The sequence below is a fragment of the Diplotaxodon limnothrissa genome, linkage group LG3 (genome assembly GCF_057381915.1).
Source record: "Diplotaxodon limnothrissa isolate DT_005_m linkage group LG3, D_limnothrissa_male_GT1.1, whole genome shotgun sequence".
Classification (NCBI taxonomy): domain Eukaryota; kingdom Metazoa; phylum Chordata; class Actinopteri; order Cichliformes; family Cichlidae; genus Diplotaxodon; species Diplotaxodon limnothrissa.
Genome location: NC_140598.1, coordinates 51,182,628 through 51,326,806, shown reverse-complemented (window position 1 = coordinate 51,326,806; position 144,179 = coordinate 51,182,628). Strand labels below are relative to the sequence as shown.

At 41.8% G+C, this 144,179-nt stretch overlaps 5 protein-coding genes across 5 annotated transcripts; 1 reads left to right on the top strand and 4 right to left on the bottom strand.

Annotated features, from left to right (window-relative positions):
- The first annotated feature begins 530 nt into the window (after positions 1 to 530).
- LOC146636512 (uncharacterized) lies at positions 531 to 4,990 on the top strand. Its single transcript, XM_085350869.1, has 12 exons — positions 531 to 770; positions 1,309 to 1,728; positions 1,877 to 1,909; positions 2,006 to 2,095; positions 2,507 to 2,578; positions 2,688 to 2,776; positions 2,889 to 2,991; positions 3,246 to 3,348; positions 3,428 to 3,480; positions 3,589 to 3,667; positions 3,889 to 4,772; positions 4,878 to 4,990. Exons 2-11 carry the CDS (start codon positions 1,630 to 1,632, stop codon positions 4,440 to 4,442), a joined length of 1,275 nt encoding a protein of 424 aa, XP_085206995.1. The 5' UTR covers positions 531 to 770; positions 1,309 to 1,629; the 3' UTR covers positions 4,443 to 4,772; positions 4,878 to 4,990.
- Positions 4,991 to 13,164: 8,174 nt separating this feature from the next.
- LOC146636511 (uncharacterized) lies at positions 13,165 to 15,630 on the bottom strand. Its single transcript, XM_085350343.1, has 5 exons — positions 15,199 to 15,630; positions 14,715 to 14,825; positions 14,100 to 14,266; positions 13,451 to 13,767; positions 13,165 to 13,175 (listed from the first exon to the last, which is right to left on the bottom strand). Exons 1-5 carry the CDS (start codon positions 15,286 to 15,288, stop codon positions 13,165 to 13,167), a joined length of 696 nt encoding a protein of 231 aa, XP_085206469.1. The 5' UTR covers positions 15,289 to 15,630.
- A 171-nt stretch (positions 15,631 to 15,801) lies between these two features.
- On the bottom strand, positions 15,802 to 17,657 carry LOC146636510 (uncharacterized). Its single transcript, XM_085350342.1, has 2 exons — positions 17,092 to 17,657; positions 15,802 to 15,910 (listed from the first exon to the last, which is right to left on the bottom strand). Exons 1-2 carry the CDS (start codon positions 17,655 to 17,657, stop codon positions 15,802 to 15,804), a joined length of 675 nt encoding a protein of 224 aa, XP_085206468.1.
- Positions 17,658 to 47,953: 30,296 nt separating this feature from the next.
- stim2b (stromal interaction molecule 2b) lies at positions 47,954 to 106,801 on the bottom strand. The gene is made up of 12 exons (XM_085349544.1): positions 105,634 to 106,801; positions 78,138 to 78,268; positions 62,329 to 62,440; positions 60,018 to 60,129; positions 57,665 to 57,780; positions 57,369 to 57,546; positions 56,198 to 56,375; positions 55,376 to 55,537; positions 53,741 to 53,841; positions 52,800 to 53,038; positions 52,511 to 52,700; positions 47,954 to 50,294 (listed from the first exon to the last, which is right to left on the bottom strand). Exons 1-12 carry the CDS (start codon positions 105,764 to 105,766, stop codon positions 49,679 to 49,681), a joined length of 2,268 nt encoding a protein of 755 aa, XP_085205670.1. The 5' UTR covers positions 105,767 to 106,801; the 3' UTR covers positions 47,954 to 49,678.
- Positions 106,802 to 109,493: 2,692 nt separating this feature from the next.
- Positions 109,494 to 142,766, bottom strand: tbc1d19 (TBC1 domain family, member 19). The gene is made up of 21 exons (XM_085350868.1): positions 142,589 to 142,766; positions 142,381 to 142,453; positions 142,222 to 142,267; positions 135,917 to 135,992; positions 135,722 to 135,796; positions 135,299 to 135,362; positions 134,505 to 134,551; positions 134,312 to 134,422; positions 133,660 to 133,732; positions 132,976 to 133,014; positions 129,554 to 129,666; positions 124,366 to 124,440; positions 124,214 to 124,276; positions 119,423 to 119,507; positions 118,962 to 119,006; positions 117,231 to 117,263; positions 117,016 to 117,125; positions 116,829 to 116,920; positions 111,365 to 111,480; positions 111,179 to 111,249; positions 109,494 to 110,252 (listed from the first exon to the last, which is right to left on the bottom strand). The coding sequence occupies exons 1-21, from the start codon at positions 142,682 to 142,684 to the stop codon at positions 110,178 to 110,180; spliced, it is 1,578 nt and encodes a 525-aa protein (XP_085206994.1). The 5' UTR covers positions 142,685 to 142,766; the 3' UTR covers positions 109,494 to 110,177.
- Positions 142,767 to 144,179: the final 1,413 nt, after the last annotated feature.

Genomic DNA, 144,179 nt, shown 5'->3' with positions numbered 1-144,179 from the left:
GAAGATATTGCTGCACTAAAAACCTCCTGCAGCACATTTTCACGATTACCTGTAGTTTGCGTGGAAGATGCTAACTTGTCTGCAAACTCTAAAAACTAGCCAAGTTTTACTACTGCTGAGTCACTACTTTCACTTTGAAGGCAAAAATTCCCTGTTTCCTTTGTGTTGCAGTTGTTACAGTTTCAGTTTGTAGAGTAGTATTTGCATATGAGTTGGTGTTAACCTGCTTGCAACAAAAGCAATTGCAAGGACGTTTTCAACCAGTGTTTAGCGGGGGGGTCACTGACCAGTTACTTGGTCTACATGAATGGTACTTTAGCAATCGATTGCACAGCAACTACCGGCAACCTCCAGCAACCACTAGCACCAGAAAACTGTTGGGAATGCTTATTTTTTCTCTGTGACCAGTGGTTGCGGATCAGTGTGAGCAATACCTTTTTCATTTAACCTTATATTGTCCCACATCTTAAATAGTGGATGAGATAATGTCAGGTGGTTAGCTGTCACATGACTTAAGACGGACGATCTGATTTCCTCGTGTCAGCATTGTTCCCACATCATCATAATTAATGTTGTTCCAGGTTCAACATTGCAAGTGACCAATCACCTTCTTGTGACGTCATTCCTTTGCGACTTCGAAATACCCGCCTTCGATTATTTCGAAATACAAGTGAAGAAGCGAAAAACCGCCGCCTGTCCGCCGAATTTGAAGTCAATTCGCCTGTCCGCCGAATTTGAAGTCAATTTAGGATACTTTCCTTTAATAAACGGTAAGCATTATACATATGTTCCTCACTTGGCTTGCTGTTTGTTTGCTAGCGATAGGCTACTTGACGACAGCATTAGCTAACCAGTGTTCTCTAGACCAGCGTTCCCCAACTTTTTGGGTGTTTTCGTGGCCCGGGGGTTGGGTCAGGCAAAATTGCAGTAGCTTCCCTGATCATTTTACAAACATAAGTGAAGAGAATCTGGACTAAAAGGCCTAGACTTATGGTTGTGTGCTGAATCTATGAATCAAACTATCACCTGGAAACATAATTAACTGGTCCATAGCTGTGAAACTGGACATGAGTTCTTGATTCTATGGAGATTAACAGTAATCCAGAAATTTACAAATTTGTCCTGGTACATCGCGTAAATGTTGTCCCTGGGACATTGTGTAAATGTTGTCCCTGAGACATCGCGTAGATGTTGTCCCTGGGACATCGTGTGATAGCTTGTAAATAATGGAATGAAAATTATTGATTGTTATTAACTTGTGAAAAAGAAGTGTAACAAATCCACATGTTATGTTCTACACCCTTACAGAAACTGTGACTCCTTCACAATGTCAGGTAAATGTCAACTCATGTTGAATAATCAACCAATCAAGCCTTTTATTATCACATGCAATGTTACACGTACAACTGCAATGAAAATTTCACCCCCTTCTGACCATACATATATTGCTTAAACATCACATTGGGAAGACAGGTCGGAAACAGTTAGGAAGGTCAGAAAACAATTTAATTAATAGATGAGGGGAGAGGAGGAGAAAAAAGAACTACAACCAGACAAAGCTCCTAGAAGACTGAAATGGATGATGGTTGCAGCATGCAAAAAGAAAATGATATCTGTTGACTACAGCATATGCTTTCTCACAGATTACCTTGTGGGAGTAGCTGGACCAAACTCTATTGTATTTCAAGTTTGAAATCCCTGTTTGACCAGACTAACATTTCAGATGAGGTACCTCTTGACATAAAAATCCTTTTATGTTGTCATAAAACTAATGTTAAATTCTGCTTTAAATACACTTTATTGTACAATTTACTTAATGAATCGTATTCCTTAGTTCTGTTTTTATTTATATGTATTTATTTATTTGTTTTATAAGGTAATAGATGGCCTAATCTATTTGCAGTGTGAGGTATGTTGAAAAGCTTGTTTGATCATAATGACATAGCATGTTTACGTTTTTTGTAATGTATTTGAAAACATAGGTGTATTTATGTTATTTTTATAGAATTTCCCTCACATTTATCCAATACCAAGCCAAATCACTGGAAAAATTTTGGATGGGTCCACAAGAGCACAAAGTGCATACTTTTTGAAGGTATGACTTGGACTGTGGTAACTATGTTCTTATCACAAAGGGTTTATAAGTTGCCACTATAAACAAACAGCATTTTCCAAAATTGAAGCCTTGTCAGAAGAACCTGAAAAATACCTTTCTGAAACCTTTTCTGTGTAAAGACTTGCTCAAAAGCAATGCACACAGATTAAAACATTTCTGTCTTGGCCAACTGATAAAGAACACCAAAAATTGAGTGGTGCGTGTTGAGTCTGTTGTCTTGATTTGTTTTGTACACACTATAGAAATTAATTAATGGAAACCAAAAATGACACTTTCTATATGTTTGTGTATCTGCAGAATTAATTACAAGTCTCACCTGACAAGCTTTTGCAGTTTTGCAGTGTCATTCTTGACAGAAAAACATACTTGTCACATTCTTTTTATTTCCAGAAAAACATCTTTCAGATGTATGAGAAATTGATTGGAGCCTGTCTGGAAAACGGCAGCCACTGGACCTTGTTTGTAAGTTGCACAGATTTTGCACTCTCTCTAGTGCATGATACTTTTCAGTGTCCCTCATTAGGAAAGCTCAAGGCCCAAGCCTTACCATATCCATCTTTTTACAAAACAGTTTTGTGACATACCCAAGAGGACCATAGTCTATATGAATTCATTTGGCGAGTCGGAGGTCAGAAAAAGTGCGGTGTTGAAAAACTGGAGGTAATTAATTAACATATTTAACATAACATATTTAATTTAATTGAAATCATTACCGAACGTGGTTATTGATTTCTCTATATGCTTTTTATTTGTAATAACTGCGATCTCTCAGCTCATTTGCTTCAGCAAGAGGCTGCGCTGGAGAGTGGACCTTGTCACATGTGAGCCACCCACATCAACAGGATGGGAACTCATGTGGAGTGCATGTCATAATGGTACTGAAAACTATAGCTTTAACCTATATAAGTAATGTTTACATTTTTGCCTATTCAGTTTTTAAAGCCTTAGAGGCAGGATGGTAAAATCTCAATTTTTTTTGTAGATTGAACCATTTCAGCAGTAATGCTTTGCTTTGGTTGCTCTGTTGTTTTTTTTTCTCGGGGGGGGGGGTTAAAAACAAACAAACATTTCTTTGTTAATCTAATTCTTTTTGTTCTTTTTTTTTTTTTTCTTCTTCGTCAATTATTAGTTTGCCCAATCTCTCATTGACGGTAAAACACAAGTGGAGGAGTACAACACTGAAATCACAAAGCTCAGGTCCCGACTTTGCCACTACTTATTTTCCTCAATAGGTAAAGATAAAATTAGCTGCCTTCTTTTTCTCTAACATTGGAAAATGTAACTTGTACTTAAACAAATTATATTTTGCAGATCGAACTAGGAAGTGCAGTCAGTGCTGGTGTGTGATTGCAGCCAAAGACCGGGTACACTATGACATGTCCTTAGCCATATAGATTGTTTATATAATGGACTTTGTTCATTTGTTTTTTGTTTGTTTATTTCTTCTTCTTTTTTTTTTTTTTAATTCACAGGTGCAGTGCCAGAAATGTGGTGCATACAAGCACATGCGTTGTTCAAAGTCTGTTTGTGGCATCTGTATCTTCTGTGAGAGTAAGTCACAATATAACTAAACAATGTCCAAAAATGTTTAAAGTGAAATTTTTTTTCGTAATTTTGCCTTTGCACACCAGGACTGTGTAATTAAAGTGGACGTTTCAAGATCCAGTTTTTACACAAAACTATTTTAGACATAACTGTGTCGTATTGTGGGGATTTCTCTTCACAATTAAATTGATATAGTGCTGTTTATATCATTCTTCTTTATGTAACAGCACAGTGCAGCACAGCAGAGGGAAAGGAGTTGTGCAGCATAGTGGGTGGCTATACAGGAGGAGCAATAGAAGTAGCCAGTGAAGAATGTCATCAGGGAAAGCATCAGGCAGCGAATGACAAAGGAAAAGTTCCTAAGGGAGAGAACATCTGCAGCAAATCGACAAGTAACAGTGAGATAGGAAGACTGACAGTCAGAGATGAAGGTACACAGACTGAAAGAGATGAAGGTACACAGACTGAAGACAACGAAAAAGAAGCAGAAGTATACGGCACAAGTCTGAGTACAGATAATGCTGCTGCTGATGATGTTGACAGGATCGATGCAGATACAGAATTCCAAACTGATTCAGAAGGAACTAGTACAGTTTACAGAGTGCATGGTCGCTTATCTGTACCAAAAAAGAAAACCTACACAATAACAGAAGACGAGATCAAGCGCAGAATCAACGCAGAGAACATGTCAGTTCATGTTTTCAGAGGTTTGATTGGGGTAGGTATACATTTCGTGATTTTGATGTCACCTGAAATAAATCCGGGTTACTCGTATCAATGAAGTGACAATGTGGCTGGAAATTGTGCATTTGCTGCAACATATACACAATTACACCATGTAAACAAAAGCATTTAACTTTGTGCGCGTGTGTGTGTCTCTCTCTGCTCTTTTGGTGTTTGCACTTTTTCTTTTTTAGGGCCGTAAAGCCAAACTGCCCGCAATGATTCTTGACAGGCCTAAGAAGGCCAAAACTAAAGTAACAGTGTTTAGTGTTCTGAGTGAAGAGGAGGCTGGGGAGCTAGCCCTCGGGTTTGCCGGAAGATTGGCCTGCGATGTCACAACAGACATGGTCTGTAAAGGCATCGACCATTCAAGTGCTGATATGACAAAGTAAGTTAGTAAAACAATATGAAAGTTGTATCTTTTTTGGTATTTGTCATTTCCCCGTATTTGGGTTATTGGTGTAACATTGTTAATCTTACTTTCTAATAACAGACAGACTCTTCTCAAAATCCAACACAACCTTAAACATGAGCTGACTGATTCCTCAACCTTCAGTTTGCTGACACACACCTTTGGCCCCGCTGCACTGGATTCTGTCATTTCATTCCTGTGTGGAAAAACTTGATCTTGTCTCTTAAATAATGAAACCTTTTGTGACTTTTGTTTGTTCTGTAAATCAGAATCTTGAAAATTGTTCATTGTTGTTCTAAGTTTGTGTTAACTATTTGGCAAAAATGATTGGTTCCTAATCCAAACAGCATAATGACTGTTCTAACACATATCTTAAAAATGCTACAAAGAAAGAAAATTATCACATATGTTTCAATATGAATGTAATTGTGTCACACTCGGTTTGTAGTAGCTTTCCTGTTTTATTTTGAGTTTTGGTATGTTTACACTGTTATTTTTATTTCCCGTGTGTTCGTCTTCCCTTATTAGTTTTACTGTATTTAATTAGTCTGATTTAATAACTTATAATTATTTACTTTCCAGTGTGTATATATGCTCCTCGTTTGGATTATTGTTTGTTTGAGTTCTGCCTGTCTTTTCTATTAAAGATTTGGACTTTTGGACTATTAGTGGACCTCGTAGGTTTTTATTCTGTTCAATTGGTAATTGACTGGGTTTAATTTAGTGGCCTGGAAAACAGGCCGGAGGGGTCTGGTCATTTTAACCCCCTAAGACCCGAAATCTTCCATGGCATGCATTTTTAATTTCTCTTTGATATTTGGGCCGATTGGAACCCGATGAATGTAAAAAGAAAGAATTACCAGGTTTTGTTTTTTTTACCTAATTTTTGTTTCTGAGAAAAATGAGAGCCACATATGAGGACATTAATTTGAAATTTCGATAGAACAGTTGCAGTATAATGTCCTCATAACTGTATATCAGGCACTTGTTGATCAAGATTTAGTATTTTGGTCTAAATAACCCAAAATGTGATGTCCACATGTGTGGACGCCAGGCTGGAGTAAAGTGTGTAAATGACCTCATTAATATTTGGTAAAGTGTTTTGTAAACTTATGAGTGGCTATTATATTGTTGGAGTGAATGCTTTTATTTTGAAAGTCACAGAGCGACAAGGTGCTGTAAATCAAGTGGCGTAAACCATATGGCAGAAGCGCGAGTTTTAATGCACAGAGAGAAGGTGTGCTCTATGGTTAATGGACGGGAATGGGAAAAAGAACGGCTATTAAGGTGCAACACTGAGTCGAAAGCAGTTTCTTAGCACCTGGTTGATGAGGGAACAAGGTTTGTACCAAAGTTTGTCCTGTAGATATGTATTTTGTTGTTTTACGGAGCATATAGCTGCTGACCGCTACTAAGCATAAAGGCTAAGTTTTCACCCACTAGAGGGCGCTAACGTACCTCGTCATGTTTAGGCAGCGATGCAACGATTTCCCTGTTATATGCAATAATTTACAAGTTTTAGTGTTATTTGTTATGTAAGGTAAGGAGAATTAATTTGTGATTAATGAATAAGTCAAAAGGTTAAAGGTAACACACTGTTTGATTTACTAATAGTCTTTTATTCTGTATGTTGTAGCTCTTACGGTGTGTTCACATACACGGCTGTTTAATAAAAGGATTGTGAACCATCAGTTTGAGAGACCATCTTTTCAACCGGGGATGCTACAGTAAGAGCTTGACCCCAGCTGAGAAGAGCTCCATCCCACGCTCAGCATCGAGGTCCCAGTTCCACAGCTCCACACAAAGTCTTCTGGGATCTGATGGTCAACTAAATTGCCCCGTCCTCAGCATGGAAGCATCTGAAGAAGAGACAGAGTTTGCGGAGGATCCCAAGGCCAATGAGGAAGAGGAGCCTCCACGCTCTGTTCGTCGAAGGAGGCCTACTGAAAAAATGCAAGCGTATCAGGAGGAGGAGGCCCACAAGAAAGAAAAACGGCTTCTCAAAGTTTATGATGAATGGAAAAAACAAGTACGTAAAACACGAGAGCAATTAAAAGGAGACTTAACAAACAATCAAATTGCTTCACTCATGGACATGTTAGAGAATGAAAAGGAGAATGTCATAAAGTTGTATATGGAAATTAGAGAAAACATTACTCCCTCGAGTGGCACAAGGCGACTCATAGACGCATGTGAAGCAGTCACCAGAGACATTATCAAGATTGCTCATGAAAGACTCTCAGGCATAGATGACTATGATAGGGACAAGGTAAAGATACGTCTCCGTGAGCTTCTTGAGCCAGACTATGCTCAGTCCATTTACAGTTCCTCAGTCACGCACTCAAGTAAAAACTCTTCTGCCAGTAAGTCATACTCTGCAATGTCAGTAGTAGCTGTTAAAAGAGCAGAGGCTGCAGCAGAGTTAGCAGCCAAAGAAGCAGAGTATGAGGTGTTATTAGAGGAGGAAAAACAAAAGGAAAAGATTCAGCTTTTAGAAGAAAGGCAAAGAAAGGAGCTCGAATCTCAAAGGCGTGAGCTAGAGAAACTGAAGGCTGAAAAGGAGTTAAAGGCTGCACGAGCTAGACTAAGGACCTATGACACTGAGATAAAGAGTGAAATCAGTGCCTCTGATGTTGACTATAGTAACACTGCTCAGAAAGCCCCCACAGTTTCTAATCTCAGTAAAGTCCCTGACAACAATGTAGTGTCTACCTCACTTCCACAAACAGATGTCCTCTACTTAGCACACGCAGTACTGGATAGTGTTGCATTGAACAGACTGCCAGTGCCAGAGCCCTCCACGTTCACAGGTGACCCAATACAATTCATAGAGTGGAAAGCTTCCTTTACTGCTCTCATTGATAAAAGGAACATCTCACCTGCTGACAAACTGCACTACTTAAAGAAATACATAGGAGGTCCAGTTCGACAAACGCTTGATGGCATCTTCTATAGAAACGACAGTGAAGCATACAGAGATGCATGGGAGCGTCTCAACCACAGGTATGGACATCCATTTGTGGTACAGAGGGCTTTCAGAGAAAGACTGGCAAAATGGCCAAAGATCCAAACAAATGACTCCACAGGATTCAGGGCATTTGCTGATTTCATTCAAACATGTCACGAGGCCATGCCCCACATTGAAGGCTTAAGCATTCTCAACGATTGTGAGGAGAACCAAAAACTCGTTCAAAAGTTACCAAACTGGGCGGCTGCAAGTTGGAATCGTCAGGCCACTCAGTTTATGAAAGAAAGTGGGAAGTTTCCAGGTTTAAAGGACTTTGCCAAGTTCATGTCTTCTGAAGCAGAGATCATGTGCAACCCGATTACATCATTTCAGGCTCTCCACTCTGTAAACTTCACCACAGACACTGGTAAGGGCTGCCAAAAGGACAAAAGGCCCACCTCTAGTGTTCTCCATACCCAGGCGATAACTGAGACTGAAAATAAAGGTCCAAATGTTAAGGCCCCATGCATGTTCTGTCAAAACAACGGACATAAACTTCACAGTTGTCCACAGTTCAATGGAATATTGCTTGAGGAACGAAGGAAATATATAAAGGAGAAAAAACTCTGTTATGGTTGTCTTAAACCTGGACACAGCGCAAAGAACTGTAATTACAGACTTGTATGTGAAGTGTGTAAGAAAAAACATCCTACCTGTCTGCACGACTTCAACTATAACAATGATAAATCAGCCTCAAACCAGCCACAAACTCAGATCAGCACAGAACAGGCTGCAACCACCCTGTCTCTGAATGCAGAAGCCAGTGAACAGTGCGTGAGCACCTCCATGATTCTACCAGTATGGGTTTCTTCAGAGCAACATCCAGGTACAGAAAGGCTTGTTTATGCCCTCCTAGACACGCAAAGTGACACCGTGTTCATTGACCAAGATGTGTCTAATAACCTCCAAGCTAAGGCTACCCCAATAAGGTTGAAGCTCACTACACTGCTTGGTAAGGATGTTGTTGTGCCAAGCGAACGCATCTCAGGTCTCAAGGTAAGAGGCTATAACTCCTCAGAAATGATTGAACTCCCTCCTGCTTACACTAAAGAATGTATACCAGTTAACCGCTCTCACATTCCTACCTGTGAAACGGCAAGGCGGTGGAATCATCTCAAGGAAATAAGGAACGAGATTCCTCCACAGCTAGAATGTGAAGTCGGCCTTTTAATTGGCTACAGTTGCTCTAAGGCACTAGCTCCAAAGCAGGTAATCTTAGGAGGCGAGAACGAACCCTATGCAGTTCGCACAGCATTGGGCTGGAGTATTGTAGGCCCGACATCATCTTATGGTGACTCTTCTAGCATGTCTACTGTGTGTCACAGAGTTGCAGTTAAAGAGCTTCCCCTAGTGACTCCAGCTGATGTAATCAAGGTCCTTGACTCTGACTTTAAGGATAACGACAAGGATAACAAGTCAGTGTCTCAAGATGACATTCTCTTTCTGAACATGTTAAAGGAAGGAATTTACAAAAACACTGAAGGCCATTATGAAATGCCACTTCCATTTAAGGAAATACCTCCACCTGCTGACATCGACATGAACATACCACTTGGAGACCCAGAGGTTAAGAAGGTGCAGGCACTGAACACGCTCAAAACAGAGAAAAAAGGTTTATCAGACAAGTTAACAAAGTTTTCCTCATGGTACAAAGCCACCCAAGCCATAGCTCGACTCATTCGCTGTGCCAAGGGAGACAAAACAACAGGCCACAGTACAGTACAAGAAAGACAAAATGCACAATGTGTTATTCTAAGAGACACACAAGCAAGTGAATATGCAGAGGAGATAAGGTTGCTAAAGAACGGGAAACCACTTCCACACAAAAGTAAACTGTTTCAAATGGACACTTTTCTTGATACTGATGGACTCCTTAAGGTGGGAGGAAGACTTAAAGATGCTTCATTCTCCTCAATACTGAAACACCCAGTGATAGTTCCAAAAGGTCACCATGTCACTCAACTAATAATAGATCATTTCCACAGTAAGGTGCAGCACCAAGGGAAAGGTTTTACAATCAATGAGATCAGAGTGAATGGATTTTGGATTCCAGGCATCAACAAGGCCGTAGCAAATTTTATACACCACTGTGTGAAGTGTCGCAAACTCAGAAGAGGCACAGAGGAACAAAAGATGTCTGATCTCCCAACGCAGCGCTTAGATCCATCTCCACCCTTTACATTCTGTGGAATGGACTGTTTTGGTCCTTTTCTAACCAAACAAGCTCGCAAAGAGCACAAGCGTTATGGACTTCTTTTTACATGCCTTTGCTGCAGAGCAGTGCACATAGAAATGTTGGACAACATGACTACAGACGCCTTTATCAATGCGCTCCGCTGTTTTATAGCCATAAGAGGAGCAGTCAGTGAGATTAGATGCGATCAAGGAAGCAACTTTGTCGGAGCCAAAAATGAGCTACAAGAAGCTTTAAAACAAGTGGACTCCAATCGCATTACCACATTTCTTGCAGAGAAGCAGTGTGACTTCAAAATGCACACTCCTCATTCAAGCCATACAGGAGGTGTATGGGAAAGACAAATCAGGACAGTTCGAAACATTCTGCGCTTCACAATTTCACTTTCATCTGGCAGAATGGATGACGCATCGTTAAGGACATTCTTTTATGAGGCAATGGCGATTGTCAACAGCAGGCCTCTAACGGTGGACAACCTAAGTGACCCAAGCAGCCCAGAGCCCTTGACGCCAAATCACCTGCTTACTATGAAATCAAAGATATCCCTGCCCCCTCCAGGCACATTCATCAAAGAGGATATTTACGCACGTAAAAGGTGGCGGCAGGTGCAGTACTTATCAGAACAGTTTTGGTCACGTTGGAAAAGGGAGTATCTATCCAACATCGCAACAAGACAGAAATGGCACACTCCAAGGAGAAACTTGAAAGTTGGAGATGTTGTCATGGAGAAGATGGATGATCTACCCCGCAATGAATGGAGATTAGCACGTGTAGTGGACACAGTAACTGACAAAGACGGACTTGTAAGAAAAGTAAGGATTTGCTTCGGAGAAAGGAAGACTGAGAAGGGACAATGTTCAAGTAAACGTTCTATAGTGGAACGCCCAGTGCAGAAACTGGTTTTGCTATTAGAGACTGTTTAACTGTATTCTAAAGTTTAAGGTTCAATGGAACTATGTGTTATCATACAGTTTAATGGTTACGGGTCATTTCTTCATTAGGAAATCATTATCGCTTCAGTTAATTCCCAGTTAAGCTCTTAATGATTTGGTGGGAGTGTAAATGACCTCATTAATATTTGGTAAAGTGTTTTGTAAACTTATGAGTGGCTATTATATTGTTGGAGTGAATGCTTTTATTTTGAAAGTCACAGAGCGACAAGGTGCCGTAAATCAAGTGGCGTAAACCATATGGCAGAAGCGCGAGTTTTAATGCACAGAGAGAAGGTGTGCTCTATGGTTAATGGACGGGAATGGGAAAAAGAACGGCTATTAAGGTGCAACACTGAGTCGAAAGCAGTTTCTTAGCACCTGGTTGATGAGGGAACAAGGTTTGTAACAAAGTTTGTCCTGTAGATATGTATTTTGTTGTTTTACGGAGCATATAGCTGCTGACCGCTACTAAGCATAAAGGCTAAGTTTTCACCCACTAGAGGGCGCTAACGTACCTCGTCATGTTTAGGCAGCGATGCAACGATTTCCCTGTTATATGCAATAATTTACAAGTTTTAGTGTTATTTGTTATGTAAGGTAAGGAGAATTAATTTGTGATTAATGAATAAGTCAAAAGGTTAAAGGTAACACACTGTTTGATTTACTAATAGTCTTTTATTCTGTATGTTGTAGCTCTTACGGTGTGTTCACATACACGGCTGTTTAATAAAAGGATTGTGAACCATCAGTTTGAGAGACCATCTTTTCAACCGGGGATGCTACAAAGTGTTAGAGCTATTTATACCTATGTAAACTTTTATACACTGGTTTTTACCTGTCTTGTTTCAGAAAGGTTTAAAAGGGTAATGTCCACAGTTTATTTGTTTATTTATTTGTTTGAATTCAACATATTTTATTAAAGTAATTGAGCTTGAACACAGAAAAAACTGAATCAAATAATCAGAAAATCAAATCACTTGCACTATACTGAAGTCTAATCTACTCTGAGCTAATGCCGGTTTCCAACACTAATGATCGGGTGAAGGAGAGAGATGAGGGTGTGCACGGCCACTGGTGCTCTTATCCCTGTTCTTTGTGATACAATCCAACAGGAAAGCAGTCAAACCCTTGGACATTAGCCAAGTTAACGTTCACAAATATATACACACAGAGGAACTCTGAGCCCCAATGTCAGCATTAGCACAAACATGCCACTTCATACCAAATCTCAGTGTGAGGTCAGGTGTTAGTCTCATTCCATTATTCTGGCTATATTTTCTTACTCATTACTATTAAACTTATACTTAAGACTAACTATTAACAAAATCACACCCCAATAACTCTGTTATTACACTTTGTATTTAATCATAAAAAGGCTGGATGTTGAAACCTTTTACTTCTATTTTGTATGAGCCGGGGGTTCTCAACAGCTGATACTCTATGTCCAAAAAGTGACAGGTATCGTTTTATGGAGCAAAAAACTTAAGAGCGCATATTTTATAAATAATACCAACAATTACAAATGCAGACCTTTAATAGTAATAAGTAATCCTTTATTTATAATGCATAGCAATATAAAAATAGTAACATATGAAAATATTACAATGGGCACAGATGAATTTGTATCAAAAACAGCAACCAAGCCAAAGTAATGAATAACACACATAAATAACAACTGCTTGAGAGACCAAACAATTTCTTTTCATCTGTTCCTTGGCAGAAAGTTAAGACAGCTATTCAGCTTTAGGTTTCAATAAACAGAAGTAATGGATGCAGTCCCTTTGAAATGTCACACAAAAGTCTACTTGTGCATATACTTAGCTTTAACTCTTCTCTTTTTTGTATTCCAAAAGGTTTTCATTTTCTCCAGAGGATGTCTCTCTTTCAGTGGTTATCGACTGTTCACATTCATTTTCAGACTGTTGGAATGTCGATGCTGGCCGAACGTTTCTTGCTAGAATACAATGGCCTAATTTTGCGTGCATTATCTGTCGTCTTTATTTCGTACTGGCATATACTTTTGCCTACTTGTTTTGTTTTTAAGACATTTGTATGCAGTTCATCATTGCAGTAATACCCTCTGGAATGAATGCCCACTGTTTAACTGTGTCTAAAACAGCATTTAGTTTTCCAACCGCATCTTCTGTGCATTTTTTGTCTGTGCTTTCAACTACAGGAGTGTCATTCAAAGTTGATAGAGGACTTTTCAGAGAGTTTTTCATTTGTTTAAAATGGCTACAAGCCACCTTCAGGCAAGCACATGTGTTATAGTGAGAGAACGTACAACAAGTGCACTGAAGTGTTTCAGCCGATGCAAAAAAACACAGATTTCCAAACAAACTTGGCATTTTTATCACTTTCAAGTCCTCACAGTGTACAAAGTAATGCCTTTCTTTCACTGCAATTCTTGCCAAGGTAGAAATGTCTATTTCCATGTTTGGATAGATGTCATTGTCAGCCTCTGCTAATTTTGCAAGTAACACTAGATGCTTGCAAAGAAGTCCTCGTAAGCCATATGTACAGTTGCAGTAGGACTCAACAGGGCAGACATCATACACCATGTCTTCTCTTGACTCAGATGGGACTTGATATGCATTAACTCCATGGCTGTTCTTGACTGTAATTTTAAGAGCCCAACCACTTTCCATCAGTCTTGAAGCAGAGTCTGAAACTTGAGACAAGGTGTCAGCAAACCTGTTTTTCATGCAGCCCACATCTTGCAGGGTTTTTATGACTGAGAAGTAGTCGTCGGCCTTCCCTAGGAGCACTTCAATCAGATCATCCAGACGCCTATTCTTGTAGCCAGATAAAAACTGGTATTTCAGGCGGTGGAAAAATCTGAAAAACAGTTATTTGAAATGATTAGTAACTGTAATTGAAGGAATTTAAAGTTTTAATCAAGACTGTATTATTTTTTAAAAAATTGGAATACCTATTGCACACGTCTTTTATAAAGGAATGCTCTGTGCCGGTTTAGCTGATTTAGGCAAATCCACCTACTCTGTTTTTTGTTGTGATAACATAAAAAACGCTGCTAGAATTTAAAGGATTTGCCTAAAACCTGTTCTGGCAATGACATGACGAACCTACTCAGTTTAGCCTCTTGGATTAAAGCATAATATCTTTTTTTCAGCAATACAATTGAATGAGGTCAAAATAATAAATCATACCTTTCAATCACATTGTTTGTTTCAGAACGAGCGTGACTGAAGCGACGGCCGTAGTCACACCACATGTGGCCAATGCCTTCCCAGTGCTTCTGAAAATACTGGCACACCAAAGGGTATTGCTTAAATGTCTGGCAGAACTCTGCTGATGTGGCTTTAAAGTCGTCCTCCTAAGAGAATTGGATGCAACAGAATATATTTCAATCCATTTAACAGACCTATTGAAATCTTTAATATTATGTATTGAAGCCCTTTTCCTTTTATTGAATAACATTAAGAATTTTAAGTTATTAATAATAGGTCGTGTTTTTGTATTAAGAAGCAATTATTTCTTCCCTTACAATGGCTAAGAAGGAACACTAAACCTATAAGCATATTTGGTTTCAGCATCTGTCTGTGAAAGAATCCCACTCACAAGTTCTACTGCACAGTGGGTGACACAATGATGTTCTGCACAGCTTAAGTACTTGTTTTGATAAGCAAGATAAGAAGCCAGTTTTAGAAATTGTTTCAAAAATCTATTTTGTATCTCTCTGTAACTTTTTTTAGCAACTGAAAGTTATTATGCTCTTAGTGTAATCAAGAAATCAAAATGTGAAATAGACAAATTACACTTACAGATGTGCAAGCTTTCAGCTTACAAAAGAAAGAAATGATTTCATTTCTCTTTTGGGTGTTAGAAAGCCCATGGACCCCGGACTCTGATTTTGAAAGCCATCGATTAACAGCCTGTGAATGTAAGAGAAAAAAAGTTAATCTGGAGAGAGAGACAGAGGAGCAGCTGTACAAAAAGCATAAAAGAAAGCTGACGTCCAAAAATAACTTTGTCACTCACTGGACAAGAGGACCTGTGCATTACAGAAATCAACCAGGCAAACATATTTTTAAATGTCAAAAAGAGCTTTGAGAAGCAGCCACCAGAAGATGAGTGCACTGTGGTCTTAAATGAATGGACATAGTCACTCAACATTTTATCCCTTTATATTCATTAACCTGAGTAGGTGAATATCACAATGAGGCAAATCATAACAACAGGACCCTGTTGTAAAAATGTGTTTCAGGTGCATCTTAGACAACGTGAAAAGAAAACAATGTGGTTTACCTGCAAGACATGGTACCAGCATAGAAGGATAGCTGACTCTGGAAAAACCTTCTGCAAAGCATTTATTTCCGCAAAGTCTTTGTCAACCATAAATGCTCTACAGAAAAAAAGAAAACACTAAATGAGATTAAACAGTATGAAAATGTTTTTGCTATCTCAAAGCACCACTTCAATGCCAAATTAAACATTTCAACTCACAAGTAGATATATAAAATACTGCATACAGCCTATAGGAATAACTTTAACAACTGGAAAGGAAAGTTTTTTGCAGCCCATGCTGCAGCTATAGCATTAGATTCTGGCATGTTATAACTTTTTTGAAAAGGAATTATTTCAAAATTAATAGCTGTCAATGTATTATTTACCTCGGGGAAGTTGGGAAATGCTCACAAACTATTCCAAGAACAGTTTCCAGGGTTTTCTGACTTTCGTTGCTGACAATAGCATAGGCCACAGGGACTCCATGCCCATGATCATCTCTTACAACAAGTGTGAATAAGGGAAATGAATACTGGTTAACGCAGTGCGTGGTGTCAACAAATACTAACTGTTTTGCATAGTTCTCCATGTTTGATTTCATTACAGGTGTCTGCAAAACAATCATTAGTTCTTGGTCAGATGTGTATGGTTGATAGAAGAGAACATGTTCTTGATGTTTTCCATTAAGTAAGGTATGTACACTTTGACTGTCTCCACAGTTAAAGTGCTTCTTCTGTATGTCGAATTGAGGGAAGGTTGAAGCTAACATCTATGTTTACTCCTATTGTGAATAATCTTGACTTTCAACCGGGGATGTTTGATATAGGATTTAAGGAATGGAAGAACAAAGGAATTCAGAGACTGAGGGACTTATTCTCCGATAATGTAGTTATGCCATTTGACCAAATGGTTGAGAAATATTCTCTCCCCAAGCATGACTTTTTCCGTTACTTACAGATAAGGCATTATATTTTGCATAGTACTAACTTTAGTGAGAGTCATGAAGTCTCTCCTGTTGAAAAATTATTATTTTTAACAGACAAAGAGGTACCTGTGAAGATATTTTATAAGGCTTTATATTCTGTACTCTCAGGGACGTCACAGAGGCTTAAAGGCACATGGGAAAAGGAATTAGGTATAGTAATTGATGATGAGGAGTGGGAAGATGTCTGGAGTTACGCCAAATCAATATCAGTTTGTAATCGTACCAAAGCAATACAGTTAAAAATTATACATAGAATGCACATATCTATGTTTCGCAGACATCAATATAATCCTACCCTTTCACCCATGTGCCTTAAATGTAAGACAGAAATTGGTACCCTAACTCACAGCTTCTGGTCATGTTTGAAATTGCAAGAATATTGGTCTAATGTGCTATTTGAAATGGAGAAGATTTTCGGTTGTGAATTGGAGATGGACCCTCTGTCTCTCATACTGGGCCTCCCCAGCCGGCGATTAATATCCAAGAATAATAGGAGATTGTACTGTGTTCTCACCTATGCGGCAAGGAAGAATATACTACTCCAATGGATTTATGAAAAAGTACCAACTATTAAAGGTTGGAAAAGAGTAGTGTTGGATTTAGTGCCACTGGAATATCTTACATGTATACTGCACTCAAAAACAGATCAATTCTTTAAGGTGTGGGAACCATACTTGAACTATGTGGAACCTGATGTTTCTAATATTATGTTACAGGGATTCTCTTGAGTGTTTAAACTGTAATGGAACTGAGCTGTTTTTTTTGGGGTTTTTTTTGTGTGTTTAGTTATCAGTTTGTTTGTTTTATGTTTGTTTGTCTGTTTGTTTATTTTTTTGGTTTTGAATTGTACACTGTATTATGTTATGTAATTATGTACTATTTGTGAAAATAAAAGGGAAAAAAGGGAAAAAAAAAAAAAAAAAAAGTGCTTCTTCCTCATCATGCAGGTTCTAACACTGTCAATGTCACGTGGTGTGACAAAATGCTCTCTGTTGTGAAGATCTCTGTGTCCATGTTCTTTGGCCCATTTATGACATTCGGTTAGTATGATGGCTGGCTTAGTTCCAAGGGAAAGCAGTTCCTCAATCTTCCTCCTCAAATCACTGGAAATATTGTTGAAATGTGCGTCTTTTGGGTCCGAAGGATCATGCCCATCATGCTTATCATATGTACGCTGCACGATGACTGTGTGGTCTTTCCAACATTTGAGTACTTTAAATGAAACATAGGCCTTACAGCCCACTGCTCTGTAGCTGTTTCGACTTTTTTCCCCAGCTCTGATGCAGTTGAATTTGTAATAGTCTCTTTTCCTGTCTTTACCTGAGGCAACATTTAAACATTTATAATGTCCATGAAGGGTTAATGAGTTCAATTTTTCTAACACAACACTGAATGGGTCCTCCTGGCATTGTGACACATGCACACAAAGTTGTGTGTCTTTTCCAGTTCTTTTTTTTTCGTCATTCAGAACACTTCTTCTAATTATGTCGTCCATTTCTGGTGGAAAAATAACGAAGGTTTAATTAGTCAATATTCATTAATTCATTTTAACTTGTTTTGGGGTTTTTTGCAATACAATGTAAATATTAAATATAATATTAAAAAATATATATATATATAAAATAATATAAAACAAACAGGGGCTAAAAGAAGCTAAACTTTCATATGGTATGTCTCTGGCAACTTTAACATGATGTCCCAGGGACAACATCTACACGATGTCCCAGGGCAACTTCTACATGATGTTCCAGGGACAACATTTACGCGATGTCCCAGGGACAACATTTACGCGATGTCCCAGGGACAACATTTACGCGATGTCTCAGGGACAACATTTACGCGATGTCCCAGGGACAACATTTACGCGATGTCCCAGGGACAACATTTACGCGATGTCCCAGGGACAACATTTACGCGATGTCTCAGGGACAACATTTACGCGATGTCCCAGGGACAACATCTACGCGATGTACCAGGACAAATTTGTAAATTTCTGGATTACTGTTAATCTCCATAGAATCAAGAACTCATGTCCAGTTTCACAGCTATGGACCAGTTAATTATGTTTCCAGGTGATAGTTTGATTCATAGATTCAGCACACAACCATAAGTCTAGGCCTTTTAGTCCAGATTCTCTTCACTTATGTTTGTAAAATGATCAGGGAAGCTACTGCAATTTTGCCTGACCCAACCCCCGGGCCACGAAACACCCAAAAAGTTGGGGAACGCTGGTCTAGAGAACACTGGTTAGCTAATGCTGTTGTCAAGTAGCCTATCGCTAGCAAACAAACAGCAAGCCAAGTGAGGAACATATGTATAATGCTTACCGTTTATTAAAGGAAAGTATCCTAAATTGACTTCAAATTCGGCGGACAGGCGGACAGGCGGCGGTTTTTCGCTTCTTCACTTGTATTTCGAAATACTCGAAGGCGGGTATTTCGAAGTCGCAAAGGAATGACGTCACAAGAAGGTGATTGGTCACTTGCAATGTTGAACCTGGAACAACATTAATTATGATGATGTGGGAACAATGCTGACACGAGGAAATCAGATCGTCCACTTAAGACCTCTATTAAAAACTGACCAGACGGGTTTGTTGGTCTCAGTCGCTAGTTTTAAGTGTTCATTACAGCGTTCATTTGGTTATTTAGAGTAGAACCAATGATAAAGCAGGGCTAACCTGTGGTTATCAAATATCAGCCATTCAGCGCTGGGTCTCTCAGTCAGGGTTGCTCAGCATTCTGTGGTACTCAGAGGCGGACTGAAAGAGTTCATTATCGACTCATTCTTTCATGTCAGTCTCCAACTTCCAAATAAAAACACAATAAATAACTGGATGACCTTGCTAACCAGGCAAGCTAGCACTACCTTATCTGCATTTAACTATAAAAAAAACCGAAAAATAAATGGCGATAACCAAAACATTCAATTTAAGGATTTAAATCGGTATTCTCTAACAGTATATACAGTATGTGACATCATCTTAATATGCTTTGCTAAAAATAAAGAAAATCCAACTCATTAGACAGATAATCTGGTTTTAATAGATCTGATTACACAGATGATGATAGATCTTTTTTTATATTTTAAGTCTTGAGCTGAGTGTCTTCTGCTGATCAGATCCGAGACGTGAATCACAGGAAGAGGCAGGATGTAGAAATCCTCAGTCGGTCAATACACGAGGCCCTAAATTACCTCAGCGGTACTCACTTTTGAAATTGAATAGGCTTCCTGAATGATTTAAGGGCCGGCTTTATGGGAATAATGGAGAGCAAGTACGGTAACACAGTGCACACACGGTAACAAGCTCCAGACAATAAACAGAGACACAGAAAAATGTAATAGCATAACTTCTAAATGACTACAACACAAAAGCTATTTGAATACACACAGTGCTCACTGCATTTTTTTTTATATGTGTGGAGTAATTACACATATGTTACTTGGTTAGGATTAGAGATGAAAAACTACTCAGCTTCAGAAAAAATATTAGGGCTCGGGTTAAAACGCAATAGTAGCCATGTCTTTGTAACTCTGGTTGCCATGATGACAGCTCTCTGCTTTTTCAACAAAGAAACAGACGCTTCTTACACAATGTATGACTCTTGTTGAAACACATTACTTACAAATTCTTGTTCAGTGATGCAAGAAACTTTCATTTTTCACAACTATTTCACGAACTGCTCTGAGCACAACTTTTACCTTCAAGCTAAATGTTCCCTGTTTCCAGTTTGCATGGCATTTTTTTCAAGTTTCATTAGATCCCGGAGAGAAAATGGCGAGATTTTGCAGACAGGTTGGCGTCTTCTGTTTATTATGAGCAACCGTGTGAACCGTGTGAATCTGTGAAAAATTCTGGTGTAGCACTATCTTGTCACTGCACTGCACATCAACTGCAGCTACAGGGAGAAGACTTGGTGGAAACCAACCGCTTCGTCTACCTAGGAAGCATAGTCAACAGCGACGGCGGTGCAGATGAAGACGTTAGGAGCCGGATCAACAAAGCAAGGCTTGCATTCAACACCCTGCAACCCATCTGGAACTCCAAAGCCTTATCTCAGCACAGCAAGATCTGCATCTTCAACAGCAATGTGAAAGCAGTCCTTCTGTATGGGTCCGAAACGTGGCGGGTGACCAAGACCACTACCAGCAAGATACAGATTTTCATCAACAAGTGCTTGCGACACATCCTCAACATCAGATGGCCTGAGAAGATCTCAAACACAGACCTGTGGAAGAGAACCAGCCAGAACCCGGTCGGTCAAGACATCAAGAAGAGAAAATGGGGCTGGATAGGCCACACACTTCGAAAACCACTCAACAACGTCGCAAGGCAAGCACTGGACTGGAACCCACAAGGGAAAAGGAAAGTGGGGAGACCCAAACAGATGTGGAGAAGATCTGTCGAGAGCGAAGTGAAGGCCGTCGGAATGACGTGGACCCAGCTAAAGAGAGCAGCCCAGAACAGAGTCCGTTGGTGTGGTGTTGTTGCGGACCTATGCTCCCCCAGGAGTCAACAGGAAAATTGATTGATTGACTATCTTGTCTACTAATTGTACCTGACAGCCAGCAACCATTAACCAACTGGTCCAGTCTACATTTTATCCCTAGCGACCAACAGTTGCCAGAGGGATGCTGGCCAGTTTCTAGGCCTATGTAGCCTATGAGGCCGCTCCTGTTAGAAAGGGCATGGTACAAACATGACTGCTCACACAGAGGGTTGCTAAATATAAGTATGCTGGACTCTTTGGAGATACTTGAGGCAATATAAGGCAGCGCTGCCTCTCGACCTCTTTGTTCCTGTTACGATTTCCTGTCATTAACTCGCAGTCAGTCTGATCTTAGGCCTATTCTTCCTCGCTATTCACCTTTTACACTTCATACTCTTTCAGCTTAAATTTTTTGAAATAGGCTCTTAACTCCAGAAAGGCAATTTGACATTTACAATGGTTTTCATTAATGTCTTACTTTTTCAAAGGACCATTGTTCATCTTGTTTCTCATCATTCATTCACACCTTCTTTCCGTCTTCTCTCCTATACCACAAAACTCAGACTTTTTTCTTTTCTTCTTTAACACGTCACTTTTCTGAAACACAGCCGCTCAAGCTCATCGGCACTTTAAATTTTCTCCTCTTGCACTTTTCCTTTTTGTCTTTTAAACCACTCTTCTCCTCTTTTGTCCTCCTCTCATTCTCTGTCGTCACCAAAGGGTACACGAATGGACCATGTAGCAGCTGTATTTTTGACAGGGCTAATCAGGCTGTTATTTTACCTTGAACAAGGGCCAGGGCTGTATTATAACTACACTGATCTACAGTTGCTGTGCAAGTCAAGAGACATTGATGCCAAACTGCAGAACCCTTAGATGTATTGCTGCTGTTTGGTGATGATTAGCATTCACTTCACATATCATTTGGTAGCTGCTTTTATCACGTCTTGCTGCCATGCATACACATGTAGTTTTATCACGCCCGACCACAAGGGGAATCAAACCACTACCCCAACTAGTCTTACTGTCACGCTTTACCAGTTAAGCTATACAGAAAGCTTTCTACTTCCATTGGATTATTCAAAAATATTCAGCAGCATAGGACCCAATGTTAACATGAATTCCTTGACTGCCTTACTAGTTCATGAGTTCATGAAAAGCAGAACACTTTCCCCATTTTCCACACAGGCTTCAAGTGTGGTGCAGTCTTTTGGTGCAACCAACATCCAATCCCAGCTCAGTCAAAGGAAATGCTAAACACAACGACTGGTCAGGAGTGGCACATTTTCAGCAGAACATTTTTCACTTCATACACTACAGTAAGAAGTCCTGACTTGTGTGAGCAGTGATAATTTTCAGGTGTTGCACCATGAAAAATACAGTGTGTACTACACACACGCACATGCAAAAACACATACACATGAAAAAATGTAAGGTCAAAACATAGTTTTGAATACTAAACACTTGAAAGCTAAAGGAAAGCACTTCTGTTAGTAGAAGTAGAATTACAGTTGTTATTCAAGCAATATTTTTCAAGGTGAATTTCCAGTGTATGATTTGTATCATATTTAGTTTAGTTGTCTGTAAGAGTACGTCAGCCTATACAAACTTTATAATGTGCTCTTTCCAAAGCTTGTGTCAACACTGAACGTTGGTATTATATATATATATATATAGACACTGAGCTGTCGCCTATTCGTGATTTAAAACCAGCACTGTAAGAGCCGATGACCCCTTTTGTGATCGGAGGCGTCTTTGTGAAGGGTTTCATTGGAAATGTGCTAAAAGGAGTTATTAAAAGTTTCTTATTAATGCCTTATAACTTCTCTACTTGACACGTTTTGGCCAAAGTATGAGAAAACTCTCTGTTGAATCTGTTGATAAATCACAATCTAATTTTCTTGTTTACTTACCAAAGCTGTCGCTGTTTTCACACATGTCTGCCCATATGTATGATGCACGCAGATTGTAACTTATCTCTTAGCAGTGAAAGCCGGGGTCAGTTGTTCTCCCACACGGGAAACTGCCATCAATTTAATAATAATAATAATAATGGATACTTTATTGATCCCCATGGGGAAATTACTTGTTTTTCTCTGCATTTGACCCATTCACTCAGTGAAGCAGTGGGCAGCCCACTAAGCAGGCGCCCGGGGAGCAGTGTGTAGGGACGGTACCTTGCTCAGGGGTACCTCAGGGTAGCCGTTAAGTGGATTCGAACCGCCGACCTTCCGATCATGGGGCGACCACTTTACCTACTGAGCTATCCCTGCCCCATTTCCCATTAAAGAAAAAAGGTTTATCTATAATGCATGAGCAAACTACCTGTTAACAGGACACTGACCAATGCAAATTATAGAAACTATAGATTCTGGTGACTTGTACTAAAGTTAGCTTCTGGAGACAAAAGTCAACTGTGGCCACAAGATGATCGAATGTTTGATGCGTAACATTCACTTTGCTATGCTTGAATCGACGTCTAGTTTTAGATTTCAAGCAGTGCTTAGCTTACTTTGCTTGCCCTGAGAGAATGCCACTGCATTATAGTCAGTGTTGGGCAAGTTACTTTGAAAAGGTGATTAATTACAGTTACTAGTTACTTCTTCAAAAAAGTAACTGAGTTAGTAACTGAGTTACAATATTTTAAAAGTAATTAATTACTTGAAAAGTAACTATTGCATTACTTAAAAAAAACGTTTAACCCTCTGGGGTCCAGGGTATAATTGGCCATTTTTAACTACTTTTGATTTTCCCTCCACATTTTACCTTTAAAAACTATTTACTTTGCCTTGTTTGGTATCATTCTTTTCAGCACAACCTCACGTGTGAGAATTTACAGTTATGTTTTCATTTTGACACACTGTATTAACACAATTGATCTAACATCAGACAAAAACCATGAAATCAGAGTAGAAAAAGTGATATTTTTTAACTGTAACAACCACAAACATGTTTATTGAATCATATTTCATAACTTTAAATGCAAATAAGTTTTGCAAACAACAAAGTTATTTACATCCATTTACCTTTTACCCTTTTTTTTAATAACCATTTCAAACTATTTACAGAATAATCAGCTGTTCTTTATTCAATAAGATGCCACACAAATTATTTGTGCCACTCCAAAAACATAATTTCTGTCCACTATAAAGGAGAACATCACAGCCTGATACCTGCAGGTCTGACAGCAGCAGGTGTATCACTCCTGTTTCTACCTGGAGACAGCAGTCGCCTCATTGTTCTGACACACAACACAAAACTAACCACAACACTACACACTAACTACACAAGACAACACATTAACTACACAATCCAAACACGCTAAACGTCACAAATCTCTCACATGTCAAAACTCGCTCTCTCTTTTTTTCTGCTCCGTCACTCCTAAAACTTCCCCTGTTTTGTTTTGTTTTTTTGCTCATAAGCAGAGTGCTTTGACCTTAGAACTGAAGAAGCTTCTCGGATGAGAGGTGAAACGTCTTCAAGCAACTTAAAGAAATCCAGACGCTTTTCTTTGCAAGCTCCTTTGACAAGCAGAGTGCTTGCTAGCGCTGTCCTTAGACAGTAAACATGAGGAAACTATTGAGGAAAAAACGCCGTGTATGTATTGTTTATCATGACTTAAAAACTGCTATATATCACCTTGTTGCTTTGTCTTTAAGTGGTCATGTGATTGGCGTACCACGACTACTTTATTCTTCCTCAGTCAAACAGCAGCACTCATGCGATTATTTTGCCCCCTTAGCTCCAGGTGGTGTGCTAGAAAGTGATCGTGATTACCGTCCGCGGGAGCACGCGCAGCTGCTTAAAGCTGTAGCGTCCAGATTACTTACAGCTACTTCCGTGCAAATGATATAAGATGCGGTAAGCTGAACACAGCTTTAACCTTCTGTTTGTTGAAAAATAGTAACAGACCGCATTTTCTTGTGAGTAACTGTAACGGCGTTGTAACGATAGGAATATAGTAATTAGTTAGATTACTCATTACTTGTAACGCCGTTATTCCCATCACTGATTATAGTATAGTATTTTGAGCTATGCAAATAAGTAACTGACAAAAGATGAGCTTTGTAGAAACAAGGGTGAAATATTTATCAATATTCAAACATTAAGCTGAACAAAAATCTTAGGATAGCTACATTGTCACCCCATGCTTCTATATTTTTTTAGTTGTTTTTTTTTTTTTATCTGTAATTGTTAATGTGATACTATACCATCTTCTATTTAGCTGGGTCAGCTTAACACAGAGAAGCACAGAGTCTTAAAAAAATTCCATCAGATTGCTTGCTTGAAGCTGTTTTAGTTGCCTGCATTTACTGTGAGGCTGCAGGCTGCTTTGCAACCCGCTTCCACCCTGGTTCTTTTATATTTATGACTTAGATGGAACTCAGTGTTGCATCTTTTGCCATTGAGCTATGCTGGTGGTCTTCAGCTTCCCATCTATCCATATAAAGGAGCAGGGAGGTATGAGTCATGCTGCCAAAAATAAAATACCACTAATGAAAATATAAAACTTTTGACTAAACTAAATGCAGGTTTTGTTGTGCAGTTGCAAGTATTGAAATCCCTACAGGAGCCACCACTTAACACTGTATCCTGCATGGTCTATGCTACTGAGATTTATCCATCCCTTTTACCTTTGGGGCACTGTTTAAATTAAAATGTGTCTCACAGAATCAGTCGAAGCTTCTTTGTTTGCTCCCCATTGCACCTCTGGCACTTAGTTCGGTCAACTAATCACCGGGATGATTTGATTTGTGCCAAGCGCCTATCCTGACTTGATTTGATGATGTTGTCTTAATCAGTAAGACTGAGCAGCAAAGTCAATCTGATGTCTGTGTTTCTCCTTATCTAGACAACCTAGCTATGGTGTGTAGATACTCCTTTGTCTAAACCAGAAAGATGATTCACAAATGCAGGAAAACCCTTTTAAAAAGGTGAACAAATATTCACGTTTTGACACTTTGACACTTTTTAGACTTGAGCTGTTGTGAGATAATATGGATAAATGAAGTTTTAATGATCTCCCGAGGCAGAAATTTGAGACAAGGACAATTTAAAAGCTGCAATGATTTATGAACCTTGCAGTGTTTACTGGTGTGTCTGACCAGGCAAAATAAAAAAATAAATGCAATGTGTGAGGAAAACATGTTGAACTCTTTCTCTATGTTCTCTCTCTTACACACACATGGTGTTGGTGGGGATATGGGAGCTGTTAATAATTTCAGGGTAGAGCTGGTTTAGTGCAAGTCTGGAAACCTGCACAGGGCAAGTCTGCCATCTACTGAAAGTAAGAGTGGAGGTATTTTATACCTCAGCCTGTGCATATTGGTATTGTATTTTGATGCATCTTTGTCCAATCTCAAATCATTTTCACTGTGTCAGAAATATTTAAACTTCTGTGGAGTAAAATGAAATACTTTAGTAGTTTAATGGTAAACATTTTAAAAATGTTGAATCTGTAGGCATGAAAAACCTTCACTAACAACTCTTTCTTGCTATAAAGGATCATACAATATATTATAAGTTACAAGTTATAAGTTTTGCTAGCCCAAGTCAACCTTTCACAAATCGGTCTGACATTTCAGCAGCTGTACAATCATTTTTCAGATAGTTTATCTAAACCCAACACGTTCCTTCCTACTAGGCAGCCGAAGCATGTCATGAGAAATTATCAGAAAAATTTGTCATAAATATAGGATACCTTCATAAATGTGGACAGCATGATTACAGGAACTAGTTCATTATTTAAATTTAAAAAAAAAAAAGATTATAAAAAAAAGTGTCATAGCAAAACTCTAGCTTTGCTCTCAGGTGCCTGTGCTCATATGGATCCTTCTGCTGTAGGCTATGAAAGATGTTGGTATGTAATAAAGTCAGAAGAAAGACTCCTTCAAACAGCTGTAAGCAACAACCCAGATTATTTATTAATAAGTCTCATTAATCTAGCCCGTAACAAACTCAGTTTTCATTGTGATCATATTATAAAACTGTAACTTGGAGCAAAACTCAACATACATGAAAGGAGCTTTGTTTGTAGACTGTGTGCCAGAAACAGCCTGCGTAACCTTTATATTTTTTCATGAAAGAAGGGCCTTGAGGCTTCACTTTTATTAGGCGTCAGATTTATTTGTGCAGCATGATACGGAGCCTGAAAGTGGGTGTCTGGTGCCAAAAATTGCAAGAGCTGAAAACCACGCAATCACAAACATTATGATTGTAGAGGAAAAGGTAAGGATGGTACAAACCAGTAGCGTTAATCCTCTGGGGAACACAAGACTTTATGAAAATGCATGAAGTGGGAGACTGACCAGCTGGCAGACAAATAAAGGTGGCAGTGACTGAACTCTGAGTGGCTCTGCTGAAAATAAAAACACATTACGTGATGGCAGAGCTTCAGTTCATTTAACAAAAAAAAAAAAAAAAAAAAGAAAAAAAAAAAGAAAATAAAAACACAAAGAGACAGTAATTACTACTAAAATATTGAACACATTAAAACACTCCAAACACTGATCCTTAACACTTTGTGAGTGGAAGTGTTAATGAGTGTTTATACTTGTTGCATCGCATCTAGCTTAAAAATAAAAGCAGCTTCCTTTCAGTTTTCAAGACTTTTGGAAGGATTGGTGTGAAATGGGTGAGAACCAGTGAGAATATTATTTCTCTGCAGTTTCCATCAGTTGTTAAACGACTTAGCAGCAATTTGACCACCTACAGTACTGCATCGCTGACAAATGTGCTACAGTGAGGATAAAAAAAAATAAAAATCAGTTTGAATAATCTCGTGTGGGCGTACTTTGAATTCCTGCATCCAAAGCTGTTAACTACATTTCTGATTGATTACTTTAAAAAGTAAATCTCATTTCGGTTACTAATACGTCTCCAAAGCAGCCTCCAGCAAACTTAAATATGAATGTCACGCATACGGTCACTAATCACAAAGCTTGTGGAACTGTGGCTATAAGGGGAGAAAAACTCCCACACAGTCACCTCAATCTACACACATCCAATTTTTGCACAATTGAAAGTTGTACATGGCAGATGAAACCTAAGATTGGCTTTCTTTCTCTTTCTTTCTTTCTGTTTTTCTTTTTCCGTGCAATGCATCATTCATCAAAAAAAACTGATCTAAAGGCACCCTCCTGCATGCGTTGCCCCTACCTGTATATCTTCACATTGTGCGGTTATCTCTCCTCGTACCCAGAGCTGAAGATATACAGTAAGAAACTTCATCTTTTCTGTTTCATCCTGCACAGGGGTTCCTATACTGTGTCACCGCAGAGCTCAAAGGGGGAATCTGTGACTTGATAAGTCCAGGTAACATCAAGGAGAAGAAATGTTTTATTCATCAGCACAAAGCTCCTGAATTCACTCAAATCAAATTCGCCCGCCTTTGTTTGAGAGATCAAGCTTGGGGTTTGACACTCATAGAAATGATTGGATTTCTTAGAGTTATAAAAATAAAATTAAATGAAATAAAGAAAAAATAAAGGAGGGGGAAAGTTATAAAGAGGGGAGAAAAGGAGGGGAAGGGTGGTTGATGAAAATAGCTACGTTTTAAATAATGTAAGAATTTTGACTTAAAAGCGGCGCACGTTTTCACAAATGTATGATTTCTTTTGAAAACACTTACTAGCCATAAAAACAATACAAATCGTGTATGTGTGTTTTGTCTTCTGCTTCAGTCCTGCACACGAGCCACTCCAGTGCTGTCTCCAAAAAAAAAGAAAAAAAATCAGCCACTCAAATTCAGGTGACCTTGGCACCCCGCTGGTTCTCTTGTTTTGTTGCGATTCTTTCATCCCGTGCGTTTCTCTCTCATGGCGCTCTCCTTTTCACATTTCATTTTTCTATCCTTCCTCTCACCCGCTCAGATCTCCTGCTGTCAAAGAAATTCTAATACTTTTTGTTGAGTTGCGAACACAGAGGTCAGATGAGATTTGCAAAAAAAAAAAAAAAAGTTGAATTTGTTTTAGTTTCAGGTTGGGGGCAGCGCTGTAACCGAGTGCGCCGATGAACCCGAGCCGAGGCTCCCGCAGGAATGTAAAGAATCAGGAGTGAATTTTTATTAAGCATGTTTTAGGTCTAAATCTCATCTGCTCATATTTTCTCTTCCTTTTTTAAAATTTATTTATTAATTTTTTTAGTTCCCTTTTTTATTCTCGTTTTATCTTTTGACTCGTTTCAGTGTGTTTCATCAACTTAAGTAAATTAAAGTAAAACCCCACAGATTCCCTCCACGTATCAGGAGGGACTCATAATGGGATCCAGGTCACTGTAGCAATGTCACACAGTTAAAGTGCCACTGAGTTTTCCAGCTCACTCCTACGCGAGGGTTAAGCCACACAACTCCAGCTCAGGAGTTACTGTAACAACATGTATGATACTTCAACTTACAAACAGTGTAGTAGTATTAACAAGGAATCCTTATTTCTCAGCGAGAGCTGGCAAAGCACGGCACATTTTCACAGCATGCTCGTTTGAACATTTTATTTATAGCTTCTCAGTCATAACACAAAGCAAGAAAAACATAAAACACATAAGTTATAATTCTGACACCCACACCCACACACAGCACGCTAAAAGAAAAAGTCTTCTTGTTTCGTTTCACACAGCGAAGCATTCTCGCAGTGTAAACAGAGAAAAAAATGGAATTTGTTATTCACAGTGATGGAGCATGGAAATGTTTGAAAAGAGCGGTCAGGCTCAAAATTATGTCTTGTTAATTTCTTTTCCTCTGCCTACCAAACCGCTGTGGGACAAATGCATTTTTTTTAATGGTCACTCACTCTTATCATTTGTTTATGCAGCATGACAGCAATTTAGACTCATCAGGACTCACACGTAATAGTTTTTTTTTTTATGCGACTCTCAGTTGATTAAAACTTGAATAGCTGCTAAAGTCATTCTTTTATAATTACTGATAAAAGGTCAGAAGATGATTACAATTCAGTGTGTTGTTAAAATGTGACAGTGCAGGTGTACAAACAGTGGATGTTACCTGATGTAAATCCATTTCTATGAGTTATGATTACTCTGTTTCTGCCCTAAGGGCAGCCTCCGGTGCTTCACAAAGGAGTCAATCCCCATGCTTGGTTAAGATGTCCAACTTTACAGCATCAAAAAGCGTGTTTAGAACCATTACCTCTGTGCATAATTTAAGTAATATGAATAGTATTGATACCAACAATGGTACTGGTATCAGATCGATACTTGCGATATTGGTATTGGATGATACCATAAGTTGCAGTATCACAGAGCACTAGCAGAGACTGTTTTTTATAACTCATCATCCTGGATCATTAAGTTAGGGGTGTGGCCACAGCGATCTACAGTTGTGCCCAAATGTGCTGCTTGCTACCAGGCAATGCAGGCGACTGCTCTGGGCCTGTGAGGGTTGACAGACTTTCAAATACAGTGGTGGCAGTAACGTGTGTTGTGTTTGCAGTAGCAGTAGGAGAGGCCTGACCTCCCTAAGGGGAGCCCACCTGTTGCAAGCTGTACGCATAATTCTTGTGATGGCGGTGAATGGAGCACAAAATAAGAAAAATAATGCAAAATTACCAAATTCGACTATTCCTACATAAATGTCGGGGGCGAGTCCCTTGAATAATGTAACTTCAATAGCATCACATAATTTTCTGGGTTTTGCTAGCAGAGCAGGGTGTGGTGTACAGCTCTACTGGTTTTGATGGGGCCAAATCCCAGAGTGTGAACACAATTTTAATATTGGTGTTTGAATATTTTATAACATAATGGTGATGGATGCTAATTGGAGGCACTCCCTGTGAATTTTTAGCCTATGGACCAAGCAGAGCCATCGGTGTTTACTTGGCCTCATCCAGTACTTAGACTCATTAAACTGGACTTACAGTATTGAATATGTGTTGAGTATATGCCACTGGTGCTTTCAGGATTATTTGTAGTGGATTATTGACTAATATTATGTCATTTTGTGTGGCACATACTATCCTAGTTGTCTGTGCATCAGTTGCGGTGAGTGAAATTCTACCATTAAGGCATTAATTAACCAATATTTGTATCCCTGCATTGCACCCATATAGTTAATGTAAGCAGGTTGCTTACCAAGCCAGAGATAGTATAGGATATGGAAGTAGCCAGAAAAAAACGCCAAATATGGAAGTACCTTAAACCTGCATTCTATCTAAAGACCACTAGGTGGCGATCCTATAGAGGTCTAAACCCATAAAATCATTTCAGTCAGACTCATTAGAGTCTAATGAGTCTAAGTACTGGATGAGGCCTAGCAAACAACAAAAGCTCTGCTTGGTTCAGTCACTTATTTTGGGTCATATTGAATAAAAGTTAAGTCTATTTTGGAAATCTTGTTCAAACTATATTTCCAAATGGAGATGAATCTGTTGCATGAAACTCCACAATCATTGGCTAAGAACTGGCTAACATCAAGGATGCGAGTTTACAGTCAGACTCATCACAATTGATGGTGAAATTAAAAATGCTCATCTCAAGGCTTCAAAACGAGGCCTCGTAAACCAGTGGTGGACGTCGCTGTAGCTGCATACAGCTATGAACTAAGCTAGCTAGCGTTAGCTGATAAATTAGCTCTCCGCCATTTCATCCATAGAAACTAACTTTTGGACTTTTCACTCGACCTAGCAGTCAGGATAGTGGTGCTGCCTATGTTAAAGTCCGAAACCAGTGGTGATGACATTTTTATAGTGTCTGTGCCTTTTACCACTCGTTGTGTGGTCGCCCATTGGTACTGCCACTGGTTGTTCAAAAGCATTTAGGTATCTAATACTACACCTATTAACACAGTAGAAGAAATGTACAGCACAAACTGGCAGACCATTACACCATCACAAATGCACACTGACACAAGTACATTTGTATTACTATAAATATCAGTTGTTTTACTTATTGTCAAACATAATACAAAAGAAGGCCCCTTTTGTCTTTATACCAGCATCAAATGCTTTTTTAATGAAATACAAGTGACAACAGTGCAGAGAAAATGAATATTTAAAATATGTGCTTAAGCTTTGGCACACCAAAAAGAGCTTAACGGACCTGAATCGTTTTTTCAAACTGAGTAATGGGCATTTCAGCTTGTTTTTAACCACAGGTCAACCTGAAAAATGTCCCGCTAAGTGCCCAGAATATATCAATTAAGCAAAGTGGCAGTGAAGAATAAAACTCCTTTCAGGCGAGTGACCGGCCTGTCAAAGAAACATCCTCTGGCATTTTTTCAAACCCACACTGGGAGATGCTGAGCTTCTGTCTAAGTGGAATTTGCCTTGTTAATCTAATAGGTGCTGCAGTCAGTCTGTGGTACTGGATGTCACATCTATTAGACCTCACCATGACTCAACACTAACTCTGTTTGGACTTCATGTCGTCTGACACGGTGTTGACGATAACAACAAGGTAATTGCGCCGGAAAAGATCTTGACACCTATTAGAATACCATACTTCCTTGCTAGTAGCTGCTTTTTGATACTTGCTTGGGGCTTTCTCTTTAAGTTGCAGCATCACTTAAAGAGCTGGACTGTAACTATCAAATGTAATTTAGGGTGACAGGCAAAAAGTCTACATTTAGGCATCAGCTGAAACGCTGAAATGCTTCAGTTGGTCTAGCTGGAGGGACGTAGGAACAGGATCAGAGCAGCAAGCAATAAATAGTCATGAGAAACAGCATTAAAGGAGACTTGTTATGCTTATTTTCAGCTCTTGGACTTGAGCTGCTTTGTATGGTTCACAGTTCAAGATTATCCTTATTTATCTTGTTAAGGGCCTTGGTGCAGCTCTTCCATTTATCCACTGACTGAAATAAGCCCTTTAACTTCAACTTTGTTTTGATTGGTTGCACTTTGCAAACAAAAGATTTTAACAGTAGGTGGGCAGTTTTGTTAGCTTTTTATTTGTTGCTATTTTAGCATTAGTAATTTAGTATCCTGTAGAGCCAAGAGTAGAAAAAAATGTTAGAAACCACTGCTTTATGCTGTATTCTACTTACCTTAGAAGTCAGATGTTAGAGAACGGAGTCAACCCCCAAGCTGATTGCGTTCCAGTAGAAGTAGTTGGAAAATTCAGGAAAGCAGCTGCTTAGCAAGTCACTGATGCATCACAAGCAATTCCTGTTTGTTTGTTGTGGGTCTTTTGCATCTTGCAGATACACGACGATGACAGTAAAGATTACAAGTTTCACAGTTTTGCTGATGGTTACGTGCACCGCCACCATCTTCATCGTTAAGTTCTACAAGAATTCCATCGCCAGCCAAACCTGGGCTTTTGGCTGACCTGTACAAACACTAACTTCAATAACACCTTGGACACATGGATGGATTTTGGATGGATGTCAAACAGATGGATGAACAGATAAAATGCTATTTGCCACTGCATTTCAATAAATTAGTACTGGAGCTAAATAACTTCTAATGCTTGTTTAGTGCCTTAATGCTGTTTGAAGCTCCATTTCCCATTTTAACCCTATAATGCCCTTTGTATCATATTTGATGCATGAGTTTCTCTATTTCATCACCATGATCAGTATTTGCCATAATTTCAAAATGTTATGGACAAAACTCTTTTGTTTGTCTAAAATTAACATTGTTATTAACAAAAAGTTGCCAAAAACACCCAATGTATCAAATGCACTACACAAAATATCTGATAAATTTATAATAAAAATATATCGTACACAACATAATATAGCAAGAAAAAGTGTGGATTTTGTTATAGGGGTTAGTAAACATCTCAGTTCCAAGAAATCTCAATTTTCTTTCTATTTTTTGGTGGGTTGGGTCTTACAGGGTTAAATTGTAATGTGTCTCTATACGTTGCCTTTTTGTTTGATTGATTCGTTTATTTTTAAATTGTTTTTAATGGCCTTCACATCCTTAAAGTTGCCTAGTCAACAATAAGCTCATGCAATGCAAGGTTTTCACCCACAGATATGCATCTTTCCCTCAACCGTGAAATATTTTATCTCATAGTGTGCACTCGATTCACCGCTCTTCATTTATTAAGGTTCAATCCCCCCATTGTCTAAATAGTGTACTTTTTGAAAACACAAGTATAGAATCTTAATTCCTATCAAGTATGGAACAAACTCCTGATCCTGAAAGCAGTTTGGGATCAAACCGACCCACCTTTGTCCTCACAAGTGTTTCAGGAACTGGAGCGCTGCATAAATCAGACTACTTTAGAGCCAAAGCATGTGCACATGGTTAATTAGAAATAACGGGGGGAGAGAGAGCACTGGGCCTCGCAGGGTTATCCTGCACGATGAAGTCACGCTGCTTATTTGTGTCAGCTGATAGGTGTGGAGGACTAATATGCAGCTGATGCGACTGCTGTGATCGCCTATGCAAATCTGATTAAGCTCAGCTTAATCACACCAAATCAATCAGAGCAGTGTCATTCATGTCAAAAGACATTCAGACTACTCCGGTCCCAACAAACATTTTTTACAATTTGTTCATGTTTATTAATGAGGTCTTTGATCTCTTTCAACTGCTTTAGGGCCAACAAATTAAACTCTGTAATTGCTTAATAAAAAGATGCATGCAGCGCTCAAGTGTAGCGAGATTATTTTTAGCAGCATTTTAATCAGGCCTACCTTTGCTAGAAATTAAAGATGAAATTCAAGCTGAATATTTGTTCCTTGGGATCTACCTGCTATGTGTGTGAACGACACATGTAATGTGCTGCTCTGATGAAATATCTCATTCGATTAGAGTTTCTTATACACTAACTGTGTAGAGACATTTATAGTATCAGGAACCTTCTTGTAGTTCAGCAAATATGTCCGTGGTATTATGGGGAATACTGGTTTGGAGGATTTTCTTCTCTCTTTTCTTTTTTTCCCCAGCACGACAACCTTATCTAAGTCGTATTTCCCTTAGCTTTCAGCTTCTAAGCAGAAGTGTTAGTGCTGGATCTTCTCTGCATTATTTATTCACTGTTCTGTCCCAGTCAGCATGATTCAGTTGGTTTAATCTGAGTTATATTAGGGTTATTTTTTTCAAAGTTAAATTTACTAAAAATTTAACATGTAGCTAGAACAGAACTGATAACTTTCTCATTTAGCCTGAAGACTGTTACTGTCACGGCTGGTAAGGCGAGCCGTGTGGTGTGGAGGAAGCAGGACCCAAGATGCAGGCAGTGGATGAAATACTGGTGAGGTTTATTTACAAAGGTGTAGTGGCAAGCAAGCAGTGGAGCATGACAAATAACTGAAGACACCTAAACTGGGAGAACTAAAAATAACAGACCTGGGAGCATACGACAAAGGGGAGGAAAAGCAGAGAGACGCAGACGAGGAACAGGACACTGTGGCACACAGGGTAACGCAGACTGACACGAAGTAACACAGACGAACCGGCCACAGGCAGGAGAACACACAGGGCTAAAATACACACACCAGTAATCAGGGGATGCGAGACAGGAGGGCAACACAGCTGGGAGAAATCTGGGCTGACGGGACAGGGGAAACGTAAACTGATCACACTCACATATGACACGGACCTTCACAATAAAACAGGAAACTCAGATACATGGAACCAGACAAGACATTGAACTAAACAGACAGATTCACAAACAGATGGGGAGACACCATAGACAGACAGATACAGACGCAGACTCAAAGGCAGACCAAATATAACACACAGAACTCAAACAATAATAATCATCATCATAAACTGGAAAATGATAACTAAAAGCGCTGGGTCACCGACCCAGGACCATGACAGTACCCCCCCCTCAAGGGCTGGCACCAGACAGCCCAGCAGAAACGGAAAAAAAAAAAAAAACGGACCAAAACAAAACAGAAAACAACCCGACCAGGGCGGGCGGAGGGGGCCCAGGACGGAGGGACAGAGTCCAAAAAGGCCCAGATGGTCAAGTTCAGGAAGCCGACCATGCGAATGGCAACGGGGCAGGTCCGGATGCCAGCCACGCAGTAGGCAGTGGCGTGGAAACAGTTCTGGGGGCCGACCGTGCGGACGGCAACAGCGGCATGGAAACAGTTCTGGGGGCCGACCGTGCGGACGGCAACAGCGGCATGGAAACAGTTCTGGGGGCCGACCGTGCGGACGGCAACAGCGGCATGGAAACAGTTCTGGGGGCCGACCGTGCGGACGGCAACAGCGGCATGGAAACAGGTCCGGAGGCCGGCCACGTGGAAGGCAGTGGCGGCGTTCAGGAGGGCGTCCACGGTGGCGGAGATGCCCAACAGGCGGCCAGGCAGATGACCGACGATGTGGAGGTGGTAGTAGGGGACCTGAAGGCTGCGTGGCCCCTGCAGCCCCAGGTGAAGCGGAGGCTGGACCGGAAGCTGAAGCGGAGGCTGGACCGGAAGCTGAAGCGGAGGCTGGACCGGAAGCTGAAGCGGAGGCTGGACCAGACGGTGAAGCAGCTGATGAGGATGCAGAGGCTGGACCAGGCAAAGCGATGCAGAGGCTGGACCAGACGGTGAAGCAGCTGATGAGGATGCAGAGGCTGGACCAGGCAAAGCGATGCAGAGGCTGGACCAGACGGTGATGCAGAGGCTGGACCAGACGGTGATGCAGAGGCTGGACCAGACGGTGATGCAGAGGCTGGACCAGACGGTGAAGCAGCTGATGAGGATGCAGAGGCTGGACCAGGCAAAGCAGCTGATGAGGATGCAGAGGCTGGACCAGGCAAAGCAGCTGATGAGGATGCTGAAGCTGGACCAGGCAAAGCAGCTGATGAGGATGCTGAAGCTGGACCAGGCAAAGCAGCTGATGAGGATGCTGAAGCTGGACCAGGCAAAGCAGCTGATGAGGATGCTGAAGCTGGACCAGGCAAAGCAGCTGATGAGGATGCTGAAGCTGGACCAGGCAAAGCAGCTGATGAGGATGCTGAAGCTGGACCAGGCAAAGCAGCTGATGAGGATGCTGAAGCTGGACCAGGCAAGGATGACGGCAGCGGGACGGCTGCAAAACCTGACGGCAGCGATGCTGCAGGAGGTGATGTGGAGATGTGCTGGCTGGGTCCTCCAGGACCGTCAGCTAACGCGGCGTGGTGCTGGGTGGGCTCCTCGGGCCCTCCAGCAGACGGCACTTGAGGCTGGCTGGGTTCTCCAGAACCCCCAGTAGAAGACACTTGAGGCTGGCTGGGTTCTCCTAAACCCCCAGCAGAAGACACTTGAGGCTGGACGGGCTCTTCGGGCCCTCCAGCTGACGAGGCGGGAGGCTGGACGGGCTCTTCGGGCCCTCCAGCTGACGAGGCGGGAGGCTGGACGGGCTCTTCGGGCCCTCCAGCGAGAACAGTCTCAGGACCAGTGGGCACAGGGGCCCCTGGAACACACGGGACAAAACCAGCAGGCGCACGGGCCTCTGGCAGGCAGGCAACAGAACCAGCAGGCACACGGGCCTCTGGCAGGGACAGAACAGGACCAGCAGGCACACGGGCCTCTGGCAGGGACAGAACAGGACCAGCAGGCACACGGGCCTCTGGCAGGGACAGAACAGGACCAGCAGGCACACGGGCCTCTGGCAGGGACAGAACAGGACCAGCAGGCACACGGGCCTCTGGCAGGGACAGAACAGGACCAGCAGGCACACGGGCCTCTGGCAGGGACAGAACAGGACCAGCAGGCACACGGGCCTCTGGCAAACACATAGCGGCCTGCAGCTGCGCAGAGCATCGACCCTGCTCAGGCAGCGACAGCTCCGTACAGTCCTCAGCTGGGTTCCTAGCCTCCAGGGGTCCAGAGTGGGCTAAGGGCTGAAACCCAGCCTCTGGGGAGGCCCTGGAGTGCATCACAGTCTCAGAACTGGTCAGCTGTTGAGGGATGATCACGTTATTAACTGGTTTGTCTCTCTGCTTACAATGGACGGATGAAAAACAATTCCCTTCGGATAGCATAGATTCAGGTTGTTGTACTGGAGGAGCTGGTGACACAGGACGCAGGGCTAGCGGCTGCTGAACAGGAGGCTGAACTGATGATAGGGCTAATGATTCCTCTGCCAACTGAGCTATAGACTGGGTTATGGATTGTAGCATAGTTTGTAGTAAGTCTGGCTGCGACTGTAACTGAGCTATGGGTAGTGAGGCTGAATGTGGTGGAGGTGGCGACTGGGCTTTAGGCCGGGTGGCTAACTGAAGAAACACAGCCCCAGAATTAACAGTCCCAAAGTCTGGTGAAACAGAAAGAGTGTCATTTTCACTCACCACAGCCGGCGGTTCCGAAACCCCACCACCCGGCTGTGGGGTGAGGCGCCTACGACATGAACGTTGCTTCCTCCTCGGAGAACGCTCCGACAGGCCGGGTAACTCCACAGCCGGCAGTTCGGACTGCATATCCTCCGGTGGGCTGAGCAGACGAGCGGTAGGGGGGTGAAGGTGCAGCTCGTTCCGAAAGAAATTCTGAACAAGTGGGTGGAGTGAGCTGAACAGCCAGGGGAGACCGGAAACCAGTCGCTCCAATCGATTAGTTATGGCTTGGCGGAATCCCTTCTCCTCATGCCCCAGCCATAAATTAATTAAACGGTCCACAGAATAAATGATATCCTCCCGGAGCTCCTCGGGCGGGTTGAACGCTGCTGGGTCCATTGTGGCCGGTTCGTACTGTCACGGCTGGTAAGGCGAGCCGTGTGGTGTGGAGGAAGCAGGACCCAAGATGCAGGCAGTGGATGAAATACTGGTGAGGTTTATTTACAAAGGTGTAGTGGCAAGCAAGCAGTGGAGCATGACAAATAACTGAAGACACCTAAACTGGGAGAACTAAAAATAACAGACCTGGGAGCATACGACAAAGGGGAGGAAAAGCAGAGAGACGCAGACGAGGAACAGGACACTGTGGCACACAGGGTAACGCAGACTGACACGAAGTAACACAGACGAACCGGCCACAGGCAGGAGAACACACAGGGCTAAAATACACACACCAGTAATCAGGGGATGCGAGACAGGAGGGCAACACAGCTGGGAGAAATCTGGGCTGACGGGACAGGGGAAACGTAAACTGATCACACTCACATATGACACGGACCTTCACAATAAAACAGGAAACTCAGATACATGGAACCAGACAAGACATTGAACTAAACAGACAGATTCACAAACAGATGGGGAGACACCATAGACAGACAGATACAGACGCAGACTCAAAGGCAGACCAAATATAACACACAGAACTCAAACAATAATAATCATCATCATAAACTGGAAAATGATAACTAAAAGCGCTGGGTCACCGACCCAGGACCATGACAGTTACTTATATTGAGACTTCTCGTCTGATTGTTCAACCAAATTTAGAATAATTTTTTACTTGTATTACATCAAATCCATATCAGTAGAGACAACGCAACGCTGCAGTTGTGTCACACAGTGCTGTGAAGTAAAACAGATTTTAATATTAAAACGATAACACAATAAATGCAGTTGTTAAATGATGATTCGTTTTATTAAGGAGGAAAAATGATCCAGACCTGCATGGCCCTGTGTGAGAAAGTATTTGCCCCATAAACCCGATAACTGGTTGAGCCATCCTTGGAAGCACAAACTGCAATCATGCATTTGTGATAACTGGCAATGAGCTTTCCACAGCACTCGTCTTCGCAGAATTGTTTGTAATTCAGCCACATTGGAGGATTTTCCAGCATGAACAGCCTGTTTAAGGTCAGAAATCCAGATTTTGAGTTTTGAGCTTCAAGGTACGACTGATGGACAGACATTCTCCTTCAGAGCAGAATTAATGATTCCTTCAGTTACTTTAATGAGATGCTTTGTTCATTTTACACCCGATGTAACGAGACTCAAACCTTCCAAAAAGTTCAGCCTGGGAAGGTGCCCCAAGTTTTCTTCATTTGTGGATAATCACTCTCACCGTGATTCCCAAAGCATTATGAATGGCTTTGTAACCCTGACTGATGGATGTCAATGAGCTTGTTTCTCAGCTGTTTCTTTAGATTGTGGCATGATGTGTTGCTTTTTGAGACCTTTTAGCTTACTTCACTTAATTTTTCACACAGGGCCAGGTAGGTTTGGATTTATTTCCTCCCTTATTAAATGAAATCATTATTCAAACACTGAATGTTGTATTTAGTTGGGTTATCTTTGATTTTTTTTAAAAAAGAAAAGAAAAGGGGGGATACTTTATCACAGCACTGTATATCATGTTTTCTGCCAGCTAGGCAACTGAAAAAAGAAATCCAGCTTTTAAGGCGACTCAGTGCTTTGTAGTGTGGGGCAGGAAGTGTACAATGGCACTTGCAGCCTATTGTTGGAACATAGACTGTATTTAAAATTGAGTTCAATCCCATTTTATTTGTGCAACTTAATATTAAATCGAGAGGTTCAAAGGGCCTCGCAGGTATAAAAACACATTAAGAAACAAAGTCAGAGCCCATCAGATATACATACACAGCCACAGACACACAGATAATCCTTGAATAAAAATACATCATACAGAAACGCAAACAGACATACAAAAAAAGAAACAACCTTGGAAGCAGATGGCCAACATGAAGAAGAATCTACCAGACTATTAATTGTGACTTAACTTAGTGGGTATGGCACCAATTTCCTTTGTGAGGATAACTAGACATCTAAGACGTTAGCAGAGTTTCAGAAGTATGAGCAGGTCCGAGACTATGTAAGATTTTATATACAAGTAAGAGTATTTTCAGATCAGTTCTGCAGGATACTGGAAGCAAGAGTAGCTCTGCTAAACCTCGACGGATGTGCTCTGTGATATTCCTTTTCATTGTTAACCAAGGCAGAATTCAGGTTAAGCAGCAACCTACTGATCATCCAGCAAAAAGAGCTCTGTAGCAATTAGGACGGCTGAAAATGAGTCAGGACGGGTTGTATTTTGGTAATATTCATGAGATAGAAGAGGGCTGTCTTTAATATGAGCTTTAAAGCTCAAATCTGAATGAGAAAAAAACTTTTAACTTGTGGTTTTACACTCGTTGCTAATGTCCCAAACTTCTGAATAGATAATATTTGATATTACTGTCAATTAAATACAGTAATAGAGAGTTTAGTCAAAGCATCACTGCCTCTACAGAAACATATAGCCGTGTATCATCTGCATAACCACAGTAGCAAATATTATGCTGTCTGATTAACAAGCGGCCACATGTATAGTGAGAACATTAACGGGCTCAGATAGCTGCCCTGTGGAACTCCATAGGAAGTGTCACGAGTGGCTGATAGCTGACCTCCAAAGATGAAGTATTTCCTGTCGGTGACCGTTAATCTAAATCATTCAAAAACACAATTATAAAAAGTAAAATACGGACAACAATCTTATCATAAGTTAGCCTAACTATGAAGGTTATTATAGTTAGCTAAAACCAAACTAAAAGCTAAACCTAGATGTGGTGAAACTAAAATAAAAATTAGACTTTTGAAAGAAACTAACACTGAAATTAGTTTGTGAACTTAACTAATTAAAATAAAATCAAAGTACTGAGGAAATATCCTTAGTTTATATTTGTTAGTTTGGTAAAAATTAAATTAACTTGATTTCTTGTAATAGCTGTACTGATTTTAACATGAAATAATAATTCAAAAAGAGTAAAAGTGACTGAAACTAATAAAAAACTAAAGTGAAACAATAAAATCCACTCTGGGAACTAATTGAAACTAAACAGAATTAAAGTCTAAATGAAAACAATTTGAAAATACTAAACTATAATAACTCTGCTAACGATCTTGGTGAGGGAATTCACTGTCCTGTGATTTGCTCTATCACCAGACTGGAACCTAGCAGGATATCACTGATTTGCATAAATACAGCTTTTTCTAATACTTTCCTAAAAAAAGGAAGGTTTGATATTGGTCTGTGATTACTCGATATATTTGTGTCCAAGTTTGATTGCTGTAAAAGTGGTTTCATTACGGCTGTTTTAACACTCTGACGTGACATTTTACAGTTGAAAAAAAGATGAAGAAATTCCTCACATTTATCAGAGGTCTTGATGTACCTCATCTGTAGAAGGATTTAGAAACCATTTGATTGTAGTGAGCAATACTCTGGGATTACTTCCATTGTCAACAGTGAGTTCTTTGTAAGGTATTCTCCTCTTGCTTTGCTGGTAGCTTTGTCCTAAAGAGACAGAATCTTTATAGGCTAGACGATGGACTTCTAGTTGTGCTTTTTTCTGTCTCCTCTCAGCAGAGCAGCCTTCTGCAGACTCCTTTGAGATTGCAGACAGTATTTTTCAGCCATGGGGATGATTTAACCTGTCAATGTATCATGTCTGATACATGGGTTTTGTGAGTTTTTAACCCCCTGAAAAAACTAAATAAATTGCTCAATACATTTTAAGCAATTAATTGCAAAAAAAAAGCCTTATGTAGAAAACATGATACAAATTCAAACTTATATGTCCAAATGAATATTTAATAAATGCTATCAATATCTAATAAGTGCTATCTAAAGACTTGTTTCTTGACTCTAAACTATCATGTGGTTTTGGTTGCAGATAAAACAGCATCAAAAGACACAGCATAAAGGTCACCTACAGCAGCAGCAGAGACTTAAACGCTGGCGATCTTGGCTAATGACCAGATCAAGTGTCTCACCAAGGTTATGAGAAGGTTCGATACCATGCTGCATAAAGTCAGAGTTCTCATTTGGGTTCAAAATGGTGTTGACTTTTAGGCCATTGCTGTTGTTTATATGAATAGTAAAACCTCCATCCAATAGGATTGTGTCATAGCAATGTGTAATGAGTGCCATCAATCCTGAAAATTGTGGAAGGAAATTAGTGTCTTGCTTTGGTGGACTATAAATTGCGATAATGAGGACACTTGGTTTAATTTGCAAATCAACTGCAAAGTGTGAACTAAAAGTACCAAGGTTCATAATTTTGAATACAGGTTGGTTTCAGTGGAGAATTGCAACGCTATCACCTTCTGATCTTGTCTTGCAGCTTGAAAAACACTCAAATCTGGGGACAGATTTCATTTCTAACCGCCACACCATCCTCTCTAAGCCAGGCTTCAACAAAGAAACATTAAATCTAATTCTTTTTCAGTGATCAGACTTCTCATTTGAGAGGGATCTTATATTTAATAACCCAAATCCGAGTTTGGACTTGGTATCTGAGTGATTCTGAGCAGTGATATGAATACTGATTAAGCTACTTGAGCAAATTTTGTTCCCTGTTTATTTCTGATAAGTGGAGGAGCCGATGTACCAACGCCATAGAAAGTAGTGGAATAAGGGGGCAAGTTCACTTTGTTTTTCGAAGGTCCTGGCTCCACACGAGCAACAAGTCTGAAGAAACAAAGATTCAATTCAGGTTTATTTATATAGCTCCATTTCAAGGAGCTTCATACTGTAAGGTAAAGACTACAATATTAGAAAGAAACCCTACAATCAGATTACCCCCTCTGAGTATGCACTTGGCAGCATTTGGAAAGAAAAAAATCCCTTTTAATGTAAAGAGGAGAACAGCATTTCTATTTTTATGGACACTTCTAATCTGCCTTGTCTCCATAGATTCTCGGTCATAGAGGTTGTAGTAGTCTTAAGAATTTGAGACAAAGGGAAGTGGACTTGGACTCTCATCCAAGAGCTTTTGTCAGTCTAAACAAATCCATGGTCTGGATTATAATTCTGATTCCAGACCAGAACGCTACAACTACGATATCAGATAGGAACCTCACCAAACCAGGAAGGACAAGCAGAATGGATTTAATTGCCGGCTTGACCTCATTCAATAGCAGATGCTTTGAAAACTGCAGCTGACTGCAAGTGGTCATATATAGTCATCGATTTGAACTGGTTCTTTCAAGCGCAGCAAGACCACAAGTTCATTGCTTACAGTCGCATAATTTGGATCATGCAATGGTCTCCAACCGCTGTTTTTTCCTAGTGTGGCTGTAACATAAGGGTTTAATTCAGCAGGATGTTCTTTTTGATAGTTATCGTCCTGATTAGACTAAAACCATGGGTATAATTTAGGCTAATAAAATGTCATTTTATTAGCCTACAAGTGTCCCTGAGTACAAGTGTCCCTGAGTATTAATTCAGATCCGCCTCTTGGGGGATGACAGTAAAAAGGCCAAAAAAGGCCAAACTTTTGGCTTTAAAATGGCCCACAAACAGTGTAAGACATGGCTGTGTTTTTATGCAGACTATGTGCTGGAAAAATGGTGCAAACTTTGGAAGTCAAAACAGGAAAGTTGAAGGTGGCGATACCAAAACTATGAGCTAAAAGACACAAAAAAGTACAAACTGCAGATTTGGGTAACAGTTCCCCGAAGAGTTTGTCACTACAAATGATACCTTTCGAGTTAACAATAATTCATTTTTCGATAGTTATTTCCATTCAATTCAGTTTTTGTAACCACAGGTGAACCTCCAACAACCAGGCTACCCCTATGAGCAAGCACTTGGCGACAGTGGGAAGGAAAAACTCACTTTAAACAGGAAGAAACCTCTCGGCAGAACCAGGTAAAAATATTTCTGTGTGCAATGTGTCTTTTGTTCTGTCTCCCAGCCCTCATCATCAACTGATCACAGCAGATGGTCGCCCCACCCTAAGCCTAGTTTGGCCAAAGGTTTCTTCCTGTTAAAATGTAGTTTTTCCTTCCCACTGTTTTCAGTTTTATTTGTCATATGCAAGTTAGCTTGATGGTAGAAACTGTTTGTTTTTTTACAAGACTTTTTTAAGTCTTGTAGTCCGAGCAGACAGACTCCTGTAACTCTGCCAGATGGTAACAAGGAGAACAGCTGATGTGCTGGGTGGCTGTGGTCCTTGATGATGCTGTGTGCTTTACGGAAGCATCGCTGAAGATAAATGTCCTGAATGGCAGGAAGCCTCATGCCAGTGATGTGCTCTGCTGCCTTCACCACCCTCTGTAGTGATTTACGGCTGCTGGCAGAGCAGCTTCCATACCAAACTGTAATGCAGCTCGTCAGCAAGCTCTCGATTGCACACCTGTAGAAATTTGAGGTGATGTTGGCGTTCATGCCAAACTTCCTCAGCCTCCTCAGGAAGTAAAGCCGCTGGCGAGCTTTCCTGATAGCAGTGTCTGTGTGAAGGGTCCAGGAGAAGTCCTCGGTGATGTTGACTCCAAGGAATTTGAAGCTGCTGACCCATTCGACCTTGACACCGATGATGTGGATGGGCTGGTGTTCCCTGACTGGTCATTTCCGGTAGTCCACTATCATTTCTCTAGTTTTGCTGATGTTGAGAGTCAGGTTATTTTCCAGACACTGTTACAAAGTGCTTGCTCATAGTTGGTTATTTCATTTTTCAGATTTTCTCTGTATTATTGCGGCATAATGGAATTGAACTAAATTTGAATTGAATTAAATTCTAGATCCTGAAAATGTGCTCTGATAGCTGTAATTGTATGAACCCGAACCCCCTCGCAGGTGAAGCCCTTCCGCTCTCTAAATCGGTTTTGGCTCCACTCTTGGTGACAGAAGAACACCACAGTCCCACCTGAAATGGCTTCATTATACCACAAACTGGTTGCAGGTCTCTGTCGCAGAGTTTTGGAGCAGAAACATTAATTTGCAGGGAGCACGTCTGGTTCCAAAGCTGACTTTGTCTGCCTCAGTCTGGGTAAACACGGCAGCCATCAATTTTGACTATCCCAGGCTGTTTAGGATGTCTCTCTGCTGCTGTCGAGTATAATAGTCGAGAGCGCGCGCGAAGCTGCACTGGCACCCGGCATTCACAGCTTCTGTTTTCCTTTTTACTAGATTTGGCAAAGTGATGAACAATTTCTGTTAGTTTGTCTTCATTTACTTCATTCTTTACTGTGAGTTTGTTCCTAAAAACGGGCTTTCTCCCTTCCTTTAATGCTGACCCTTTTATAGCTCATTCCTGTTTCTGCTTCCCTTTTAAAAAACATTCAACCCTTTTTTCTCTCTCTCTCTCCGTGGATGGAAAAAGGTAGACGGCAAGCCCCAGTAGGTCACAGTGCATTAACCACACTAATAAACCCATTACACCGCAATGGAATGGGATCCAAACGAGAGAGGGAGAGAGAGTTGAGTGATGGGGATAAAGAAAGGAGAGAGGCTGATTTTGGCAGAGAGGAATGGTAGAGTGAGGAGGGAGAGATATAGCACAGTGGCAGGTTGGGTAAAAGCCTCGCTGATACACATTCCCTTTACGTATGTGTGCCTTTAAGCCCTCCGTCTATTCATTACCTTTTCTAACAGCATTCATTAAAGGGAGGATCTGCCATCTTCTGCCAGAGCATTGCATCACTTTCTGCTCCCGTACACAACACTCCTCTTCCTGAGCATTAGCGTCATTGTGGGGCCAATTACAACACTGCAGTGCCGATCTTGGGGGGCCATAAATATCCGCAATGTGTCCCCCCCAACCTGCAGTGCTCCTGCGAGGATACAGAGGAAGCAGAGAGGAGGAAAGTAGGAAGACAATATGGGACAAAGAAGCAGCTGAATGCAGCAATATTTAAGGAGCAAAGAAAAGAAACTACGAGCTGAGTCACGCACCGCTTTAAATATTGTGGAGGTGCGGGAATAGATGACCTAGCCTCCTGCGTTTGAGCAATGTCACGATTTGGGAGTGAATATTTGAGAAGTAAAAATGGCTTTAAAAAATAGTGTCCACATACTTTTGACCTCATCTCGCTCCAGATTGGTCTCAAAGGTTTGGTTCTGCATCGTGCATCCACAAGCATGCATGTTCAAAAGTATGTGGACACGTACACATATTACATATTCACACATGCACATTCTTTAGCATAACAGCTGTGTATTCTGCAGCACTGCTAAACTGCCCAGGCCGAGACATACCAGCACAGAGATCTTACTGGGAAACTGTTGTCAGTGTGTCTGTCCTCATTCATTGGCTCACTTCTCATCTTCTCATTAATAAGAACTTAGTTTCCCGGTGTTTTCCTGTTTTGTTGCTGGGCAGCTAGTCGAGTATCGGTGCACCTTTGGAACAGGGGTAATACTTTACTGCAAACATGCAATTTGAAGCTTCTGAACTGCATCTAGCTTCTACACTTATTACAAGAAATGTAATTTGGCACTATATCCGTATAGGAAGCCAATTTTCGCAGAGTGAGTGCAGAATCAATCTTCTATACCAAATTACAGTGAACTAAAAGATGATCAGATTAGCCGTTAGATCAAAACACATTCACGGGGTCTGGAGCTTCCTCTGTGTCTCTCTGTGCGTGCTCCATCTGACAAAAGAAACAAGCCTGACTCTGGTCCTTCACAGCATTCACCAGCCTGCACTGACACTCACACTTCACCGTTAGGGAGTGGCTCCTGAGGGTTTTCTCTCCTGGTGCTCTGCTGACACCATGTGGGTGTAGCTGCAACTGCATCCCACCGGGCAGGGGCTTAAAAAAATAAGAAAGAAAGAAAAGGCAGGCCTGTGTGAAAGGCTGGGGTTTGTTTCTGTGTACAGTAGCACCCAAACAACACATTCATCACCAGCAGACGTCCCCGCTCCTCTCCTGGTGTGCCAAATTGATGAACCATCAACGCAAGTTTCATTACGTTCACTTTATATTGATAAAGCAATCATGCATGCTTTTCTTCTGTGTTTCACCGTTTCCCGACTCGCAAGACAAATGGGAGTGTCAGAATGATATTTCCCCCCACCACCCCGCACTTCTGTGTACCGCTGTGAGGAGGATGTAGGGCTTCAAAAAAGGATCAGGGAGGTTTTATTCCTGTGGGAAGTCACAAGTCAAACCTTTAGCTCAGCTGGGTGGGTTTAGATCTATGCTGAAGACTTTCAAAATGCTGGTGCGATTTAGTTCAGCAAAGATTTCTGAGGGGTGATAATTGATCATTTCAACCATCAGCTGATCAAGAAAAACATTCCCAGCCTTATAATAACTCTGATGCCATCCTTCCTGACCTTCATCATCTGTATTAAATGATTTCAAAACTCAAAAGCCATCATTATGGAAAGTGAGAATCTTACTTGTTGAGCTCCAGGTGCTTCGATCAGGTAGCAGCAACACTGCCTGCTCGTTCCATCTGCTCTTGTTTTTAAAACAGGAGCTTTAAACCTCCATTATTTATAGTGACAGCGTAGGATTTTTAGGTTTTCTCCTGTGTTTGTGTGACTCAGTTAAGTTTTATGTATATAACACCAATTCAAAACAGTATATTGTAAGATTAAAAAACCTACAACTACAATCAGACGAGGAAGCACTTTGGCGACAGTGGGAAAGAAAAACTCCCTTTTAACAGGAAGGAACCTCTGGCAGAACCAGGCACAAGGAGGGGCAGCCATCTGCCACGTCCGATTGGGGGTGAGGGGAGACATGAAACGCTGCTGCAAACATGACACTGAAACATCTCCGATGCCTCCATTTTTTTTATTTATTTATTAATTCTTCTACCGTATACAAATATTCACACAGAAAATGTTCTCCAAAAAAACAAAAAAAACAACTAATGTCTCGTAAACATTCGTGTCCTCCTCGTCTCGCAGGCCTGTCTTCCTTCATCGTGTGCTGCCTCGTCCACAAGCTTCCAAACATATATTTATTTAAAAACACTCGCTTCACTGTGCCGTGCTGACACTCGAGACGCAACCTCATGCGTGGCATCGCCCTCCTCCACACCCACCCCATCACGTTTGCAGGCACGCGCCCGGTCGAGTGGAGTTGCAGCAGTGACAGCCAGGTCCGGGATGAAGGGGAAGAAGCCAGAAATCACAGTGTGAAGCAGGAGCTCTTTGACATCAGTGCGCTCGGTTGCGGGCCCAGAGGTGAGGAGCGGGACCGTATTGCGTGGGTCACCTTCGAGCTTAGTGTGTGGTGGTGGCGGTTGGGGGTAGTGGGGAGAGAGAGGCGGGGACTGGTGTACTGATCAGATCCAGATCAGAAAGTCTCTTATTTTATCGTTGTTTTTGTTCTCCTGAACAGATGATCATCGCTGTGTAGTGTCTGTGAACGCTGATAGCGACTGTCTTGTGCATCTTTAAATACAGCATGAATGTTTAAAGCCAATCTGACCAAAAATCTAGAAGTTTGGAAACAGAAATGTACGTTTAACGTTTATTTATGGCTACAGGAAGCAGGTAATCAAGTAATAACGGGGAGGCTAGAGTACAGGGAAAGTGACTGGTGTGAGTTAAGTCTGCATATTCATTAAGATCAAATCATCGCCACCGTTAATCCACTTAAAAACATTTGTAAGAACATAATAAAGTGAAAACAAAGTACGGATATATATATATATTTATATACGGAGACGAGCATAAACAGTGGCACTGGGACCGATCACATAATTTTGGCTCTGGCATTATGCGCTTGCATCCTCAGTGCAGCTGCCCGTGCATTCTTCTCATCTCTGTGTCGATTTCCAAATGTCCTCCGCGAGCAGCGGCTGTTTCCAAGAACAGCAGGAAAGCAGTAGTGCAACAAACTTTTAGCAGGATTTTTTTTGTTTTTTCCCCCCATCAAAGGAAATTAGTCAAGTACACGTTTAGGATTCGAACACTTTGCAAGATGCAATTTCATCATTTGATCGGAAAGAAGTAAGTCGGGGCGCGTGAGAAAGGAATCGGACGAAATATGGTTTGCACAACCTTTTGTTTTTTTCCGGGCTTTGCTCGTGTGCCGCTGTCGCCACTGAAAGCGAGCGTCCCGGTAGGAACAGCGAGCCCCCCCTCCCTTCTCTCTCCCTCTGTGCTCAACGTCGACAGTGAAACACTAAACATACACAGACTGCACCTTTTACATCCTTTGACATGAGTGGCTTTTTGGTTCAAACTCGGGATAAAATTAAGAGAAGACAGTGAACAAGTATGACCTTTGACCTTTTCGCTGACTTGACCTTTTGCAGGTTTCCCTGTGAGTGACTAAATAAAAAAGCATTGTTGAAAAATAAGGCTATCAGCCTGGGGAGGCGTTTAAAGGCACCCAGGCTGAGCTACATTCCATCTTTGATGACGAAAAGAAGAACTTAAGAGAGAAAATGAAATGTTTTAGCTTACAGTGACGTCCATTGTTTTAATATTAGGGCTAAAACAACTTTTTAAGATTTGATTTTCTCTCTCACTCACACACACACAGACACACTCAAGTTTTATTTTTTCTTTTTAAATATGTTTTTGATTTTAGAGGACGTGCGCCTGATTTTCTCTCCGTTGTCGCAGGAGTCCTGGGAGGACGTGCTCTGGAGCTTGTAATCCCTTCCCAGACTCCGGCCCTCCGAGTCCAGGGAGGTAAGAGACGGGTGGCGCCCCACATTAGGCAGCATGCTTGCCGGCAGCTGGCCGAAGCTGTAGGACTTCTCCAGGATGCCGTTGTACATGCCCTTGCCCGTCGGAGAGGTGACGTTCCCCAGAGGTCCGCTCTGGGACTCGGGTACGATGCGGGTGAGGTCGGGCGAGCCTCTTTGTGCAAACTGATGGTGCTCCAAGGCCGGGGAAGGTGAGGTGGAGGGCGGGCCTGAAGGTGTGGTGGCCGGGGTGGGAGGCAGAGGAGGAGGCGTGTCCCTGAGACTGCTGCTGCTGCTGCTGGTGTGGGTGGTGGAGGTGGTGGATGCAGGGCGCTCTGCGGTCTGGGTGAACAGCAGCAGCTCCTCGCGGGAGATCTTGCGGTAGGGGATCTCCGAGGCCGCTGAGCAGGGGTTGTGCAGCGACTTGCGGCCCACTGAGCTCAGAGAGTCTGTGTCGGAGCTGCCCTCCTGAGACGCCTCCCTATTAAAGGAGAGCAGACAAGGCTGGTCACAGACTGATAAACAACACTGAAAAACATCTTCTATGTGTGCTATTTTAAAGTTAGCCTTTCTCTAAATGCGCCTGCATCCATGTTCAGTCACTTCCCCTCTCTGCTGCCTGATCACCTGATGGACTCATTGTCTTTGTCTCTGCTCTACGACCGGACGACACGGCACTGAATCGCCTTAAATATCCACTCTCTCGTCTTCCAGCGATGCTAAAATCATCTGAGGAAAGGCGCTCCTGAGAACATTCTGTGATCCTGGATCAGACGCTTTTATTTGCATTTTTGCATTTTCCTAATGACAAATATTTATTGCCAGATTTAAAGTGAACATCCCAGCACATGATAGAAACTCCCCGTCACCACCACAGCAGGTGGTGTCGGGGGTTTCAGACCCCAAGAACCGAACCGCAGACGGATGTCGACGTTGTTTGAGTGCAGAGTGAAGGTCGGGTCTCTTACAAACTGTCTCTGACAAAGTGAGAAATATAAATCAGATTATTGGCTCCCAGCTACTACCACCTAATGGAAACCCCTAAAAGACAAGTCAGGTGAGCCGAGTTGGTGTTACTGGGAAAGAGGTTGTACAGAGATGCTGCACCCACAATGTCAGAGTGAGTCACTAAAGAGTTGTGACTTTTTTCCTTCTTGTTATTTTTTATTAATTCTTTTATCAGTTAGAGATAAGAGAAAATATTTATTGAACACAGCCCGTCTCTATCTGGGATGTCCAGCCACCGTTTAAGACGTACCTCGACTCCACGTCTGTGACACAAGTTCAACTTTTGGAACCATTTTTCAGCCGTAACTAAATGTTGAGGACGGTTATTCAGCGTAGAAATGTCTGCTGGGATATCACATGTTGGTGTATTATTTCCTTTCCTTGATGTTACAATTCCACAGTCCTCATCTGGGATTTATTCTCTCTCACAGGAAACATAGAACTTGAACTCCCTGTAACACTTTATTTTGAAGTCCAGGCTTTTGTCCTGTGACCTACCGGCATCACTACGTAGCACATGCACCTAGCATGCACGCCCTGATAAAATAAAACAAGGCGGTACCTCACAGTCTGCCACAGTTACTTGCTCTTTGGAGCCCCTACTGCTAACTCTGTATCCGCCTCAGAGAACACAGAGCAAATGTTGTGCTTCTGGCTGCCCTCCAAATCCATTACTAAAATCACTGGTGCTCGCATGTTGCACAGCTAATGTGGCTTGTATATCCACGGGAGAGCTCTGAATTATAAAACAAAACAAACAATAACAGCAACTTTTAAGACTTTAAACACTATTTGGAACCAAAAAAATAGCAATTTCAGCATTTCCAGGTCTATGGACATAATCTGCAGTTCAAACAAACTTTTCTGTATCCCACCAACGTTTGACGGCTCATTTTGACTTCTGTGGTGAATCTTTGTGGAGGCTAACTGAAGGAAAGTAGCCGACACTGTTGCCAGCATTCATGCTTGCCCCTCAAGTTTACCTCTTTGGTACATTCCTATAGTTTCAGCAAATATATGAGAGTCTTTATATTTGACAGTATGATTGTTTTTCCTTATATTAATGTGATGATTGTTATTCTCTCACTGATAAATTCAAACGCTCCGGTCAAAAGCAGCCAAAAGTCCACAGGAGGAATCTCAAGTACTGAACAGGTGGACGTGAGAGGTGTTAGGTTACGACCTAACTAGAGCGTAGATTTGACACAGAAGTTTAAAACTCCTGTAAAGTATTCTTCCTTCAGTCAGGCTCAGCCTCTACCATCAAGTCTCTCTAAATGCAGCTGGACAGGTTCTGAGTTATTTTGCTGACAGACAAATAATCCTGAAAATGTCTCGAGTTTCACTGAAAACTTCAGCGAGGCCGAGCCGCTCCTTTGCTCTTGGTCTGTCCGTGGTTCAAACAAAGGGCTGAATGCTGTGATGTTGTTACATAACCAAACTAGATTTTGCTAGACCCGCTGACTGATCAGGGCAGCTGGGGTATTTTAATGAGGTGCTGAACAGAGGTCGGAAAAGAGGTGCTACGGCAACTAACAGCAGAAGGAAATGTATGTATTTGAAACTTTAGCGCGTGAAATCCTATTCTTAGGAGCTAAAAATGAATGAAGAAAGTTTGTAAAATGTTTCTCTTTTGAGTCCTTTTGCAAACTAAAAACTACACACACACAAACACATCGCCACACATACCCCCTTCGCTCAGAGTTGAACATGATAACGTCGTCGTCCGCCTCGGGGCGATAGGAGAGGGACGAGCTCGCCATGGACAGCAGGTCTGGGTCTGCAGACATCAGCGAGGACTGCGGGGAGCTCAGCAGGCTCCGGCGGGAACGGCACATGCTGCTGTTGCGTGTCAGTGCGGGCCGAATCAACGTAGTCCCTGGAGGACGAACGAGGAGAGGCAAACGGAGACGTCAATATTTATGCCGTGCCACTTTTGCGGCTACAAAGCGTCGGCGCGCTCTGCCGCCTCGCTCACCTGTGAACTGTGGAATGATGGGAGGCGTGTCCTCGTCCAGGTCGTCCACTCCTCCCGCGATGGGGTAGGGCGGAACCGAGACTCGCGGCATCACCACCCAGCTGTGGTCTGAGTAAAGGCTGGCGGTCAGGCTCGGCAGACCCGAATTATTGACCACAGGGAAGCCGCAGAGCTTCTCGATCTGCTGCCAGCGGTGGAGCCGCTCCCTCAGGCACGCCGTTACCTCCGACAGGGCTTTCCTAATATGAAGACGAACGAATGAATAAATCAGACTCAGTTAAATTAGAAAAGCATGCAAACACTGAGCTTATTCTGCTTCAGATTACCGATCAACATTCCCCAGTCAGACTCAGTAAGATGCCAACTTTGCTTTGATCCATCAGGGTTTACGGATTTAAACTTGTGTCTAACACTTTCGCTCTGTTCTCACGCTTGATCTTCCTCTTTTGAACACAGATGAATTGTTTACCTCAGTGGCGCTACCTAGCTTCTCCAAGAGCTCTGAATATATTAAATACATCTCATTGTGTTTATCGACCCATGAACGTAAAAGCTTTATGTGGTAAAAAAGACAAAACGAGCAAAAAACACACAAGCAGGCAAGAACTCGACACTGTAGAGCTGTTTTTCTTAAATGCATTGAGCGCTCTGATGGCTCAAACAAAAGTATTTAATCCCCACACAAAGCAAAGCTGCCAAGGATAAAGTCGTCGTTGGTGTAAAAAGGCACGGAAAGCCTCACCGACTGTCTGTACTCCTGACTGCCAGATCACACCTGGCTGAAACAAATCCTCTCTTCCCGTGTTTACTTTTAGCTGTTGAATTACCTTTATGATCACGTCATGAAGCGTGCAGCACCTCTGTTATAAATGCCTCCTTATAAATCTATATCAGGTGATATTTCTTATTGTAATCTGCACATTAGAGTCTGTCTTTCTTACTTTGCTTCTAGTATCTTGTGGTCCACCTCATCCAGTGACGAGCTGTGGGCTACGTGAAGAGTCCCAAACACAGAACCTCTCTTCTTTTTTATTTTCTCTGCCTGAAATGGGGAAAACATAGAGTTACTTTGGCTGGAATTTCAGCTTCACATAAGCTGGATTTTCTTTTTAATATTGATAGTTCAGAACAACCATCATCTCAAAGGACTTTATACACCATGTGATGTAAATACACACCCCAGACATGTGAGAAAGAAAAAAAGATGACATTTACATCAAATTCTGTTCTTAGCAGTGAGTCAGAGGAGGTAAAGTTAAAGAAGCAAGGCTGGGATGGTTTGGACATGTGCAGCGCAGGGATAGTGGATAAAATGGACAAAAACGGACCACAGAAGAGATTCCTGGATGTAATGAAGGAGAGATGCTGTGACAGAGGAGGATGTTGGGGATAGGATGAGACAAGCTAAAGGAAGCAGCTGAAAAAAAGAGCAGGAAGCCGATTAAGAGAAGCTAATATGATAGAACATAAACTCCCTCCCAAGTTTTTGTTAAATTGAGTGGAAACAACAACAAAAAAAACACACAGCATCTTTACCTAAAAAGGCTGATCACTGCACTAAATCTTTCTCTGCTGTAAGCCAGATTAATGTAGCTGATGTAAACTCATTCACTGATGTCTATTTGCATCTAATGGAGAGGATCTTCAGCTCCAGTCCATTATGAGCTTCTGCCAGACGCAGGTGACAAAGAAAAACGTGCTGAATCATTTGGTCCTATTACTTCACTATTTACCAGGCAAAACATCACAGAGTAGTTACGCGCCTGCTAGGATGCAATGCACTGCTGAGACTTCAGTGCTTGAGATGAAGTACGGTGGCCCTGAGAGGTCAAATGCACTGCAGCTCAAAAAACCCACAAGCAAATAGCTAGCAAGCGTTTCTGGGGACACAGTGACTTGATGGATCAGCTGTAGAACTGACAGAAACCAGAATGTGACATATCGCACTGAGACACGCTTAAAAGAAGCAGAGGATTCATTAGTGTTGTTGTGGGCTAGCATGCGCTTCAATCACATGATTTATATAATACTGTAGATACATGTTTGCTATTAGCTGTTTACTGTTAGCTTGTCACTTCCTCAGCTGGTCCGTCAGGTTATTGTCGCCCCAAAAACACGTTTTCTTTCACGTTTTTTTCCCCTTTAGCTTTTTCTGATTGCTGGTGCTTTCTATTTGAACTCTCAGGGCCACTGTAATAAAGAGATATACAAAAGTCCCCTGGTGTAATGGTAGTAGTTTAGTAGTAGTAGTAGTGTGTCCTGCTCAGTCAGATTTGCAGTTCCATAATATAAATGGCTTTTTCTCCCCAACATCATTCCTTTAAGTAATCCAAACAGGCAGCAAGACCTTCTTTTAATGTTTTAAAATCTCTGCCAGTGCTGATCTTTTAGTAATTTCCAAACGTTAACACTTCATGAGATGTGTGATATCATGCCAAATCACAGCACGTAACCTTTGGATAGCTTAGTGGTCACATCCTCACAGCAGCAGCTTCTGCTCTCTGTCCAGCACCTCGTGTCCTTCTCGTGTAATCTTTTGAGCCTTGGCAATAACCTATCAAAAGTTAGCCGGTTACCTCGTCTTTGGCGACGCACAGCTGATTTTCGGCGCTCTGCTTCTTGATGTTGTAGTATTGAACTTCCACTTCGTGCGTGAGCTGGAGCCACTTCTGAAGAGCTTCGGGCACCGAGCGCTCCGACTGCATCTCCTTCTCCGCTCGCTTCAGAGCTTTCCGTACCTACACGGGGAAGAGCGCGATACGCGAGAGGCCAATCAGATTCGCTGCCAAAAAACAAAACAAACAAACAAACAAGAAAGCACCCTTTCCCACAGGATATCGATCAAACGCATCAGTAAGCGAAGGTTAGCGTTCAGCGAATTTCAAATGAACTCCATTTACTGTTTAAGTCCTGCGTTCGCCGTGTGTAAATGAGCCCAATCCTGGCTCGCCTGCACGGAGAGAACTCATTACAGAGAGATATATCGGTGCTGTATTTCCATGTGAGGGGAAATGAGGCAATCTCGAGGATATGCAAAGTAGGTGTTTTATGGAAGAAATGAAAATTTAATGCGGAAAATATGAAATTAATCCTTTCATTTCAAGTTGTTTGCGCCACAGTAATGAATACATTTACATCCGCATATTGCGATGTCCCAGATTTTCGCCTCTATCCCTTTATTTCATGCTCTGAATCGAATATACAATTCAGTATTTACATAATGATAATAAATGTGACTGTTGTATATGTGAATACACTGGATATTCCTTATGGCGCCATAGAATCTGAAATTACATTGTAGCCAACAGCCAATAGGAGCAGTTTTATGGTTGTGTTTCCCTCACTCTGACTAACAATAAATCTGTTTGCGAGCAGGACTCCGGGGCAACGAGCCGTACCTGTACGAGCTCCTCCTCGGCATATTTGAGCCGGCTCAGCTCACATTCGGCGCCCTCTCGCAGCTCTCGGAGCCTGTGAGCCTCCTTCTTAGCCCCGTCAATCTCATCCCTCATTTTCAGCTCGAGGTTCTGCTTCTCCACAGCAACTGTCCGGTTCTCTTCTTGAGCCTTTTCGAGCCTGGAAGAGGACGGGAAGGATACACGGTGAGGCGGAAACATGGGAACACGGGAACAGAGGAAAGTCGTGGATGTGGTGACGGAGGGGATGCAGAGGGTTCGTGTGGTTGGGATGGAAGGTTAGAACACAGCCAACTGAAGAAGAAGAAATAGGGGTATTTGTATGCTTAGAAGGACTTTATAAGTACTGTAGGGCAATGAATTCCAAAGTGTGAGCTGGAGCCCAACGGTGGACCGCATTGGTACTGCAGGTGTGCCAAAGTAATAACAGAAATCCACTATATTTAAAATATTTATTTATATAAAAAGTGGATTAAAACTGGTAACAGGAGGTGGTTAGTTTGTGATATTACTCGTTATTCGGACCTAAATTGACTGATTCCTATTGAAGTTTGTGTCCCAGCAGCAGGTGACCTTAAAAAACTTTGCCTATTACTTGGTACCATTAGGAATTTATAGCCAAGAGCCTGTGTTGTTTATGTTTTTGGAATAAAATCACTTATCACTTTCTTCTGTATTTTGATTAGAGTGAAGTTTGGCTGCTCTCCGTGGGGTTTTCTGGTTTTTAAGTGGGCCGTAGCACTCTTGCCTGTGGGAATAGCTGCTGTAGGCGGTTTAAGTTTTACATGATTTAAAAACAAAGTTTGGATTTCACCCGCTCTAGATGACAAAGAATTAAGTACATCTTCATGTTTCTCTCTGATTTTCTGAAAATTGTTTCATGGTTCAGGCTTTAATTAGTTAAGGGTATAGTTAAGGTGTTCAACTAAGGTGACATCGTTGTTGTATTGAAGTCATTGCATGATGAAAACAAGTGATAACAAGTCTTTAAGTGATACAAAGCCAGGACAGATAGAAGAACATGCCTCAGCCCATAGCGGTGTCACTGCTAACTGCTGCACCACCGTGCTGCTGTTCTCTGTGAAAGGAGAGCGGCAGCACGTGACCATTAAATCAGTGTTTCATCTAAGTCTAATACACGTCCCTCTCTTACCGACTCTGCAGGTCTAACAAGCTTTGCTCAGCATGTTGCAAGCTCTCCAGATCCTTCATCATCTGTGAGATGTGCACCTTGCTGGACTTGTTCTGCACGTAAGCAAACCAGCAGCCCCCGACACCAATCACAATGGACACCATCAGGACGAAGTCTTTCATCCAATTATGTTGCGGACCTGTGCGGGGAAGGACGAGCAGGAGAAAGAGTGATGGATTCATGCATTCATACATTTTCTTTAAGCTCATTTTCCACTGATATTCATGAAGTGTGATGACACGCGGCTTTATACTTACGTAGCGGGGGGCCGAACAGCACTGCATCGAGCGCCTTTAGGTTTAGTTTTTGTTTATGCCGCTGGTCTAATATCTTCAGCTGCATCGACATAAACGACGGTTCATTTGCCGCTATTCTAAAACGGGGGAGAAGAAAACACAGGACTGAATGCTAAACAAAGTTTTCAAAGTGAACTAAAACTAGATGTGGCAAAAAACACATTTTAAACATCATACAAGAATTGCTGTTTGTTTTAGTCTTTGTCAATTTGTTATCTGCACAACATTAACGATACAATCAGAGGGACACGTGATGCACATGTTTATTGAGACCGGGGCGTTCACATGAGTGTGAAGTTGTGTTTGCATTGCAGTTCTTAAACATCACACAAACACACTCTGCATAAAAACTAAACCTTACACAAGCAGCTTTAAACAACAGGAACAGCCAAAGCCACACTGAGCTGAAGAGAAACATTAAAAATGAAATAAAATCAATACAAACTACAATGACTCTGAGTTCACATGACCTCATCCTAACAACACAAACGTTACCCATTACAACAGCAGCTCCTAACAACGACTCAGCTAAGTAACATCACACTAGACGAGAAGACACAACACGAAAACAGCAAAAAACTGCAGCTTATCTATTGGCCACTTAGCCCAGCTTGTTTCCCCATAAGACCCCCATGTTAAAAAGCATATTTACAGCCAGATAAACAAGACAGCCTTGACCTCCATAGATAGCTTCCTCCCTTTATGTCTATAACTTTTTGTTTGAATTTATCTGGATACTGGAGTTAGAAATAGCTTCGATTGACAGGTGGGCTGACACGGGCATGTGCAGCTAATCAACATCTGTGTTTGTACTACTGGTGCCTGTTAGGGTTCAGTTCCATTTCGCAACAACAGTTACCTTAAAGGTCGTCTTGTAATTATTAAACCCTGCCTCTCTCTGTCGCAGTGTGTCTTTGGGCCCCTCCCCTCACCTCTTTTTTGAAGCCGGGGCAGCAGATACTTGCTGTATCAGAGTTTCCTTCCTGTAAAAATGGAGTTTTTCCTTCCCACTGTCGCCAAGTGCTGCATCTGACTGTTTGGATTTCTTTTTAATATATGAAGTGCTTCGAGACAGCTGTTGTCATGAATGTGGAGCTAAATAAGAAAAACTCAACTGAACTGAAAGGTGCTTTAAACTAAGGTAAAGACCCTACAATATTAGAACCAAACCCCCAACAATGAGTCGATACCCCATACAGCACTTGGCGACAGTGGGGAGGAAAAACTCCATTTTAACAGGAGGAAACCTCCATCAGAGGCAGGCTCAGGCAGGGGGCAGCTGTTTGGGTGGAACATTTAATGCATTTATCTGACTTGTATAATGGTGTGTTTAATTTGTCGTTACTTATAGTTTATGGATTATAGATTACTAACAAAGCTAGCTAGCATTAGCTCCATAAAAACCAACATGTTTGCAACCAAAACGCTGAAACCAGTTTGTGACTTGCATCTCTTAGGCAGCCTGTGAGTGTAACAGAGTTAGTGATACACTCTCAGCTCAAACACACTCGACGTGGTGACAGAAAAAGAGTTCAATCCTTCTCTACACCGACGTCTCCCAGGACGCCTTCTTCACACCACCGCCGCCACCACCGTCTTAATCGGCGCAGACAACATGGCAGGCTGATGAAACCCTACCCCTCTCGCTGTGACATCACTTCATGAGTCAGCTCCTATAAGCTCTGTGGCGTAACATGAAGCTCTTCAATAACCTGCCACCCACCATCCTCCAGTCTACTCATGCCGTAAATACAGAGTGCAGTGAGTCACAGTCCATCTGAATATTTTTCTGTAATGTCGACGCTCATTAAATTTCATCTTCACTGCGCTGCGTGCGGGAATTTTTAATATCCTGGGAGCGCTTTTAAAAGACTGAGCCACCGACCTACGATTAGGTTCACAGCAGATCGTGAGAAGTCAGGGACATCACTCTGAGTTCAAGAGCATTCATAGATCTTTGGGTACTGCTGCATGTTTGACTTCATGACCTGTCTTGGAAAAGAAAAAACCTACAAGCCTTGGAAAGTTTTCTCATGCAAGAGCAAAAGAAGGGCTCTTAAGTTGTGCTATTATTGGCTGTGTTGCCTTTTACAACCAGCAGTGGGCAGCATTGAACAGACTAATGAAAGCTAAGGCTGCTTTCAGATGCTGTAGCACAAACAGTGTGTTCAATAGAAGCAAATGACAAAAGAAAAGACTCCATTTACATGTGTCACACTGCAAATTCCCACAGATGTTGTGTCATTATGTTGTTGCCCCAGGAAAAGAAAAAAAAGCAGAGCTGGTACGTTTGATTGCGTCGTGCGGTACTGACCGAGGTAAAGTGTTCCCCGTGATCCGGAAGTCCCGGAAGTTCTTCTCATACTGCGGTAGCTCCACCGACTCCTTCAGCCACCACACCGTGTCCTCTGTGGTCCAGTTGTGGACTGATAAAAACAAAGAGGGGAGGAGAAAAATGAAGATGTTTTTGTTATCTTTGAAAGCACACACACACAGATCAGTAACTAAGATGATTTACTGCTCGTTATCTGCTCCTCTGCATTCTTCCAAAATTCCCCAAAGCACGACAGCACTCTCAGTCTTAAGCAGGTTTAAGCATCAAAGTTAAAAGCACTCGTTGCACACAAACCCTCCCTGTGTGACGGGTAAATGAGTATATGTTTCATTACCAGGTTGAGATTAATTGCCGTTGCATCATTTTGCTGTTACGGTAAACACACTGGCATTTATAATGCACAGCTTTCCACTCTTATTGAGCACTCGAAGTGCGATTACAGCACTTTTTAGGGTTCGGTGTCCTTTCCCTGGGACACCTCAAAATGCAGACTGGAGGAGGCTCTACTTTCTGGGCCGCAGCCAGTCCCAGAGTTATGTTGGGACACACACTAAGTTTGTGGTGACTAAATGAAGAGATGTAACGGTGGGAAAAATGATTCAGGATAAGACACCAAGCTTCAGGCTTTACCTACATTTTATTTTACCAAGACCCATGAAGCATTCAAACAACATAAATCTAGGAAGTTTATTTTTTGCTTCAAACATGAGTGCATGTGAAGAACTTGTTCTAAAACCCAGTTAGCTGCACAGATACATCAGCGTGATAAACAAACAGGCACAAACAAGCTGAGGAAGACAGACTGTGGTTGCAGATAAGCCACATATGTCACGGGTTATAAAAAAGGAATTAGAGAGGAGATGAGACACAGTGGCGTAAACACAGCTTCACTTTGCCATTTACAAGGACATTTCATCAGGCAAATCGTTACTTTTTTCTACTGCCCCTGAGAACCTGATAATTACAATATTACAAATAAAGGATGACTGAAACAACTCAGAATTTCAGCTGGGTTTCTTGAATGGAAGTGCGTTTGCTTAAACTCTCATTTCACTTTCTCTACGTTCTGCAGAGTGAGTAAAAGCTCACGCTTTGTTTTCTTTGAGTAAATGTCAGTAGATGTTTGTTCGCTCCTTCAGTCCTGGCTTTTTGCAGAAGTCCGTCTGACGTCTCAGAGAATCATGAAGTTGTTTAAGGTCACTTTTGACTTTAGCGCAGTCATCTCAAAAGAAGAAGGTTCTGGGTATTATTATATTACCAAATAAAGCACCAGCGCTGCTATAGTAGAAGTAGCATTTCATTCTCCGTAGCGGTTTTGATTATGAGTATTAGCTACGACGCTGTGAAACAACAGTATGTTGTAACAAAAACATGGTTTATTCGTAACCACACTGCTCACATTCCTAAACTGAAACAGCAACTTCTCCAACTGGTGAAGGTCACTGTCGACTAAACCCACAAGCATCAGATTGCTTAGTGATCTTGAAACTTCAGACGTCACAAACTACAGCATGTATTCAAAACTGTTATTATACAATACATAAAAATGAGAATGATTAAATCCAAGAAGGCTGCTGTGGAATCTGCGATTTGCAATGCATCATGGGATGAGGAGTTCATTCCTATGTACACCGTCATCTACTTTCAGCATATTTTTAATTTCTTTCTTTTTCAAGACTCGGTTCGAGATTAAAAAAATCTTTGCACAAGGCTTTTATTAAACATAAAGGATAAATATAGATGTGTTTTATCCTGTCCCCCTCCCCTCATCCACAACGATGGCAGATGGCTGCCCTTCCCTGATCCTGGTTCTGCAGCAAGTCCTTCCTGTTAAAGGGAGTTTTTCCTTCCCACTGTCGCCAAATGTTGCTCAGTTGTCATGTGATTGTTAGGGCTTTCTCTGTTGTTGTGATTTGGCACTATATCATTAAACTGAATTGAATTTAAATGAATTTCTGAAACAGGAAGCTCCAGGAGTGAACATGCACGACTACTGTTGAGTGCTATAAAAACAGACACTTGTTTAGGGATTGCCCCTCCCGGCTGTCTTCCTGTTTCCCTGCAGGAAACTGGTATATATCGTCTTCCCGATAAATAGGTTGTTTGTTTTTTTAAGTGCTTTCTTGTTTAACTGCTCACTCCCTGTTATCTCCACTATAATTATAGTACAGGTATCACTTATAGCAAGCCTCCCTACATGTGTCAAAGTACCAACCATCTCATGCGGGACAGTTATGCAGATTTTTGTGTTTTTAATGACATTAATTCAGTCGACCTGCTTGCTTTTTACCTTCAGAGGTTTTCCAGCCCCTCCACAGCTCCTCCACAGTGATGTGCTGGTCTTCACGGTGCAGGTTGCTGTGTTTGTTGGTTTGCTGCTGCTTCATATCTTCTATTATGAACTAGGAAAAGAGAGAGAAAGACAAGTGAGTTTCAACAGATTTTCAGAATCATCCTGATGGATGTATTTGTAGGTTTTTTGCAGAGAACATTTTAAAACAAGTGTTTTTCACTAAGATCTCCAGGGGGGATGCAGATGGCTGTGCTTGTCTTTGTATGTCCATGTGTGGTTTTGACAGAGGGAGCCGCAGAGAGTTGGCTTTGCCTAAAAGTCTGGATTTGGATCACACACACACACACTTTGTTTTTGCTCAGCTTTCTTCCTTTTAAGGACTTTGAAAGGAGAAACAGACCCATGGCAGAGGCGCCACTTCCACCTGTGTGTGTGCTTTCAGCTTCCAGCTGTCCTCCTTTGGTAGACTAAAACTAAAAAATGCCCCTGTGGAGTATGAGCTGTAGCAAACAAACCCACAAAGAATTGCCAGAACACCGGTGGCATCAACAAGGATCATGGCTGACTACAAAACACCTCAAAGCACTCATCTTGGAACAATATTTGTATGTGTGTGTGGCCTTGGCATTGATGTAAAACCTGATCTGCCATCTAATTCAAACCTTGTTGTTTCTGATAGGTAATTAGCCTTTTATATCACACAGCAAAGCTCGGTCCTATTGCATCATGCTTACCTGCAAACGTGACGTCTAAAAATTGCTGTGAGTGTTTCCTAGACTCATTTGAATAAGGTGTAGAGTTGTTTTGATAGATTTAAGGCAATATCAAGAACCACAACAACACATTTACAAGCTATCTGTATGTGACAAACACCTAAAATCTTGTAACGGAACAGAAGGACTGTGCACTTCTTTTGTCCACCGTCTTTTGTGTATCGCCTGTTTTGCATCAAAAAAGTTGGAAACAAGTCACAGAAAAGGTCTGTTTATAATAATGAATGTATAATAAGTATTTAATAAGTGCTTTGACCTAATAAAAACAGTCTCTGAAAATGTCCTGAACGGAAAAATCACTAACCAGTTTTCTTCAAATGAACACACACACTTGGTTTTCTTTCTAGTTTATATTTCGCCATGATTTGTCCCTTTTAATCTGTTTCTGAAAAGATAAAAAATCGACCTGAGCAATGCATGAATGACATGTTATTATTCATGTACCTTTCCATGTACAAATATTTGTCCTAGGAAGCCTTAATGTGATGCAAAGTATGACCAAATATCAAAGTAATCCTGCAATCCCCACCTAACTCTTTATTTCCCAACATAATAAAAACATAAGCTACTGGTTCTATTCAAATCTAAAAATTAATAAAAGAAGCATCTAACTTTATGCAGGTATGTTAAGCAAAAACACCCTTTTTGTTTACGCATGCAATCAAGTTTAGATTAAGAACAGCAGGAACAGACACATCTGCACCTCGATGCAGTTAACTGCAGTTAAGGGACAGATAAAGAGAAGCTTATGCAATTAATAGTAAAGATGCCCGAGCTGTACTGTAGAATTAAAAGTTCCTGAGTTTTCAGCTTAGGTGTAATCTGCAGGGAGCTCAATATACTGTTCGCAATTCTAGAAAAACTGTCTGTACATGTCTGAGGTAAATAAAATGAACCGCAGGTTCAGAGCGTCCTGACGACGGAGCAAGAAGCACAAAACTGCCCCACCAGCAGCAGCAGCAGACAATGGTACTTCTAATCACGTAGGACTGAATGTTTGAGCAGCAGCCGAGGGTGTTTTGACATTTCACACAATTATGAATCATGATTACAGATCAATGAGCTTCACATCTGACTTGATAAGGATAAAACAGCACACCCAGTCTCTAAAACAACTAGAAAAAATATCGTGTGCTCGCACCAAGACAGCTGTTGTCATTACCGCTCGACTGCGCGTTCCTTTGAAGAAGTCCTAAAAGCATTTAATGACACATCTTGAACGATGTGCACGTGTGACACAGACGTATAGGCGCACACGGGAATCTATCGCGAAAATCAACTGGCACTTTCACGCATCTCTGTAGCGTGCTGAGAGAGTCTGAAGGAGCGCCGTGAGTTTGACATTGAATACATAAAAGCTGTCTGTTGTTGAGAGGCTGTCTGCTACAAATGTTCCCAGCATTCCTGCTGTCACAGGAGAAAGATCATTTTTAAGTCTTCTCTGAAAGCCTTCTGCGCAGTTCGTATCTATGTACGCTCATATATTCGAATCCACTAACTTGAGTAAAGTGACCGAATCGCTTCTTTTGTCAACACAAAGTCATACATCTCTTAACACACAATGGATAACTGGCATGAAAAACAGAGAAACAAGACATGATACAGAGAGGGTGATAATGTAGACATGTAACTTAAAAAATAAAAAAGAAACAGAGGCCATAAAATGTTCATGTTTATGGCCTCTTCCTGCGTTTGACTGTGTCAATATACGTGAGATTAAAGTGCGTCAGCTGTGTGTTTATTCAGAAGCTTGATCCGACCTTCACACACAAACCTGGTGTGTGACTCAGCGCATTAATCGAGACACGAATCAGGGTCCCTGGCTGTAGTTCTTACAGCTGAGCAGGGGAACATGGCCACCACGTTTTGCTGAAATCTGAACTTGACCTTGAGGTCACCAGTAATAACTGCACCTGTATTGTACCAATTTGAAAATCCTGTGTTGCTTCGTTTTCGAGTTATCCGGTCGTTAAGTGATGACACGACGAATCCTACTTCCGGGCCTAAAGTAGTCTGCGTTTAATATGGCTTTTGTGTTGTTAACATGTTTAATGTTATGTATTTTCTTCTATTTAATCTCAAAAAGCTCCTAAAACAGTCAGTGATCACTGTTGACCTCCCTCGGCTTTTATTACCTTTAATCTTTAGAAGCAGAAAATTAGAGGTCATTCAGGTCTTTATGTCTAAGACATTCCTGCAGACTAACTAATTGGTGTGTGTCATCTGGTTTGAATAGATGAAACTGGGTATTTGAATGATTCTGCAAAAGGGAAGCGTATGTAATGCAAACAGAAGTGGCCCTAGCATAGAACCGTGTGGAACTCCATAATTAACTTTAGTGTGTTTATATGAACAAAATCAAGTCTATTAGATAGATATGATTCAAACCACTGCACTGCAGTACCTTTAATACCTACAGCATCCTCTCTGTAATAATAATCTCTGTAATAATAATCGAACACTGAACTGAGGTCCAGCAGGACAAATTTCCTTCCTATGTGTTTGGGCTTATTACAAAGTGCAGATGCACCCAGTTGATGTGTCGTTAGTTCTGCATGTATTTCGTCAGAAACTGAATTATCGGGTGATCTAAAAAGAGATGGAAAGCTTTCAGAATCCAGTCCAATTATTTGGTTTCATTAATGAAAGAATCATGGAACAGCACAGACTATTCAAATTATAATCAGTGGAATTTCATTTTAAGAGTAACAAATCTACAAACTACAGTTTACACTGTACCTAAAATCTTGGTAGTCCACGTGTTGCTGCCTGTGTCTGCACGTATCAAAGGATTCGAATTTGGTTCTGAAAGGCAGTTTCACTGCATCAGTTGAGAACAAAAATCCTCTGAGAACATTTGCCATGTTCTTCTTTCACAATAGAAATGCAAATTTGTCTTCTTACTGACGTAACACTGGGCACCAGCTGAAGGAACTGACGGCCTGCTGAGTCACTGGAGGGACCGCAATGTGTGCAACGCTACTCTAAATTAGTGTCTCGAAAAGCCTTTTAATGCTCACTTTATGAAAAGAAAAATATGAAGTGGTGCTGGCAAAGATGTGAACTTCAAGGACATTTCACCACATAAGAAAAGACAAAGGACGGCGAATATGAAGACATTCTTTCTGTTGCAGACCTTGAGAGATATCCTAATGGCCACATTTGCTCAACAACAAGCAGAAAAAACACATGCTACAAGTAACACATTAGCACTAGTAAATGAACAACTGTATAAGACAAATAGCTGCTCGAGTGTTATATTAAAAGCAACAGCAATTGGTTGCACTGCTGCAGCATGAAACTAATTGCAGGCAGACTAGCAGGGCCTCTTTGCATATGTTGAAAGGCAGCTTTGCCTTTGCTTTATGGGACCATATAAAGTAAGCTAAGAGGCATGAATACAATGATAGGTCTTTGTGGCTTCTGTGGTTAACAGTTAAGATAGCCCGATAGCTGTGATAGTTACAGACACAGTGTGTAGCTTGCAGAATACATTTCTGCAAAGTGATTAAACGTCCTTTATGTTTCCAGGGATAGACAGCCTCGGTCCTGAAAATACGACAACACGTCTACATACACAGACAGAGAGTGGCACATGTTCAGAGCGAGGCAGACACGCACACAGCAAACAAAGACAGATTTCTTCATATCAGATTCCAGATTGGGGGGAGTTGGCGACATACTTCCCATGAGTCTCTGCTTTCTCTAAACAGTCTAGACTCTATTCACCCCCCCAAATATCTACTGTATCAATCCATCTGTCCTCATCAGCTTATCTAATATTACTGGAAGTTATTACACCCATCACTTATCTATCACCATAACCCGGAGTGATGATATTTTTAATCAACAGCATACCTCAGCGTTAATGAAAGTCATTAGTTTGTGAGTCTGCAAAAGGAGGATAATTAAGTTGATTAATTATTATTAATATGTCGCAGATTTGGAACAAAAGGTGAGGTGCACTTGGCTGCAATTCATTATAACGTGAACTACCAGGAGGTACACCTGATTTATCTCACATGACAGCTGGGCAGACTTTTGTGAAACTGTAGCTCTCATGATAAAAAATCGTTTTCATCCCCTTTTTTTGTGCAGTCAGGCTTGTTACTTCGCTCAAGATCAAAGTGGGTGTCGTTTTGCGTAACATTGTACTCATGTCACGTGCTCTTCGGGTTTTATCAAGTTATTCTTAGAACAGCCGAGGTCTGAACTTTCTGTTCTGTCGTTAGCAGCAGGTTTTTTTTCCGTTCACATCAGTTCGACAGCAAAAATAAAACCTTACTTTGGGAGATCAGAAGGCCTTTCACAAGATAATGCCTTTATTCTTCCAACTTTCTTTATGTGAGATTCAGACAATGGTTTTTGTCTCGCCTCACTGGTACCAAGAGGACAAACCACACCTTCTGTGTACTGACCCCCCCATCCAACATCCAGCAGGACATTTTCTATGACATCATACTGCTTTCTGCTGCCAAGAATTTTTTCTTCCATTAATGCCCCTAACTTTAGAACCATTTGCCCCTCAATGGCAATATCTCCATCGATCACCAGGCTAATGCATCCGTATTCACAAGGAGTCACCACAGGAGGTAGTTTGAGTTAGCGGATTTTATTATTATTATTTATTTTTATTTTCTTTAAACTGGATGCTGTTCCTGATGCAGCCCACCGGTTGGTGAGCAATTGGTGGAAGTTGCTGGTTGTCACCATGTGAACTCAGTCACAAAGAGAGTGCTCCCTGTGATTGTTGTGATTCTAGTTGGTTGCTAGCAAATTTCTACAGTCTCCCACACTTCGCATTGAAGACTCCAACTTGTCTGCAAACGCTCGGCAACCACTTGCTGAGCCTTAACGCTGCAATCAGGAAGTTTCAAAAGTCGCAGCATTTACTCTAAAGGAAAACGTCTGTGTTTCCAGACTGTGTTGAACTCATGGTTTTGTTTCCACTCAGGCAAATGCAGCAATCTGCTAACGACCAAAACAACCTGAAAGAGTTTTCCGGTGTAACACCATATTCCTCCTTTCACCTAGGAACTGCTGCCGGATCAGGGAATACACATTTTTCCCTAGCAGTTGGCGGTTGCCATGGAGTCATGAATTAATTTCTAAGCCTGTGTGACAAGAGCCTTTCTTAAATAAACGTTCAGAAAAAGTCACTGTGTCTCAATTTCTCTACTCCTATTATTACACTTTGATTTAGTGGACTGTTTGCTTACACAGCATGAATATCATGGGGTTATCTCAAATAGAGAGTGGCGGAAATGGTGAAAGCAGCATTTAACTGTGACTGACTCACTAACCGCTGCTATTTGCCAGCATTTACAACTTGTTGAGCCTCTGACCACACATAGAGAGCTATTAACATCAAACAATGCTACAACACATATAACATTAACAGCTGATAAAAATGTGTTTTAGCATAGTTTTAGCACTGCTACATCCACATCCACAGATGACACATTTCTCCTTGTGGTTTTACTTATTTTGACCTTTGATGCTTTAATTAATATTCTTGTTCTCTGTAACATTAGTTTAAACAACCAAGAAACCAAGGCAGTAGCACCCAAAATGCTAATGCTAGGCTCAATGTTAGCATCAAAGGGGAAGACTGGGAAACAGAAACCAGTAAATGACATTAGGTGGCTGTGTACATCTTTTCTATTTATTCCATGGTTTTGTCCTGGTTCTGCGATTCGTCCCACCACAATTATGCGCTTCATCAATGCAGTAGCTAACATGTGGAGATCTAAAATTGAGTTTGCCTGCAAGGGGAGATATCTTATCTTAGGGAAAGTAAGTAGAAGAAGGAAGTATCTTAGGAACAAATATGCTTAACTGCTTAAAGAGAGATCAGCACGAACATTACCTTTTATTGTATTTACATATTAAACATGCAGCTAGAACCAGCACTGATTAGCTTTGCTTAGCATAGCTCTCAGACGTAAGGGGAAACTGCCAGCCTGATTCAGGTCAAAATAAATAAACCAGCCCGATTATAAAGAAAGACAAAGAGTGTGCAATCACTTTGCAGTTGCTGACGCAGTACTGACACTTCTGGCAATGTTGTAGTACCAAGAGATAATTAGAAGGGATACATGTTAATTGCTGCACTGCAGCTAACACCTTAATGCACAAACTCTGTCCTCTTTCAAAGCTTGGACTTGTGACTAAAATCTCATTTGAATGTTCCCTCTAAGGCATTCCCAGACAAGTCAACAAACCTTCAAGAAGCTTCTTTTTATAGATATACCATACCCTCCATGCTCCATGAGGCTCCTCCTCAAGTTTCTTCTCATCATAGCAGCCTCATCACAAATAATAAATATACAGTGGGGCAAAAAAGTATTTAGTCAGCCACCGATTGTGCAAGTTCTCCCACTTAAAATGATGACAGAGGTCAGTAATTTGCACCAGAGGTACACTTCAACTGTGAGAGACAGAATGTGAAAAAAAAATCCATGAATCCACATGGTAGGATTTGTAAAGAATTTATTCGTAAATCAGGGTGGAAAATAAGTATTTGGTCAATAACAAAAATACAACTCAATACTTTGTAACATAACCTTTGTTGGCAAACGTTTACTATAGGTCTTTACCAGGTTTGCACACACAGTAGCTGGTATTTTGGCCCATTCCTCCATGCAGATCTTCTCGAGAGCAGTGATGTTTTGGGGCTGTCGCTGAGCAACACGGACTTTCAACTCCCGCCACAGATTTTCTATAGGGTTGAGGTCTGGAGACTGGCTAGGCCACTCCAGGACTTTCAAATGCTTCTTACGGAGCCACTCCTTTGTTGCCCGGGCGGTGTGTTTTGGATCATTGTCATGTTGGAAGACCCAGCCTCGTTTCATCTTCAAAGTTCTCACTGATGGAAGGAGGTTTTGGCTCAAAATCTCACGATACATGGCCCCATTCATTCTGTCCTTAACACGGATCAGTCGTCCTGTCCCCTTGGCAGAAAAACAGCCCCATAGCATGATGTTTCCACCTCCATGCTTCACAGTAGGTATGGTGTTCTTGGGATGCAACTCAGTATTCTTCTTCCTCCAAACACGACGAGTTGAGTTTATACCAAAAAGTTCTACTTTGGTTTCATCTGACCACATGACATTCTCCCAATCCTCTGCTGTATCATCCATGTGCTCTCTGGCAAACTTCAGACGGGCCTGGACATGCACTGGCTTCAGCAGCGGAACACGTCTGGCACTGCGGGATTTGATTCCCTGCCGTTGTAGTGTGTTACTGATGGTGACCTTTGTTACTTTGGTCCCAGCTCTCTGCAGGTCATTCACCAGGTCCCCCCGTGTGGTTCTGGGATCTTTGCTCACCGTTCTCATGATCATTTTGACCCCACGGGATGAGATCTTGCGTGGAGCCCCAGATCGAGGGAGATTATCAGTGGTCTTGTATGTCTTCCATTTTCTGATGATTGCTCCCACAGTTGATTTTTTCACACCAAGCTGCTTGCCTATTGTAGATTCACTCTTCCCAGTCTGGTGCAGGTCTACAATACTTTTCCTGGTGTCCTTCGAAAGCTCTTTGGTCTTGGCCATGGCGGAGTTTGGAGTCTGACTGTTTGAGGCTGTGGACAGGTGTCTTTTATACAGATGATGAGTTCAAACAGGTGCCATTCATACAGGTAACGAGTGGGGGACAGAAAAGCTTCTTACAGAAGACGTTACAGGTCTGTGAGAGCCAGAGATTTTCCATGTTTGAGGTGACCAAATACTTATTTTCCACCCTAATTTACGAATAAATTCTTTACAAATCCTACCATGTGGATTCATGGATTTTTTTTTCACATTCTGTCTCTCACAGTTGAAGTGTACCTCTGGTGCAAATTACTGACCTCTGTCATCATTTTAAGTGGGGGAACTTGCACAATCGGTGGCTGACTAAATACTTTTTTGCCCCACTGTATAATGTACGCTTATATTGGTACAGGCTTCTCACAGGCAAGCCTAATTTTGCCGCTAAGTTATAATGCACGGCCTGTTAGGAACTAATAAAGCACGCACACAGTAGCACCACCGCATCGCCCCTTGCTGTGATCTGGGTTGTGTCCATGTGATTTCAAGTGATGCAACATGATCCAGTCGAACGTTCCTTTGGCAGTCGAGCAGCACACAGATCAGCACCCTGAAGGCAAAGACGTGCACCTGCCGTCCCCGGTGACTGATCTCAGAAACAGACCCCGAAACGTCACTCAAAACCACCCGACAAGACCCAGACTCGCAGCGTAATAAGAGACGGGATTATGTTTAACTGGGCTGGATTCCTCGTCAAATTTCAAATGCTTTTAGAAGACTGTAAAAAAATATTACTGTGACACTTGTGGGTTTCTATATATATATTAACGGTATATATTTAGGATAACGAGAGAGGGAGGAAAGAAAAACCTGATGGATGATTGGAGACCCACATTAAGGGAGTGCAGATTATAAATATATTATATATGAAACAACTTCAAACGTGATGATGATAAAAACGCTTTGATTGGTGGGATTCTCTCTCTATTATTGTGGAGTCTTTACCTTGAGCACCTTGAGGCGACAGTAGATTTGGTGCTATATAAATAAAGTTGCATTGAATCCTGGTAAATTTTCACCCTCCTGTGACAATTATTTATGACTCTCCTCTCTTAAAGTGAACTTTCAGAGCAGCCCAAGCCTTTTTTTTTTTGTTTAACATCCTGGTTGATATCTATGTGGCGTGACACGTCAAGTAAACGCTGCCAATGCAAAGGGAACAGAGATATGTTGGCCTCTATACTTCCTTGTTTGCTCTCACTCCTCTATCACCCCGTGCTGACAGTACATTTAAGGTGGTAACTTATGTATTAAAAACTAGATATTAAGTGAGGCAGACATTGAGATTGTGGTCAAAATGAGCAAAAAGAGCTCAATCTGTACTCAAATACAGGCGAAGACTGTGTATGACCTGTGTGTGTGTGTGTGTGTTTGTGTGCGCATGTTTTATTACTTCCATAGCGACAGTGATTGTGGTTAAGTTACAGAAGAATTTTAAAGGTGAAACAGGTTCATGTGTCAGCGCTGCCAGGCAACCGACAACTGTGTGAAAAGATCACCTTCATACTTTCAGAATCAATGTAATGACATTCTCATCATGCTAGGGAAGCGAAACAAAGCTTTACTATGTAATGGAAATATTTAGCTTTTTCAAATGTGGGCAACTGAAATGCAAAAGTCTTGAGCCACCCCTTCATTTCTTTCTATTTTGCTCGGGGAATGGGAAATAGGAGGGACAGCAGTTTACTGAAACATGTGCGTGGAAATGAGGCATGTATGAGGCAAAGACAGAGTTTGTACAAACTAACGAGCTTGAAAGTCAGTTTTCGGTTTGCCCTCTTTTATTTCTTTCTCGTCGTTTCTTTAGTCTTCGGGAATAGTTCTCCAGGCTTGTCACGGCCTTGCCTTGCTAAGCATTAATTTCTTTCTCCAAATGATGTGAAGATCATATTTACTCAACGTGTAAACGTGCTTAAGGTTTGAGCGATGTTGATATACGAACAGCCAACAGAGCTTGAATAGAGGATTATGTGTGTAAAATAAATGGGCTCAACACAGATGCCACTTGGGTTTTCTCATGTTTTCTATCAAATATACAGACACAGGAAAACATGAGCACAAAGCCACTTGCGTCACTGTCACATACGTCATCGCCTCTGTGGAAACATGACTTCATTTGAACTTGACTTCCACCTTAAGATTCTCTTGAAATCTTTGGCATGAAAAACAAATATCATGCTCGTGGTCATGACATGATCAATGTCACCTTACTGGGATAAAGGTAGCGGGAAAGAGGGAAAGGAGGAAGTGCCACAGAGGGTGTAGGGTGTCAGCCAGGTGGCAAAGGGGCAAGAGTGTGATTAGGTCTTGATTGCCAAAGGCCAGATGTGAGCTGACCCCACACGTCAGTCTGCCTCTTAACTGTGTACCTCCTTTCAGCTCATCACTGCTAGAAAGAGCCTGACTGTAAATCAAACTGCTGGTAGAATGCGACCAGTCGTCCCACATACCACAACAGGGGATCGAATGGCTAACTGTAGCCCACAAACCCCTAAACCAAACTTTCACATCATAAATACAGTTGTATTAATTACCATTTATTACATTAAGAGCTCTCTTTCTAATCCCTTTTGCATGAATTCAGACTTACCAGGCTTCAGTTCATCATAAATATTTCAGAAAAACTAACAACAAGATCCAAAAGACACGCAGAATTTCATTACTATTACATAGTTACTATTTCACATCTGAATTTTAGATTACATTTTAAAGGTTTTGTGGGATCACTGAGGTACACATGGGGTTGCCGTCCTTCTCAGGAAATAACTAACATGGAGTTACCATGATCCAGCTGAACGTCATTCACCTTTTAAGTGCTCATGATGTTGACTCACTGAGAGACACACAGGTAAAAATTCCACCTTAAACGTTACAGATTCTTTCGTCCTGTTGCGCAGTCACTTATATAAATGTATATTAAACTTCCGCTGTGGAAGCAGTGGATGCATAACCTACGAAACAAGTCGCAACTTAACATTGTGCGTCATTAATAGCGCTACATCCGTGCCTACTAAGCCTATATAAGCCTGAGAGCAGCCTATGATCCTGCCCTGTGTTTTTGTGTAGGCTGAGGTTAAAGGCTCGGCCCTGTCGGCCCCACTCACTGCAGAGCAATCTGCCGGACCACACCAAACTTTGAAAAACACAAACACTGTGTCTCACTTCCTTCTTTGGGTGCACATTTATTTAGCACACGGCAGTCCCTGGACTCTTTATTAGGTACACCTGCTCACTTTTATATCTAATCAGCCGGTTTCCTGCAACTCGGTGCATTTAGGCATGTAGACATGGGGAAGACGACCTGACAGCGTGTTGTCTGCCAACTGGAAGATCAGTGAATTGATCCCAGACTCCACATACCCAAGTATCCTTGGGCAAGGTACTGAACGCCAAGTTGTCCCCCAGTGCTTCCATCAAAGTGGGAGTGTGTGTGTAAATGCTGGAAAGCTCCGAGGCATAGATAAAAGTGATTTCTGAATGTGTGAGTGAGACCTGTAGTAGGAAAACACTTGGAGTGCTCAACTGAATAGAAAAGCGTTACATAAGGCCACGTCCACGCTAATACATTTTCGTTTGAAAGCACACACCGTCCACACTGAGACGGCGTTTTTGGTCAAGGAAAATGGAGCTTTTTGAAAATGCTCTCCAAAGTGGATACATTTGAAAACGTCGTTTTCGCAGCACAGTGTGGACTGCGTGAACAGAGACTTTTTAAAACAATGCATTTTAGTCATGTGATGCAGTCATGTGACCAATTAAACTAAGATGAAAGAGGGCATTATACAGAAGTTGTTTTGTTTCCTCTCAATTTTGACAGCCCTATTAAGGATTAATACCAGTTTGTACTTGCTCCACATAGCTTTTCTTCAAATTCCTTAATTCTCACTTGCTTTTGCAACTTTGTACTTTTGTGTTACCCGTAGCAACAACTCCACCTCATTGTTAGTCCATTTAAAAAACTCGGATTAGTGTAGATGTAGCCTAAGATTCAGTCCATGTAGCCACAGTTGTTTGTGTGAATGCACTCGTGCTCTCAGAATAAGAATTGCAATGAGTACTGTATATTCTCGTTTATCTGCACTACTGCACTGTTTTATCTTTGTAAAGCACCAACTAACTTGGTTCTGCAGTGGTCTGATTGGTCAGATTTGTTGATTTAGATCCTCGCTCGATTTGAAAAAAATCAATGCTCTTTGTATGAAAAATATTTTTGACGTATAAAATATTTTACACATCCAGTGTGTCTGTGGTCATAAAGGTCAGAACGTGATGTGAGCCGGATTTTGATGAGGCCGAAAAAAGACAAATCACTTTTTTCAGTCAGTCTCCTGCTCGTCTTTCATAGAGCCAACGGATGGACAGCCACTAATTTGATAAAATAAATCTGCCCAGCTTTGAAACCCGGCTCCATTTGTCTCAGGAGACCAGAGGAGAGGTTCGAAAATATTAGGTAACAAATAAACAGCCAAAAACAACATGAAAGAAACGATCAGCCACTGCCTTTACTGAGCCAAAAGGTGATACTAAGCATGGGGACATTCAGTATCACACTCGTATACTGTACACGCAGGCGTCGGTAATCCACACACAGACGGACACACAGCTCCTCCGTGTGGGCTGAGGTCCAGTTCCGACACTCCAGCCCTCGGAGGTCTTTAGACGGGATTCACACAGCATCCGGCCCTTTACTGAGGCGCCACCACAGGGCTGTGGGGTATAAACGGTTTCTCACACCAGCACTTCTCAGGCAGTTAAAAACGTCTCTGCCAGCAAACACACATGCACACACACACACGCATGCACACACACGCACAGAAAATGTGACTGCAGTCCCAAGTGGTTGCTTTTGAATGTAAGGAGGTGGCTGATTACCAAGAGACCCACAGGGCACACCAGGTCAGCGTGATCTCAGATGTCAGCCATACCCTCCAGCACACACACACACCATCCATGCATAAACACACACTACCGTACCGGTGATACTTTCACCTCTTCAACTATCCGGAGCATCAGCTCATTTACTCAGAAGTAAAACTTTTCCAAACGACTTTCTGGAGCTCTAAACGCTTTTAGTTTAACCTCAAAAAGAGTCAGCGCACGCTCTCGATAAAACTATAAATATGAACAGTTTCAACATTTAATGATAAATTACATCACAAGTCGTATGAAACTGTAAGTAAAGAGTCGTGTGCGTCTTTGATGATGTGTCTGTATGTTAGGAATGCTGACTTGGCCATCTCCTCCGATGACTTATTGCCTTTGACTGATCCAATGCCACAAGCTTTTATTCACTCTTAGCTTTGTAAACTAAACATTTACTCAGATTTGCCAGCTTTCAGCAATCAGTTGGAGCAAGTTGCATTTATAAAAAAAAATAGGTCAACTTTAACCATTTGGGTGGCCTGTTAAACAACAGGGTGTGTTTCAGAGGGCAAAATACACTTTGTGAAATCTTCTTCACAGAAATGCAATTTAGGTATAATAATTATGTAACCGCAGCAGCTTATTGTACTATAAAATGTGTTTTCATTGTTATCAGCCTAGCTCCTGCCATATTACGTTTCTTTATAGTCAGAGAGGTCACAAATTTTACAGCAAAGCAGTAATTAAATCAGAAAACTAGGAATGTAACAAAACTGGAGGGATTTATTTTATTACTTTAGTAAAGGAGATGTGCTGAGGACAAAATATATAAAAAGAAGATGGAGACTAGGCCTCGTGTAAATCAAATGTTTTCACTATGACTGTGTAGAACAGCTCACCTACACTTACGGGACACAGCGGATCATCTGGCTCCACCTCAGCCAAACCCTAACATCCTCCTCTGTTGCGACAACGCTCTGCATGTCCTCCTTCACTACATCCATGAATCTCCTCTGTGGTCTTCCTCTTCAACTTCTGCCTGGCAGCTCCATCTTTAACACCCTTTGTCCAATATATCCACTAGGGGTGCAACGATACTCGTATCGGTATTGAACCATTCGATACAGTGCTTTCGGTACGCATATGTATCGAACAATACAAAATGTTTTATTTATTTTATCAACTTTTCTTCTGACGATGCTGTCTGTGTTGAGCGCTCAGTGGATCTGCGTTCGACTACTCCGCCTAGGCTGCACTGTCGAGTGCAGATCCACTGAGTGCAGCACAAGCTACCAAGACAGAAGCTAAGCTCGTTGCAACATGGCAAATTGAACCTCCCCCACTCTCATTCAGATCTGGCGTTTGGAACTATTTTGGTTTTCATGTGAAGTATGACCCTGATGGTAAGCGCGTCATGGACTAAAGTAAAACAGTATGTTGGATGTGCCACGCAATGCTCAATTGGTGGGAACTAGTGCATTAGCGCAGTTAGCTCGTTAACATGTTGACGCCGTCCAGCCCCACTCACGGGGCGATCCGCGGTAACTCGTTAACGGAAATTTGCCGTGTTGTGGCGTTGTCATTTTAACGAGATTTACGCTGACAGCACTAGTGGGAACACAACGAATATGACTGCACATTTACACCGACATCATCCTAGTGCAAAGACAAGTGGAAGCCGACAAAAACAACAAGCACGCATGCTACAAACTTTACCGAGTCATTTAGACAGCCGTTAGCACATGATTCTCCTTATGGGGACCTGATATGTTTAATATGCTGCTGAGAATATAGCTCAGAAGAAGTGGATAGTATAGCTTTTATTTTGGGAAGAGACATTTCTCTGTAATAAACTCTCTTTTCCAAGGATGAGTGATTCCTCAATCAGATAGATTTTTTTTATTACTTTGTTGTTTCAGCAACATTAAATTTAAAAACTGTACTTTTGAGTTAAAATATATATTTATAATTTTAATAAATGACAAATTAAAAAGGCATGAACATTTATTTTTGTATCAAAAAAATATCGAACCGTGACACCAAAGTATCGAACCGAACCGTGAATTTTGTGTATCGTTGCACCCCTATTATCCACTATCCCACCACTGCGCACGTGTAAACAATCTCAGCCTCACATCTCCAACATCCTCAGCCTGAGCTGTCCCTTTAAACCTTCCCCTTCACTCCTGCTGCTTACCCTCTGTCACCAATCACCCCTGACACTCATCTCCACCTGCTGCACAGTTTCTGAATTCTCATCTCCACCTGTCTAGTGAACTGTCCGCTGCTTTGGATGGGTTACCCCAGGTATTATAATTCATCCACCTTCACTACCTCCACCCTTGCAGCTTCACGTAATCATCCTTATCCCTCTGTAGTTAGAACAGATCAGCTGTGTTAAAAGATCCGGTCGAGTCCACTGCCCTCTCTCCGCGTCACCTCCAAACCTCCACAGGTATGTCATCTGGACCCGCCACCTTTCAACTCTTCACCCTCTTCATAGCTCACTTTCTGCTTACTCATCTTCTGAGATTCATCGTAACCGCCCGAATCTCAAAGGTGTACGCCCCGAGCTCACCTCCACGCTCTCGTTGACCTCTATCCCCCCGTCGTTGTCATCGTCCAGCTGTTTGTGGATGTGTCGCAACGCCTCCAAACTGAAGCGGTCGGCCTCGCCCATGCACGGCGGCATCACTATGAGGCAGGGGTCTGCGGAACAAAACAAAACAGAAAAATAGAGATGAGAAGGGAAAGGTTGAGATTAACAAAAGCAGTACTCTCGTCTGAGTATAAACAGGTGGAAGTTACACTTGCGAGCATTCGTAAAACCGGCTCTACTAAATGCTACCCAGGCTTTCAAGGAATTTCTGCTATGTTGTTCACTCGCTGCATACTTGGAACATGGAGGCAGCACATTGAGCAGAATGTAGGTTACAGTGCCAACAAAACAAAGAGCACACCGGGATGATATGTAGTAAAAAGAGCGAACAGAGACCGGGCGGTTATTTTTATATTCTCAGAGAGGAACGACGTTCTTATAGCGTTTAGATTTTATTTGCTGACTGTTTATGAAACAAAGAAGCTTAAGATGCCGCTGGATGGGTATGCGGTGATATGCTAATGCAGGGCTATGATAATAAAGTCTCTGACAGCGTGTTTACATAGTTTCACCTGCTCTCACAGCCCCGACCACACCCACGCTCCAGGCATTTATTAAAATCAGCTCCACTTTCGTGTTTGAAATGGACACGTGACGCGACTCGTGACGTGAAAGCGCACTACAGGAGACTCCTCCACGTGCTCACTAGTGTTTGTTTAATTAAAGACTTCGATAGCTCAATTATTACAAACGCTGAGGTGACGATGATGTCTGTGTTTTTGTCACAGCAGCGCAGGCGAATCGGCGGTCCTGCCGGACTCTGTCGCGTGCTGTTATCATTCCTGCAGCGTCCCCAGACATTCCCCCTCTCTCTCTTGTTTTTATTCAGCCCTGTCCCGTCCCAAAGGGCGAAATGAGCCCATTACTTCCAGCCTTCCTAGCGATGGACAGTGTCAGCTGGCTAAGAGCCAAACTGTCTCAATGGAGCCACAAAACCACACACAGAGGCAGATGTGTACAACCACAGAAAAAAAAAAGACAAATGCATGCATCACAAGTGCAAAGACATCCCTCTGTAAACCACAAAGACAGAGCATTTTTTAAAAACACTTAGATTGTAAAAAAAAAACAACTGAATCCGAGTCATCCCAAGGCCTAACAAATAATGATGCTCCCTGCTGTTTATAGAGCTGCACAGCACTGAAGGCCAACAATACAACAGCGAGACAGACACACACCCAAACACATGCATCAGGTTTTTAAGTGTTCTTGGCAACAGGCGGCGTTTCCGAGTGCGTGTACACGACCGCCACCGCGACGGCTTCACAGAATGCAAACAAGAGGCGGTAAGAAATCACATTATACGGCTAATAACAGCTCTTCCCTGAGAGCCAATGGACACGCCACTTTTGAATGCACAGCTGGGCAACTCGGACAACCGCACACCTCGAAAGTGATTCGTTTTCAATGTTTAATTGCTCCGTGCATTTACCCAACGACCAAAAAAGGAAAACGCATGCACAAACTGTAGCAATGTTCTCAAGGCGTGAAGCAAAAGTTCAACAGTCTTCTTTAATTTTAACGCGAGGACAAGAATCAGTCGACATGTGAAAGCGTGTCAGCCGGTCAGTAAAGATGTTACATGTTCAGCACGTATAAGAAAAGAAAAACATCCCACGCAAACATCTCGTCTCGTCACGCTGTCACGAGCTTCTCGTCATGGGTAGATGCACGTGTCTTTCTGCTAGGCGATGCGGGTTGCAGGTGTAGCTCGGCAGAAAGAAAAATAGTACCTGGTGAACGTGAAAACACCCGCGAGGTTTCTGAGTTTTATCTGATTGTTAACCAGGGCATGATTTCTTAAGAGGAATTGCTGCTGAGCTTTTCAAACGTACTTCTTGTGTTTTGAGTGCCACAGGAGCCAACTGGTTCCACTATATCCGAGAGAAGCTGGGAAACGCGAACTAAATCAGTGTACAGCAAATGGTTAAAAAGCACAAAGTGCAAAGAGTGTTTGACACAGACAGCTTGACAAAGTCTGGAAACTCAGTCGGGGATCATGAGTATCATGACAAGGTTTTCAGCTTTCTTAGTTAACCCTTCAGGCTGTGTGCTCATACAAAAGAGGGTGTTGGTGTTTGATGCATCATTTGACTCTTGTTCTGCACAAAATGAACGGACTGAGTCCCGCTTACATCAGAGGAATGGCTCACAGAGAGTTATGGGAATATCAAAAAATGCTAACAGCAAAAAGACGAGAGAAATGCCGGAGAGGAAAATGCTGTCAGTTCACGAGTTAATATATTTATTTCACCACTAAATGAAGCTCAACAAGTAAATTTAGAGCTCACACTGCAGGAGACGCGGAAGTTAATTCACTTTTTGCCAAGTTAATGCTGGAACATTGCAAAACATGCAAACTGATCAGACTGCAAATCAGGACTGAGCACAAGTACGTTCCCTCACTGGCCATTAGGTACTCCTCTTCAGCTGCTCCCTAACGCAAGTATTTAATCAGCCAATCATGTGGCAGCAGCTCATCTAGACATGTAGGAATCGTCAAGACGACCAAACCAAGCATCAGAATGACGGAGGGTACAGGATCAGAAGACCACGCCAGAGGCTTCAGTTCGCATGGTCTCAACTTCTGCTGGGCCATTCAGGTGGTAGTGTCAGAATATGGAGTGAACAACGTGAAAGCATGGATTCAACTTGCCTGATATCAGCAGTTCAGGCTGGTCTTGGAGGTGTGAGGGATATTTCGTGGCACACTTTGGGCCCTCTGCTGTGAACTGAGTATCATTTAAACACATTTGCCTGCCTGAGTGTTGCTGCTGACCATGTCCATCTTCTGATGGCTGCTTCCAGCAGGATAACACGCCATGCCACAAAGCTCAGCTCGTCGCAAACTGGTTTGTTGAACGTGACAAAGTACCTGTACTCTGTACTCAAATTTCATCCAAAATGTTTTCTCTCAGCTGAAAAGAAATTGTGGTGCGCTTGGATCGCGTTCACAGAAACAGAAAAATGCAGCTTCTGACTAATTACATAACCTGCCCTGGAGCAGGCTGCGTTCAGCACAGGTTCCCATCGCAGGCAAGCCGGGTTAAAAGAAAGCCACCTTTGTGACAATAACTCACTAACACATTCATGCTGCTTCATACACACTTGCGAGACCAGAGGAAAGGCGTGTATGTTTGTGTGAACTCGCCCCATTAGATCTGCAGCTTCCACTTTTTTAAAGCACCCTGATGAGCATGTACAGCTCGCAGGCAGCCATGTGATATTTTCTGTGGGTTTTTGATGTCAGATCTGTTTACTAAAGCCAGACTTGACACGTTAGTTATAGAACTGCCACTTGGCAATCTACAGAAGAAGCAAAGAGAGGCATTTGATTGGACGCATGCCCGGGGCTAAGTTTGGATGAGATGACACTGGGTAGGGATGAACGTGTCGAGCGAAGGAACCAGCACTGGCAGAGGGCTGCGAGTGGCCTCACGATTGGCAGAAGGGAGCGATACGCCGCCAGAGGTTAGATAACACGGTGATCATTTGTTCTTGTGCAAACAGATACAGCGGACTGGTTTGAGGGAGTGAAACCACAGAGGCTTTAAAGTCTCCACCTCTCAACACGATACAGTGACAGAGCTGGGCTAACTTGAACTGAACTTTTGTTTTGACTGATGTGCTCCAAATAGAAAAATCACTTTCTTTCTGACAACACGGTGTGCACCAATCAGGAACAGACCTTTACTAGGATTCCCCTAAAGGCTGTGTGCTGTTGGGGAAAAAAAACAGGAACAAAGAGAACCACAAAACACTCCAAACCACTTCCGTCCCCATAACGAAGACAGTAGATGAAGAAGCGTATCTGTCAGTGACAGGAAGTAATATCAGTGCGAACGAGGCTGCTTTAGATAAGCCTCGTTTGGGCAGCGTCTGTGCGCCTGTGCTCGGTCAAAAGCCATCTGATGCTCGAGAACAAGTTACATAATGCATTTGCTTAGCTTGCCAGAAAAGTTTACATAGTCTGCTGTTTGCATAGCATGCACATCTAGTTTGCTGTTTGGTTATTTAAAGGAACCCAAAAAGACTTGACTTTTTTATGCAGAGAAAGAAGCAAAACAAGAGCCGCGGTTTAGCCGGAATTCTTTCTTTTACAGGAATGTCGGAACTGACAGCAGCACCCTTTCACTGTCTGTGATGTTGGTTTTCATTCCTCTATAAGTACTACTGGCCTAATTCTGTCCCCTGCATAAAGGAAAAGATGCTTCCAAGATAAAACAAAAGAAGAAATTTTAAAAAGCTGTCATTCACACGCAGGATTTAAGCTGTCCCACCTGCTGAGACATCCAGAAATGTGACAGCGCAGGCCTTTTCTCCCCCATTTCTGAGTACGTTTGAGGATAGTTGTTAGCACTACAATGAGAAACCATGTGACGGGAAGTGGTCGTCGGTGACCCCCCCTGAGCGTTCCAGGGGGACGCTTGCTAAAAAAAATACTCAAATTAAAAACAGCCGGGACAAGCGGTCCCGAAAGATGACAAAATTGGAAAGCTCTGGGTTATTTTTAACCTATCAGGCTCCCGGCTGTCAGGATGTAAACGCTCAACAATGGCAGAGGTCTCCCTTGCTCAAACACACCCAGATGAGCAGGAAAGCGGCTGTACAGTAATTTGCTTTGCTATAACTCACAAAATGTGTGCAAGCTGTCACCGTGGGGGTGGGTGGGTACTTCAAAAGAACTTGATAGCTAAAGCATTTATCTGTCAGCTGCTCGCTTTAAAGTCATTTCCAGCACCTTTTTTTTCCTGCTCTATATGCGTGACATTAACAGGGTGTTGTTTCATGTTGACAAAAAAACATGTGAAGTCAGTGGCGGGAGAAGCAGACAGAGAGGAGTGTGTGTTTGTGATGTTCGATGTGTTTGCCGTGGGAGCTGTGGGGTGAGGGGGGAACTTCCTTCAATTCGATCCCTGTGACATTTGGCCTTTTGTGTTTAAACGCTCGAATCGATGCGCCAGACCTCATCCCGCTGAATTCTGGGTGTGTGGTCTGTTCAAATGTTAGACAAACATGTCTCCTACAGAAAAAATAAAAACAGCTTTACTCGCTGATCTTTAAGCCCCTGTAATCTTTTCATGTGCTAATATGAGAGCTTTGACAAGCCTTTCTGTTCTCCTATGCTTTTATTCACCTGAGATCAATGCCCAGGCAGGAGTTTGTTCTCTATCAATGCACACGATCCATCAAGATAGCTACTTTTATAACCTACTGAGCATTGTGTAAATAGCAAACCTTAACAAAAGCTGTTTTCGCCTGATGCTTTTGGACTAAATCGGAGTGAAAGGGGTCCAGGCGTGGTCTGAAATCGTCCTCACTGCAGAAAACTTCATGTGTAAGATGTTTTCCCCATACTGGAAACCCAGGTGGAGTCTATAGGAGGCAGGACTCGCGGCCTGTACAGAATCTATTCTTAAAACTGGCTCAATCAGACATAAAGTCTGAAAAACGTCTGTTCAACGCCCGATCTGTCCAATTCAGACCACCTTGCATCCTCACATGCAGTTCCAAATAATGCCTCAGCTATAACGGCTTTAAGTATTACTCATCTGTCCCATTGACCTCTATGATATGAGTCACAGCGCTGCACCACTTGATTTGAGTCAATCCCACATACATCTTTGTGCAGCTTTCATAGTGTGTTTGATTCCACAGCTTAAAATAGTCGCCCACAAATCCACTGTTTAAGCAGCGTTTGCCAAAAAAAATGAAGCGCCTGGCTGTCTTAAGATATTACTTAGCTCTAAACACACACATTTGTTTTCACTGAAGATGTGGATCTGGCAGAGAGCTGCAGATTTCTTGACAAATAAATAAGGACGAGAGGCTGATGTAAAGAAGGGGAGCTAATAGAGAGCGTCTGCTTATACACGGACCAGACTGCATATCACAACATGGCCCTTTAAGCCCTTGAGGATTACACTTAAAACATGTGAAATACATAACAATCAATATTTAGTTCGTATACTTCTGATCTCTGCAGACAGGCTTTAGTTCAGTTACACAGGAAGAGTACCAGCGGTGCGTCACGTCAGCACCTCGTAGCCCAGAGTGAGATCTCCACCTGAGAGACAGGTCAAACTTGGTCTTGGATGAGGAAGCCAAGATTCAGTGTAAGAGTATCTGGGAGCTGGTTGGGTGTGTGCAGAGGCAGTGGGGAATTAAGATAGCAGGACGTGATGGGCCTGACATTTGACTCTGGGGAGCCAAAGGGGGGCTGAAGCGGCCTCTTCTTTCCCACAAACTGCTTGAGATTTCTCGGCGTCCTCAGCCACGTCCTGCGCTCACACGCTGACGTCTCCCTTTGTCTCTGGAGTGCAGACACACACCTCGGCCAACTCTTATTCAAGCAGACAGCGATGTGTCTGAATGGCGCAATCAAGTAACGGGGAAGGAGGCTTGAGAGCAAACATGGCGCATGCTAAAGCAGACGAGAGCGAGCTCACTCGTGCGCCTCTTCGCGTCGAAGCCTCCTGTCATCTCAGATACTCAGATGACAAAGGCTGAGGAGACGCTAATAAACCTGACTGAGACACATTTAGTTAAAAATGTTTGCTTAAACTGCGCCAACACTTTGCATAGCATGCAACTACTAGAGGTGAATGATAAGTCATAGAATATGACTCCCTAAACAACTACAGCAGATACTTCTGTGATAATAACCTGGCAAAATCGGACTTAGCATAAACCTGCATCCGCTTTATACCCGAGTGAGCCACCCTGCCCTCCAGTCACGTGATGCATGTGCTGTGTCAAGCACAGCTGAGAGAGAGCACTAGTCCAGCTCCCTGCTTACCTTATTGTGAACATGAGAATCACGCAGTAACTAACAATATGAGCATCTCAGGACGCACTGCCCACAATATCTGTAACATGACACAGCAATCATCTATGACACATCACCGTATCTGTGTAACAGGAGATTAAAGAGCATTAACATATGAGAACAGCATTAATGATGTATTTATTCACGTCAGTGAGTCTTTATCGTTGTTCAGTTTCATTACTTCCAAGTCATACCTCAGCTCTCAGGCTGCACATCATCCCCCTGTGAATTTCTTCTGTGCTGTGACTTAGTTAACTTTTCTTCCCTTTCGGTTAATTTAGCTGATAAGAGTCATAGAAAGAGCCTGATTCAGTGGCCTATATGCCAATTTATCAGTACGTATAACGGCCGATACGTAAAGATTAAGGTAAAGAAGAGACAGGAGAAACACCCTGCAACCAGGTTATGATTGTTGATGTTGCATAGTTTGTCCACCAGGGGACAACTTCCCAGTTGGCCAAAAACAAAGAAAAAAAAAAAGTAAAAACAACTAGCTGATTCGAGAAGAGTCCAGCAGAGCGTGAACGAGTACTCCTTATGGTGGCAATGAAACATTCATATTGTGATATCAATCATATTAAATAGCTACACTAAAAAGCTGTTTATGGTTAATGTGTCTGAAAAAGGAAAGGATTTCGGCCAATATATCGGGAATATCTTTCTTTTTTTGGTGTTAAAAGTCTTACATCAGTTGGGCTATAAATGATATAACTGTCACTGCTGCAGGCAGCAGTCGTGTGGGGTTAAAGGGAAAAGGACCCAATCGCAGGCACTGACGACGCAATGACTGAGCTTTATTTACATGAGGTGATAATTCAGACAGAGCAGAGATGGGACAGACGGAAACTAAGAACAAACCTAAACTGGGACAATCTAACCAACAAATCTGAAAGCAGAACTCACAGGAAACCATACAGGGTGGAACACATGGAGGTAACACAGACGGCCCAGTAACAAGCAGAAGAAAACACGGGGCTTATATGCACACAGGAGCAATCGGGGAATGGGAGACAGGTGGGAGAAATCAGAGCTGACGAGACAAAGCGAAACAGAAACCAAACCTAAGAACAAGGAAATCCTAACAACAATTAACCTGAAACATAAGATAATAATCAAAACCAAAACCACTGAGTCCACAGGCTCAGGACCAAGACAATAACAGTGGTTGTGATGAGTGAAATAGCTCCATGTTTTAATAATGATAGTTGCCATCAGTGTATTTTTAATATAGCGCAAAAGGAAGCGGCAAGATATAATGATTGATTTGGTCCCACCTGTACTACACGCTGCACTAAATTAAGTGCAAATTTCTTTACTTGGATGCCCAAAATTGCAGTTTGCCGTTTCATTTTAAAGCACCTTTAACTATTTACTAACAATCCCAAAGAAGAAAGAAAATTTAAGAAGAACATTTAAAGATACGCGATGATGCAAAAGTTACGATCAATTTCCAAATACAGAAACTGTTCAATAAATGTGAACTTAACCTCAATAAAGTGCAAACACTTTTACAAAGAAAGGCAAGTAAGGCGAGTAGGACACTAAAAAACAGAGGGGGTAATTGCAACATGTGTGTAGGGCTTCCAGAATACAAACAACACTTGGTGGGAAACACTGAGTGTAAACATAATGTTTGTTTGTCTGCAAGATATCTCCACTGTGCTACTGAGTCAATAAATTCAGATGTAGATAACACTTACTGGAGCTTCTGTAGATAAGCTAGCAGAATATCAGGATGGGGCAACTGGTGGAGTTTGGATTTCAAATGTTTTTTTACAAATATATATTTCTGTTAATTTGACCCAAAAAGATCCCAGATAGTTCTCCAGTCTATGAAATAAAATCCTCTCATAATTTTGATTTCCAGGAGAAAGCCAGCTTGCTCGTGGACACTTCAGCATAGCAGGCCCGCGGTCTTGCTTAACCGGTTTCTTTCTGCGCTCATATTTCGCTACATGTACATGACCCCGTTGCTCCAGCGTTAACAACACCAGTTACAAAACGAACTCAGGTGACCTCCTGCTTGGGTGTCGCTCGGCTCTCCGGCCATTCTGTGAAGTGCATGCATGCACCTTCCTCCGCACGGAAACCTGCCACGGCCATTTCAGCTGATCCGCTGGCAACGCATCAAACTCTTAAATGACATGTTAAGAATACCCTTATAAGTTGCTCTATTTTATTAATGTCTTGTGCAGCCGTGAACTTCTGCAGACAGCCTTTGCTTGCTTGCAAGGGGCGCCTCCTTATGTCTGACCCCGCCCTGCGAACCCTTTTATTACCATTTTTTTTGTGCACAGGTAAACACACCTATTAGAAGCTCAAAATGTATAAAAGCAAGGAGCAATGTGATGTCAGTGTGTACCAGGCATGTCCCCTGTATCCACTGCCCATATGGCAGTGTCATAAGTCAAGCTGACGGGTCAGTATTAAAGGCAAGTAAATAAAGCTTCTAGAGAGTCTACCATTTCAGCTCATCAGCAGCCATTAATAAGACACAAATATCATTAGCTGCCTACAAATGCCACCCACTAGTCCAGATAGAGGAAGAGAGGTGGTTAGTTAAGAGGAAGAAACGAGATACAGAAAGTATTCGTGTGTTACTCTCGCTTTGCACAAGCTGTTAAAATGAACGCATCGCAGACATGCACTTAAAAACCTACCTCTCTTACTCAACAAGCACTTTAAAATTGAGATTTGGCCAGCAGAAGGGGAACGAACCGGATAAACAATAAACTAGATACAATAATTAAACAAGACTTTCTCTCTACTACTTTTTTTTCCCCCTGGAAGAAGCAATAATTTAAGAAATATTTATTTCTCAGGCTCTGAGGCTTTTGTTATGTTTGAGCTGATGTTTTGTTGACAGGTATGCTTTCACATTCCTGTGGGTGCCTTGGGCATGGCAGACAAACACAAAGTAAAGTGCCACACATGACTGTATAATTAACTCATTTCCAAGTAGGGAGTGACAAGTGAATGACAGGCTTTTTTTTAAAGGATGACTCAGATTGTTCACGAACCGCTTACACAAAAAAGGAGTTACGCATGTAGCCTCGACGAATTCTTGGAAAACCTCACACTAAGCTCCACGCTGTCCCGGCTAAAGGCGTTTAACATGTCTGAACTGCAGCTCCGTCCACCCGCACGAAGCAGTGGAAACAAAAGATGGTGCAGGTGGAGGTGGATAAGCATGGGCGCAGTGAAGCAATGCAGCGAGTGCAAAACTCCAACATGCACATCTGCAGTCTGACTGAGCAGACTGTACATAAAAGATGGACACAGAGATTGCGACATCACCTACTGGTTTGTGGAGCTCCATTCTTAAGACGCCAGCTGAGAGTTTAGGTCGTCGCCATCATGGTTCAAACATCAGAAAAAGGTGAATTTGAGTTAAAAAAAAACAAAACCACAAGACAGCCGTGAAGCAAACCGTACTTCATTGTCTGTTTCACTCTAAATGAGATAATTTGCCAAATTAATATAATGTTGTATTTAACAAGTGTTAAAACATTTAGGAACATAAGCTCATCAGGAAAGTGTTTCCTGTGCTCACAAATCGAGCGACCAGTACCAGTGTTATTGTTATAGACGTCTATGCAATCAGGCTTGGCCACTAGATATAATGCAGATTTTACTTTTTAGACTCAGACTCACACCCACCTCTTAAATAAAGTCTATTTTTTGGTTTTGGTACAATGTTTTGTTTTCTTTTTTCACTAGCAGTGCTGTGCAGCATTGTTTGCCTACCGAGAGCCAGTTTTGTTTGAAAGTAACACAGAAGAAAACTACAGTACCGTCCACAAGTCATTTATTTATATTTTGCTTGGAAAATGGGAAATGAGTTATTGAAGCATGTGCAGACATACATGGAAATATATATGGCAATTCTAATTAGCTTGAAAATCAATATTTGGGTTGATCACAGCCTAAAGGTCATCAAACCTGTTGTCACTGACTTTTCGTCCAGTTCTTGTGAAGTTTGGCCTACCTCAGTCTTTTCTCCTGTTTCCTTTTCTTAATGAGCTTCTTGACAGCCACACTTCCACTGAGACAATTTCTGAGGAAGCTTCAATGAACAGTAAATGGATCAAGTGACGGGCCAGATGCATCTTTCAGGTCCTGTGTCAGGGCTTTGCTGGATGTTTTTTCCTGTTTCTTAAGGACATGACTTACAGATATGTTTCATCTGCTGTGAGTAATGTTTTAAACACAAAACTTCTTCTATTCCTCAAGACCATTTAAAAAACAATTACAAGAAAGTAGGGCTGCTCGATTATGGCAAAAATGATAATCACGATTATTTTCACTGAAATTGAGATCTCGATTATTTGACGATATTTATTTAACCCTTTAAGACCTACTATAGAACCAAGTCCGCCAGAGCTTATATTATTTTTTTACATGCTGTAGTGCCATTTGTGGGAGCATTTCAAGTTGCTATACAACTGTTATAGCCCATATTTTAATAATATGTATGCATTAAGTCCATAGTAACTACATTAATTGCAAAAAAGTGCAATAAACTACAAAAAAAATTGAAAATCGTTTTTGCTTTTTTTTTTTTTGCATATATTTCTACTTGGAGAAATTTAAGAGGTTTATCCCTTAAAACTTTAAATACAAAAAAGTTTATTTTGAGTGTCTTCATAGTTTTATTTTGGAGATACAGCAATTTTTATATACACTGCAGGAAAAACGAAAAAACAATCCTATGATGCAAATTTGCAAAGAAAACAGCAGGTGCATCAAAATAAACTATTTCCAGCAGTGCAATTCGAGTTCTAAGCATCTCAGAAACTATTCAGAAAAGTCAAACATGACCAGTATAGGCTTTTAAGGCCTACAAGTAAAAAACTACATTTCCGCGAAAATGACGTCACTTCCGGTTTCGGGGAGGAAATGGCCGACATGTGATAGTTCGCGCTGACGTCTGTTTCATTGTGGGAAGTGTTACGAACAGCTGATCGGATCGGCAAAGCGTGTTTCTGGAATATTATATTTTTGTTGCTGCAAGCGCTTTTTATGCAATTTTTGCAAAGCTATATGTGGAAGGAAACCGTGACCGAGGACAAGCTGATGGCATCAGATGTAAGTACAACTCCTCTGGTTTCATATGCAAAACAAATTATTGCGCTAGCTTACACGGTTCAGGTTCTACAGGGATTTAAAAATAGTTACACAAAACGGAGCGTGCTGCTTTGACCGGCTTTAAAGGGTTAACAATAACAATGTATTGAATAATGACTTTAAAATATAATATAAAATAGTGTACAACACCACTGAAGTTTTTTTTTTGTTTTTTTTTTAACCTCTCTTTTCAGTCACTTTCTCCTCTCCAAATAACTTCTGCTTAGCTTTCCGAGCTTCCCTCGGGTCCTCTTAATCAGCGGTCTCCAACCTTTTTTGCGCCACGGACCGGTTTATGCCCGACAATATTTTCACGGACCGGCCTTTAAGGTGTCGCGGATAAATGAGGGAGGGGCTAATAATCGGCTCAGTCATTTTTAATGATCGTTGAAAGCCCAGATCGTAATCGTGATTAAAATTCGATTAATTGAGCAGCCCTACAAGAAAGTCTGGTAAAATATAAAGAAACGAGGAATGGCTCAAGACTTTTGCACAACACTGTACACTCTGCAACTTCAGTTTTGCAAAAAGACTTTCACCTTTCTATCTTTGATTCAATAAGATGGTTGAGGAGACCTTTTGTCTTTGACCTTCTGAACCCAGTCATTTCCATTTATGTTTGGGATGGACCCACATGAGCCACCTTAATGGGCTTCAGTAATCCTCTGCTTAGGTCACAGCTCAAAAAAAGAGGGCAGATAAAGGAGGGAAGAAAACTAGAGGAAAACTTCCAGAAAAGGAGACGCTACTTGCGCCCCGGAGTTCGTGGAATGTTTGAATAACAGCCTCAAACACGAGACGTGTGATACATGCAGCCGGCCTGAAGAAGAAAAGAAAAAGGGAAAGACGGAAAAGACAAAAGGCCGAGCGCTGCCCTAATTAGCCGGCCCGGCTTCAGACACGCTCCTCTGGATATAACGTTGACTCGAATGAAGCATAGAATGTGTGCATAAGGTGACCAATCACAACGATCCAAGTCGTGCACACCAGCGTGCAAAAGATGCATCCCGCATAATCCCAGTTGGGATTAAGTGTTCCTGGGTCTGTGACATGGCCTAAGGGATGGAAAACTGGGGGTTAAGACTTTCCCAGTGGAGTTTTGAGAAGCACTTTATTTAGGTATGGTACACCATGTTCTCTGGCCTCATCACAGAAAGAAAATTAATGTAACAAAATAACACCAAGAAAGAGCTAGATCTGCACAAGTAAACAGCAGCAGAATCTGATGATCAAAGCTGAGCAATCAACTGAGGAATTTAGATACAGAGCTCACAAAGAGTCAGAGAGAAAATCTAGAGACCCGATTTTAAGTCACACCAGAATAAAATCAGATATAATCAGACCTAAAAAAATCATCTGATCTGACCTAATCGCCTTCTTAATTTAAAAAAAAAACCCATACATCCATTTTTTACAGCTGATCCAACTTTAATGTGGGCTGAAGTCCTTCCCCGCAGGGCAACTCCACATCCACACCTGCGACCAATTCAGAATCACCAATTAACCAATTAACAAGGACGACTTACGACTGCCGCAGGAAATTGGAGTGTCCAAAGGAAGCCCACGCCATCCCAGGGAGAACCAGAACCTTGCTCCACCAAAACCTTCTTCATGTTGCTTCTTGTGGAAATTCGAGCCATTCTCAGGTGTGTGTACACAAGTGAGTAAAATGTTTCACTACTAACAAGTAAATTAGTGGTTTTATTCAAACATGATGTACTCAGCTCAAGCACCTGTTTGTAAAGATGAGCTCAATAAAGGTGTGGCATCAATGTAAGCGCGTGAGTCTCACTCCAACCGGTCGCAGCAGATGGCCCCGCCCTCCCCGAGCCTGGTTCTGCTGGAGGTTTCTTCCTATTAAAAGGGAGTTTTTCCTTCCCACTGTCGCCAAAGTGCTTGCTCATAGGGGGTCATATGATTGTTGGGTTTTTCTCTGTATGTATTATTGTAGGGTCTACCTTACAATATAAAGCGCCTTGAGGCGACTGTTGTTGTGATTTGGCGTTATATAAATAAAATTGAATTGAATTGAATGTAACATACAGAAGTTTAACACTCGTCCTCATCTCGATGGAGCTCACATTCCTGCACTTAGCTTTGGCCATTGCACACGCTCAGATGAGACGGATTTTACGTGACTTTATTGCGAATGAAAGGAACACTGAAACATCCTGTTCAAAAGTTTTACAGCCATCTTAAATGCTGGTTTGTTTTGATAAGCTGCAGGGTTTGCACGCACGATGCAAAATGACACGCACGCTTTTAGTTTCACTCTGAAAAGCGGCAGATTAATGCTGTGGGGCTCTTCTGTCACCGCAGCAGCGCGGCCATGTCTCAGCTGGAAGATTTGTATCTGACAGCAGACATCAGGTTTGGCTCTCGGCCAGCATCCTGTGTATGTCCTCTGCCTTCCTGTCTGACAGGACTCTGATCGTTTTCCTTTTATTTCTGTTCTTTTTTCTTCTCTTTCTTCAGCAGTTCTAAATACAGATGCAAGTTCGGACACCAAGAATAAGTGAGACACTGCAGACAGCAGCAAAGTTATTTAGCACACCTTCCCAGTTTGGATAAAGAGCCGGAGTTTTTGCATGTGGTGTAACACACAGACAAAACTAAAAGTATAGATTCAACATAGGATACTGGTCCAGTATCTTATTCACATAGCTGGACTTGGCGTATGTGAAAAATGAGTTTATCTATTTGATTTCTTTTCGTGTTATCTGACATTTACTGAGGAGGTACCGATTATCATATTCTGAGCTGATAAAATTTCTGAAGATTACTGACAGTTGTTGTTTTTACCCCACTTGTTCCAGGAAAGGAGTACTCCTTTCTTTGGAAGTGAGTTGAACTCTCTCACCAATCTCTGAATAAGCAATCAAACTCAGACTCGACTGAACACATCAGATAAGCGCCAGCCACTGCCATCAAACCTGACGCTGTTGTACATGATGCATTTCTAACTTGCAGGAATATACTTCTAAACAGAGCCAGTCGTCACCTGATACTGGCCTATCACAGATATAAACTGTGTGCCTTGAGTTCTGTGGGGGAAAGGGTGATCTCAAGCAGAAAAGACATAACTTTCATGGTTTCTTCAGTTGGTTTGTCAAGTCGATTCCTCAGTTTCTATAACACATGTAGCAGAGCATTAGGGCCGGCAACAGAACAAATATGTTGGCCATCAGCAATTATAAGGCTAAAAGGCTACCTTGGAAAGCACACTAAGGAAGCTAGGCATGTGTTTTTCGTTACACCAGCATAACCACTTACTACTCCTCGCTCACGTGCCTCAGCTTGCCAGTTTCGTCTCACACAAACTGCACGCCTCTCAGAACAAAAGAGTGAGGCAACAGTCTCAGACCGAAAAATGCACTGACTAAAACCCTACACCCTAGCTAACCACTCACCCATTTGGTACTGTAGATACAGAAGAAGCCACCACATGTAAGTGATTTAGTTCTTACCAAGCTCTTTGATGTGCAATACGAACTGGTGCCATCGCAGACCACATCAAAGGAAATCCAAATAGGCTCCAAAGAAGTCACCTGTTAGTCCGGACATGCTGCCGTTTGTAAGGCCAAGACAGATTAGCATCCAGCTTAGCACGGCCCAACCAAGAAATGAAGGGTAAAAACATAGTTCAACTGCTTGCTTGAACTCTATACTTTTGATTATTCGAGTTGTGGGAGAAACTTGATTTCGATCTTACATAATAAAGGTGCATAATAAAACAATGCTGATAAGAGCAGTGAGAGTGGAGGAAAAATCCAAAACAAGCTAAAAGATGCTAAAATACTTCAAAGACCAAAAGGGTGCAGCAGAGGTGCTTGACCGTGCTTCCTATTAGGGCTGCCACAAACGATTATTTTGATAGTCGACTAGTCAGCGATTACTTTTGCGATTAGTCGACTAATCAGATCATCATCCATTGAACATACAGCATACAGCTTATTGCACCAGCAGCATCTGCTCTTATATAACTATCATTAGCTTTCAGCTTTAAGTGTTTAAGGTATGTGCTAACTAAAAATAAAGACAAGATGATAGTTTATTAAATTTTAATGACATTTGCAGAGTGTTTCGGTGGAGTTTAATAAACTCCTTGCTATCTAAAATATAACAGGACACCGGAGTAAATTCTCCAGCATCTCACACTTCTGATGATCAGCTGTCTGCTTGACGTTTATTCAGCTGTGTAAAAACTATAACTTTAATCTCATCCAAACCGATTTACTCAGGAACAAATAAAACACTGAAAAAAGCCAAACAACATTTTGAAGTTATCTAAGTGACTTATATATCATGTTTAACCTGAGTAGTGAAAGACGGCGGTGGGTTTGAAAACGGTCTGCCGGGAGTCCGTGTTCTCACGGCTCTAGTTAGCCTAGCCCCCGGCTAGCTATCGAGCTAGTGGGTAACAGATGCCTCCGAAAACGTCGGAGCGCTTTTGAAAATATGTGGTGTCTTGATAAACTGAGCAGATATTTGAGGTTTACACAGCTACATTCTCGCCTGAAAATATGTTAAACGTTTATTTTGTGACCCAGAAAGAATAATAAGAATAATATTAAAACTAACCAGCTGCTGCCATTGTTGGAAACTAAGCAGGGCCGCGATGGGCCGCGCTATGAATTCTGGGACACAGTTTCTTCTTCTTCGGGGTTTAACGGCAGCTGGCATCCTTGGACATGCAGTGCTGCCATCTTCTGTTTCAGTCCATTATTACACTCTTAAATCCTACTACTGATTCCTGCGTCTTTTGTGATTAGGGCTGCCACAAACGATTATTTTGATAGTCGACTAGTCACCGATTATTTTTGCGATTAGTCGATTAATCAGATCATCATCCATTGGACGTACAGCGTACAGCTTATTGCACCAGCAGCATCTGCTCTTATATAACTATCATTAGCTTACAGCTTGAAGTGTTTGTGCTAACTAAAAATAAAGACAAGATGGTAGTTTATTAATTTTTAATGAAATTTGCAGATTGTTTCGGTGAAGTTTAATAAACTCCTTGCTTTCTAAAATATAACAGGACACCGGAGTATATTCTCCAGCGTCTCACACTTCTGATAATCAGCTGTCTGCTTGACAGTTTTAGCTGTGCAAAAACTATAACTTTAATCTCAGCCAAACCGATTTACTCAGGAACAAATAAAATACTAAAGAAAGCCAAACAATAACATTTTTAAGTTATCTAAGTGACTTATATATATGTTTAACCTGACTAGCGAAAGACGGCGGTGGGTTTGAAAACGATTTGCCGGGAGTCCGGTGTTCTCACGGCTCTAGTTAGCCTTGCCCCCGCCTAGCTAACGAGCTAGTGGGTAACAGACATCTCCGAAAACGTCGGAGAGCTTTTGAAAATATGTGGTGTCTTGATAAACTGAGCAGATATTTGAGGTTTACACAGCTACATTCTCGCCTGAAAATATGTTAAAGGTTTATTTTGTAACCCAGAAAGAATAATAAGAGTAAAGTTAAAACTAACTAGCTGCCGCCATTGTTGACAACTGCGCTGGGCTGCGCTATGAATTCTGGGACACAGCTTCTTCTTCTTCGGGGTTTAACGGCAGCTGGCATCCTTGTACATGCAGTGCTGCCATCTTCTGTTTCAGTCCGTTATTACACTCTTAAATCCTACTACTCATTCCTGCGTCCTTTGTGATCTTACAAAGCTTCAAACGATGCGTCGACTATTAAATTAGTCGTCGACGATTTTAATAGTCGACATAATCGTGACTAGTCGACTAATCGTGGCAGCCCTATTTGTGATCTTACAAAGCTTCAAACGACGCGTCGACTATTAAATTAGTCGTCGACGATTTTGATAGTCGACGTAATCGTGACTAGTCGACTAATCGTGGCAGCCCTACTTCCTATTTTACAATCCATCCATGCAACAGGCAGTAAGACAGAGGGCCTACACAGCACGAGGCACCAGTAGATGATGTTATGGCTGATTAGGGTAATAGTGGAGAAAACAGGAAGCAAGAGATGGCAGAAATAAAAGCTGAAAGGTGCTCAAGCAGGCACCCGTATGATTTCCAGATTTGCATCTAAGTCTGCCCGTTACGGTTGGTTTCTAACTGTGAATCATTTTTTGCTATGAGCACAGGTCAGAGCACGAATGTCGGTGGAGGCAGACTTGCGAGGGGGCAGCATACCAAAGAAATCCACACCGCTCTTTGCCCCCTCGCGCCGAGGCCACCACCACATTACATGCCCTCCACCGAGGGAAAGTCCCTGAAATCAGAGGGGAGTGCTTCTGACGTCCAATATCTAACTTTAAATACTTCTTAAATTTATATATATAGATGCATTTACCCTGATTTTTTTTTTTATTGGGAACTCTGCTGCTAACGCATGAAAGCTCCAACTTCTTCAGGTCTAAACAGGAAGTATCTGTGTGTAACTTCCACAAGTAACTTTTCACCGAAATCATGTAAAATTTTGCATGCAAAACTTGTAATGGTGAGAAAACTGCATCTGTGAAGGTCACAGCATTGACCTCTTCCTGTATTAAGGCGACAAGTATTATCACAGCACAGTCCCATAATAGAACGAGGCTCTCAGCCTTTTATTCTCGAAAGCATGGAGGTGAAACTGCCTTTCATGTTGTTTCACGAGGATTTTTAAGGTAAAGTCAATCAGACCAAGCGAACGTTTGGCTTTGAGGTTAAAACAGATGCTTTTTAGAGTTCGCTGTAAAGCCTCTAACCATTTCACTACAGTCTAAATCTCACTACACGACAACAGCAGGAGAAAACAGAGGAAGTGAGATATAAAAGGGGAAACAAGAAATTTGTTTTCCTACACGGTGCCTATGCACATCAGTGTTTGCGCTTTTTTTTCTTTGCTTGTTGGCTTGTAGTGATGCCTGTTGCATCTGTCACACAGGGGTCACCCAGCCAAGAGCTCATGTAATGCCAGCTAGAGGATCAACACCTTGAAGTGTGGTGCTGGGGGACAACAATAGCCCCCTGTGAGATGGGAGAGGGCACAGTTCTGCTACTGTAGGCCACTCGCAACAGGAAACACTGTACAGCTGAGTACAGTGACCTACATCTTCCACCAAGGCGCTTTCTGCACAAGTGAATCAGCTTACAGTCAGCCAGTGTTGTCTGCTTATGAATGAATTATCTGGAACGTACTGGTGTGTGCATTAGCGAGTCGAGACTGTGAAACAAAGGTTTGTTTCAGCCTCATCTCTAAGTTAGAGGACACTGAAATGAAAAAGCAGAGATTATTCAGAGAAGGTCATTAATATGCAATACGAGGAATTTTAACAACGACTTAGACACAGAAATCTAAGAAAAAACAATAGTTGGTAGTAAAATTGACAGGAAATAGCAGCCTAACAATGCCCTGATTACAGTGAATCAGGTCATTGATTGTTTCTACACTCAAGTCCAGTCTGTTCTCCACCATGGCTGCTGACAGCGGGCACGCTAGAGCAAATCGTCCAGCTCAGACTTCTAGTGACAGCCACAATAATAAAAAGGATCGCCCTAAAGCCACAGCCACAACAGGAAGCATGGTGGCTAAAATTTTAAATGCACTCGAGGGGTCTGTTTGTTTGGTGAAAGGCCTCATTAGGTTGGATCACCACCCTAAAGCCCCCAACTGAGACGGGCAGCAGTTGCCCACTTTTGAGAAAAGCCAAGGGGCCAACTTGTGTCAGAGCAGTGCTGCGACTGTTTCACACCAAATACACGCTGTAAACACAACACAGATGGAAAAATACCACGCTGTGAGCAACAATAATACACTTAAAAAATGTTTTAATAAGATGTTAAAGTGATCCAGGGCGATCGTGGCTCAAGAGTTGGGAGTTCGCCTTGTAATCGGAAGGTTGCCGGTTTGTTCCCCGGCTTGGACAGTCTCGGTCGTTGTGTCCTTGGGCAAGACACTTCACCCGCTGCCTACTGGTGGTGGTCAGAGGGCGCCGATGGCGCCAGTGTCCGGCAGCCTCGCCTCTGTCAGTGCGCCCCAGGGTGGCTGTGGCTATAATGTAGCTTGCCATCACCAGTGTGTGAATGTGTGTGTGAATGGGTGGATGACTGGATGTGTAAAGCACTTTGGGGTCCTTGGGGACTAGTAAAGCGCTGTACAAACACAGGCCATTTACCATGATAAGTATTTCAGCGATATCTGAAAACAGTATTTGCATATTTGGACTTTTATGCTAGCGACATGCCATACATGGGGCTGTTGTTAGAATACCTGCTTACTGCCTCGCTGGAGTAAACAAGCGCCTTCCCTCCAAAACCGGTATATCTCGTCAACACTGATGATCCAGTTAAAGAGGTGCAAATTGGCCTTGTCGTTGGTACAAAGCTAAGTTAGTCATGCCTAATTGGTAAACACATTGTGCTCTGCAGAGCCCGCCTAGTTGTTAACTTTCTCTGGTTTTGTGTGTGCCAACATGGCATCAAAACTAAGAGCTGAAAACGTCACACTTGATCACGTTGAGGTTTGTTGGTGACGTCCATTCCCTGTGGTATTTTTTTCTTATGTCTTTTTTTTCAAAAAGATGTATTTTTTTCAAAATGTCTTGATGAATGCTCAATCATCCAGGTACGTAAATCTCCTGAAGTTGATTCTGTTCGTCCAGATGAACAGAATCACTCATCCAGTCTGAAGACTGAAGAAGTCACTTGGATGAGTGACAAAACGTTTCTCCCACTGAAAACACTACGTCCAGATGAACAGAATCAACTTTTGGAGATGTGTGGAAAAGCTCCAAATTTGAGTCTAGTGAGATCTACTGCTGATTTTAATTTTTCTTTTTATTTCAAAGATTTCATTGATCTCACCCTCAGCCACATGTCTTCTTCTAAGATGGTTCAAAACTATCCTTCGAGGTTTTAATCATGTGTTTCAGAGTTAACCCAGTTTTATTAGCCTGATGAATCTCGTTTGGTGTTTTCATTTGCTTGATGCCAGCCAATAAATTGACCCTTCTGAAATGGAGTAACACATTTTACACAACCATGTATCTTCCGATGCGGTTGTTTAAGACATGACAAGTTACTCACTGCATCAGTTAGGCTTAAATAACCTGCTGCCTGCTGAAACAAACTAACTGAAGTAAATATCCAATGTAAGGGTCTTAATTAGCTTAGTTAAATCCAGCTGGTGACTTGTAGGAAATTTAGAGTGAGCAACTTTTACATTACACACAGTCATTTGATCCATTTCCATCATACAAGTTTTGATTAGTGCAGTATGGAAATGTGAAGTGTTCAAAGGATCATTTTGGTGGAAATCTATCAGTGCACTATGTGGGCTGGTAACAGTATTACTTCTTTTTTTGGCCCAGAGAAACCCTCCAGAACAGTCTGTTCTTGTCAAAAAATGGAAATGGCTTTGCGTGTTGAGCTGTACTCCACAGAGGAACATTATGACTTATTTCACATTCACGCTGATATTTTGTCATCAGCCCCCTGAACAACCCCCAAATTCGACCGTCTTTCCTCGAGTGTGCGTGTTAGTCTGATAGAGCAGGGGCCAGCCGGCAGCGGTGGAAGCAGTATAAAATGCAAACTGTCATGCTTGGCGCAGCACTTGAGCCAGCACTGGCAAGATAGGCAAATGCCGAACCTCCTTTCCAAGCAAATCTCTTTAACAATGCAGCCACTGAACTCTGAGATAACCAATGTCACCTCTGATTTAGCCATATAAGCAAACCTTCTCCAAACTTGTCCAAGCTTTGGGCGTGACAGAGATCTAATCACAATTGCTTCAATACATCCAAGTCCGTAATTAACCTCAATCTGTAGGTTGGAAAAAAAGTCTACACTAAATGGGCTTCCTGTATCAGATTCAGCTATCAGCGAGCAGCCACATTACTTCAACACTGGATGTTCCTTGCAGGCACAAGGGTTTTGTTTGTTGAAATGCCAACACGCTAAATACACAAAACTATTAAAACAAGGGTAGACCACATTCACAGTACCGCTCTACAGAGTGTGCTCGCAAACACCTCTTCCATTTTTACTGCATCTTCTGCTGACTTTCCAAAAATCTATACCCAGTTTGCTTCCAGTGATGATTTATGACTCCTATTGTTTAGACCTGGTGTGGATTTGGCCTGTGTTAGAAAAACATGCTGATTTTGGATAGATTTATAACACACTAGATTCTCCTCATAGCTGAAAAGGCCAACAATGAGGAAAAAGGTGTTGTTTTACAAACAAAGCACTGCAGGACATTGTACTTTTACTCTTTTTAAAGACAAATGCGTCACAAAAACCATTGTTCACTATGACCTTCAACTCAATTTGTGTGTCCCTGGTTATCTGCAACACCACTGTTGGTGATTACTAGTTCAGGCCTAGTTTCATCTCCTCTTTTTGTCTTTTGATACAAGTTCATTAGTAACTTTAAAATCACGTAATTATAAACTTCAACAATGATGCTGGCGCTCAATATGAAAACACCTGGTTCCTCGTACACAAATATGCTCACGAGCTATTAAATATACGCTCATGATAAACTGCACACTTAACCACCGTCACTGTCGAATCAATTTCTACTCTCTCAGTTCCTCTGGGTTTGTCTTTGGGAATCACAAATCTCCAAGGAACCCATCTCTGGCCAGTCAGAAGTTAAACCCGAACCTTTTGGACTACCTACCTCCACACTGGAACAGTTTAAAAATAGCAGACTTGTATCACCACTGCTGATAGAAAACACTAAAGGCTTTAGGCACAGGCTTTATATATGCCTCGACAAATATAAGTAGTAAAAACCTTTTATGTAATAACATGCTAGGACAATATGTACAGTGTAAGTGGTTATATATTTAACCAGTCACTTCCCTAAACAAACTTTTGGAGTGCCTTCATGCTAAACTACAGTTTTTCCATTTTGCATTTGTAACGATCAGGGTGACAACGGGTCAAGTGAATCCGGCCCCAGTCTCACGAGACTGCGTCGCTCGAGTGACTAGATGGCAAACAGCCGTCATGAGGGAAAACGAGTATTCTCAAAACAACCAGATTACTGCGGTCACTCACGTCTCCTTCTAGGCTCAAAATGGGAATCTGGTCACAGTCACACAGGCCTAGAGAGCACACGTTGACCATCTGACAAACATCACTAGGAGGAAAAAGTTTATTTCCCAACTGGCTTGTGAGTGGTTGCTGGCTGCAAACGGACTGCTGCAGTAGATCGCGTGCAAGATGCACTTTTTCGTTTTACGCCCGCTCGGTTAATAGTTAGTGTTTTTAGACAACTAGGCATCTTCCATGGAAACTACAAATGTTACAATGTGTTAGCAAGCAAAGCTATCATAAGAATAAAATGTGATGCACCTTTGTTTTGCATCTAAGCATTTTAAATATTCATTAAAAGTACATTAAAAACAAGGACATTTGAGGGACTTGTTAAACATACAAATAGAAACCGAGATAGGTCATGCCTCAGGGAAAACAATCTACCAATTGTCAGCCTAGCAGTTTCATCCCAAGCGTCTCCACATCCTAAGGTATTCTTGGAAAAGAGGCTGAAGCTAAAGTTATTTCCACTGGCAGGCAAGTAGTTTGCATAGTAGCTTTGCCACCGTTAGTGTGTGTAAATGGGTGAATGACAAATGCATTATTAATGGTTTTGAAGAACCAGTAAGGTGAAAGGGTGCAATAGCATATAGCATGTGCTTTCCCTCAGCTTATACTATCGAAAGGCCACCTTCATGGAAAGCTGACCTTTCAATGAAAAGCTGACCTTTCCACAGTACTGAGTGGGAAATGGTTAGCAGTGTGGTTTTGTTTCCTGTCACCACCGTCTCTATATTCATTAGTTTTCTTGTTCATGGGAAGAGAGAGCTGATCTCATCCCTTGGTTCGTATTTACACTGTCATGCTGTTGTGGAACAGGACCTCTGTGCTTTTGCCTTATTAATCAATATACTGTAAAACCCCTGGTTGATTTTTCAGGAGCAGCTTGACACTTGTAAACAGTCACGAATGCTTAATAGCTGTCTGGGGCAAGGTTTAATACCTTCAGGAGGTTTTACAGACATGCACGGATGCACCAGATGAAATAAAGATATAAATTAGTCTATTTGCCTTTATTTATGAGGCTTTTTGTGTGTCTTCAATTGAAGCGCCTAGCAGTGTTCTGTTAACATAGCACAGAGCTCATTTTGAGTTTGTGCAAATGTCCCTAATTGCAAAAAGTCAAAGACAAAGCCCAAAAGCTAACATTTGAAATTAAGCTTCATGCGATTAAAGAATTGTAATAACAATTCATGCTAACATTTGGCTCAGAGACAACTTTCCACTTTAAAATCTACCTGTGAGGGTATGTCAGAAGATGCAAGTGAGGAATATAACTAAACTAGGGTGGAGTTTAAGGCTACAAAGTGTAACAAAACATCAAATATTAGCTGTAAAATGATATGCTTAAGTTTTGGTATTTGGTAAAGGATTATCAGATATGTAGGGCAAGAATCCTAACCCCCATCTCTGAAATGGTACAATCCTGTAATTTCCCTGTAAATAGACCTTGTTTGGATTCTATGTATTAAGGTTTCTCGTGGACCGTCACACATGGATAATGGTTGTTGAGTGGTTCCTGGGGGTTGCTACCTGTTGCTGGGGGACATCAACAAAGAGGGTGTTGCATCAAAAACCTCCTTGTGATTGCTTTGGTTGCTAGCAGACTTTTGCAATCACTCCCTTAGTTTACATGGAAGACTCCAGCTTGCCTGTAATGCTTGCTAACTTCTAATCAAGCGGTAGAAAAACTTGAAAATGAATATAAGTTGTGCCCCAGCGCTGCAGTCAACCTATTTCAAAAAGGTGCAACTTTTACTTCGAAGGCAGCCAGTCCATTTCCAACTTGTCACATAGTTTCACTATCGCTCAAGTAATAGCTAGCAAGCGTTTGCAGACGTGTCACCATCTTCCATCCTAGAATTTACAACCATCTGCTAAGGACTGCAGCAATCCCAAGGAGGTTTTCTCCAACCAGTCGAGAAATACATATTTTTCCCTAGCAACGCATGGTTGCCAGGGGTCACTAAATAGTTTCTAGGGCTGCACCACTAAGGCTTTAGAAGTCAATTTCATAATGACTGCAAGCAACCATGTACCAACTGGTTGGGAAGTACCCATTTTCATTTTAGAAGGTTATACCTGTATGACTGGGCCTTGTTCACTTGTCATCATGATTGCCACACTTTCAAAATTGTGGATAAGATAGCATCTCGTGGTTAATGGTCACATATCTACAAAACCTCAGTAGCCTTAGCTTCTCTGATCTGATTATTAGTTCATGACTTTTAGCTAACTTTAAGAAAATGTTACTGCTGGGTTAGTTAGCCAGTGTTATACCTTTTTATACTATTTTTACTACAAGCAGTTAAACAAACTGCTGAACAGTAGCATACCAAAATTATAGTTTACCATGTAGAGTTATAGTGGTGGACAAGTTAATGCCATGTAGTTAACAGTGACAGGACTGCATAACTTCAAGAGAGATATGACTGAGTTTATTTTTCAGTCAAATCTGTTGTTCATGCCTTTGGACGCTCACGTTACCAGACTAAGTTTAAGGAATAGTTGGACATTTGTGGAAATTCCTGTATATTTTTTGCCAAGAGTTAGGATTAAGGTTGATTCCTGTTTGTCAGCCTTTTGACTGTCAACTCATAGCTTAGGAAAGTGGGAATAAACAGTCTTTTCAAAGCGAATTCCCATAAAGAGCATTTTGATTTGAATTGTTTTGTGTTACCGGTAGGGTGCATAACTTGTTAGAGTTCTGATGACAAAGCTCATTTGAGCAGGCTTAAGAAGTCTGAAGATAGTCAAAGTGACAAAATATCGATTAACTTTGATTGCCCTGACCATATACATGCTCCAGAAGTTTCCCAGCAAATATACTTTTGTCAGATATTTTGTTTTGGTCTAGAATGACTTGGTTGATTGTTAATCAAACCATTAATACATGCCTGAGCTTGTTCACTTAACCAGATAAAGAAATATCTGCTTAAATTTGTCTTTTATCTGAATGCATGTGTGGGGGACTTTTTCTGCAGAAAATTAGGAGGAAACAGTTATCCCACTCTCATCTGTCAGCCAGCCGCCTGTTAGCACATAGCTTCACATGAAGCCTACATAATGGAAACAAACTGAGTCAGTCCAACGGTGACATAATCCTGACATAATTATATCTTCCTTGATTAAATGTGTACAAAAGTGGACGGTAAAGGCTCCCAACTATTCCTGGACATTCCACCGACTGCCTGGCAACAGGTCCCACTCAAGAGAGTGAAAAAGGAGTCTTCTGAAAATGTTAAAATACTCCTTTAAATGCTCAGTTCAGTTAACAGAGACTTACCACAAACGGTCAAGGATCAGCACACAGCCATAAACAATTTATGCTGGGATGTCCCAATACATTAGCAAGGACACCACAATGAAAGTATCTATATGAACTTATCCAGGTATAATTCACCAGATGCCTTCAGTATAATACTGCACTCAGATCATTGTCACTTACTTAATTATTAGGTTCCAAGGGGTTCCCCACTACACAAAGAACAATAAAAGAAGTGATCCACCCCCTTAGTAATCCAACACTAACCACCACTAAATATCTTATACTGTAGCTTACTAATTTGCTCTTCAACATGAGCCTTCAGATTCAGTGAGGTCGGTTACATAACACTGAAATGTATATTTGCTCAAACAGCAAACACCTATATACATATATATTTACCTGTATGTCAAGTGCCTCCAGAAACAAACTGTTATGTCATTACACAGGTATGCAGTCAAACCAACCGGTGTATCGTTTTAAACTCGACTATAAAGGCCCTAAAACAAGGCCAGGTGCTGCTTATTAGCTTCAGCATCCCTTTCAGTCCTTGTGTCAAGGTAACTCTAACAAACAGAGAAGGAAATAGTACAAGGCTTTTTTATAATGCTGTCAGTTCAGGACAGCGTGGTGTATAAAAAAGGGCCTGGTTCAAAATATTGCCTGGATGCAAATTGATGGAAATCCTGCTCTAATAAGGTTATGTCAACAGTACAGTTTAGCTGGGGAGGGTTTAGTCACCTGTGGCCTTCTGGAAATGATCAACCGGGCTCAAAACACACAGCATTATAGAGCTATGCTGTGCATTATAACACCATAAGGGCACCTGTCATGTCATCGCAGCAGCCTTGATGGCACGGATGTGAGTGCAGCCTGCATTCCTGTCATGTCACGCATTCATCAGCAATGAACAGAAAGGAGAGGAATTCAAAAAAGAGAAACAGAGAAAGAGACAGAGAGGTGACAGTCGACATAAGATGCATCACTTCCATTAGGCTGCTGCGCAGGGCATTCCTCGGCTTTCCCAAAGGGAGACAGAGGGAGGGGAGGGGTGAGTGTGGGGGGTAACACTGTACATGCGTAAATAAATTAGAGACACTTGTGTCCGACATGGACTGCGCTTACCTGTGGTGGCTACGTTTTGAGCATCAGACGAGCGGCTGGGTAGATCATTCGAGTAAGAGCACTCCAAGCCGAGTACCGCATAGATGACGAGTCCACGTAGCAATACATTCACTACCCTGTGGATGTAACTCATTGTGGAAATGAGGTGAAAATCTAGTAATCCGTGGGACTGACAGTGTAGATGGAGATTTAAATCACAGGTGGTGGTGGGGGGAATACCCCAGAAAAAAAGGACAGACTGGTGAACACAGCCAACGATTAAAAAACCCCCAGTAAAAATAAAAATCTAGTCTTTTTTTAGAGCGGAAAATATGTGGTGTCACGACAAAAAAGGCACCTGAACTTCAAAAGATAACAACAATAATAATAATCCTGCAGTGGACTGACAGCTAAAAACAGGAGCCAGTCACTGACTGCCGGCACAAAACCTCACAGGAGCGTGGAAAAAGCCCACGAAATAATAGTTCATTGTTCGCCAAACTACCCTGAAAGAAGCCCTTCTTTTAAAAAAGAAAAAAAAAAAGAAATCACTTTAATAGCCTCTAATGGCTTTACTGGCTGTTTCAGAGGGGTGTCTGCTGGGAGGCAGGACAAATGACAACCCCATATCCAAATCTATGCATTCAAAAATATATATTTATGTATTTATATGTGTTAGCTACCAAACACGACCAGGTTGTGTATTAGAGGGAAGCACATGCAGCCTATGTGTAGGAATTCCCTATCCAAAACAAAACCAGACTCAAAAAATGGTAGCAGCCGAGGATATCCGGGAGCTACAGTTAATGCCAAGTGCTCTGTTAAATCCTTACGTGGAGCAGTGAGTTGGAAGAAAATAGTCTCTGTACTTCCACGTATAGTATACAAACACCGGGGACAGCCTCAGCATATTGAACTCGCAGTGTCTCGTAGGTCCGCCTCTTCACACGAAAGCAGCAAATCCCACTGCATCAAGTAAAAATATTAGATGTAAATATAAATATATATGCGCCTCTTCTTGCTCCGTTTCCTGTCCCTTAGTCCTTTTCCGACCGGTATCTGTCGCACACGACATCCGCCTACTTTCCAAATGAAGTTTTTAAGTCAGCTTCTCATGGCTCGGCGCGATACTGTATCCCCCTCCAGTCATATCAGCTGCTCGCCGGCTGATGCAGACCAGTAGGAAGGGAAGCCGAGCGGGGCGGAAGTCGGTATGCAAAATGGTTTGACATCAGGAGCCGGGGGAGGAGGAGGGAGAGAGGAGGAGTGCCGGGAGAGGAAGCAACGACGGGGCGGAGGGGGGGTTCATTTTCCCCAACCACTGCCGCGTGCAGGTCACCACGGGAGGGATTTGTTTTTGTTTTTAGGGAAATTCAGCGAAGCTTGTCGAGCCAAGACGAGCACCGCCACCCGGTTGCACCACCCCGGTGTTACACGCAGAGGTACCCGCTCTTTACTCACTCCCTCGGGCAGTTTAATGGTGGTCACGGAGGAGCCCTCCAAAGAAACTTCGGGGTTTTTCTCGTCTCGGTGATGCCCGCCTCATTGTTCTCCAGGCACAGCCAAGTTTTCCTCCGTGCTGAGCGCTCTCATTGGTTGCGCTGTCCCAACATGGCAGAATCTGATTGGATGCCTCCCATGGCATCTTTTTTTGTCTCTTTTGAGGATGTTTAGCGCGGGAAACAAAGCGACGTTAAGGGATTATACTGGGTTTATTACGAGTAAACTCGGTGCTTTACTGAGAGGAAAGTGGCTGCTACTTCTGTTTCGGGCATTTCTACATTCATATCCACAAAAATGTACTGCAAAACTAAATATTGTAACAGAAGCATTTCATTTATTCATCTTTATTGACTGGAGACACTCCATTGACAAACGTGAACCAACCATAAGTTGATTTAAATTGAGTTTGTATTTGCTTTTTAATGTACTTTTCCCACAGAGAGTATATGAAAGCACCCTGATAATCCCATGCAAGAGTTTAAGATGAACAAGTAAAGGTTCAATTTTAGAAAACGCACTGGTATAAAGTATTTGGGGGTTTTTTCTCATATTTGTCACATTTATATGATTCAGATCATCAAACATATTTTAATATCATACAAAGAAAAATACCTGATGATGATCCTATTTATTAAAGGAAAATTATCCAAACCTACCCAGCTTTGTGTGAAAAAGTAATTACCCTTAAACTTGGCAGTAAGAACTACAAGCTGACATGAAGCAACAAAGCAGGTCTAGACCATCACATTACCACCATGTTTAACTGTTAGGGTGTTATGTTCTTTTAATGAAATGCTGCGCTAGTTCTGTGCTAGATGTAACAGGACCCAGACTTTCTAAAAGTTTAACTTTTGTCTCATCAGTCCACAGAATATTTCCCCAAAAGTCTCTGAGATCATCAAGATGTTTTTTGGTAAATGTGAGATGAGCCTTTGTGGTCAGCAATGGTTTCCCCCTTGATTCTCTCCCATAGATGCCATTTTTGCCCAGTCTCTTTCTTATTGATGAATCATGAACTCTGAACTTAACTGAGGCAAGCGAGGCCTGCAGTTCTTTAGATGCCGTTCTGTGTTCTGGCTGGCCGGCCACTCCTGGGGAGTTTCAATCGTTTTTGGAGATGTATGGGTATAGATATGCTGAGAACAAAACCCCATCTTATTCACGAGTATTTTCACCCAAAAACCTGGCTGGTGAAAGCGAGCGCAACAAAAGCACTCATAAAAAACTTTATCTGTCGCAAAAGATGGATTGTAACAAAAGATTAGACCTTTATTATTCCATGTTATTTTTCCCAGTATACTATTTCCACATTTACTCAGAATGACATGTTTCTGCATATCATACGCTTTCATTGCTGGTTGATTTTACGCTCATTCCTCTTTTTGTTGTCAGAAAACTGTGACATGCATTTTACCTTCCATCAGGCTTATAAATAAGATTTTTATTGTATGGAATTGTAATCCAAGCGGTCTAGCACAGTGGAATGTAAGGCAGGCTGTTTTAGCGGCCATGGCCTAAAACTCTAACCCCATAAATGTTTAGTCATTTCATATCAGCAGTAACAAGAGCACAGAGCCAATTCATGCTGCTGTCCAAACACTTATTAAGCCCACTGTACTTGATACGGCTCTCAACAAGAAATCTTTCAGCGGCGGCCAGCCTCGGTGTTGACGGACACAACGCATGCCGCCCTGCAATGAAACACTTCAGCCACCAGGAGGAACTGCTGCGTGAGCGAGCTACAGCAGCAGGTGATGCTCGTCAAGAGTAACAGACTTGCAGGAGGCCAAAGGAGGTGTAACGGCTGATAAAAGAGTGAGCCGTGGGAGTCCTAGTAAACAGGTGGCAGATGCAGCGGAGAGCAGCAGACGAAAGAGAAGAACAGCATAATTCGATACGAGCCTGCGGAGGGAGGGAGAGGGGAGGAGAGTAGCCAGCGACCAAGGAGAAATGGAGCAGATGCCGCATGTAGGAGGAGGGAGAGCAACCGGGTCCCTCGGTGCTGCTTCCTGGTCACTTTCCCATTCTGCCCTCTCTGCAAATGACTTATGGTGAGAGTCCAGATTACAGTACGGCATGTCCAAATAACTGGTCCCAAAGAAGCAGGAACCCCACAGAGGTCGACATAATTCACGACTTTACAGGATCACAGAGGAAGAAACTCACCAAAATTAGATTTTATTTGAAAACTGGTGCAGAAAAACCACCAAAAACACGATCTTGACACTGACTGGCAGAGAATACTTTGACCCAAGTACAGACAAAAATGGATTTGACTGAATTTAAAAAAAAACTGCATAAATAATTGAATACATTCAGGAATTAAATACATTATTTAAAATTTAAATACAATAATAAAGCACAGACAATGGTGTAAATTAAATACTGGCACTGAAGGCGCTAAACGTCTCTTAAGGGTGCAGTGATTTGCATTTCCTTCCTTATACAATAAACCATGTACGTACGCAGCAGCTTCTAATTACTGTATATATGAGCAACAGCGTAATTCAGTTTGTGGCTTTCTTTCAACATGCTGGTGCAGACTGGGGGCGTCCCGGTCTCCTCGTTCATCTGTATCGGCATTATTTAATAGCGTCGTAACAAGCAGGAGCCACAGAGCGGAATAAATTGCATGCGCTAATTAACGTTTCATTAGCCAAGCTTGGAGACGTTACTGTTATTCTCTCTCGCAATACAATCGCTGCTTCGTGCAACACGTCTACTAATGAGCTGATCCAACCGCTGCTGCCTGCGAGTGTGTGCGTGTCTTCTTCCCTGCAGAGCATATGGCTTAAGGAGGCCAGCTTAGCCTTTTACTAGTTTGTAGTCTATGCTTATATACTGTACAGCATCTCATAACACGATATTTACAGTTTATGTGCTAAAGGTGGCTTCGACTTTCTCCTTGGGATGCGGTGCGAGATGCGGTGTGGAATTGAACCGTCTGTTTATCGGACCGTTAATCATGTCGGTGCGGGTGTGGCGTAGTAGCTAAGTGGCACTTTATCCCTCCCGGCGATGGTATGCGCGTAACACGGCCCGTGCTGCCGTGTCAGCGTTCCTCACATGGCCGTGGCAAACAGAAAGACCTGGATGAGCGGCATGACCTTCAGAGTTGAAAGGTCAGCGAGGACAGCCTGCAGTGAGTTTGTCAAAGAAAACACAAATAAGAATTCTGACCTCATTCCCCATCTCACCTGTGTGAAGCACACCCTCTCCCCCGCCCCACTTCTCAACAGACAAAAAAATGCAACCATACAGGTCCGACACGCATAATAATGATGACGCAGGATCCTTGGGAACTGACAATCCTTGCTTAAGAGTACACCGTTCCCCACCCTGTCCTTTTGAGAGTCAGTGAGAGATTAAATTTAGGGAGCATATCATGTTTAGAGAGAAGGTTTACCATTTCAATGCAGGCCCCAAGGTTCTAAATATATAATATAAGGAGCAGTGTGTTATGATATCTTGTCTCTACTGGGGCAGGTGGTAAATGAGCAAGCAAATAGTGCCGGTCTCATGCATCATATTATAGTTTAACCCCAGCCTCACCCCTTGGAGGGAGGGTGGATGGAGGGAGGGGAGTCACTGTATGGTCTGCTCCTGGTTTCGGGAGCGGACGGAGCGTACAGTACAAACATGCTAAAGACCTGCATTTAGTGTAACACGAGCGACAGTGCAGGAGTCACCGCAGGCTGCACTTCTTCATCTTTTAGCTGTTTATTTGACTAATTCAAAGCTGTGATGATGATTCTGCAGCTGATCTTTTGTTACAAGACCTCCAGCAATAATTGAAATTAATGACAAAATCTCCTTTTAAGTGCTGCTGGGATTTGGATGAAGAAGTTGGTGTGCTGTGCACAGGGCGGGGTAAGAGGGTTCTTAAGTGTCGGGGTTTTTACAGACATCTGCATTCAGATGACTGGGTTACTGGTACTGAATGATCATCAGAGGCTATTTACAGCCTTCCAGGAGTATGTGAGGAGGACAGGGAGAGGGACTGAAGTCAAAAGTTTCAAATGCACACACACAAGTACAAGTCAAATATAACAGACACATGTACCTCGGCTGAAGCCAGCGACGTCACTTCCATCAGGTTCTCGGCTCGGAAGGCAAACACAGCAGCTGCTAGAACTGGAATAGAAGGATGGGAGTTGGATAGGAAGAGCTAATCAGACTCAAGCATGGAGGGCATTACAATTAAAAAAAAAAAAAAAAAAGACGAGACAAGCATGTTACTGTTGTTTACCTGCAACTACCTCCAGTGAATCATATCCAAGGATTCGATCCCAAAGAAGAAGCAGCTGATCGGTGGAAAGGTAGCCAGAAAAGGCCCGTACCATCCACTTAAAGGCTAGACGCAACCTAGAGACAAAAACATCTGTTTGTAAACTGATTTTATGGCTACAGTTGTGCAAATGTGTCATATTAGCAAGCAACTCGGGGTAAAATACCAGCATCTTGTACTATACTAATCGTAAGTGATTTTTAAAGGATCCCTGAATCAGTACTAAGACTGTAGTTCCAGTAATTCAACACTAGATGGGAGCAGCTGATAACTATAAGTCTTTATACCATACGAATAGGCAAACATCGAATGTTGATGGCCTAAACAGGAACAGACAAGAATACTAGACCAAAAAAAAAACAACAACCAAAAAACCGGTGGCCGCCAGAGCTACCACTCAGCCTCCTGGCAGTACAATCTGTAAATGGCACAAATCTCATGGAAGTACAAGCTCTAGAAGACAATTACCAGGTCTCTGTAGAGGTTAATGAGGTGCATATGAGCCTTAGTGACTTTATTTACTATATCAATTCAAAGGAAAATGTCTACGTAAGAACCAGGAATAATAAATACTAAAATCATAATAAATAAAAACCACTAAAAACACTGTCACTTTTTGTAATGGTAAGAATTATAGGTTTTTTTGTTATATTGCCATGGAAATAACACTGAAACCCAAGTGCCTGGAGTGACTAATCAGAATAGTTATTACATATACTGTTAAAACCCCTTTCCAACTTCCCCACACCAGTATACATCATATCCTGTCAATCTGTTGGAAATACCCAGGAGTCTTTATGACTTAGGGTTGCCAACTCCCTGAAAAATAAATAAGGGACACCTCGTGGCCAGGGCCGGGCGACCCAATTGTCTTCACCCTTCCCAGTGTGGTGAATTTTCTAGCTCTTTTTTTGTGTGTGAAATTATTTTTTTAACCATTTGACTTGAAGTTGATTTAAGTAGATGCATATTCTATTCTTTGTGATATGAACACATGTGAAACAAATGATCATTTAGCCATTTATTTTTAGCTCAAAATGACAACATTAACACAGTAAAACAGGTCTCTTTCTTAAACAGAAGCCTGTCATGCTTAACTTTTGAGAATATAAGTAAATCTTTCTTTAAAAGAACTCTGTCCTGCTTAACTTAAAATAATAGAAAACAATAGAAAGAAAAACATTCTTGTAACAGTGCACATTTAGTGCATTTAGTACAATTGGCTTCAGTTGAGGTATTATTTCAGCTTTTCTAAAGCTAATCAGCTGCTCCTGTTTGTAAACCCGCTTGTTCCCATGATTACGCATCTTAACTCATCATCATTATTCATCTATGTATTACTTTTATGTATTAGTCATCAATTTGTTGTAATCATCTATCCTTGCAGTTGTTTATTACACAAAATAAATTATATTATCACACTTCTGGCCACATAGCGCTGATATTCACTGCACATGCCCATATTAACGTTTTCCAGCCAGGTGTTTTCCTTTTCCCATTCTTCCCTTTCTCTGAGGGGAACAAACATTGCTGCTCTAATGCTGGGCTCACACTGTGCGATTTTTGGCCCATTTTGAGCCGATTTTTGAGTGATCGGACCGATTTTGGCCTTCATTGTGCGTCGTGTAGTATACGTGGGGTAACGAGAAGTGATTAACACCTCACGACCAGCTCCCGATCATCAATCGCTCGTGAGGGTGTCACCACAGCCGCTCACACTGCTCACGCGCAAACACGTAAACGTCGGTGAAAAAGACGGTGCAGCTCGGCTGTGCAGCGTGTGTTCTGGACACAAGCGATGGAGGCACAACTTGTAGAACTTTGGAAAGCTCATCCGAGCCTTTTCGATGTGGCATCACAAAATTATCACGACCACAACAACCGTGAAAATAGTTGGATTTACATTGCTGCTCATTCACAGCTGCCTGATCAATGTTTTTCATTAGCAATTTAGCAAAGTTGATGGTAGTGGTGTGTCTGTGTGAGTGAAAGACAGAGAGAGCGAGCGACAGATTTTCTGTTATAACCTTCATGTTATGGAGGCACAGTGTGAGCACTCAGGTCGCATCAGAGCATCGGGTGGTATAGTGTGAGACCCTGCATCGTGACCTACCAACTTCTAACCCCTGTGAGTCAATCGTGCAGTTTGAGCAGGAGCTGAATAACGTGACTGAAAAAATCGCACAGTGTCTGTCCAGCTTTAGGTGTACTGTCATCCGAGACTTGCACCGCAGAGTCGGCGTTTGTTCCCCTGTTGGCCATGCTTCTTGTTGTGGTCATCTGTTGTCTTCCGGTATTTTCTCCGCAAGCGACCTTTCCTCGACCAATGAGATGAGTCATAAGTGTGCTGTCAGCTCATTGGTCACAAAGCAGGAGAGGGGCTGGGAATTATGTTTTCAAACAAAGTGTTAATTCCATAAACATTTATAGACTACTTTTGATTCTCACTGTATTACGGGACAAAGTGCGTCCCTTATTAGCTCAATACGGGACGTGTACTTTTGTTTCGAAATACGGGACGATTCCGTATTTTAAGGGACGGTTGGCAACCCTATTATGACTCCACCCCTTTGGCCTAGTAGGCTTTTACCTCCTCACCACCAGGCTGAGAACAAAGACTCTTTACATTAAGAAGACTGTTTAACCTTATATGTAATTACCATGAGGTCTAAATAGATATTTCATCACTCACATGTATGGTTGTGTTACACCAGAGCCATGTGTTAACGTTTCAGTAGCACTGTGATTTGGTTTCGTCCTTAATTGCAACTGTTTGTCCTTATCTGAATGTATAGAGAAAATCATCCATCCACCCATTCACCCTCCATTTGTTAAATCTACTAAACCAACATTGTCATAATAAACCTTAAAAAGCTTTTTAGATCCTGTGTTTAAATTTGCACGGATTAGATATTCTGTGGGCCAGCACAGCCAAATCTCAGACTCCTTTTTTCCATCCTAAAGTGCTGGGTTGTTTGTAAATGAAACCCTTTTTTGAAGCCATTTTTGCTGGGTGGTCATAAAATGAAAAGACGCATTACTAGTATTTTAGCTGCATACCTTAACCAATACAAGATTTTCATTCAACTTGACCTCTGACCTTGATCTCAAGATCAATGTCATAGACATTTGAACTTACCTGAGATTTTTAGTAGATCCACTTCATTTGAAAATCCTATGTTGTTTCAGTCTTATGCTATCATGTTCACATCGCCCAGTGCCGACCCAACCAGCCGGCATGGTGACAACAATACCTCGAGCTTTTCAGGCTAAGTGGGGAAAATTAAATGTGATGCTCCATCTTTTAATGCCAGTTGTCATACTTCATAAAGCAACTATGACTGAATGCATGAAGTTTAAATACAATGATTGTGAGCGTGAATGTCATGTTAATTTGGGGATTTTAAGGATTTCTTTGCATTTATCCTTTTCCAAGGTGATTGTACAGTATATGTCTTTAACGACTTAAAAAAACAAGAACTGGATGCACTCCAATTCTCACAGGGTCAATAGTACAGATATTGGCTTAAATATATACTTCATACACTCACTTAACTTTTCATAAGTGGTGCTTAAGGTTCAAGAGTATCTTAACTTGACAAGGTCTGTTAACTTCTCATGAGTAATCTTGACTGACTACAACTGGTAGTTTCTCTTTGCAATATCAAAAGGATTTATTGGACAGCACTCATTGGATTGACCAATACTCAGAACATTGGGTAAGTGCAATAACTCTATGGAGATCCAAGAAAGACAATGGTAGATTTACACAATTTGCGAAAGTCTGTTGGATTTCTAAACAACTGCGGATTCCAAGATCATCAGTTCAAACAGGTTTTTCTGAGTTCAAGTACAAGTTTTTCTGATGTGGGTCTGGAAGAAGACCAAAAGTGTAATCCTCAGATGAAGAAATTGGTGAGGATGTTCAGGAACAACCCAGGAACCACCAAAGGTCAAGCCTGCCATGAACTGGAAAATGCTGGCACACCAGCATTCCTGTCCACAGTGTGACCAGTTTTATCTCCTCGAGGACTCAGAGGGTACCCACCAAAAAAGTATGGCAAATACTGCAAATATGTGATGTCTTGTTAAACGAGCAGATATTTGAAGTTTACACAGCACCATTCTCGCATGAAAATATCTTTAAAGTTTATTTTGTGACCCAGAGTAATATTTCAAACTCTGCCACTCTGTGTTCCTCCGCCACTGCCTCGTTTGAGTTTTTTTGGACGAAATGCATTCTGGGATATTGCATTTTGTAATTTCGAGCTGATTGGAGACCAAAACAGGCAATCGGATTTTTTTGCATCCAAGTCTGTGATTGGCTGGTTTTGTGGCACAAATATAACGGTGTACAGAAAGAGTTGAACGCACACGGGCAGAAATGCTGAAAGCGCGAGCAACACATTGCGAGCAAGCGCAAATGCAAAAACTGAGCGAGAGGGGCTGCTGTTGTGTGTGTGTGTGTGTGTGTGTGTGTGTGTGTGTGTGTGTGTGTGTGTGTGTGTGTGTGTGGATAATAGCAAACACTGAAATACATTTTTTGCAAGCAGCAATGAATTTTGTTCACTCAAATGTAGCTTTTCTTTGCTCAAAATAAATTTCTCCTCAAAATGCAACACTTGCCCCTGCAAATTATGTTTTTACGTGCGCTCAATTGTTTTTTACGTGTGCTCAGAATAGTGGCACAAAAATAACGCCATAAAAAAGAAGCTTCAAACTTGATTGAAATTTGCAGCTGGACAAGTCAGTTGCCTTCTGGAGGAAAATGTTATGCTCAGACAAGACAAAGATTGAGCTATTTAGTAAACGGACTGCTTCTTATATAGCGCTTTTCTACTCTTTCTCAAAGCACTTTAAAAAACTTGCCTTATTCACCCATTCACACAAGCACTTTTTTCAACGCTTTTTCTACATAAGTGCATCTAACATTCACACTCCGATGGATGATTTGTGGATATTGCCCAAGGATATTTGGCATGCAGACACTAGCAGCCAGGGATCAAACCACCGACATTCCAACTAGCAGATGATCTGCTCTACCCCCTGAGCTACACAAACAATTAGCCACAACAAGATGTATGTTTGACAAGAAGTATGTTTGAAAGAGTAAAGGTGAGAAGACTGCAGCAACTGTCAAGCATGGTGGTGGTAACACAATGCTTTGGGGCTGTTCTGCTGCTAGCGGTACTGGTATATTGCAAAAAGTGGATGGCATAATGAAAGAAGAGGACAGGCAACCACTAGATCGTTAAAACTAACCAATGGGACAATGATCCCAAGCACACTTTTAAACTGGTTTTGGACTGGATACAGCGGGGATTGATTGGACAGGAAGTTATTCTAAGCTAATTATTCAATAGCATTGCTAGCCGCATGTTCCTGGTGAGATACACTGGACCACAGTGTGGAGTGTGCTACTCACGGCTGCACCCCAATCTGTCGCAGGTGGTAGAAGAGCTGCGGCAGGTGGGTCTGAAGCAGCCGCTCGAACTGCAGGCACAAAGACAGTATACCCTGCAGGAGCACACGAGAAACCACATCAAGTACACACATGAAGACAGAAGAAGAGAACGTTTGGATGTTGACTTTTAGCAAACACAAAATCTTACCGAGGGGTGGGAGGAAATGGAGTGCAGTCTGAAGAAGTATCGGATGTACATTTCCCTGAATACGTTGTACAGTTTGGAAGGCTCATTGTACAAGAAACACAAAGGCGCAACTGTGGGAGAAATTCAAATACACACTCCCTGTCACATCCTGCTTATACTGTCTCACTTCTGGAAAAAGCAGCAAGAGTGCCGCTCATAATCACAAACATACTCACCATACATTGAAAAGCCATGAAAAGGAATCACACCTGTTCAAAAAAGATATGCAAGTCAGTAAATTTCTTACACATAAACATCAGTTAGGTTTTCAGCGTGACAAGCCATATTGACTTTAGACTCCAGGTAAACTTTTTTTGTCTGAATGTGTGAATAATTGTGTAAATGCTGTGCTTCTGCCCCCATACCGCCTGTGATGATATAAGATTTTCAATCTAATGTGAAGAAAAGCATTCGGTGATGATAATATTAAACTATATAGAGATGGTTTGATAAACAAATGGCGCCAATCGTCTTTATTTTCATGGATTTATAGGTTAGAGATCAGGGCAATGTGAGCCTAGCTGCCATACTAAATAAGAGTACACACCGTTGCCAGAATGTAGAACACTGACAAAGTATATAAGGAAGTTTAAACATCCAAAAGTACTTTGTATTTCACTTCAATTCCTAATAACACAAACAGTAAAAAAACACAAAAACTGATGAACACATCACTGGTAAACTCCTAAACACACTACAGTGGTCTCTCTCTATAACGCGGTTCACCATTCGCGGTCTCGCTGTTTCGCAGATTTGTTTTGATGCTTTTTTTTGTAGTACAGCGCATTGTGTTCTGTGTCCTGATTGGCTGTAGACCATTGTGACTCAATCTCATGCTGTGTCTCCTGTCCAGTACAGAATGCGTTCAGCTTGTCAAATTTAAATAAATCTTCGATCTCTAGCAGTGTGACTCTGAAGTGCTGCACTGTATGTTTGTAAGTTTTCTCCCCAACAAACACAACACATGTCGATGAAACATTTTGCACCATCAAAGGCAGCCGCAGGTGTGTTTGGTTTCATTCTTTGTAAGACAGAAGGTTTGAACTTTGAGTGTTTAAACAAGTGAGAAAAGTGTGAACATGTTCATGCCTGTTTGAGGAAAAGTGTATAAAGTGTGTAGTGAGGGGTTTTACAGCCTTAAAACATCTATAATAACTGTAAAAAATAAAGTTGGCTACTTCGCAGATTTCACCTATCGCGGGTTATTTTTGGAACATAACTCCCACGATAAACGAGGGACCACTGTACTCAGTTTGTACAAAATATCATGGAGGAATACGCTGGAAATAGCAGATCCATGTTGCAGTGCTTAACATAATCGGCTTAGGTCTCAATCACAGGGAGGCCAAGAGACCAGTTGGCAACCATGTGGCAACTACTGGACACTAGGGAAAAATGTGTGTATTCAATAGCTATTTGTGAGTGGCTGCTGGCAGCGAAAACAATTTCATTGGCTGAATGCAGGCCTAGAGACCGGTCATGACCCATGACAACCACTGGTTGTTATGTGAAACTGTGTATTCTGCAACCAGTTGCAGAGTGGTAGCTATAGGAAAGTTAATCTCATTAGCGAAGCCATCTTACTTTTCTCTAATTTAACATGTAGATGAGCTGAGTCTGCAGTGAGGTAGTGACTTAAAGGAAGAAGTGTAATAAAATACATTTAGGCATGGCTGGGTTGTTTAGCATATTATTACATGTACATTTTGTAACATTATATCATATTTTCACTTGTAATTCTTGCTGTTATCTTTACTACAGGTATATGTTGAATTCCCGTTTTCAGTTATTACTTTTTTATTCTTCTAGTTAATCACTCCCTCAATAGATATTTGGCCCGTTACATAAAATATTGCTGAACAGAGAAATAACACTACCAGAACATGTGAAATAATATTAAAGCTCACCGTTGGGAGGATAAACAACAGCACACTCCTCATCTCCCACTTTCCCTGTGAGACAGACAAGCAATGACATTAGCTTCTAATCTTTTAGTCATTTTAACCACATGCAAGGCTTATCATGGAAATAAAAAATTGTAGCAGCTACCAAAGAGATTTTGACTTTCTTGAAAATAAAATCACCAGGATTTTAGTGAAAATACATTTAACAGTGTTTTGATTTGTTTTTCCAATAATGGCATTTATTCAAATGACCTGGAAAATACAGACTCCTGACCATACAGACATGCTCACCCCTCTGCATCCCACACTCGTCTTAGGTCAGGTTCAAAGAAATAAACACAGCTAACATGCAAAGTCATCGGTGTATGAGAACCCATGTTATACGTGTGAAGGGGCATTCCTCTGGCCTCGTGCCATGAAGAGATGCGTAACTGTGTATATTTGTCCTTAGCTAATAATCTCACCTTGGATGTATGACTTGGGAGGTGTGGCACTGTTGTATTTGAAGTGCTCCAGGACGGCCGTGTCACGGGAGAAACACAACAACACCTGGGAGGACAAACACACGGAGTCAGACACATTTTCATGAACTGATTAAAAATGATGGTATCAGATAGTGGATTTAAGGTTTGCGATGCTTAAATTTCATGAGGGATGTATATAGGATATGTTCCTAATATGTAACAGTATCCCCCGCCTGACAACCGGGGATAAAACAGACAGCAGTTAATACTCTTATCTGCTCTGTGCTGGTGATGGCCTTGAGTGGCCCTGATTCCTCTTGGGTAAGAAATCTATTAAAGCAGAACATCTGGGGTTAGGGTTTCAGGATGTACTGAAGCAGGCAGTTACCGAGCCTTAAGTGGCTGCTTGTTTCACAAAAGGACCGTATGAGTTAGAGATCTTTCCATTACAGTCCAACTTCTGTATATTTCTGCGAACAAATTTCATTTCCTCTAGCCACTTAAGCTGAATTACATCAGCGCGGAAAAATAATCTCTAGAGAAAAGATGAAACCAGAAATTCGTACAGTTAACTTAAGACTGAAGGCGGATGAGGACTGCAGCAAATCGTGAGTTTGCTTGACCTTTGAGATTATTTGATGGGATGTCACTGTGGGACTACTTCTCAGGTCTAATTCAAATGCATTTTAGCCATCTTTAACCCTCTAATGCCAAGTCTATCACATTAGATGATATGAGTTTTGTGAGTTTTTGAGACTTCTATATAATCAACTTTCATACCCTCACCATTTCTACACACAGACAATAAAGCAGTCTTATCAATGCAGTCACATTGTATGACTAGAACAGTGCTGTGGTGGAAAGTCTTTGACTGAAGCATAAAAAAAGATCCAAACTCAAATCAAGACAGTTACATTTTTGTATTAAATGTCGATTTAATGACTTTAACAATGTCACGTGAATATATGTTTATCCAAAAGACCTGATCTGGATTTTTCCAGACATATAAAGTTCTGTACAAATGTCTCGAGACAACACTCACTTCTTTATATCTTACAATGGAAAAGGGAAATAGTTGCACTGATTTACTGAACCTCCAAATATACATGGAAATACAGTATATGAAGGAAAAACAGAGTTTGGTATGACTTTATTCTTCAACACAGCCTGAACTCTGAGCTTTCTTGTTGTTTAAGTATGTCAAGTTTCTGGGGCTGTGGACCCAGCGTTTTAAGTTTTAGTTTATTTTGATGTTTATGTTTAAGTTCATTAGGTTAGCTAAGTTCATTTGTTTAGTAGTAGTAGTAGTATTTATTTATTGTCATTGTCGGAACAATGAAATTGCGTTTGGGGCTTCCATACAACCCAAAAAAAAGAAGAAAATAATAAATACCCCTTAAAACCCAAGTGTACATATTTAACCCAGTGTGACTCCAATGCAATAAGACAATCCTTAGCAATAACATCAGAACATGACACGTAATGTTCGTAGAAATTCAGACAGAGACCTGAGAAAACATGACAGAGTACAACAATGCAACCCATTCAATATTATTGTACTGTGAGATATGATATCAGATATGATAGTTATCTATTTAAGAAAGAGGGGGGGGGGGGGGGGGGGGGGGGGGCAGGAGGGGGAAGAGAATAAAGATATGATGCACCAATGCAGACCAGTTCATTGCTATTAAGAAGTTGGATATGGTTATTGTCCGTGAGAGGGGGGCAGAGAGTTCAGGAGCCTCACAGCCTGTGGATACAGGCTGTTGGCCAGTCTGGATGTTCTGGCCTGTATACACCTGTACCTTCTCCCTGAGGGCAGCAGATGGAAAAGGTGGCGCGCAGGGTGATGTTGGTCCCGCAGGATACTGTGCACCCTCCTCAGACAGCGAGTGGGGAAGATATTACTGATCTCTGGCAGACTTGTTCCAATAATTCTGCCAGCTTCTTTCACCACCCGCTGGAGTGCTTGCTGATCGGCTTTGGTGCAGCTGGGGAACCACACTAGAAATCCATACGTCAGAACGCTGCTGATGGCACAGTTGTAGAAGTTCAACATCAGAGATCTGGGTATGTGTGCGCTCCGCAGTCTCCTCAGGTAGTAGAGGCGCTGTTGGGCCTTCCGTGCAACTGAGGTGATATGGTTGCCCCAGGACAGGTCCTCGGTCACAGTTACCCCCAAGAATTTAAAACTGCTCACCCTCTCCACCGCCTCACTGCCAATGAAGAGAGGCAGATGGTTGTTATGACCCTTCTTCCGGAAATCTACAATGATCTCCTTGGTCTTTTTGGTGTTTATTAGATTCCTTGTGTTTTCTACCCCTGTATCTAAGTTTCCCTCACCATTTATGTTTCATGCCATGTGTTGTATGTTACCAAGTTTGTGTTGCAATGTCTGAGTTCCATGCTGTTTCCTGTTTTATTGTGAAGGTCCCTGTCCTATGTGCAGTGCATCTAGTTTTGCTTCCCCTTGTCTCATTAGGTTTGATTTGTCCCATCTGTGTTCCCACCTAGGGCTGCTCGATTATGGCAAAAATGATAATCACGATTATTTTCACTGAAATTGAGATCACGATTATTTGACGATATTTATTTAACCCTTTAAGACCTACTATAGAACCAAGTCCACCAGAGCTTATATTATTTTTATTTATTTTTTTTACATGCTGTAGTGCCATTTATGGGAGCATTTCAAGTTGCTATACATCAATACAACTGTTATAGCCCATATTTTAATAATATGTATGCATTAAGTGCATAGTAATTACATAAATTGCAAAAAAGTGCAATAAACTACAAAAAAATTTGAAAATCGCTTTTGTTTTGTTTACATATATTTCTACTTGGAGAAGTTTAAGAGGTTTATCCCTCAAAACTTTAAATACAAAAAAGTTGCAAAAAATAGTTTCCCACCACAGGAAATTTATTTTGAGTGTCTTCATAGTTTTATTTTGGAGATACAGCAATTTTTATATACTGCAGGAAAAACAAAAAACAATCCTATGATGCAAATTTGCAAAGAAAACAGCATGTGCATCATTTCACTGTGGGAAGTGTTACGAACAGCTGATAGGAACGGCAAAGCGTGTTTCTGGAATATTATGTTTTTGTTCCTGCAAGCGCTTTTTATGCAGTTTTTGCAAAGCTATATGTGGAACGAAACCGTGACCGAGGACAAGCTGATGGCATCAGATGTAAGTACAACTCCTCCGGTTTCATATGCAAAACAAATTATTGCGCTAGCTTACGCGGTTCAGGTGCTACAGGGATTTAAAAATAGTTACGCAAAACGGAGCGTGCTGCTCTGACCGGCTTTAAATGGTTAACAATGACTTTAAAAAAAATAATATAAAATAGTGTGCAACACCACTGAAGTTTTTTTTTTTTTAAACTCTTTTCAACCAACGGCAGTCACTCTCCAAATAACTTCTGCTTAGCTTTCCGAGCTTCCCTCGGGTCCTCTTAATCAGCGGTCTCCACCCTTTTTTGCGCCACGGACCGGTTTATGCCCGACAATATTTTCACGGACCGGCCTTTAAGGTGTCGCGGATAAATGAGGGAGGGGCTAATAATCGGCTCAGTCATTTTTAATGATCGTTGAAAGCCCAGATCGTAATCGTGATTAAAATTCGATTAATTGAGCAGCCCTATTCCCACCTGTTCCCCATCCCTTTGTTATCTCTCTGTGTACTTAAGTCCTCCTTTGTTTGGGGTCAGGTTGTCTGTTGTTCACGTCATGGTTCCATGTTTCAGGTATTGTTGCATCCAGGCCAAGTTTCATGTTGAGGGTTTTTTCATGCTTATTTTTAGTTCACCAAGTTTAGGTTAATGTTGGTTTTGCTTCAGTTTGCCCTTTGTTTGTACCTTTGTTACCTGCCTCATTAAACGACTGTGACAAAGTAGACTACAGGAATAGTTCTCGAGACATCTTGAAGGACATTCAAAGCTCTTCTTTGGAAGTTTCTGCCTTTCGTTCTGTTCTCTGTCGAGATGATGCCACACTGCTTCAATAATGTTCAGTTCCAGTCTCTGGGCAGACTAATCCAAGACTGACAGTGTTTCATTGTGTGGCTTTTTTATAATATGGCATAACATTTCTGGAAAACTCTAAACTTCTGCTTACGTAGCTGCTCAAGAGCAACAATACGTGGATTATTTCAGTGCCTAGTGAGTTTAACATTAGTCAACATTGACAGGAATACTGTAGCTTTGTTCATGTACGTATGTGTTCGTCGGTTTAGCATTAGGGAGCATGATGGGCAAACAGTCGCTGAATAAACCGGTTGCCCAGTACATGCAAGTGTTTATCAGCTGAGCACTAAAGGGAAACCGAGCAGTGAGTGCCAGTGAAGCTATTAATACAAGGTCGTATCCGCATCTGGGCTGAACAAGTAAGGCAGATAAAGATGAGCGTTGCTATTAAGTGACAATTAGCTAAAACGAGTTTTAATGTTTGGGGCAATCGGTTTCTGGGTGACGTAGAAGCTCTTATCTCACAGGAATATGGAAGACACAACAGTGACTTTGTTTAATCTGCAACAGTGTAAACAACTGAACTGTACAACAAAATAAGTGTAACAAATTGATAAGGGAGGCCACGGGCAGGTTTCAAGCCTTTAACTCTGTTGATAGAAGTTAGAAACATGTCAACAGATACAAAGTTTTAACTATGCTGAAATGCTAAACAGTAACAAGTTCCAAGCAAGCACTTCATTAATATTTGAGCTCAGGTCACAACATTTTTTGAAACACAACTCCTGGTGTGGTAAGTAAACTGAGAAGAGAGCCTACCTGATAGAGGAAATCTTCAAACACAAAGTAGTAGTCGTCATTACTGGCGGTGAGCTTCACATCCTGTCGGAGAGGACGTTTTGAAATTACAATGATCTCAGAATGACGTAACGTTACAGATTATTGATGAGCACAGTGACAATGTAACTTACCTTATAGATAAGGTTGTCCACCAGCAGGTTATGCTGTATGACTCCTGCCTTTAACTGTTCATAATGCATCACATCCTGAAACAGCAGAGAGCCAACAGGTTTAATGTCAACTTTCAGGCGGTTTCACATTCAGAATCCATAAATCGCATCGCAAACGTAACAGGAATATTCCCCCCCATTTATTATTTAAAATATACCTCACTCTCTTTAACAGATCCCTCTAAGTCAAATTTATGCACCTTCTCTGTCTGTGACTACAGCAGGTTTGAACGAGGCTTCACGCAGAGGTGACGTGTTTCCGACCGCATGGTTAAAATCAAGCGCGCCTCCGGTTTGAGACAGGTTATCATAAATGAACCAAAGAAAGAGCATCTACACGATGATCGGCAGTGAACTGAGAGCAAAAACAGACGTTTCTGTGATTCTGACAGCTGAGCGAGGACACAGAAAGCACTGTGGTAATATGGACAGCGTCAGCAAAAGATAGCTCCGACAACTTCTGCTAAAATACTTCAAGTTTATATCTCCTGCTGGTATGGAGTGGAAACATGGGTCACAGCAGTTCACTTTACAGGTTAGATTCGTGGATAGTGAAATAGATCTGAATTGGACACCACTCTACAAAACTTTAAAAATAAAAGATAAAAAAATAAGAAATATCCCACTGTGTTAAATCAGGTGTAAAATGGCAAACTGTGTGATACAATAGGATCACAAAAAGAGTGCATGTTTATGACCAGCACTCAGGAAGCTGAGGATCCTTATTCAGAAGTAGGGATGCAGCCTGGCTCTTACTACAAAGTCCTGCTGTTTATAGAGTCTGTATTTACGCTGCTGAATCAAAGTGTGTTGTGTATACCGGTTTGTTTTGTTGTAAATAAATAATAAACTTTGATGTTTTATGGTGATGTCAGCCTGCTGTGGCGTCACCTCGTAGAGCGTCATATTGAAAAAATAAGCTCTCTCTGTGCCCCATCATATGATATATTAATCAATAGTGTTGAGTAGTGTTAGCGCTCAAGATCAATTTTGACCTTGGTCAAATGTTTAGCCCACCTAGGTACTCATGTCCGCCAAGGCCCAATATATTGTTGTGAAGATGATCCAAAAAACACTGTGGGTAATACAAAGTTTTTACTCTGACCTTTAGGGTCGAGCTGTTATTGGCATCTACTAGGGATGCACCGATACCGGTATCGGGTATCGGCCTCGATACCACATTTTCTAAAGTACTCGTTAAAAGTCCCCCAATACCAAGGACCGATACCACGGTCTGAGACCTGCCTATGTTTGAGCGGCATGTAAGGGGTTAATCAAAGGCCCCGAGTGCCCGCCCCCAGGCCCCGGCTGCAGCTCAGAGCGGGGAGAAAGCGAGGCGAGACATATCAGCTGTGTGGAACTATTTCAAAGTGAACGAAGACGCGAAAACAAAGGCGGACTGCAAATTGTGCTCAGCGAAATTGTCCAGAGGAGGCTCTAAAGGTAGCGCATTTAACACAAGTAATTTAATCAAGCACCTAAAATCCCAACACAACAACGAGTACAAAGAGTTTACCCACGCTTATTAGCACAGAGGAGCATAGCTGATGCTATAGCAGTGGGACAGAAAATAGTTGGGCATTTTAAACATTCCGCTTTAGCCTACTCCCGCCTCGAGGACATTCAGGGACAGCTCAACCAGCCAATAAAGAGACTGCAGCAGGACGTACAGACGCACTGGAACAGCACGTATTACATGCTCCAGTCCCTCATTGAGCAAAAGCAAGTGCTGGGCGTGTATGTGTCCGAGCACGAACTCCCTGACTATCTCACCGCTCACCAATGGGCTCTTATGGAGACGACTGTTGCCATCCTCGCCCCCTTTGAGGAACTAACTAAAAAAGTGAGCAGCTACGACGCACTAGCCTCTGATGTCATCCCAGCTGTGACTGTGCTAGTGAGACTTCTAAACAGAGAAACAGACGAACAAATGTAAAATTAAATTTTGTTTTTTTATAATTACACTGAACAAAAATATAAACGCAACACTTTTGTTTTTGCTCCCATTCCCCATGGGATGGACGTAGAGACCTAAAATTCATTCCAGATACACAATATAACCATCCCTCCCAAACAGTGGTCACAAATCAGTCCAAATGTGTGGTAGTGGGCACATCTGCTATATTGAAATAATCCATCCCACCTCACAGGTGTGCCACATCAGGATGCTGATCTGACATCATGAGTAGTGCACAGGTGTACCTCAGACTGCCCACAACAAAAGGCCACCCTGGAATGTGCAGTTTTGTCTCACAGCAAAATGCCACAGATGCCACAAGCAATGAGGGAGCGTGCAATTGGCATGCTGACAGCAGGAATGTCAACCAGATCTGTCGCCCGTGCATTGAATGTTCATTTCTCAACCATAAGCCGTCTCCACAGGCGTTTCAGAGAATATGGCAGCACATCCAACCGGCCTCACAACCGCAGACCTCGTGTAACCACACCAGCCCAGGACCTCCACATCCAGCAGGTTCACCTCCAAGATCGTCTGAGACCAGCCACCCAGACAGCTGCTGGAACAATTGGTTTGCACAACCAAACAATTTCTGCACAAACTGTCAGAAACCGTCTCAGGGACGCTCAACTGCATGCCCGTCGTCCTCATCGGGGTCTTGACCTGACTCCAGCTCGTCGCCGTAACAGACTTGTGTGGGCAAATGCTCACATTCGATGGCGTCTGGCACGTTGGAGAGGTGTGCGCTTCACGGATGAATCATGGTTCACATTGTTCAGGGCAGATGGCAGCTGAGAATGTCCCAGTTCTTGCATGGCCAGCATACTCACCGGACATGTCACCCATTGAGCATGTTCGGGATGTGCTTGACCGGCGTATACGACAGCGTGTACCAGTTCCCACGAATATCCAACAACCTCGCACAGCCATTGAAGTGGAGTGGACCAACATTCCACAGGCCACAATTGACAATCTGATAGACTCCATGCGACGATGTGTTGCACTGCATGAGGCAAATGGTGGTCACACCAGATACTGACCGGTTCTGGGTCCCCAGACCCCCAATAGCGCAAAAAACTGCACATTCCAGGGTGGCCTTTTGTTGTGGGCAGTCTGAGGTACACCTGTGCACTACTCATGATGTCAGATCAGCATCCTGATGTGGCACACCTGTGAGGTGGGATGGATTATCTCAATATAGCAGATGTGCCCACTACCACACATTTGGACTGATTTGTGACCACTGTTTGGGAGGGATGGTTATATTGTGTATCTGGAATGAATTTTAGGTCTCTACGTCCATCCCATGGGGAATGGGAGCAGTAACAAAGGTGTTGCGTTTATATTTTTGTTCAGTGTATTTATTCTGTAATATGTTGCATACAACATGCTTTTCATTTTAAATAAATGTTCTTAATTCCAAACTAGTCCCTTGTTTGTTTGTTTTTTGTTAAATTGTAGGACTAAAGCTGTTACCTGCAAATTTAAATCATGTTTTTATTAAGTACTCGGTATCGGTATCGACGAGTACTGAAATGCAAGTACTCGTACTCGTTTCCAAAAAAGTAGTATCGGTGCATCCCTAGCATCTACCCTCACACAAAATTTGAAAATTATACCTTGAAAACTTTGAACGTTAGACTGCTAACAAACAGACAAAACAAACAAACTGATTGCACACTTCCTCCCTTCAGGGGAAGAACAAGGTGCTGGAAACATTGCCCAGAGATTTAAGTCCAAAGTAACATGACAGCACCACGCAGCTCACCAGCACATCCCAAAGGTGCTCTATTAAACTGAGATCTGGTGACTGTAGAGTTGCTTTTGTCTTCCTGTCAGCTCAAAGCAGTCTGTCCATTCTCCGCTGACATCCAAAGGCAGAGAACTGCCACTCACTTGATATTTTCTCTTTTTCAGACAAATTCTTCCACATCCTAGCGATGATTGTGTGGGGAAACTCCTAGAAAATCATCAGTTTCTGAAATAATCAGACCAGCTCATCATCAGGCACCAACAACCATGCAACATTTAAAATGACAGCCTTCTCCCTCATTCTGAGCCTTGGTCTGACATCAGTTCATCTCGACCACATCTGCTGCCTAAATGCATTGAGCTGTTGCCGTGTGATTGGCAGAAATGAAAGAGATTCGAGATTTACACAAGTTGAACAGGTGTGCCTATTAAAATGGCCTGTAAATGTCTATATTTCAGCATCAATGACACCTCCACAGTTGTGCATGTGTGCCATTTGCGCTAAATGCGCCGCCACACCATCGCAGATCTTGTTAACAACTGTTTACAATGCCAATGTGTACTCTTCTTCAGTTACATATAAGATTTAAATGATTTGCACTTTGCATTATTTAGTTTAATTACACCGTGTCCCAAACTTGTTTTCGAAATTAGATTGAGACTATTTAACATTTATCAAAGCAACACCCAAGTCATTTGACTGAAGAGATTACAGTCTTCATATTAGATCTACTGAAAGATAATTCTAATTCATAATATACACAATGCAGACAATTTTGCACCAGCCACATTTATCCTGTCTGTAACTAACCAACTGTGACTGTTTAATGTGTTTGCCCTTGTGGTATCCAAAGCCGTGCTAACGCTCTCCAGACCTCAGCCGGTTTGCCCACATAGCTCTCTCTAACGAATCAATCTCTTAATCACAAGCATTGTTTTTGCAACTTGCCACCAACATGAGACTCTGGATTGCAGCGTTTACACAGACCTCTGCCACACACACAGGGAGCCACACTGTTTGTGCTAACTGTGCTACACCCCCCAGCATCTGATTATGTTAACGTTTCTACAAACAGTCGCAGCGAGCCGATAAGCAGCACACCAGCGAATGCACAGATTGTCTAGTGTAGAAATTGCAGTTCAGTTGGTGTTATACATCATGTGTTGGTTTTTAGTGCACGGTATAAATGCAAGGATGCAAAGTGTTTAATCCTGGTGCCGTTCTCCAGGGAAACGAATACACCTGAGGTCCAATGGCCCCTCAGCTCCAAACCGTTAAGCGTGAATATGGATGCAGCTGAAAATTTCCCCTTGTAGTAAACATGCCCTCTGGGAATCACTGCAGCTGTGTGTGCACGGCTGCTCTACAGCAAACACAGCCAGCTGACGGTGGCCACCAGAGTGCAACTCGGCCATGTGTGTGTGCACAGTGTACTATACCTGTGGCTGGTTCGTGGCGTTAAGGATGAGGGCCCACAGGTCTGCCCGGAGCCCGGTGGGGCAGCCCTGCCTGCTGTACTGCTGTGCTGCTGCGCTATCCTCCTCCATAACCACTACACAAGAGACATGAAGACAAAACAGAGAATGGGTGCATAGCACAGCTGTTATTCACCTTAGGACCAGGCTTCCTTCACCTGGCAATTCCCCACGTAACATTCAGAAAGAGGGTTTAAAAAAAAGTTCCCAAAATGTTAAACTTCTCTCAGTAATTCATGAAGTGAAAAAAAAATATCACAAAAATCTGCTTCTGAACCCTGATGATAAAACATTTGATTATTAAGAAGTCAGTGTTTTTGTCTGGTTAACTGTGACAAATTTCTGACATTTGACAGACTAAATGACAGATGAATTCAAGAAATAATAATGGATTACATAAAAAAATTAGTCATATTCCAGAAGCGAGAATTTCAAATGATGTATTCTTCTTCTACACAGGAGTTGGATTTGTGTCGGTATTTGTAATTGCTGTAAGAGTACGTCTTAACGTTCAATGTAAATACACGAATGTTATTTGTGGCCAAGCCCAAACCATCACAACTCCACCATCGTGCTGACAGATGTTATGAGGCGTTTGTGCCGATATGCTGTCTAAATATCTGCAAGTTGGTCTCGTCTGTCCAAAGCACATTGTTCCATAAGTTTGTTTAGATGCACCTTTACAAACCTAAGCCGTGCTGATATGTTCTTTTTATAGAGAAGAGGATTTCTCCAGTTATTTGCAGCCTTGGGGCGTCCACTCCTGGGAAGCTCTCCTGCTGTCACGAATGTTTTCCACTTGTGAATAATCTTTCTCACTGCTGAATGATGGACTTCAGATTGTTTGGAAATGACTTAGTTACTGTTAAATAATGACACAGTGTAATATGTGCTGTTGTGCTGTATTTAAATTCATTCAAGTCCTCCTAAGGACCAGAAGATACGTTCTAGTCCTCATACCTAAAACCTTAGAATTAAAAGAGGGTCTACTTTCTTTTTCAATTGGCTATATAAAGGTAAAACAGTAGACTGGAGGAAGAACACATGTATGTATATGAACAACTGGAGGAGAAAAGAGTGGCAGGCCTAAAAAAACAAAACAACTAAAGCAGATGAAAAGTATCTGAAAGTCATGTCCTTAAAGAGCTTGAAGAAATCTTGAATAAAGCAAAGACCTGACATAGGACGTTCCTATTGTCCTAGCAAAAACAAATAAATGAAGGGTGGCTCACGACTGTATACAAGATATTCAAAATATTCAACATTTATTGAGAATTCTGCAAGAATCCTCGACAAGTAGCACAAAAATGAAAAGACTGAGTGTGGAGGATGTTTTTCTCCTCAAAAAAATGTATAAACATCAAAAATATTAACAAAGACATTCCCATAAATTCTGCGTAGCTTTCCAAGAAATCACTCAGGCGCATGCTGGAAACAAACTCTTGAACTTCCCCATTCTGCCCTAAATCTCTGTTGTGACAGGAGCCAAAAACACACAGCTCTTGACTTAAGGTGCTGGTCAGTCATAACATAAACGAACACGCTCCTCGTTTCCTACATTTCGTATTCGAGTGCACTTACTGCTTCGTCTGGACCACGAGGCGCAGCTTAGGCACAGAGGCGAACGGTAGATCGAGGGTCGTGGTTGTGTAAATAAACTACTGCCTGTGTTTGTAAGACTCTTGTTGGCTGATATCTGATTTGGCCGTCATACAGGTGGCGTTGTTACAGAGCAACGAGCTAACAGTTAAAGTGTTACCAATCTGAATGCTCGTGCTTCCACTCAGAGGCGGCAGTCATTCACTGACTCACACAAATACTTCCCGTTAGAGGTGGGCGCATCGATCCAATTATCGATATTGTTGATGCAACGCTGGCATTGGTACTGGATCAGTACTACTGAGATAGGATGGATACATGGTTTCCTTTAGAGACAGACGCAGGTTGTAGGCTAAAAGTATCAATATTAGTAGTGGCAGTACTAGCCCTGTATTTTCTCTTGGTATTGGATCAGTACCAAAACATACAATATCTCACAGCACTACTTCTCAGTACTCTTTCTGCATCACACTTTCTGCTTGTAACACTTGTGCCTATTTTGGGGCTTCCATAAATGGGTCACAGTTGATATAATTAGATTCGTTTTGAAAAGATCTCCATAAAAAGGCTCTTAAATACAAAAATTAGAAACAAGACTGTCTGCTCATCAAGTTTCTGTCTTATTTGGAGTTATCCTTTAGAAGTCTTAAAAAATGACGAGGTAATGACATTCCTGGTTGCCTCTGTTAGGACACTTAAGCTGCTACATATTTGTACTTAGCATAGAGGAATGTATGGGCAAAAATGGCATTCAAAGCAAATATCCTTGATTTTTGTTGTTTTCTTAAGAGAAATTTCATGTTATATTCATTGAAAGGACATGTATTTCCTTCCTTCCCTTCCCAAAAGACAAACAAACTGGTACATTCTTGACCAATAGGATGTGGATTTACACTACATTGCCAAAAGTATTCGCTTGTCTGCCTTCACGCGCATAAATGAACTTTGAGGGTCATCCCATCTTAGTCGATGTGGTTTAATATGATGCCGGTCCACCCATTGCAGCTTCAACTCTTCTGGGAAAACCTTTCGAAGGTTTAGGAGTGTTTATGGAAATTTTTCACCATTCTTCCAGAAGCACATTTGGAGGTCAGACACGCCTTCACTCTAATTCATCCAAAAAGGTGTTCTATTGGGTTGAGGTCAGGACTTTGTGCAGGCCGGTCAAGTTGTTCCACACCAAACTCACTTATCCATGTCTTTATGGACCTTGCTTTGTGCACTGGTGTGCAGTCATGTTGGAACAGGAAGGGACCATCCCCGACTGTTCACACAAAGTTGGCAGCGTGAACTTGTCTAAAATGACCCCTCCACCAATCGTCCATCCGATTGCCAGACAAATAAGGTTCAGTCACACCACATTGACGTTACACCACTTCATCTGACTCTTTGCATTGCACTTAGTGACGTCAGGCTTGGATGCAGCTGCTGAGCCATAGAAACCCATTCCACGAAGCTCTCTACGCACAGTTCTTGACCTAATCAAAGGCCGCATGAAGTTTGTTGGTCCGTCACTATTGATTCTGCAAAAGTGGGCGACCTCAGCGCACTATACACCTCAACCTAGGTGAGGTGTATAGTGCGCCTAGGTGCTTGATTTTATACACATGTGGTCATGGAAGTGTTCATTAGAACACCTGAATGCAGTCATTTTGGATGGGTGAGTAAATACTTTTGGTAATTTAGTGTACAATGAACAAAATCTCATGAAGAAAATAGAGCTCAACAAAGCATTTCCACAAAAAAAAAAAAAAAAAAAGGAATAAAAACAAGAACCAAACACTGACCTTTTTTTCCGATTTGCACATACTCGTTTTCAAACAAGTCTGTACAGGAACGAGAAAGAAAGCACAGATCCATCAGTGGTGCTATCTGCTCGATTTACAAACAGACATGCTGGATTCTATTTCAAGCCTGAACACCAAAGTGTAACAATGTCGATATGTGGCCTTCACCGAGATGTTGTTTGAGAAATCCCAGACGGCCCTTGTGGCACAAGAAAGGAACAAGGACTGATATGAAGTCCCTGTGGTATATACACCATTAAAGCTCTCTGTTCATTAGGTAAACACATTTATTCTAGAGTATTCTTTCTTAATCACAACCAGAAATGTGTTTAGGTCTGGTATTAAAATGCTGCTGAGTGATAATTAAAATTGTTATGATCTAAGCTTGCCTACAAATTATGTATTTTATAGGACAAAAAGTCCTCTGAAAGTTTTTAAAACTAATGAGCCTCTGATTCTGCCAAACGGCTGACACAGCGCTGTAACAGGGAGCTTCTTTTCTTGATGGTTAGATGAAAACAATGATGGCACTCTCACATATGTATGCCATAAACTTACAAAACTCTACAACCACCAGCATGTTATCGTTACAGTTTGAACATGTCTTTTAGGGCATGATAACTACCAAGCTAAGTATCTGCTATCAGCCTTCTCATCCTTCTCCTTCCAAGAAAGGAGTAATACCTGGATGGATGAGTGCGTGGTCATCAATCCCCATCTGTCCACTGGTCAGGTTCAGCTCTGAGTAGGCCTCTCTCTGAGAGTTTAACACAACAGACACAAAACGCATGAATAAATGTACAATCTATTCTTCTTTCAGTTCAAAGAATACACTTCTACCTCAACACAATGCAAGACGTTTTTATTAATAAACACAAAACGTTAAAGAAAAAGAAATATATTAAGAGACATTATTAAGACACCCATGACTTCTTCATATTTTGCTTATAAGGCATGAGTGACGAGTTATGAAAATAAGTGATAAACAACACAGCTATTAGTCAGGATTTAATAGCTTGAACAGCAGCCAGGGAGTTTCACTGCTGCATAATGACAAAAAGCTATTTCCCCTTGTTCAGAGTTTGCTCTGGGCACCACTACCACTGAGCTACGAGGCCTCTCTGGGCGATACTGCTGTAGAATATCAGGGATATTCAGGTTGAGAAACAGCTAATAAGCCTTTAAACTGGCAGCCAGAGACTTAGGAATTGGAGTGATGTTAGCTATCCTTTGAATAAGCTGCTGGTGTCTGATCCCACTCACAAGGACAAGTTTTTCCAAATCCCTATGACCCACAAACATGTGAAGTGAAGTGGGGAGGAACACAGATCCCTACCAGGTGTGGGATGTCCCTGACATTGAGAGGAACCTGGATGAGTCCCCAGTGACTCCTGACGCTGATGTCCTCGCTGCTATCGTGGTTGGGGTTCCGCAAACCGATTAGGACCTGTTTAGACAGCATTTATGTAACATAATGGAGTTCAATCCTGATAATAGCAGTAAAAAAACAAGGCGAGGAATGTGCTTACTTCCAGAAAGTCTTTCGGAGCATAGACAGGCCTGAAGCGACTCAAATCTGCAGCGATATAAACACGTAAACAATCTTTACAATGTGTTATGTAACAGCAGTCAAAAAAGCCATTTCTTTGCGAACTTAATTTATCAACTTCAACTTAAACACACATCTATGCAAATTAAAGGCCAGCTCTAAGTGGAACTTCTGTCCACCGTCTTCATAGCACGGCAGTAAGTTCCAGTCCCGTGTCATCCTCAGAACAAGGCCACATTAAGGCTTTCGACGAGAGGAAGGGGTGCTGCTGGTTATCTCCCTACCAGGAGTCTGGACAGCTTCTAGATTCACGATCCAAAATGTTTACAGCCGAAGGACGGCACATCCTAAATGTTATTATACACCACTGAGCACTGATAGCACTGTTAGGACACGAGATTAGGGTGTTCTTTGTAAACGCGGTGGCCTGAAGTCAAAGTGGTACGTATCTTCTGACAACAATAAAAACTCTTTTTAAACAACAAAAATGAATTCATAGCACAGGCTCAGTCATCTATGGGGAGGCTTGGCAGCACAATTCCAGCGTGTGCTCTGCAAAAAGCTACATTGTGCTCTATGCAGATGTTACAGAGCCCGAGTGCCTTAGAAAGCCTTGGCTGCATTAGGCTTAGGAAGCAAACACGGAAGTAGCAGATCTGGTTTTGAGATGTGCTAAGCTGGCGATAAATACAGCAGCGCCTGAACGCATCAACACTAATCTATCATAAAAGGCAGATTGCTCGAGGCCAAATCTCCTGGGTAGTGTCTTGAGACCTGGTTCATCTGTGCCCATCTCGTTCCATTTGTTGGTGAGCTCCTTCTGCTCCGCCGCGGGCCTCTGTGGAGCAGGCGGAAAGACAAGATTTCAACAAACAAATGCCGCACATCCCGTCTTAAAAATGTCACGTCAGTATTGCGTTCGAAATAATAAGTCATAAATACAATCGTGCCTGTGCAGAAGCAAGCAGTAAAACTGATAAACAGACTCCAAACAACACAGTCTGGATATCGTCAGTTAAAAAAGCTGCTCGGGTTTAGCCGCAGCTCATAGCTCAGTTGGCTCAGGGTTAAAATGATGCAGGGTTTTTAATTTGTTCTATTTGCAACATCTCTAGAGAAGATGTTGCAAAATAAAAACAAAAAACCCTACAAACTAAAATCTATAAACTTGGCTGTGATTGTCAATGTTTTAGTTACCATGTGAGCCAGAGGCACTCCAAGCTCTGTGCTCATGCTGTTCAGGCTTTTGAGGACACGCTTCTCCCAGCTGGCCTGTGTAAGAGACACACACATGCGCACACCTTAGTGATTTAAAAGTGAATTTGGCAGACAAAAATGATAGGAGTCAGGGAGAAGCAGAGAAAGTGAGGAAATAAAAGCAGACGGGCCGACCTGTGCCTTGCGCATGTAGACCAGCGGCTCTTTGAGATGCTCCGGGGGAGCCGGGGGATGCCTCGGGGGCAGCTGGCTGGAATGAGCAAATGCAAGTAAGACAACGTTGCCGACTGACACACAAATAACACCACTGTGTTTTTTCACAAAACACTTACAGCTTTGGGGAAAATGAAGCCGGTCGTGGCACAAAGAGCATCTTATTTTGAAAAGAAACACAGCTGAAAGGAGGAAACTGTCAAACAAAAGGGAAATCTTACTTTTTTTCCCCTTTACAAAAAGCAGGCAGTCAGTCTCCATTAGAGCCCACAAATGGACACCAGATGAGTCAGAAGACATCTCCAAATGCACAAACCCCCCCCCCCCAGCTAAGCCTGCTTAGGGCATGCCGAATGATTCAAGGTCTCAGAGCGTTAAACAACGTTCACCCCAATCTAAACACCTATAAGAGCACATAGCGCCAGAAGAAGGAGCCATTAGTCACTGTTATATGTCACCCTCTCAAAGCAACGTATTAAGTCCTTGTTTCAGACTGAGCCTAAGGAGAGACAGTCCGGTGCTCTTCGAGATAAGTGAGTGCAGCACACGTTTCCGAGCTTTTTACGGAAGAGATAAAAAGGCCTCCAGCCAAACGGAGATTTCAGATAAAAAGAGTGCATAAATGTGGATAACAGTGGAGGGATTGTTAGTCTTTAACGTTCAGGGAACAATGGCTTTTTAGCTACAATTTCAGTGTTTAAAACCAAACATTTTTTTAAAGGTAAACCAATAACACTAAGAGGGAAAGGCAGAGGAGCCAAACTTGTGCAGGAGAGAGCAACATTTCTACCAAATTTTAAAAAAACCCCTGCATTAATCACCTTTAAATAGATAGTAGTGTACCAGCTTTTATATATTGTGTTATTATATTGTGCGTGTTGGATTTATGTGTAAACAAGGTGTAGAATGAGATGAATCTATAACATTAACGCAGTCTGATGTTGGGTTACGTAACCAGTCTCTTCCATGAAGCCGTGCCCGTGTTGTTGTGCACGCTCTGAGTCACTGCACGCTCCTGACCCCGTTCTCCCTCTGCTTCTGCAAGTAAACCTGGCTCCACTCACTCACACGTCTTCATTATTTCCAACTTATTTGGAAACTTTCTTTAAAAAAAGAAAAGAAAAAAGCAGCGACTTTCTGCACAAACCTTTGTCATGGTGCTGGACTTTATTGAGTTTCCTACTTGTTTCGATTTTGATCATTTCCCCACTGTCTCTTGGATTCTCTTTTTTCTTCACGACTTCTCTCATCTTTCGTGTAACTGCTTCCTGTTGTGTTTTGGTAATTGTTTGTCCTTGTGCGTCTTTCTCTGCCTTGACTTCTTGAGTTTGTCTTCCCTCTGACTCCCCGATGGTGTTTTGTCTTCATCTGCCTGACATCCTTCCTTTGTGACTGTCAGCCTCACCTTAATTTGATCCAACCTTGTCTCCTTCTATAATCAGCTCTCTGTTTACATTAAGTCTTATATAGATCATCTCTATCCCCCTAATGTGTTTCAAAGACTTCAAAGACTTTACCCGACTATTCTCGAAAACATTTGCTACTCTTCACAAAAGAAGGTTGCCATCAATTTGCACCTTGACCAGATGCGTTTTGTAGTCATCAACAAGCTTCAGGTATAATTCTGGCGGATATTTGATCGCTCTTCTTGGCACAACTGGTAGATTTCCTTTAAATTTCTTGGTTTCTTGGCTTTTAAGCGTAGTCCACAGATTTTCAGCAGTGTTGAGGTCAGATTTTTGGGAAGGCCATTCCAGCTATTTAACATTAGCTTGCTTTGTCCGCTCCAAAACCATGTGTTCTTAGGATCTTGCCCTGTTGGAAGACCCAGTTGTGTCCAGGTTTCAACCACGTTGTTGATTTCAGGTGAAGTTGGAGAATTTGGAGGTAGTCCTACTTTCTCATTATTCCATCCACTCTGTGATGGCAAAAACTTTTCTCCAGAAAGTATGTGGCCTGTCCACGCATGTAGCTGCTAATTTCAGTTGAACTTGAAGGTGAGCTCTAAGAGACTTTCCCAGCTTGTCTAAATCTACAATTCTCCTCCTCAAATCTTCACTGAGTTCCTTGGACTTTCCCAGTGTTCTGCGTATTGTTCAATCCATCGAATGGTGTCAAATAAATCCTTTTTGTGCTAGAAAGAGAAGTGACCGGTTGTAGTCGATCACAATCACTGGTTGACTACAATGATCAACCAGTGATCATTCGTTAATAGGCCTTGGGTTTGTCAAGTTAAAAGACACTGTAGAACCTTTAAGAGCACTTTTTAAAAGATTAAGTGAGTGTATGTACAGTGGGGCAAAAAAGTATTTAGTCAGCCACCGATTGTGCAAGTTCCCCCACCTAAAATGATGACAGTGGTCAGTAATTTGCACCAGAGGTACACTTCAACTGTGAGAGACAGAATGTGAAAAAAAAATCCATGAATTCACATGGTAGGATTTGTAAAGAATTTATTCGTAAATCACGGTGGAAAATAAGTATTTGGTCACCTCAAACAAGGAAAATCTCTGGCTCTCACAGACCTGTAACGTCTTCTGTAAGAAGCTTTTCTGTCCCCCACTCGTTACCTGTATGAATGGCACCTGTTTGAACTCATCATCTGTATAAAAGACACCTGTCCACAGCCTCAAACAGTCAGACTCCAAACTCCGCCATGGCCAAGACCAAAGAGCTTTCGAAGGACACCAGGAAAAGTATTGTAGACCTGCACCAGACTGGGAAGAGTGAATCTACAATAGGCAAGCAGCTTGGTGTGAAAAAATCAACTGTGGGAGCAATCATCAGAAAATGGAAGACATACAAGACCACTGATAATCTCCCTCGATCTGGGGCTCCACGCAAGATCTCATCCCGTGGGGTCAAAATGATCATGAGAACGGTGAGCAAAGATCCCAGAACCACACGGGGGGACCTGGTGAATGACCTGCAGAGAGCTGGGACCAAAGTAACAAAGGTCACCATCAGTAACACACTACAACGGCAGGGAATCAAATCCCGCAGTGCCAGACGTGTTCCGCTGCTGAAGCCAGTGCATGTCCAGGCCCGTCTGAAGTTTGCCAGAGAGCACATGGATGATACAGCAGAGGATTGGGAGAATGTCATGTGGTCAGATGAAACCAAAGTAGAACTTTTTGGTATAAACTCAACTCGTCGTGTTTGGAGGAAGAAGAATACTGAGTTGCATCCCAAGAACACCATACCTACTGTGAAGCATGGGGGTGGAAACACATCATGCTATGGGGCTGTTTTTCTGCCAAGGGGACAGGACGACTGATCCGTGTTAAGGACAGAATGAATGGGGCCATGTATCGTGAGATTTTGAGCCAAAACCTCCTTCCATCAGTGAGAACTTTGAAGATGAAACGAGGCTGGGTCTTCCAACATGACAATGATCCAAAACACACCGCCCGGGCAACAAAGGAGTGGCTCCGTAAGAAGCATTTGAAAGTCCTGGAGTGGCCTAGCCAGTCTCCAGACCTCAACCCCATAGAAAATCTGTGGCGGGAGTTGAAAGTCCGTGTTGCTCGGCGACAGCCCCAAAACATCACTGCTCTCGAGAAGATCTGCATGGAGGAATGGGTCAAAATACCAGCTACTGTGTGTGCAAACCTGGTAAAGACCTATAGTAAACGTTTGACCTCTGTTATTGCCAACAAAGGTTATGTTACAAAGTATTGAGTTGTATTTTTGTTATTGACCAAATACTTATTTTCCACCCTGATTTACGAATAAATTCTTTACAAATCCTACCATGTGGATTCATGGATTTTTTTTTCACATTCTGTCTCTCACAGTTGAAGTGTACCTCTGGTGCAAATTACTGACCTCTGTCATCATTTTAGGTGGGGGAACTTGCACAATCGGTGGCTGACTAAATACTTTTTTGCCCCACTGTATATATTTGTATATATTTGAGCCTGCAGGTATACTTTGACCCTGTGTGGATTTATGGAAGCCCGTTTCCACCAGTAAAAAAAACAAAACAAATATTCATAACTCGAAATTTTGACATATTAACTCGAAATTGCGATTTATTAACTCAAAATCTGGAGTTAGCGCTGCCAATCAGTAATCTACATCATTTTCTTGTTACCTGGAAGGATCTAGCGTAGAGGAATGCGCACTCAAAACCAGATCGAACATATTGGCACTTTCAAGAGTACGTTTGCTGATAGTAACGCCATGTGATGTAGTTAATAACACAAGGATTTCATCATTTGTGAAGCCACGCTGAAAATAATCAGCAATTTGTGCATACATGACTGGCTGTAATACTGGTGACTTAGCTGCAGCATTTGTAGCTGAGGGCTTCAGCTTCCGGGTAACAAAGAAATTACGTTATTCACGTAGATTACTGATTGGCAGCGCAAACTCGAAATTTTGACTTATTAACTCAAAATTTTGAGAAAATTAAGTCAAAATTTTGATAAAGATAACTCGAAATTTTGAGTTATGGATACTTTTTTGTGCCAGAAACGGGCTTCCATAGTAGATTAGATCAAATTAAAAATTAATTCAAACTTGTACACCCACTTTTTGTTTTAAAGTGTTCTAAGATGTATGCTGTACAATCATACCAACCTGGAAAAGAACAGTTCAAAGAACAGTCATTGAAACCCAAAATTTCCATGAGATTAATTCCCATGATTAGTGGATGTTAACTTCTAACCACCACTGTACTTTCCATTAGAAGTTAGCAACACCTTTACAAGATATTGGGATATTCGGTGTACTACATTTTTAAACAGGGAGATCGTTTTTGGCGCCATCAAGCCAAAAGATACAAAGACAGGATTTCTGGTCTAGGTTGCCCAGCTCTTCTGAAGCAGTTTCCCAATGCTAGCATCTCCTTCACTGGAGGTACACGTAATCAATCATATAATCAAGAATAAAGAAACATGCCCTACTGCATTGTGGGGTGTTTGTCAAGCAGCCATATACACAGATATCACAAGAAATTTTACCCAAAGATGCCAATAAATCAAATTTAGCAATCATGATGAATAAAATGATTTGTATTTGATGGCTTTTCACTCTGTAGATATACAGAGTGATTGTGTCCTGACTCCTGACTACATTCATGTGTCTTTACAGCATCCTCTGTGTGCCTGATAATGATGATGATGAAGACACTTTCATATGTCGCATATTTGCTGTCATATGCAGATACCAAAGTTTAACTATAGAATCTGGGGAAACTTTATTTTTGTTTGTTCCTACTTTTCTGTCAAGGAAAATGAATCTTCCATAGAAAAAGCAATAACCCCTTTGAAGTCTACCAGCAACCATCAGTAGGCTGATATTAGCCAGCAATACACAGCAGTGACTCAGCAGATCGAGCTGTGCATCTTTAGTTTGCTAGGAGACAAAACAAATTAAAATTTCCACTATATCTAATAAGCTAATCATGAGCAGAGGTTTACAAATTTTCCATCCCTAATGTGTAAGCATTCAGTTTCCATCTAAACTGAAATGCACAGAGATCCTCACAGAGGCTATTAGTACATGTAAATGTTTATTTTGACAGCCTAACATTATTTAATTTATGAATGCAGAGATTTTTCCTGGCTCACAACGAGCCTTTGACAGGTGACTACACACATAAGCATGACTGGCCCGCATGGAGGACGCTCTATCTGATATTTACACTTACACATCTGCTCTTTTCTGGAGGCATTTTGTTTGTTTGTTTGTTTGAAATCCCCAATTTAGAAAAAAACCCGATAAAATAGTTCTGGTTTTTTTTTTTATTATATACAAGAAAAAACTGTTTACTTTAATGCATTTTTCTCTGTTTTGCCTATTTGATTTTTTTTAACAGTTTTATGCTCGAGCAAATTAAACACATTTCAAAATATCTATTTTAAAATGTATTATGGGCATCAGTTTAGCTCACTGGTTGAGTAGGTGACCATTTTACTATCATCCTGGGAAAATTCATCTCGGGAAAAAGCTCAAATTTGATACAAAAAAATTTCGAAATAAATGCGAATGTTAGACATGGATGAATGCTTGAAGCCATGATGAGTTTTTATAGAGTGATACCAAACGCAAGCATGGCACAAAACTAGCTTTGAATCATTTTGAGGCTGAGAAACCCCAAACACAATGACTGTCATGCTTGAGTAAATTCAACCCCACTGTGTGTGTGTGTGTGTGTGTGTGTGTGTGTGTGTGTGTGTGTGTGTGTGTGTGTGTGTGTGTGTGTGTGTGTGCGCAGTGCTTCGTCATGCATGGACAGCTTTACACCAAATGTCACTTACATGTGCAGCTCTCTGTACACTGCATTCTGCAGCTTTCTTTCCCAGCCTGGAAAACATTGGAATTTGTTATTATATGTTATAATATTATTATCACTAAACAGACAAGAGACAACAGCTTAATTATGACTTTGTGAGAAGAGATTTCTTGCAGCTTGCTACCTGATGTTTTGAGAAAACTGCGGACGTCCTCTTTTAGAGACTCCAGTTTTACGTCAGGCTGGTGTAAACACTCCTGAAAACAATGGGGACATGGGGAAATCAATGCTTCACATTCTTAGACATGATGTGGCCTGGATGCTGTGGTTTTAGCTAAAGGTGAGCTAGAAGCAGAAGCACCGTGTCGTTAGCCACATGCTAGCTCACTCACTTTGGCTTGCCTCTCTATCTGAGAGTGTAAATGGCTTCCTCTGAGCCGCTGGATGATCTGAGCGATGGTCAGAGACAGCTCGATGCCCTCGTCCATCCTCCTTCTGGTCAAAGCCCGTTCAGTTATGCGTCTGAAGCCGAGCGGCTCGCTTCACTGCGGCTAAACTGTCAGCATCCAGCAGCCGCCCCCTGCAGAGGTTACTTAGCAACTGAGGACGGGCTGCGTGTCCGCAGGGGAAACAAGAACCACACACTTTAGTTCCGACCTCCTTTTTTCCCATCCAAATGTCAAAATTTCTAGTTAATATCTCCATATTTTGGCTTGATAACTCGAAACTAATGTTTTTATTGTACTATCAAAAATATAGATTTAAGTACAGAGAGAGAAATGTAAGATATTATCCAGATATCGAGCTTCTAAACACAAACAAACCTTAGAAGAGCGCCAACTCTAATGATTAAATGTAATAATAATAATAATAATAATAATAATAATAATAGTAGTAGTAGTAGTGAGGCAGAATATTTTTTGCCACGTAGATATAAACATGTCCAGTTTGTCCAGTCACCTCCTCTTCCTCTTCACTACTGCTTCAAAAGTATCTGGTTTGCAGCCAATCACAGCCATCCTTCCTGATCACTTTATTCAATCAGCTCGTGTCACCAACTCTAATGCTGTTCCCTCAGCAGACCACAGCAAAGTACACTGCACTCACCACAACCGAGTGATAGAAAATCTCTGCGGCTGACCTTTGTGCATCTTTGTCATGGATGCCATTGACCTGTGGTATACCAGGTACTTGTATCATAAATACACAGTCATCATAACTGAGTAAGTCTAAGGTGTTTATCAAGTGTGAAGCACTATTTTGCATGGATACTTGTTATAGCCTTACTGAGAAGTGGTAAAGCTAATATAAGTGAAAACTAGTTCTTCTTGATTGTGGTTATTTAATTGTCTGGAAAACAAAACAAAACAAAAAGAAAAATTCATGGGTTTAAAATGTAGTCTTATTCAGGTTGGGACTTGTCAAGCTGACTTTGACTGAATCACGTCAGCAGTTCTTCACAGGAACACACCCCAATAAAACCCCCTGAGGCCCAAACAGGAATTCACACAAACTATGCCTTGTGTGTGAGCAAAGTGTTTACACTGCGTGAGGTTCTGAAATCTCACTGATGACAAAAGATTTCTAAAATATTTTTTTTTTAAATTAAAAGACAAACACTTTTTAAAATAATGAGAATAAAACTGAAACTGAAAACAAAAAAAACAAAAGTAAAATAAAATAAAATAAAACTTTGCAGGTTAGGATTTCTATACATTACCAAACATGAAATAAAGCCATTATAAAGCTTCTCACACAGTGATACGTCATGTATTACCATCACACTACAGATGATTTACACGTGTTTGAGTTTGTAATAAACGAGCATCTCTGTCCAGACTAAGCAAACCTGCTCAGCATGAGATGTTTTTGAATGCGCTCCATTAATAAACTGCCGAGGCTCATGATTCTGGAGGATAACTGGAAATGACCCAAATGATATAACTGCATCTGTTTAACTGGAGGTGAAATAGAAAAAAAAAA

Bases quoted from the DNA above. Each gene is read 5' to 3' on its own strand.
- LOC146636512 (XM_085350869.1), top strand. From the start codon at position 1,630: ATGCTTTCTCACAGATTACCTTGTGGGAGTAGCTGGACCAAACTCTAT. The intron at 1,729-1,876 runs GTACCTCTTGAC...TTGTTTTATAAG, and splicing joins AGACTAACATTTCAGATGAG to GTAATAGATGGCCTAATCTA. The intron at 1,910-2,005 runs GTATGTTGAAAA...TTATTTTTATAG, and splicing joins TAATCTATTTGCAGTGTGAG to AATTTCCCTCACATTTATCC.
- LOC146636511 (XM_085350343.1), bottom strand. From the start codon at position 15,288: ATGGTTGACAAAGACTTTGCGGAAATAAATGCTTTGCAGAAGGTTTTT. The intron at 14,826-15,198 runs GTAAACCACATT...TTACATTCACAG, and splicing joins GCTGGTACCATGTCTTGCAG to GCTGTTAATCGATGGCTTTC. The intron at 14,267-14,714 runs GTAAGTGTAATT...CAATTCTCTTAG, and splicing joins AGCTGAAAGCTTGCACATCT to GAGGACGACTTTAAAGCCAC.
- LOC146636510 (XM_085350342.1), bottom strand. From the start codon at position 17,657: ATGGACGACATAATTAGAAGAAGTGTTCTGAATGACGAAAAAAAAAGA. The intron at 15,911-17,091 runs GCACTTTTTTTT...TTCGACATACAG, and splicing joins ACCTGCATGATGAGGAAGAA to AAGAAGCACTTTAACTGTGG.
- stim2b (XM_085349544.1), bottom strand. From the start codon at position 105,766: ATGAGTTACATCCACAGGGTAGTGAATGTATTGCTACGTGGACTCGTC. The intron at 62,441-78,137 runs GTGAGCTCGGGG...CTCTTTTCCTAG, and splicing joins AGGTCAACGAGAGCGTGGAG to TTCATAATAGAAGATATGAA. The intron at 60,130-62,328 runs GTAAAAAGCAAG...TGTTTTTATCAG, and splicing joins GGGCTGGAAAACCTCTGAAG to TCCACAACTGGACCACAGAG.
- tbc1d19 (XM_085350868.1), bottom strand. From the start codon at position 142,684: ATGGACGAGGGCATCGAGCTGTCTCTGACCATCGCTCAGATCATCCAG. The intron at 135,993-142,221 runs GTAAGTGACATT...TGCTCATTCCAG, and splicing joins GTGTACAGAGAGCTGCACAT to CCAGCTGCCCCCGAGGCATC. The intron at 119,007-119,422 runs GTGAGATTATTA...TCTGTCTCACAG, and splicing joins TCCCAAGTCATACATCCAAG to GGAAAGTGGGAGATGAGGAG.